This window comes from Cydia splendana, chromosome 11, assembly GCF_910591565.1.
Source record: "Cydia splendana chromosome 11, ilCydSple1.2, whole genome shotgun sequence".
Taxonomy (NCBI): Eukaryota; Metazoa; Arthropoda; class Insecta; order Lepidoptera; family Tortricidae; genus Cydia; species Cydia splendana.
In genome coordinates this window covers 17,499,639-17,632,456 of record NC_085970.1, presented here as the reverse complement: position 1 = coordinate 17,632,456, position 132,818 = coordinate 17,499,639, and the positions used below count along the sequence as shown (strand labels likewise).

At 36.9% G+C, this 132,818-nt stretch overlaps 2 protein-coding genes across 2 annotated transcripts; one reads left to right on the top strand and one right to left on the bottom strand.

Moving 5' to 3' along the window:
* Positions 1-44,723: 44,723 nt before the first annotated feature.
* LOC134795171 (paired box protein Pax-6-like) lies at positions 44,724-132,390 on the top strand. The gene is made up of 11 exons (XM_063767002.1): positions 44,724-45,363; positions 55,438-55,555; positions 58,883-59,009; positions 62,243-62,423; positions 93,049-93,289; positions 127,747-127,923; positions 128,189-128,271; positions 129,161-129,286; positions 129,335-129,414; positions 130,303-130,487; positions 132,226-132,390. The coding sequence occupies exons 2-11, from the start codon at positions 55,471-55,473 to the stop codon at positions 132,312-132,314; spliced, it is 1,374 nt and encodes a 457-aa protein (XP_063623072.1). The 5' UTR covers positions 44,724-45,363; positions 55,438-55,470; the 3' UTR covers positions 132,315-132,390.
* On the bottom strand, positions 46,255-49,538 carry LOC134795073 (location of vulva defective 1-like). The gene is made up of 3 exons (XM_063766909.1): positions 49,346-49,538; positions 47,596-48,575; positions 46,255-46,875 (listed from the first exon to the last, which is right to left on the bottom strand). The coding sequence occupies exons 1-3, from the start codon at positions 49,482-49,484 to the stop codon at positions 46,819-46,821; spliced, it is 1,176 nt and encodes a 391-aa protein (XP_063622979.1). The 5' UTR covers positions 49,485-49,538; the 3' UTR covers positions 46,255-46,818.
* Positions 132,391-132,818: the final 428 nt, after the last annotated feature.

Below are 132,818 nucleotides of genomic sequence, written 5' to 3'. Positions count from 1 at the left end.
TAATAGATATGGATCGGATATGTCAGTGTCAAACAAGTGTCAATCGTGAGGTTTCTACAAACAAAAACGTCACTTTTGACACTGACATATCCAATCTATATCGTTTCCATATTATTTGACGTATCTTAAAGTTCGAATATAGCTGTTAGTAATAAAGACCATCAAAAAACGCCCCTGAAAGTTTGGGCTTCACTGCCCGGCGGCGTAGCGGAATCACGTACGCTGTTTGAAGATAATTCATTTACATCGGGGGCCGATTACGGCGCACGTATCCTACACCGTGTTTTTATTGAATTCCGTTAACTTCGGGGTATGGTTAAGTACGTTTAAGAAAACTAAATGGCATAGTTAATTTTGAAAAAAAAATTTTTTTTTGCTTTTTTTTTCAGAAAAATTAATATTAAAAAGTAATTAAATGTAGCATATAGCGTTGTTGTAACACGGGCATTACATTTAACTAAACCAAACAATTGAAATCTGTGACATATCAATGTCAATTCGAACATCGATCGACCGAGATTTTACTTAAGTTTAGTAGCAAATGTATGAACTCATTCTAAACACTAATCAATATGTAAACCGGCCTTAAGGCAAGTGTACAAGTTTGTAGAAGCCTTATAGGAAAAAAATAAAATATTGATTATCTTCGAAATGGAGTTAATTAGAATATCGGTGTCTTTGGGAAAGTTACTTGATTTAAGCTCAGATATGCACCCTTGAAATTAACGGAAATAAAAAAAAACACGGTGTATAGACGATCTCTTATTCTTGTAGAGCGTTGGTAGAGTTAGACCAAGAAAAGTCTGCAGCGATTTTGATAGTCCACGCAGTGCAAGTGTTATTTTAAACGTCAAACTTCTTTGAAATTATGACGTTTAAATAACAGTTGCACTGCGTGGTAGTGATCCAAAAGACTCGAGCCTTTGGAGCTCTTTTTTTAGGGCTCGCCTCAACTCTTGACCCCTACAAGACTAAAAGCCTATTTAGCTCTTTAGCCCCCGAGCCCAGTTCTATTTAAGAGCCTAGAATCCTGGGGCTAATAACCTTATTAAGCCCCTAAAAAAAACCTATTTAGCTCTTTAGCCCCCGACCGGCTGGCCGGGCTTAATAAGGTTATTAGCCCCAAGAGTCTAGGACCTTAAATAGAACTAGGCTCGGGGGCTAAAGAGCTAAATAGGCTTTTAGCCTTTTAGGCGTCAAAAAATGAGGCGAGCCCTAAAAAAAGAGCTAATAGGCTCGAGTCCTTTGGATCACTACTGCGTGGGCTATCAAAATCGCTGCAGACTTTTCTTGGTCTAACTCTAGCCTAGCGAAGGCCGTGCGACTTTCAATCCAGAGGGCGCGGGTTCAAACCCCGGCTCGTAGCATTGAGGTCTTCGGAACTTATGTATACAAATACAGAATTCATTATTTCATAAAAAAACTGTACATATAATTTAAGGGATGGTGTCTCCCGGTAAGCAATATACTGGCCTGTTTTGGGTTGGGAGGCACCGCTCTTCCGTGATTATGTATGAAACATCATTTGTAGTCGAGTGTGCTCAGGCCATAAAAAGGTCAACTGCGGCATTCACTGAATAAAAGATTTGCTATGGCAGAATTAATTTTTGTGTTCCTAAAATGTATTTAAGAATTGGAGCCACCCAGATTTTTGATGCAGGTGGGGGGTGGGGGGGTTTTAAGAGTCGGCGACGTCTGAGGTTAATAATTGTTTAATTTAAGGTTCTAAGTCAAGTTTAGTATCATTTTCGTTTCGTAGACGTAGATTTCATCTAAATCGGTTAAGCCGTTATTGATTCTCCATATAATCCTACACCTTCCTTTTCACTTTTAAGGGATTTTTTTAATAAAAACTATCCTATGTTCTTCCCCGGCACTCAAACTATCTCTATACCAAATTTTATCTAAATCGGTCCAGCGGCCCATACAAAGGATCATGCCGAATTTGGCCTACGATTCGATAAGGATGCTATATAGGTATACGATAAATTTAATCATATTTCTTACAATCTCATACATATATTAGATTCCAACGGACACTTCTTAGTAACGAAAATAAGTTAAAGAGTAATTAAACCAAATCAACACATCCCACGCCATTACATAGAATCAATGACATTTTATAAATGGACGTCTAGAGCCAAACAAAAAAGTATGGCAGTAAAATACTTTTCTACGATGTTCCTGTTGATGCTAATATCGCTCACTTCAAAGAAAAACATTCATACCACTAACGACATACTGTTTTAAGCACTAAGTATCAAAATTGCAAAAAGAACTGCGATACAGTCAAAACTTTTTATTCCAATGACTTTAATTGTAACATACCCAAATGACTTACATCAAAAGTGAAATAGCGAACGAATATGGAACAAATATAGTCGCTATGGATTGTGTTTTCATATTAATTATTACATATTTATTTGATGGTATTGTATGAAATATAGAAGAGCACCAATTTACCTTTCAGCAGAGCAGCTTTCACCGGCTTTCCGGTGGTGTGTGTGTTTTTTTCTTCTTTAAAATTGACTAACTTTTTTAATAAAACCTTATTTGTTATAAGCCTAGCCTAGCCTAGCCTAGCTTGTGGTGTGTGTCAGGGTTTGAATAACACGAAAATAGGTTTTAAAGTAACTAAACTAAAACAACTATTTAAACTATGTAGGCTTTAAAATACATTAAAATTAAATATAAACTAAATCTTAAGTAACTTTTTTTTCATAAATTACCTGTATGATAAACCTACAACTTAGAAATCCTAAATTCTTTGAAATAAGTTAAGTTTATTATTTGAAGTTTATTATTAACTGCCTTTTAGACAAACATTTGTTTTTGAAACATTCTTTTTTGGAATGAGTTATCGAATTTATTATAACAATCCTGTGATTGTTACTGTATTCCTTCTCTCTCTGGAATTGAAGTAAATATGTTTTTAAGTGATAATTTTTACTATGAAACAACTCTAGCTGTTATAGTCTATTCCGGTTCGCATGCTATGTCTTATTAATTTATGGAAGTCGTATTAAATATATTATCATATTAAAAAAAATGTATTAACCTAATACCAACTCATTCGATCTTTGTTCCTCGACAGCATTTAAACGCCCAATATTATCGATATGTTTACATTATTTACGGCACCTTATTTCCTTGTAATAAGGCACAATAATATTATTTAACATGGCCAGATACAAGGCAGAATTCCTAACCTCAAAATCGTAGAGAAATTCCGCTTTTATAATGTTCTGTGAAGTGTCCGTGAATTTCTAATAACTGTCGGTACTTTCATTTCATGTTTGGAGCCTAACAATGGACCACCCATGTTTAGCGAGTGTTGGGCCAAACTTCTATGGCAGCGGAACATCATCCTTTCCACCTCTCTTTTCACACCCTTAAGGGATGGTTTTTGAGATTAAAAGTATGCTATATTCTTTGCTGGGACTCGAACTATCTGTATACCAAAATTTAACTAAAAAAAAAGTTTTTTTTAAATATTTTATGTGTTATTACCTACTTCGGAATAGTGATCCTTGGGTCCTAAGGACCAATCCTGCCAAAGGACATCTGTTGTTCACGCAACGCCGTATTTTAGGACCTACACTCTCGACTATTAATATTTATTAATCGTAGATAAAGGAAAAATTGATACGTTAACCAGGCTAATTCGAATTAAAGTTTATAATTTCCCGTCTCGGTCAGATTGCAGTAGCTTTCATGCTGCAATTTTTGGGATTAGTTGCCAAGTGGATCCCAGGCCGCATGAGTTCTGGCAAAAAGATGGGACAACGCTAGGCAGATGATGTCGTTTTTTTAGGGTGGCGACATGTGGGGGTGTGAGACTTTAACCTCCTTTTTTTAGTAGAATAAAAAGTATTAATATTAAACAGCTTTGTGTGACCTATGCCAGGTGATATAGCAGGTGTACGTGAAGGTAAACTAAAATTAAATCAATTTAAATTATTCAGTTTCTCAACAGACTGTTGATTCTACATATACACGAACCCGAAGAGCAAAGATAGTTTAATGTTTGACAAATTTTACGTGTTAATTAAAATTGCACATTTTTTATGTGATAGTCAGCAAACGAGCAGACGGGCCACCTGATGGGAAGCGGTCTTCGTCGCCCATGGACATAAGCAACATCACAGGAGCCACTTAAGCGTTGCCGACCCTTGAAAACCCTAAATACCCGCTTCTATTCTAATTCTAGTTAAGTATATATTATACTTTTCTTAAAGGCTGCTCGGTGTTCGTCTCTACAAGCAACGCTTCTCTCTCCCTCTCTTTCGTGACATCTTCTCGAGACATTTAGTCAAAACGTCCCGCTTGGCGCGCTGTTCAAAATCCCATACAAAATAACACTTAACTCAAACGCTTACGTCACGTCACGTTATCAAATTAAATGTACACTAGGGGTTCTTAGGTTAGAACAGCCATTCTCTCAGTGTGTTCCGCGGAACTCTAGGGTTCCGCGACACCCCTGCAGGAGTTCCGCAAGAATTTAGAACACTATGCTTTAGTCGCCTCGAAAAATTTGACTATGCAAAAAACACACTTCTAAAAACTATTGTTTTATTGTCGGGTTCCATCAAGTATTTCGCTTTCCAAAAGGGTTCCGTCAAAAAAAAAGATTGAGAACCGCTGGGTTAGAATAAGAATAAGAATAAGAAAGTTTTTATTGTCCACTGTGTAGGTATACATATAGATGATCTTCTGACCTATCGATCGATAATGGTCTGCTATTCTGGTCCTAATTCTCAATTAAGCCGATTTTATCAAGGGTTCAACAATATCATATGGCAAAACACGTTGTTACATGTATACTATTTACGTTAACATTGTTGTTATTTATGTATACGTGGCCCATACTGAAAGTTTCTGGATTCATATGAGAAGACTTATTTTTTCTAAGTGGCCAGTTCCAGGTATTTTCAGTATGCTCTAAGTATATGAGGGATGTGGATAATATCCCTCTTAGTTATTTTTACCTCAATCGATGTATTTAATATCTGGCAGTAGTAGAAACTAGAAAAATATCGGTTTTGTTATTTTACCTGAAAGACTGTATATATTATACTAAAAATATTTTGAATTATTATCAATGGAGAAAGATAATCTCCAAATTTGACCTTAAAGTCTATTTCAATAGAACTTGCTAACTATGTAAACAAACAACGTAACTTTGTTTTATCACTGTTTCTCTTTCAATTTTCACACCACCTCATCAAATACCATTGAAACCATACACATACATATAACTATATCTTGGATATTTAATTAAAAGTTTAAAATGGGTTCATAAGTTAGGTTATTAGGACCTGTTGGAATGACGGTATTGTTTCTTTTAAATTCTACAATTGTCTATGATGGGTAGTGTTGTGACTAAAGTTTGTGATATTAAACCCGCTACACACTACCCAACCCACGCTCTGTACCTACCGCCGCGGTTATAAAATACATCAATACATCATGCTTAAGTACTAATTTGTCTTCTGATCGTGATTAAACAAATTAAAAATAAGTAACTACTTGTGTTTTACTGTTGGTATTTTATTATTCGATATGGTTTGACATTAGTAAAGTAGTAAGTAGGAGTCTTGCCCATCACTAGTAAATTCATCATTCAGAGACAATTTCAATATGGCGGTTTGTTTACATAATTAGCAAGTTCTATTGAAATAGACTTTAAATCACTAATGACTTCTAGCATCATGTATCTTTAAATTGTAATGTAAAGGTATATACGCTAACATCTACTTCATTTACTTTCTATACACATACTGTCAGTACGAGCGAGATGCATAGAAAGTAAGTTACGTTTACGCTAGATTATGTCAGTGCCAAACTGGTGGTAGCCAGTCTTGTCTGTGGTGCTGTTGCTGCTGGAAACCATCGCGAGCGTGGGTCCCAAAAAACGTTTATGTCGCCAAAACAAGTTTTAGTTTTTAACATTACATATATGTAATAAGTTAGTCTGTCAGGTCGATCTATATATCTATGGGCCTTTTTTGCCTGATAATAAATGTTTTTTTGATTTTTTAAGCTTTTTCTGGATGGTCTATTTTTGAAAATTGTCGAGAAAAAATCGGCACTATCAATAATTTGTGAGGACAACTGTTACAGATATAGAACAGTTACGATAGGCAAGCTCACAACGTATGAATAATGAGTTCTCTAATGCGTACGATCCCGCCATCATGCACACAGCGGGGGGCCTTTCTTGGCTGTCCTCTCAATCCATCATTTACCTCAGATGTCGCCTACGCATCCACAAATGGTTTGGTCATTAGTTCTCGTGAGTACATCTTGGAATACTTGCTGAAAACTGTCCATGTGTGTAAGAGCCACAGATCAATTACAAGATGCCGTATTAAGATAACTCGTCATCGTGTCAAAACCATACAAATTACATACATAATTATAAACCCAAATTCGACATGTACAACTGTCAGATTTCGCATCCACGTCAAATCAACAGTTGATTTTATTGCATGTTGATTCTATCAAGTGTTGATTCGATCCACTGTGGATATCTATATCATTTAGTATAACCAATACTCAATTCTAATCCTGAAGAAATGGACCTCACAAATATTACACATCTAAGTACAGTGATTACGTACGAAATATCATTTGATATTTACCACTAGCTTTTCGATGAAGGAAAACATCGTGAGGAAACCTGCATACATCTGCGAAGAAATGTGTATGTGAAGTCCCCTATCCGCATTGGGCTAGCGTGGGGACTATAGCCCAAGCCCTCTCGCTCATGAATCTCCTTGCGTGGTCGCGCCGCATCTCTGGTCCCAACACCATCTTTAGAATGATAGCGGAAAAACCAGACTGTCCCATAATGCTCCACTGTGAGGGACTACCCCTAGTAGCATTTTCGTTGGGGCCCACGGTGCCAACGGTAGGGAAAACGTTGGGATGAGGTTCGTTCCGTAGCCAACATTAATTTTGTATTGGCCCACCATCGGATTTACCAACATTCGCTGTGGCACAGATGCCCAACAATGGGCCTTTGTGTATTTTGGTACCGTTGGCTAAACAACGATAATATTCGTTGGCCCAATAATGACATATATCGCATTTACCAACATTGGCAGTGGCAGTGATGCCCAACAATGGGCCTTTGTGTATTTTGCTACCGTTCGCTAAACAACGATAACATTCGTTGGCCCAATGGTGACGAATACCGCATTTACCAACATTGGCTGTGGCACGGATGCCCAACAATGGGCCTTTGTGTATTTTGGTAACGTTGGCTAGTCAAGGATATCATCCGATGGCCCAATGATGACAAATATCGCATTTACCAACATTGGCTGTGGCACTGATACCCAACAATGGGCCTTTGTTTATTTTGGTAACGTTGGCTAATCGACGATATCATCCGATGGCCCAATGATGACAAATAACGCATTTACCAACATTGGCTGTGGCACTGATACCCAACAATGGGCCTTTGTTTATTTTGGTACCGTTGGCTAAACAACGATAATATTCGTTGGCCCAATGATGACATATATCGCATTTACCAACATTGGCAGTGGCAGTGATGCCCAACAATGGGCCTTTGTGTATTTTGCTACCGTTCGCTAAACAACGATAACATTCGTTGGCCCAATGGTGACGAATACCGCATTTACCAACATTGGCTGTGGCACGGATGCCCAACAATGGGCCTTTGTGTATTTTGGTAACGTTGGCTAGTCAATGATATCATCCGATGTCCCAATGACGACAAATATCACATTTACCAACATTGGCTGTAGCATTGATGCCCAACAACGGGCCTTTGTTTATTTTGGTAACGTTGGCTAATCAACGATATCATCCGATGGCCCAATGACGACAAATATCGCATTTACCAACATTGACTGTAGCATTGATGCCCAACAATGGGCCTTTGTGTATTTTGGTAACGTTGGCTAATCAACGATATCATCCAATGGCCCAATGATGACAAATATCGCATTTACCAACATTGACTGTGGCACTGATGCCCAACAATGGGCCTTTGTTTATTTTGGTAACGTTGGCTAATCAACGATATCATACGATGGCCCAATGACGACAAATATCGCATTTACCAACATTGGCTGTAGCATTGAGGCCCAACAATGGGCCTTTGTATATTTTGCTACCGTTCGCTAAACAACGATAACATTCGTTGGCCCAATGGTGACGAATACCGCATTTACCAACATTGGCTGTGGCACGGATGCCCAACAATGGGCCTTTATGTATTTTGGTAACGTTGGCTAGTCAAAGATATCATCCGATGGCCCAATGATGACAAATATCGTATTTACCAACATTGGCTGTGGCACTGACGCCTAACAATGGGCCTTTGTGTATTTTGGTACCGGTGGCTAAACAACGATAACATTCGTTGGCCCAGTGAGCACAAATATCGCATTTACCAACATTGGCTGTGGTACTGATGCCCAACAATACCAGTTGAGTTTGCTTGTGGCGTCACTAGATGGCGTTACTGTCTCCAAACATCGAAGTTATAGTTATTTTCTCGATTATTCCGGATATAATCATAATATTTTTTAAAAGTAACTTATAAATCTAATAGCTATAACTATAAAATTTATACATAAATTTAAAAAATTGTATTTTACCAACATTTTCTCAATTTAAATCTCAAAAAACATAATTACACAACTATTTACCTACGGTAGTATTGTAAGAATCCTACACAAGGCCCAACGTTAAAGTTACAATGTTGGCCCTTTGTGGGACAAGCTGTGTTGGGCCTTCAACCTGGTGCACGACTACCTACCGACCTACCTGACTTGCCGTTGGGTAATTGTTGAATTTGCAAACAGAAGCACAACGAAAAAATTGCCCTTTTTTATTTTTTTGCAGTTGGCCCTACAGCAAGCCATACGGCCAAATCTAACAATTAACCAACCATCAAACAAATGTGTATAGGCCCAACCACGGCCCAACCAAAACCACCACCGTTGAATAATTGTATGATTTATTTAAATAGGCCCAACGAAAAAATTACTCTAATGGCCCTCTGTTGGGAATCTTCGGGAGGGCCTTTGTCGAGGGCCCTCCAGCAAATCGTACGGCCAAATGTAACAATTAACCAACCATCAAACAAATGTGTATAGGCCCAACCACGGCCCAACCAAAACCACCACCGTTGAATAATTGTATGATTTATTTAAATAGGCCCAACGAAAAAATTACTCTTATGGCCCTCTGTTGGGAATCTTCGGGAGGGCCTTTGTCGAGGGCCCTCCAGCAAATCGTACGGCCAAATATAACGGTTGCCCAACTAATACGTAAACAAAGGCCCAACAAAATCCCTACAAGAAAATGCTATTAGGGACATTCCTCTACAAGTGTGATACAGTGGTAGCAAAAATTAATAGTTCGGCTACCACTGTATTATCTATTTGTTAATTTTTAATGTGTATATGTTGTTTTTATGTGTAATTCTTGTATGTTTATTGTTTTGTATATCTATGTGTGTTAATCAAATGAAATAAATAGTTTTGAATTTGAATTTGATAGTGATTTAGACGTGTCTTTACATCCAAATTTACGTTGACCTATATTAACAATTCACCACATATTAACAAAAGGGACGATTGTATCAGGTACACGTGTAAGGGATGTGGTTATCAAACTTTAAGTTATTAACAAAGTTTCTGGGGTTAAGGAAACCTTTCCGCCATCTAGTACCCTCTCTGAGAAGGTTAAAAGAAATGGGTGTGATGCACGCCTCTGCCTTCAGAAAGCGGTTTAGGCTGCCTTTCCACTGACGAGGAGATGCGCCGTCATTAATGAGTTTTAAAATGCAACTGAAATGATGGCTTATCGAGCACACTTTTTAGATAGAGATAAGTACCTAAAGTTAGATTTAATTTTATTTTAATCTTATATTATTATATAAAATGTTACAAATCATATTTTACAGTACATATGGTGCTGCTTTATCGCCCTAAGGCGGGAAATAAGGACAATTCGTGCCTATATCAAAAACTTAAAGGGCCATATGTACTATGGGCAAAGTCAAGAAAAATATTACAACTTTTTTTTCTCCATGCAAAAGTGAATCACCCTACCTCTCATCATATTAATATATTTATACATTTAATAATTCGTATTACAAGTCACAATATTACTTAAAAGAAATTATTTACAATAGTACATTACGATACAAACTAGTGCTAAAAGTAGGATATACGCAACGAGTACGTTCGAAGGGAGTGTTTTAAATCGACACGAGTTGCGAATTACCTTTTTTGCGAGTGTATTGTAGAAAATTTTACCTTCCCTTTATAACCGTAGGATATACTTGGACGTTATGTTTTTTTTTTTTAATTCTTAAAAATATTATTAATTGTCCTAATCTCCTAAGATTCTTTCAGTTGTCCGCATCACCCCTTACGCCCTCGATCGCTGTTTCATATTAGTTTTTCTGTCAAGAACTATTCCAGGCATACGACGAGATTTCAGACGAGTTCCTAGTTACTATAATAAACATCTCTCCGAAATAGATTGCTTTCAAAATTCGATGTCTAGTCTAAAAACCATAGTTAAACGTAAGTTGTTTTAGTACCTAAGTACTGATAGCAGTTTTTTCTATCTGATATTAATATGCAGTAGTTATAATTGTACAACACAGTTAACATAATTTATAATTGATGAACCTCCAGGTCTTTTTTATTGTATCTTTTGTTGCAGTACATCTTTTGTATTGTATTTTTGATATGTTTATATGACTGTTTGGTTTTCTGAATAATAATAAAAAGGTAAAAACCCGCGCGACCCTATCTTCCGTCGCAAGTTTCTTATCTTTTGTTTGTTTTTAATTTCCTGTATTTACACCCCCTCTTAAAGGGTTGCTTGAGCTGTATTCATATTTTAAACTCTCGCGTTTTGTACACATATTTAATTACACAAACGGGTCTACCGCGATATAATTTCATTGTTTTTACCTTTAATTCCGACGTTTCAGCTGAGTTGCACCAGCTGTGGTCACGGAAAGACTTTGTGTAATTAAATATGTATTCATATTTTAAAATCAGATACCTAAGGCTATATTGATATTATGGAAGCTAGTGGTAAGGAAAACAATCTCCGTGTATCAAAAAGTGTCCGTCAAAAAACCTTGAATAGGTGGCGCCACAAGACCTTCAATATTTGATAAGAAATTTCAAATCATTGACAGCGCACTTCGCTTCGTCAATAAGGGTAACATTCCATTTCTGACCGAACTAGTACGAACGCGTCGGTGTTATTAAATAAAAATAATAATAAAAATGTATTTATTTCCACCTCACAAAGGATACATTTAACAATATTAAACTATTGACAGAGTAAAGGACAACTTAGATTTATATCCTTTGTGAGAGACTGGAGTCTGAACTAGGCGTAAACCTGTATTACAGATCTCCAGGCCCTCACCCCGGAAGACGAAGAGTAAGATTTACTCTTAAAACATAAGTTGCAATGTAGTAAAATTACATTAATGAGGTACATATCAAAACAACAAAATATTCAATATTAGAGAAGTAGAAGAACAATTAAACTAAAAGGAGTTTAGAATTGCATGCTGTGAGTGTGTATTTGTGTGTGTGTGTGTGTGTGTGTGTGTGTGTGTGTGTGTGTGTGTGTGTGTGTGTGTGTGTGTGTGTGTGTGTGTGTGTGTGTGTGTGTGTGTGTGTGTGTGTGTGTGTGTGTGCGTGTGTGTGTGTGTGTGTGTGTGTGTGTGTGAAAAGGGGGGGGATATAAAAGTATTTGTTTGTTACAAGATGGTAAATATGACACTTAGTTTCATTTTACAAGATCCTCCAATTCCTCGTAAGTTAAAGTCATCAGCCAGGTAGTAAGTTTTGACTTACAATATTTGAGTGTCAATTGTCAATTTCCATAGTAAAATGAATGGTACTCGTAGTGCTGCTGTCGTTGGGAATGGACTGTCACCTTAACGCCTAAGTTCTTAGCTACTCTGGAGAGATTTGGAACTGTTATTTATAGCTGACAGCTGGACACTTGCGAATATTGTCCCATAAAAGAGTTTTCTCCTTAACTCTACCCTCCATAATAGCAAAGACATATGTAACTTCGTATAAGATGAATAAAGTCTAAGGAAAAAACGAGCCTCGGAAATCAAGAAAAAGTCATTCTCGGATAGATGGCGCACACACCTTTAGCCTATGCTCGGCTAGATGGCGTGACGACACCGTTTCATATTTAACAATTTTAATACATAGATATCAGTGAATGAACATGGGTCATAATGATATAAAAATAATAAAATCATTTATCCATATATATACATTTTTTTATAATTTTATACGTTTTTATTTTGAGTTTTAGTCGTGTGTCGATAGATGGCAGTAAATTTACTGTGACTACAAAATGTACTATGACAGGACCCCTCTATACTATCTATTCTCTTTGATAATAGGGTATTTGACTACTAGTCAAATCAGTTTCTTTTTTCGAACTGACAAAACGATTTTGCTACTATGGAATTTATATGAAACACTAGCATGACGTCACAATCAAATTACCTATCTTTATAGTTTCATACGGGTTTAAAAATAGAAATTGTGTCTAAAAATAACTGCTGTCTACGTTTCTCTATTAATCTTCTGGTAGGTACTTTATTTCTTGCATGGTGTAAAATAATTTATTTTAAATACAGTCAAATACCCTATTGATATGATGATTGCTCGGTCTGATTGGTGCACACGAGATGCACTGCCGGTCGTGTCAAAGTCATATCATAACATTAACAAAGCTTTACAGTCTGCGGAAAGAGAAGAGTCGTGGAATGTATGGGACCCAAGACATTCCACGACTCTTCTCTTTCCGAACAGACTCTAAGCGTGTAAGTGGGAAGGTGCAAGTGGCGCACCATTCCACTAACCCGGAGTTAACCTGTTAACCCGTTTACCCAGTGTCATAGTGGTAACCATGGTAATTCTAGGTTTAACCGATTAACCCCGGGTTAGTGAATGGTGCAGGTGGCCCTAACAAAGTGTAAAATCAGATCATTCCTTAAACAATAATAAAAAATTGAAGATTGCTAATGAAGGCGCATTCCAGTCACGGCTCGCTCCATCGTCTTATTCAAATTAGTTAATTGCTGGAGGTATTCGAAATAATTAAATTAATCTTCATCCCTGTAATGACTTTGGGATCAGATCGGAAATTTAAAGTTATTCAATGTCATTTGTCAAAGTGAAATCCAAGAACGTCACACCCACGCTAACATTACTGTTTTACAGTGACACAAGTAAGTCAGAAACGGTATCATGGTCGCATTTTTATCACCTGTCATGCCATACGTCACTTTCGCACTTACATATTTGTTAGAACCTGACAGCCATGGTGACAAATGATAAAGAGCCGATCATCTTAGCCTTACGAATAAACCTTACTTCATACAAAAACATAACGCAAGGGTTAGTTTCACAGTGGTTTCACGACGTATTTTCACGGAAACGTACGAACGTGTCTTGCTATTTCAGTTAGTCTCGGTACAAAAAGTACTGAGGTTGACTGAAGTAGCATGACAAATACGAACGTTTCCGAGAAAATACGATGGAAAACAATTGTGCACTACATCTTTTATAGTTATTAGGTAAGATTTCTTGGCGCTGTGTGCACGATAACTCAGGACTAAGGGTTCTTGGCTAACGTACTTTGGCAAAAGGTTAACAGCACGAAATATAATGATACGTCTCAGCAACACGATTGGTTTAAAACACTCGCCTGTTAACCAAGCGTCATCAGAGTGACATTTGTTCGCCAGGGGTACACCATCCCACTAACCCGGAGTTAACCGGTTAAACCGCTAACCTAGTGTCAAATTATACTATTAACCATGGTACCTCCAGGTTTAAACCGGTTGACCCGGGGTAAGTGAATGGTGCAAGTGGTCCTAAGACGTTATTTTTATAAGTAATAAATAAGAAGTGACGGAATCACGAACGGAATCAATTTAGATTTTGAATGACATTATTGGATCACAATATGTCATTATTGTTGTGTCACTCGCGTCGAATAGGACCTTGGGAGGACCGATTCCTGGATAGAAGTGTTGTTTAAATAATTTAAGGCACGTACCACACAAATTGAGAGTGAGTGCGGATTCTATACGTGATAATATTAGCTGGGCGATAAAGACGAACTTAACGCTCTTGATACTTTGTACTGTTGAATAAAAGAATAAGAATAAGAAACCATTTGTTGGATGCCCTAATGTTAACTTTGTGGTGTTACGGAGTTAGACCAGAAAAAGAGCCAGCTGTTGCAAAAATTCATCACTTTTTGGAATTTCTGATATATATTATTATTTTTAAGACCCACGTTCATTTTTGGGATAGGTATATTTCATAACAATGCGAATAATAGGATAGAATATAATTCATTCTTCCCAAAAATGTTTTTTTTTACGCCTTACCCCTCAAATCCCAATAGTTTATTTGTGTGTGGCATATTGTGAAGTCCAAAATTCAAAAATTATTGTATGTAAGTATTGGATTTACACACTATATATTTTCATCAAAATTCAAGCCAATCAACTAGTGGAAAGGAGATAATTGATCCCACATTCTTGAACATAACAATTAAGGTGCAGGAGGGCAATTTAGACTGCGGGTAAATTAAAACTAGGTAATCGATAGAGAATTAGTCTTTAAAGCCCAAAAAAGATGCATAAGATCAATATGTGGCTTAAAAACACTTGATAGCTGCGCCCCATATTTTCAAAAGTTTAAAATTGCTTACTCTACCTTCTCTCTTTATCTATGAAATTGCTGTCTTTGTTAAAACAAATCCCACGCTTTTTAAAAAAGCAACGCATTCACGAAATAAAAGAATAGTACAAATGGATTTTCATACCGAATCAGCTAATACTGCCCTTAAATTAAAGAGTGTGATTTGTTTGGGAAGCAACATTTATAATAAACTACCTGACACAATTAGAAATAAGGATACCAGTGAATTCAAACGTGCATTGATGACATTCTTAACTGATAAATGCTACTATTGTCTCTCGGATTATTTGAATATTAAATTTTTATATTTTCTCATTTTGACTTTTGTATTCTTATTTAGTATTTACTATATAAATTTAAACTTTGACATCCATTTTAATTACTTGATATTGATTTCTACTCATAGTTACTGCACATTAATGTAATTTAGATTTAAGGCAACCTATATCTTGGAGTGATTTTAATCTTAAACATACAACAATATGCTTAAGATTGAAATCATTTCTACATATGTACATATGTTTTTTGCATGCCTGTTGGTCAAATATAGCGACACCACCTGTTGTAAGCTTACCATCACTGTATTTGCAAATAAAACATTTTGAATTTGAATTTGAAATATCTTCCACGTTCTACATTATTAACTAGAGTTACACACAACACATCTTTTTCGCTATGTGGGTATATGACACTCTTGTTAATAATATAAAACATGGAATATGGGCCCGATTCGGATTTTGAAATAGGCATCTATTAGACATTTTTTAGACATCACCAAGATACGATAACGATATGTTAAGATCTAACTTGTCAAATTTGACATTTGCGCGATTCTGGAGATACTGTTGAACGATTTCCACAGGATATGACTTAGAGATTCAATTCACATCTAATAGATATCTTACTCAATCTAACGTAAAAGTGACATTGGTTGCCCGAATTGCGCTGCAAAAGAGAACTAGTTGATATCTAAACTATAACGTATCTAGAATGGATCTAGTACGTGTCGTCTCTTGTGAATATCTTGAAGTTCGAATACGGCAGTATATTACGATTAGTTTTAATTACCCCGCAGTCTAAATTACCCCTCTGCACCTTACTTCATATTTGAAGTCCTTTGTATCAAGAAGAGTCCACACCGACTATGACGCACTACAGACTTTGTTTATCGTACTTTGAATAAAGAATAAAGATCCATAAGATGTCCACCTACGTGTATGATCATTGATGAATGATGATTCAACTGGCTTAATATATTCTAATTTTAAGATTATGATTTGGTAGATAAGATTATAATGCCGCCAGTATTTTTGGCACATTGGGTCCGGGGTATGATAAGAGTGGTAGGGGGTAATATTGTATGTATGTATGTATGTAAACACTTTATTGTACATTATAAGACAGGTTAAATTACAATGAAACAAAATATATATAATGTACAAAGGCGAACTTATCCATATAAGGGATCTCTTCCAGTCAACCTTTGAGCAATTGAGAGTAAATTAAATAAAACATCATAGACAAACGAGCTCTATGTACGAAAAAGTAAACTATGATTCAATTATTACCGTAAAATGGGGCGAGTAGGGTCAAAACTGAAATTCAAACCTCGATAACATTTTATTTTTACATATGAAAACTGAATGGTGTATATAATAAGTGTTCCGGACGTTTGCATTTTAGTTTTTATTTTATTTTGAGTAGTTCCATTTCATAACTTTGACAATAAAGAGGAAAACCCACCTCACCCCGTACCTCGTATTTGGGGTGAGAGGGGTTTTCATACAAAGGTGATTTTGGAAGATTGTTAAATCGATTTTTTTTTATTATGCGTATTACTATAGCTCCATTTTAAATTGGAACACATTATTTTTGTAGCAGTAGCCTTAAAATCCCTTCTCACCCCCCTCTCAAACCTTCTCTCCCCATTCATAACCCACCTCTCCGCGCGAAACCTACTCACCCCGTTTTACGGTATTGTATTTGTTAAGTCATATAGTTATTCTTAGGTTTATTTTAATTTATAAGTAATTTGTATGTTTAATTGTTACATTTCTATTTCTATCTATTATTCATAATTTGTCTTTGTAGTAATAAATGTATTATTTGGTAGATGAGTTCGACTAAAATCCGACACCGGGTAAGATCGTAGGTATGATGCAAATTCAAGCCTTTTACGGGGAGTTTTAATGCTGGCAATTTGAGCTGGCAGGTTACCATGGCCTCAGACGCACAGAATTTTCCATACGGAATGACATGTGCTTGCGAGACAGCGTTATGCATGGGTAGAGGAACGTCCCGTTCACACATGTCATTCGGTACGGAAACCGGGTTAAAATTCCGTGCGTCTGTGGCCAGCCTTAGGTTGTGCTGCACAAAATGGTGACGCGTCGTGGAAGTAAATAATTTGAGCACATTGAGCGTGAATAGTCATTATGCGATCTTACCCGGTGTCCGATCTTAGTCAAACTCACTCTTTAAAGCAGCGGGTGAAACAAAGCGCCAAATTTATCTGCTAGAGATGTAAAGCCTGACCAGTAATATATGATCATTGTCAAGAGGGCGCTATTATTCTCATTTATATGGCAACAGTTCAGTATAGTCTGAACAATGTGGATTGGCAACTCGTTATTTTGACTTACATACTTTTACTCACTCTAATCATAATCAATATCCAAATATTCGGAGTTCACATTTTTTTATCGTCGGTTTTTACCGTATAAACTTCATGTATTTTCTTACGCGTCACACATACGTCAAAATTACCTTACATAGGGTCTGCTACATTGTCAATGAATAAAATTGATCGTCTCCAAAGCCCATAGCAAAGAGAATAGAGTGTATAGAAAGAAAGAAAGAAAGAAAATACATTTATTTAACGCCACAACATATTACATCTATAAAACAAAGACATACAAACATAAAAAACATTAGACGCTAAAATAGGACCCCACTCAGCATAATGCCGCGGCAATCCGTGGCGCTGGTTTTCAGTGGGGACCTGACTTAAAACTATAGAGAGTTATTGTCATAGTAAATTTTGTAGTCACTGTAAATTTATTGCCATCTATCGACACAAGATTAAAACTAAAAATGAAAATCTATGTTATGTATATCTTTGCCCATAGTAAATATTTTTCAAACACATCTTTGTTACTGTACTTAAGTATTTCCTCGCTTATGTATAACATAACACTACAATAACCAAGTCGTAATAACCAGACTATAATGACATATTGATTTGTTTACCTGTCAGCTCTGATGTTAATTTGGAAATGTTTCGTAGCGAAATAGTTTAATTTCCCGAATGGTTCTTTTCCAGCAGTTTATTATTTACAACGTTTCGCTCTTGATTATGTATAGTTTTGGCCATTTTTTGTCATTTATTATTTAATATTCAATACTTAAGTATTATTTGGTATTATTCAAGTAAACCGCCACAATGACACTGACAACAGTGACAACCTATCATTAACCTTTTCTACGCCGTGTCAAACACAAAAGCAGTCACCCGGACGCCACGTCACCGAAGTGTCAAAACTGAAATTGAACTTTTTGCATATGCATGTAGGTCTATGTTGCTCTGTGGTCTGTGACCGATTAATCAGTCTTTGGCGTTGAACCTGCGGTGCGGATATATCGGTCATTGGCGTCCAAAAGGTTAAAATTATTGCCAGTGTAATAAATTAGATCCAATGAAATTCCGCAACATGGCGCATGATCATATATTAATGGTCAGGCTTTATCTCTACAGTTCCCGTTAAAAAGTACCTGTCACAATCTGATTGTTCTTCATAGAGATATACTAGCGACCCGCCCCGGCTTAGCACAGGTTAATCAAATATACACTTAAACCTGCCTCAAGAATTGATAGGTGAAAACCGCATGAAAATCATCATGATCTGTTCAGTAGTTTTTGAGTTTATCGCGAACATACAAACAAACGACAGGCGCGGCGGGGGACTTTGTTTTATAAGGTCTAGGATATCTATTTGCTAAGTTATTTATTACTGTTATTAGAGAATGGTATACTTTTGAAGCGTAGTCTGAAACATCACTTTTGATGGTAACTGTCCAACTGATATTAAATATGCAAAGAGTTATCTCTTCTGTTCTTCCAACTGATATTAAATATGTAAAGAGATAAAACCACCAAATAAATGCAACAACAGTTTATTGATATTTTAAGAAAATGTTCAACTAAGGTAAGCGTACTAGTGCTCGTCACGGTCCCAGTACAATGTCATCTTGAAACTTAAGTCATTGTCAATAGAGGTGACAGCAGGGTATCATCTATTGGGAACTAGCATGTCGAGCACTAGTACGTTTACCTCACACAAAGAATAATTCGTCAGTCCATTAATCGAGCCAGGTTCACTTAAATTGATTACATATCATTCAAAATATTTTTAGAAAAAATTAAACTCACAAAAGTCCTCTCTCTCTCTCTCTCTCTCTCTCTCTCTCTCTCTCTCTCTCTCTATGTGATTGATAAAGAATGTTATTGTTATGTTTATGTATGTTATTTATCTCCTCTGTTACTATCATGTGTTCGAAGGCTCTTCTCATTTGTGGTGATACACACACACAGGCTTACAGATACGACAGATATAGTGCATAACTGTTTTCCATCGTATTTTCTCGGAAACGTTCGTATTTGACGCTAGTTCAGACGATGTCAGTACTTTTTGTACCGAGACTGACTGAAATAGCAAGACAGGTTCGTAAGTTTCCGTGAAAACACGACGGAAAATAATGATGCACACACTACATCTGTATTAGAATTAGCGCCACTTGCACCATTCCACTAACCCGGGGTTAATAACCGCTTAAACCTGAATTTACCATGGTTACCACTTACCAGTACAATTTGACGTAGGGTTAACAGTTTAAACGCTTAACCCCGGGTTAGTGGAAGGTGCAAGTGGCCCCTAGTGATATTTCATCATCATACATTTAAGAGTATGACTCTCGTCGGTGGAGCAATTTCCATGCATGTCGGTCCTCTGCCTTCTCTTTGACAGCCTGATACGACACGACGTTGATCTTTTCCTTTATTTGATTCATGTACGCTCTCCTTGGTCTTCCCTTCTTCCTGTTTGCTTCAAGTGATATTTGTGTTTCTTATTTTATTTTATTCATAACATTACATCTTTCAAAAAATTTCACGTTCGCCTTAGTTTTGCCCCAAGATCTTTTGATACAGTTACTCTGAAATAGATACTCGTCTCAACCTTGGATGTCGTAGTCTCCGTAAATACTGTACTCTGGTTCTCCTTTCATATATTCTGGCAAAATACGGAGAACAGAAGCTGAAAAAAACATTAACAAATTAAATTATTTCCAAACATTTCCTAAGGGTTCATAGGCTAAGGAACCCTAAAAATTTAAAACTGTTTTTATACCTGAGCAATTCTCAAAAAGTTTGTACATTTCGATCACATCTTAGATTTCTATAAAAATTGGTACTCTGGTAAAGTACATGAAGCTGAACAACTTCCACCATATTTCCCAAAATGTCCCAGAAACTTTCTAAGAAACATTCCTTTTTTGTTACCAAATGTAACAAAACAGGAAAGTTTTATAATAACTTTCTGGGACATTTTGGGAAATATGGTGGAAGTTGTTCAGAATACCAATTTTTATAGAAATCTAAGATGTGATCGAAATGTACAAACTTTTTGAGAATTGCTCACCTACAGAATGCTCTACCTGTTTTCGTACACTTAGTACGTGTATGTGCATATAATTATGCCTAACACATACTTTTCTCTCATAGAATTACCGAAATTTTTCATGCAATAGTACATTATTGTCGAGGCTCGGAAGTAGCTACTTGCAGGCTGAGGATTCGTATTAAACGGACGACCTTGGGAGTCCGTTTAATTGAATCCGAAGCCAGCAAGTAGCCTTCCAGCCGAGTCATATATAGTGCTTTTCTCAAAAATGGTGCGAGAAATATACATATTTTAGAAATATTTTACAGAAGCAACGTTCTTACGTATATATTTTCACAGAAAAAAGTAGAAACAATTGAAAAAATTAGCTTTGCCGCCTTTTTTATTTTTTTAATAAAAAAATAGAAGTGCCGAAAATACGCCAACCTATTTGAGACAGCTAAATAGTCGCGGTACTAATCATCTGTTTGGCTGTTTAATGGGCCTGTGCCTTCATTTGATATGGCCATTTCAACTTTTAAAAAGTTTGGAACTCGACAAATAATGGAATTTGTATGCAACATTGCAGTCCCAAAATCGAGACTGCAATGTTTTTAACTTTTTAATTTTTGACTGACCATAAACTACGCGCTTCGCGACCTATTTTTTAGACGTCAAAGTCGACTTTGCCGTCCATTTTTGAGAAAAAGTCATATAGGTGTATATTATACAGAACCCCTAGTGTAATAAATTTCATTCCATAGCGTGACGAGAGTTCACGTTATGTTTATATTTTCTGTATGGGATTTTGAACAGTGCGCCAAGCTGGACGTTTTGCAAACTACAAATCCCATATAAAATGTCACTTCGTACGTCACGTCACGCTATCGAATCAAAAGGGTACAGAACAACAGGTACTCTAGGGTACAGAAGACGTCAGGACGTCACTTACATTTCGGCAGGCTTCGAGTTCTGATAGGGCGTATGGCACCAAACCCAATTTTCCATATTGGTGTATTTGTTTCCGAATTTTCATTCTTCTTACTCTCTGATATTTCAGGATCTTCCGAAAACTTGACCCCTGAAAATAGTACATTACTACAGAGGCCGCGACAAAAGGGGTTGCCGGCCGAAGACATATAGACGGCCGAGCGAAACGAGGTCGGATACGTCTGAGGCGGGCAACCCCATATTTCCCGTCAGCAGTGGCGTAGCTAGCATGGGTGGCACCCGGGGCGGAAATTGTGGGTGTCACCCCAAAATTCAATCAAAATTGTAAAATATGTTTAATATTTTACAATTATAAAATTACGTTTAATATTCCATAGCTCACAATTTTTGTTTTTTTTTTTTTTTTTTTAATGTATATTTGTTTATTTGTTGCACACAATTAACACTTACAGTTCAACCTTACGTGCTAATTGGAATTACATTACTTAATAGCTAGCAACATGCATTATTCGAATAAATAAGTGAGTGAATATATTATAAGTAACTACATTCGATTTAAATCTATAACACATTACTGACATTACATTAGGAGTATGACGTTATTACATAAAAGAGATCAAGGGAGTAAAATAATTGATTAAATGTCATTGAAGGATAATTAAACCGTGGGATTGCAATAATTAATTAAATGTCATGTATATAAATAAATCAAGGAATTGCAATAATTAATTAAATGTCATGGATATAAATAAATCGAGGAATTACAATTATAGTACAAAGTCATAAAAATACAAATTCGGGTAAAGTCAAGCAGCACAATATGGGCAATTTATTAAAATTAAAATTAAGTCAGTCGTACATAAGCAATGTCAAATATTTCCAGCGAATACTTATTATAGCATATTAGGTAATGGAGCTAGTGGTAACGATTGATTCGATGTACCGATTTGATGCGCCTAGAAATTTAGACTCCGTCGTGAAAAAAATATCCAGGTCATTATCGCTGTCCAAGATGTTGTTAAGCAACGTTAAAGCCTGGTGAAGAGGGGACGTAGCAAGCAGGCGCGTCCGACCTGGAGGTACAGCAAAGAGACCACGGCTACGGGGCCGTAGCTGTTTCGCGGAGAGACGGGGAACCCGCAGGCTTATTTGTAGTAATAATGGTGGGTTTGTTACTTGTCCCCGAATTAATTGAAAAAAATATTTTATTAAGTACATATTTCTACGTGACTCTAAGGATATATAATCTACCATACCTAAAACGAATAGGGTGAGATAAAGAAGGGGATAAAAGCCATATAACTTCTTATAGAGGAACCTTATGAATGATTTTTGGACTTTCTCTATTAGAACCGTGTACTGTTTTTCATGGGGACTCCAAATAACTGCGTTTGTTTCGAGTTTACTTCGAACGAAGGCGTTATAGAGTACAGTCATAGCATGCTTATTATTAAATAGCTTCGCTTGACGCATGACGAATCCCAGGCATCAGCGGGCTTCGTTACAGGTTATTGTAATGTGGTTATTAAATGTGAGCTGAGTATCAAACCACGTTCCTAAGTCTTTAATTTCATTGACGCGTTTCAAAGGCTTGCCCTCTATGACGTAAGGATGGGTTATAGGGAGTCGAGCTCGCGTGTATGTGATAACCGAGCATTTGTCATTGTTAAGAAATAAGCCATTGTCACGCGCCCAGGTACAAACTTTGTCTATGTCAAGTTGCAGTAGGGAAAAGTCTCGATTGCTGTTAATTGGCATAGCCAATTTTAGGTCATCCGCGAATAAGAGGCACGATGAATGACTTAGTGCTGTCGGTAGGTCGTTCAGGAGAATTAAAAACAGAAGGGGCCCGAGACTACTTCCCTGCCCGATCCCCGATGTTACCAAAAACGGAGTAGATCGCGCGCCTTCATACTGAACATATTGCTGTCGTTTCGAGACCTGCAGCAGATAGCTTTTTTAGCAACAGATCGTTATCAACTTTATCAAAAGCTTTCTGGAAGTCAAAGTAAGCTGTGTCTACTTGCCTCCGTTGGTCAAGGTTATTCGATATGATGGAAACGATATTAAGAAGATTTGATGTAGTTGAGCGCTTCGGTAGAAATCCATGCTGCTCGTCACAGAACCACCCATTCAGCTGCTTATACACTTTGGCGTAGATTATGGCTTCGAATACTTTCCCGAAGACCGATAGCACAGCAATCGGCCTATAGTTGCGGACATCGGATTTGGATCCTGATTTATGTATTGGAAGAACTTTAGTTGTTTTCCAAACCGTGGGGTATGTTCTATTTTTCAATGCTAGGTTAAATATATATTTCAGTGGTTGGATAAGTCCTTAATAATGAATTGTGGTATTCCATCTGGACCTTGAGTATGCTTGGGTCGCAAGCGGTTTATGGCCGTTATGGATATCCACGTCACTAATGTCATCAATTGTGACGTGTCGGGTGCTGGACATTGGTGATTCGGCTGTGGCAGCCTCTGAGGCCGCAAACGCATCGAGTTTGGGGACATTCTGTAAGAATACGCTTTTGAAGAAGTCGGCAAAGGAGTCTGCGACCTCTTGTGCTGACATGTTGCTGAATGTTGCTGGAAGGTTACATTTACGCTGTCGCTTTATGTATGACCAAAACGATGAAGGATCCCTCACGATATTTACTTGTAAGTTGTTAATGTATGAACGCTTATCAGTTTCGGTTTTAGTATGTACTAATTTACGGTAATAAGTGAAAAAAGCATAATACAATTGGTTCCCAGTTTGCTTATATAACTTATGGTACTCGTTTTTTAATTTATTTAAATGAATAAGGTCGCGAGAAAACCACTCGAGGTACTGCTGGTTGGGCTTATTTTTTATGGGCCGCTTAAGGGGTATGCATTCATTAAAATACTTGTCCAGAATACTATAGAAACATTGAGTGCAATCATTTACATCGAACATATCCCGCATTATAGTCCAATCCGAGTTAGCAATATTTTCATACAGAAGAGGATAATTTGCTTTCCGGTAGTTTCTCTCTTGGGCTCGGGTATCGTCTATGACGCTATCGGTAACACGTTTACTAAATAGGGTAGAAACTGACATTTCGATATTAAGAGGATTATGGTGCTGCTCGGTCGAGACCAAACCCGCGACAGCCTCAGTAACCGTCACTTGAGTGGTTTTATTTGCTAGCACTAGGTCCAATAACCGGTTACCGTGAAAGATATACAATTTACTCCATCGCTTTCATTTTAGATTCCATGAACCCTCAATAGTCTACACCCTGGCGGGTGTTGCCTCTGCGCGCGTTCTATGACACGGGCAAGGACAGCATCCGCTCGGTGTAACCCACATTTCATAAGTGTCATAAGGGCATCTACATGTTGGCTTGGGCTCCGCGCACGCCTCCCAAAGGTCCGAGTCATCATTGTCCCGTGAAAGATATACAAATAATTTACGTTAATAAAAAAAAATTGACAAGTGCGCGATTTGAAAGAGATTCTGTAAAATCCCATTTCACAATGAATTTCAAATAGTCCAGAGTCACCCAATTAGAAACAGTGACATAGCTTCTCAATTACAGAAATAATCACATAATAAAAAAAAACCTTTCTGAATAAAAAAACCTACGAGGCGCCAACATATATTATTATTGTTACATACCAGGAACCCCGAGAGATTTTAACCATGCATTTCTGAGGCCAAAATAAGGAAAATATACTAAAAGAGTTTACGTCAATTTCGCCAAAATAAAATTGTTTTTCGATTTTTTGTACATAAAATGTAAATGTATGTAAATTTGTAAAACTGTCACCCAAAAATAATTTTAACTTTTTTATCAATTACCGAAATAATCACATAATTAAAAAAAAACTTTCCAAAGTTGCGAAACTTTCCACATGAGAATTTCTCGTTTTTCGATTTTTTGTACATAAAATGTAAATGCTATAATTTGTAAAACCGTCACCCAAAAATAATTTTAACTTTTTTTTGTCAATAACAGAAATAATCACATAATTTAAAAAAAACTTTCCAAAGTTGCGAAACTTACCACATGTGAATTTCTTGGTAACTTCTGAGAATGTTCTCGAGAACGAGAATTTATTTATTTATCGTAGTTTATACCATGAATATTCACGATAGTTTAGGTGTAGTATCCTTACCCCCAGAAAATTCCGACTTTTGGTCTACCGCTACCGGTCAGAAAAATGTATGACGGCCCGGCCAAACGGTCAGACCCCAGGTGGGGGGTGCTCGACCAAATGTCATAGAGGGACCCTGGCAGTTTTTGACGCCGCCATGTTTTTTTCAATACGGCCGACTTTATTTTTATTTTTTCAAGTTTGTCCTAGCGCACTGAAATTTTGGTCACGGAATCTCGGAGTCCCCTAAATACCCATGAAAAATATTTTTTTGGAAAAATGCTACAATTGTGGGAAAACTGGCCACTATTATTTTGTATGGCAACTTTTAAACGGTGCGTGATAGGTGGGGGGTGCTCGACCAAATGTCATAGAGGGCCCCGAGACAAAACAAACAGCATAAAAAAAAACGAAATGGCCGACTTTTTTTTTAATTTTTTCAAGTTGGTCCGAGCGCGCTGAGATTTGGCATGGCGGGAGATAGAGGCCTCTAGATTCCTATGACAAAAAATTTTTTTATGGAAAAAATCCAAGATGGCCGTACAATCATTTGCATGTTGCAGGAATGTTCTGAGAACATTCTCGAGAACGTTTCCGCTTTTTGGGAATGTTCTGCAATTTGCTGGTGGATTTGGTGGTGGATTTGGTGGTGGTGGTGGGCTGGTGGATTTGTTGCTGGACTATGCAACTAGGTGAATTCCAAAACAGTTTATAGGATATTTTAGTCTTTAAATATGATCAGGAATATTCTGTCAAAATCTCTCGGGTTCCTCATCGGCATGTTGTATATTATTTCCTTGATGGCGGTTGTGCAATCTGCCACAGTTTTACGAATTTTTATAGATGGCACTACTGATGTTCAGGGTCGGGTGTCACACATTTGGTGGGATTCCTATGGGGAACGAAAATTTTATTATTTTAGTCATATTCAAAAAACACAAAAAAAGAAAAAAAAGGAAAAAAAGAAAGAAAAATATTTATAGGGCTGGCCCTATAAATATTTTTCTTTCTTTTTTTCCTTTTTTTTCCTTTTTTTTTTCTTTTTTTGTGTTTTTTTAATATGACTTAGGGGTTTCGTAAGGGGGAACGAAAATTTGATTATTTTTGCGCTACGACGTACGGTTTAGAGATACAGCCCTAAAAACGAAATCGTACCATAAACCAAATACTGCCTATTTTTTTTTTTAAGTGGTAACACACCATCACACCGCACCGCGACCCTTTCTATATCTCTTTCTCGTTCGTCTCACCCATGGGTGCGACGCTCCGAGGCCGCGACGCGGTGCGACAGCGTGTTACCACTTTAATGGCTGAATGCCACGATGGTGTGTCACAAATATCTGTGAAATGGAAATTAAAAATAGAACTTTGCCGGCCTAGGCCTGCAAGATTTGTATGAAATTCCATTAACGACCTCTTGTCCTAGCCGCACCTGAAACGTCATACTTCGCAGCCTATTATAAGAAACATAACTTCAATATTTCATTGCATGTTTGAGAAAAATATTTTACACTTCACTAAGACCATAAATACATAAACAGTGTGCATTACTACTTTTTATTGGCGTCTATGGACGGGTTTTGTTTCTATATCGTTTCTCTATTGTTTCCCATAAAGTTAGTCATAATCTATTGTTTGTCCGCATTGTTTGGTTCAGGAACGCGTAACTTTTCAGGATTGCCATAAAACAAACCTTAACTTAAAAATTTTGCTGTTTCATACTTTTTGGCTGGTCCATTTTCTATGGGAGGGTACATTTTTTTTCGCGATTTCGGGGTTGGTCCCATACCTAGTAAAAGTTGCTTAGTTTAATCCCAAAATCTCCCTGGCAACGGGAATGCACTTCTTATTAAATACCACCCTGTATAATTAGTCGTGGCGGTCAAAAGATTAAGCGTTGCTTAGTGCTTACCTGACTCGTCCCTTCGTGGTCTTGGTTGAAAAGGATTTAAGTGACCCTCAAATTGAGGGTCCATGTCACCTGGTTGAAGACAGATGCAGCGATTCACGTTAGCTGAAAATTGACCTCATGATTAGGTCCCTGGGTAAGTCTAATATGTAATTCATTTATTTCAACATTTGCAACTGAGGTAGTTACATAAGTGTTTCATGATCTTCAGTTTCACATACCTACAACCATAGGGTAAAGCGACAGTTAAAATTTTATAACAGGTATGCTTGCAAAAAAAGTATAGTTCTACATTTAAAATATCATGAAGTGCATGTGCAAAAGGGATCGTATAGAAAAACCTTGAAAACCATTTGTTAGGTACATTACCACCTCTATTCGACATGAGTAGGTATTTTTGTTTTTGGACGCTTGGTGGAGACTAGAGAGTACTTTCTAAATATTCAGCAGGTGTATGAAACTGTTAAATATAAAAATAGAAAGTAGATAAGTAATAACTAATAGTATCTTACCATATGAACCACAGTAACAAAATGTCAATATCACAATGATGATTGCAAGTTTCATTTTGTGAATTGTAATTCTTGCACTATTTAGTTAACAACTGAAACCTCAAACTTAAGCAAGTAGGTACTCAACTATTAAGCAGGCCACTGACGAGCCTTCCAAATGGATGCCGTTACAATGGATTCATCCAAATGGACGGCATCCTAATATTAAACATTGTACGTTTTTGACATTCACGGACCGATTTTGGATTGCAGCCACGCTATTTGGACTGTTGGAAGGCTCGTCTGTGGCCACTTGATTAATGGTCTCAAAAAGGAATTAAGTACTTAACAATTTTGAATTTTTAAATAAACAGGGTCAGACCAAGCTAACTCGGCAGCAATTTTGATAGCACAGACTATGCAAGTTATTTAAAAAAAGTCAAACTGGTATGAAATTATGACGTTTAAATAACACATGCACAATCTGTGCTACTAAGTTAGCTTGGTCAGATTCTACACACGTTTTTAAAGTCGAAAATTGATCGACATGTCTGCGTTGGTCAGCTAACGCGTGTGGCCACAGAACAAATAATAGTACTAGGTACCTACAGAAGACTCACTCTCTAACAAAACGCGGCTATTACGATCAGGACAGATATGGCCGCTAGGTGGCGACAGCGCCACGCGCGGCTTATGGCTAGCCATCAAAAAATTGGTGTGGAACGGATGTACTTGTAGCTACCTGTTGCAAAGCGACAAAATCGCGGAGTGAGCCACGCCTGGTGTGGCTTCAATTAAAACTCGTTATGGAAAGAAACATGTCAATTTTCGACTTAAAACCGTGAGTGACCCGATTTAAAATGTCTGAGGCTTTAAAAAAAATCAATAAACTATATTTTTAATTAGGATAAGTATGATTATTTGCAAGAAAACAACTTAAACTTTGGAACACCTCACCTGAACTATACCGAAAGTGACATCTTCCCAGCCTTTTATACGCAGAGACTGTGGAATTAGGCAAATTAGTAATTAATTACTAGGGGAACATCAAATTAGAACAAGCTATCTTATATCTTCTCTGATCATCCACACCATGCCTGTACTCAAATTTATATTTTATTTTTTGGTGACTGTATAGTATTGTATACTTAGGAGCAAATAAAATGCTGCACCAAAAACTTATAAAGTCATTAGCTGTAATTACTGTAAATTTCCTTGAAATATAAAACTTTCAATTGGGTCTTTATGCACATGGAGCACAAGGACCCTTTAGGCATGGACCGCCACATATGTTGTACAATAATTTTCAGTAAGTATTTAGCTAGCATCGATACAATAACAAAATCATCGTAAGCTATCGGTAAGTACAGATGTAGTGCATAATTATTTTCCATCGTTTTTTCACGTGTCTTGCTATTTCAGTTAGTCTCGGTACAAAAAATACTGAGGTTGACTGAACTAGCATGACAAATACGAACATTTCCGAGAAAATACGATGGAAAACAATTATGCACTACATCTTTCCTAGTCGAATCCTCATGTCTGAGGGTCGTGACCACCATAAGTCGCTCTACGCTGTAGTGCTCTCCATCCTGACCGATTCATTGCCTTCCTTAAGGAACCCTGGAACCCCTCGCGTGTAACCTCTTGAATGGCGTTGAACCAGCGTGTGGGTATCCCTCCCTGTTTTCGATGGCCTTCAACAGGCCCAACTAGTAGAGCCTTTCCAGGCTATCAGGTTCACGCCGGGCCAAGTGCCCAAAAAAGCCAAGCATTCTCCCACGGCAAATAGCAGAAAGACGAGTCTGGATCTTGAGCTCCTGCAGAATAGAGACATTAGTGCGACGCGCTGTCCAGGATATGCCTAACATTTTGCGCCAACACCACATTTCAAACGCATCTATTCTGGCTTTGGTCCGAGCTTAAAGTCCAAGTTTCTGAAGCATAGAGAAATATGGAAAAAACCAGTGTGCGCATGAGTCGTAATTTTTTTCCGCGTTTGAACTAAGATCGAATCTAAGATCAGATCGAATAACTAAAACTCAAATTGGCCTAATAGTAAAAGTTCTTCAGTATGACTTATAGGCAGACCCCGTTATGAGTGGTGAAATTTTATTGAAATGCAAAGGGTTGGCAGTAACTCCCCCACCGCCACAGTGCGGATAAAATTCCGCAAGCTATTGGGTAATTGTTCGCATCGAGAAAATTTCAATGGAATTGTCAATAAACTAAAGTTTAACGAATATTTATGAAATTGTCTGATCAATATCCACGTACTAATTAACAATTTTAAATAACTATACTTAAGATATTGAATAGTGCTTGATTATTGCATCAAAACTTGACTTAAATGAACTATAGAGGTCATAATTATACATCAATAATGCGACCTCTGTCGAACTGCTTTCGCTTTGCGTCCGCAGCTCACGTGGTTCCAAAATATTGATCAGGCCCCCGAAAACCCCCATACCTATAGCAAATTTCATCGAAATCGTTAGAGCCGTTTCCGAGATCTCAGAAATATATATATTAATAAACAGGAATTGCTCGTTTAAAGGTATTGGATTAGATTACCTCTCGCACGATATTGCTGAGGGTTGATAATGATAAAACACCCTATATTTGCACTAAAGTGTAAATAGAACCGCGATAAAAGGCTTCCTACTGAGTCAGGTATTAACATGCACGACAGTTTACATATACATCGACTATTTAGTTTTCTAATAACTATAACGTACGTGTAGACAGGTATCTAATGAAAGTAGGTAAAGAAACTAATTAAATCATATATAGTGCGACGTAAAATAGTGGAAATTAAAAAAAATGGAACTAAAAAAAATTCATACTGAATTGTTGCCATGTTTATTAAGCATTTTACGATAAAAATGTGACAGTTACGTAGAAAGTGGCTCCCTCATATATTTTCTATAATTTTTTGTAGGACTATAAGCTATACTTGGTCAAGCAGATCTTGTCAGTAGAAAAAGGCGGCAAATTTGAAAAATGTAGGCGCGAAGGGATGTCGTCCCATAGAAAATTTGAATTCCGCGCCTTTTTTTACTGACAAGTATTGCTTGACCAGCTATAGTAATACTGCATTACTGCATTGCATATATTAAGAATAAAAATTGTATAAATAAACGTTAGATCCCTAAAAGTCTATGTAGGTACATAACTATAAATAAAACTGTAACGTAGATATTTATAATAATAAAAGACTACATTGTAAGTTAACGTGGTTTATTAGTGAGCGTGCGAATATGACAGGCGACCACAGATAAGATACATTCAATAGTCTATACCTTACATCTCCCTTTCTTTGTTAATAACTAAAAGCTAAAAATAAGTAAGAACATAAGTTTAAAGTGGCTTTGACTTTGAACTTACAAACAGACATATGCAACAATAAAGTTATATACCTATACTAAAGTTATCTAATTAAAATGACTTTCTTAAAATCAATAAGCAATTTCTGAAATAGTTAAAGTAACATGACAAAGATATTATAATAATTTAAGTAGGTATTGCTAAAGATCAAGTATATTTATTGGTTTTATTATTCTGCCAGATCTTGATGTTTGTGGAGCTGGAACAGTCACTGGTTGAATGGGTTGAGCCTGCCTCTGAGTCTGAGCCTGATTAGAAGTGCCTGGTGATGCTAGGGGTGAATTCAGGACCTCTGGTAACTGAGCTTCTTCTGGTACCTGTAGTATGACTGGTTCATTTCTATAATTAGTTTCTGGTACTACCACTCTTTGGCTGGTTATGTCTGCTTGTGTCTTGTGCAGATGGCTGTAGTTTCTTCGAAATGTTTGGCCTTTCTTTGTTTCGATTATGACTGATCTCGGTAGATCTTTTGGCTTTTCTACCACTCTTGCTTCTTCCCAATGTCGATGACCAACTTTTTGTCTGACTTTATCATTGATGTCAAAATTGACCGGTCTTGTAGTATGTTTATTACTATACATCACTTGTTTCTCTCTTAATCGTTGTAGTTCAATTGTGACTCCTTGCATTATTCTTGGTTTTAAATGATTATCAGTTGTAGGTATTTGAGATCTAGTTACTCTGCTGAAAAGACGTTGGTTAGGTGAGCCTAAATTATCATTTCTCGGTGTATTTCTCCAATTTAATAAAGCCAGTTGAACATCGGACTTGTCAATGCTACATTTTCTTAGTAAGTTCTTTGCTGTTTGAACTGCTTTTTCAGCAAGCCCGTTGCCTTGATGGTGATGTGGACTGGATGTAACATGGTTAAATCTCCACTCTTTTTGAAAGATCTTAAATTCTCTAGACATATATTGTGTTCCGTTGTCGGTTTGTAGCTCTTCCGGTACTCCATGTACAGAAAACCATCTTTTAAGTTGTTCAATTACTTCACATGATGACTGACCTTTTAGTTGTTGAAAATCTAAATATCCAGAGTAACTGTCACAGATTACTAGGTAAGTTTTTCTTTTCCATTCAAATAAATCTGATGCAATTATTTGCCATGGAAGTGTAGGAATCTTATTTACTAGAACTGTATCTTTGGTGTTGTCTCTTTGTGTTTGTTCGCAGACGGAGCAGCCTCTGACTAGTTTTAAAATGTCATCATCTTGTCCTTTCCAGTAAAGAAATTGTCTGGCTCTTCTTAGACAGCTTTGTATGCCTAGGTGTCCTTGATGAATAATCTTTAGCATTTTGGGAATTTGTGATTTTGGAACTACAATCTTGTCGCCTTTGAAAATAATTCCTTTGAAATAGCTTAATTCTTCTTTAAAGTTAAAATAATGATGTAGTTCTTTAGGGAGTTCATTAACATTTTCTGGAAATCCTTCCATTATTGTCTTAAGGAGCAACTGTAGATGAGGATCTTCTTTTGTGTCAATAATCAATTGTTCTTTGGCGTCTAATGACATAGGTAGTATAACTGCAATTATTTAGATTTTCTTCTGGTTCATATTTCAGGTTAGATGCATCACAGTCTCTACTAAGAAAGTCAGCTAAGGGTATTTCTGTGCCCTTCTTGAATATAACGTTTGGTGAGTATGGTGCAAGGTTAAACAATATACGTTGCAACCTTGCTGGAGCGGATTGTATATTTTTCTTGAATATTGTCTCAAGTGGTTTATGGTCTGATTCCACTGTTAGTTCTTTACCATAAACATATTTATGGAACTTCTTACAAGCAAACTGTATGCAAGTGCTTCTTTTTCTATCTGTGGGTAATTCTGTTCAGATTTTGTTAAGGCTCTTGCTGCATAGGCTATTGGTTGTCCTTCTTGAAGAAGTGCCGCTCCAAGATTCTTTGAACTCGCATCTACTGATAAGGTTACAGATTTATTCACATCATATAGTCTAAGTACTGGAGGGCTCTGAAGTACTTGTTTTATTTTCTTGAGAGCTTCATCATGATGAATTTCCCTGGTGAAACTTATGTAACAAATCTCTTAGTGGATTTGTTAAATCTGACATGTTAGGAATAAATTTGTTTAAGTATGTGATCATCCCTAGTAGTCTCTGTAGCTCTGTTTTGTTTGTTGGTGTTTTCATTGCTTGTATAGCTTCTACTTTGTCTGGGTCTGCTTCTAGTCCGTTGGCTGAAACATTATGACCAAGGAATTTAACTCGTTCTGCTTCCAGAATGCACTTGTCTTTGTTAAGTTTAAAGCCTGATTTCTTTAGCACTTCAATGACTTCACTGACAGTTTTGCGTAGTTCTTCTCTAGATTTTGCATGTATAAAGATATCATCAATGGATACTCTCACATTTTTGAATTTGTTGAGCAAATTTGTTAATATTTCTTGAAATATTTCAGGTGCTGATGAAACGCCAAAAGGGAGCTTCTTGAAGGAATATCTTCCCCATGGTGTAGCAAAAGTTAGAATTTTTTGAGTTCTTTCTGAAAGTTTAATTTGCCAGAATCCTTTTGTGCAATCTAATAATGCAAAGAACTTAGAACCTTTAATGTCGGCAGAGATCTCTTCTATAGTAGTTAGTAGAAAATTACGTCTCAGAATATTTTTGTTTACATCAGAAGGATCTATACAAATTCTTATTTTGCCTTTCTGTTTAACAATTACCATAGGACTTACCGCGGGAGTAGGCTCTATTTCTGGTTTTATGACATCTAACTTCACCATTCTGTCAAGTTCTTGCTTTACCTCTTCTCTTATAGCATGTGGTATTCTTCCCGATGGTTTTATCTCCAGCTTTGGGTTCTGTATGAGGTCTATATCATACTCATAGTCTTTATAACACCCTAAACCTTCAAATATGTCTTGACTTTCCTTCACAGATCTGATTCTGGCGGCAAGTCTTAGCTTTTGGCAGGACTTACGTCCTAGAATTGGTGTGCGTCTTTCTTTGATGACTTTGAAAATAATGTTTACCCACTCATCTCTTAGTTTGCATGGCAAGTCCACCTCCCCTAGAACCGTAATTTCATTCTCTGAATATGATATGAGATTTCTAATCCGGCTTGGTTTCAAAGTTGCCTTTGTTTCGTCCAGCAAGTATTTAGGTATAACATTACATTCTGCACCTGTGTCGAGTTTGACTTTAAATTTCACACCGTCAGCTTCTATTTCTTCATACCAGCTTTTCTCTCCATCAGCGCTTACTGCAGATATGTATAAATCTTCTTCAGAATCTGAGCTTTCTTCTAATGCATTCACTCTATTTTTCTTTTTAGTATTAGATCTCTTCTTAGTTCTGCACATGTTAGCAAAATGACCATTTCTGTTGCACTGTGTACATGGTTTGTTAAAAGCTGGGCATTCTTTGCGGCCATGGTTTGTACCACATCTCCGGCAGTCGAATTTCTCATTTTGCTCTTCTTTTGCGTTTTTACTTTTCACTGTCAAGACTTTTTCTGTTTTATTTTTGCCTTCGAACTCGTCCAGTTGTTTAGAAGCTTGTTCACTTATTTTGCATATAGTTATCGCTTATGTCAAGTCGAGTTTATTTTCTGTTAATCGTTTCTCTCTTACTTGGTTGGACCTTATTCCAAATACTATTTTGTCTTTTAGCATTTCATCCAGCAAAAGAGCAAATTCGCATTTACTGGCTTGCGTTTTTATTCTTGTCAAAAACTCGTTAAACGATTCGTCCTCGCTTTGTTCAATCCGAAAAAAGATGTACCTTTCAAATGATATGTTTGTTTTCGGCGCAAAATACTCTTTAAACTTTTCTTTTATGATTTTCAGGTTATCTTTGTCCGTTTCGCTGAGATTGAAACTGTCGTATATTTCGATCGCATCTGGGCCTATCACAGCCATAAATGTTGCTGCCTGGACATTGGCTGGCTTTTTATCTAGTTGAATAGCCGTGGTATACCAATCGAATTGTTGCGACCATTTTTTCCAGCTCGCAGATATGTCGGAGTCAATTTGTAGGTTAGCTGGCGGCTTTATACCAGACACTGCGTCATTTGTGGCCATTTTCACAATCTTTATCACTATAGTTCTCTTCGTTTACACTTTTTTAAGATTTATTTTGTATCTGACACCATGTAACGTAGATATTTATAATAATAAAAGACTACATTGTAAGTTAACGTGGTTTATTAGTGAGCGTGCGAATATGACAGGCGACCACAGATAAGATACATTCAATAGTCTATACTTTACAAAAACTTAGACCTTAGAGCATAGGGGTACCTATTTCTAAATTCACAAAAAAAAACATAAATATTTATGATTATGTACTCGTATATTATCGGTCTAAATTTAAGAAGAGGCCAGAGGTTAGTTTTATTATTTTATAATAACTTTTTTTTCTATCGACGATCATTACTATCCTGTATAAGAAATAAAGAACAAAAGTAACATATTAGGTAACATTAATACTTACTCTTTATTGCAAATACCAAAAAATTAAAGAAACGCAGTACAAGTTAACGGTAGAGGTAAATGGTTCAAATATTCATTTTACTGACTGTACTTTTACTTATCAATTACACACAAATTAATAACAGCGCCAACTGTATCAAATCAAGTGAACTAAATTCATAAGTGTTAGACGTCGTTGCAAGTTGACAATCTCTAAGTAGTGCCCTCTGTGTTGCCACGTGGAAAATAGTTAGCGTTCATGGTGCCTTGGTGCGCCATCTGTCGTGGGGTAGCGAAAACATGTTGTCAACGAGAGAACCAAGCGATATAATATCCTAGATGTCGCTACGTATTATAAAGGAAGCTTTTACCACTCATGTTGGATGAAAATGATACACTCTGGTCTATTTGCCATGGCTGTTATAGTCCGCCAAGTAATTGTAGAAAATTATTGAGGGCGCCACTTCCTACGTAACTGTCACATTATTGACGTAAAATGTTTTTAAACATGGCAACAATAAAGTATGGAAATTTAGTTCCATTTTATTTAATTTCTACTATTTTATGTCGCACTATAAGTGTATTCAACAAAATTCGTTATATGTAGAAACTAGGGCTCGCGGTCGTGTCCGGGTTTCGTGTACACGTGTTCGGTACCCGTTTCCGAACTACACGTACACGGTTTTCTGACCCGTTCTACACGTGTAGTCGTGCACACGTGTAATTAAGATCCGTGTATCCGGGTACCCGTGTACCCGTGTACACGGCGAAACGGACCTTAAATACACGCGGGCCTAACCCGTCCTTGGCGTGTAGCGGAGATTGTAGTAATGTATATATGGATGTTCAATGTGATTGATATGTGTTGTACCAATTTAATTTATTTTTCACCTCAGCAGCTCGAACAAGGGTGCTTTGCTAACAGTGAGCAAAATGCGATTTTGTTAAAGGAAAATATAACATATTCCGTTCGTGGTAGTTTCAGTCAGAGATGGGCAAAATTAATTTGAATGACGAATTACGAATGAGAATTACCAAATCATTCGCGAATGACGAATAATTTTTTCGAATGATCATTCGTGTTCAATTCATTCGCGAATAATTTATTCGGCGAATAAAATAGCCCACGAATAAATTATTTGCGAATAATATTGTCGAATAGTTAGCTTACAAAATAACTATTTAGCTGTTTTATATCCCAATAGTAAAAAGAAAATGTTTTCTATCGGTTTATCTGGTTGGTTGATTTGAGGTGTGGAAACTGGGAATACCCCTCATGTATTGGCGGTCACGTGGGGCGAGAACAACTGGAAATACACCAATAATGGGGGTATTCCCGTTTGTCCCCTTCGGGAACATGTGGGAAAAGACAAACAATCTTTCCCATTTGTCCCCACTTCATTGAAGCAGGGACAAATAGGAACACACCATTAACGGGTGTATTCTTATTGTTCCCCGCCGGGAACAGATGGGAATAGGCGCTGCATATAAAACATTTCCATTTGTCCCTCATGTATGGCGTAGGTCACGTGGATAGGGGACAAATGGGATTACGTCAATAATGCACCCATTATAACCAATAATGGGTGTAAGTATGCCCATTTGTCCCCGCGGGGAACATATAGGAAAAGAAGCCGCATATAAATATTTCCCATTTGTTCCCACCTTATTTTTGTAAGGACAAAAGGGAACACACCATTTTCGGATGTATTCCCGTTTGTCCCCGCCGGGTACAGAAGTGATAGGATTTGCATATAAATATTTCCCATCTGTACCCTCCTTATTGGTGTGGGGACAAATGGGAACACACCATTTTCGAAAAAAAATCCTATTTGTCCACGCCGCGAGAGACATTTGGGAAAAGACGCTGCATAGAAATCTTTTGTATCGGCACCAAATGGGAACACCAATATCGGAGACAAATGGGAACACCAAAACTCATATACAACATGCCCATTTGTCCCCGCCTCATGTATGGTGTAGGTCACGTGAATCGGGGACAAATGGGAATACACAAATAATGCACCCATCATTACCAATAATGGTCGAATTCCCATTTGTCTCCGCGGGGAACATATGTGAAGACCCTGCATAAAAATATTTTCCATTTTTCCCCACCTTATTGGGGTGGGGATAATTGGGAACACAATTTTCGGATGTATTCCCATTTGTCTACGTCGGGAACTGATGGAATAGGTGCTGCATATAAATCGTACCCATTTGCCTCCGCCTCACGTATGGCGGCGGTCACGTAGGGCAGGAACAAATAGGAATACACCAATAAAGAGTGTATTCCCATTTGTTCCCGCGAGAAACTTATGGGGAAAGACACTGCATAGAAATCTTTTGAGGTGGGGACAAATGGCAACGCCAATATCGGGGACAAATGGGAACACCAAAATTCATATAAACATTCCCATTTGTCCCCGCCTCGTGCATGGCGTAGGTCACGTGAATTGGAGACAAATGGGAATACACCAATAATGCGCCCATTATTGGTATATTCCCATATTACTAATAATTACCAATAATGGGTGAATTCCCATTTATCTCTGCAGGGAACATATGGGTAGACCATAATAATATTTTACACAAATATCGGATGTATTCTCACTTGTCCCGGCCGGGAACAAATGGGAATAGGCGCTGCATATAAACAATTCCCATTTGTTCCCACCATGGATGGCGACGGTCAGTTGGGGCCTTTCCCAAAATTTTCCTTGGCTCTAAAATACGCTGCAGTTGCATACCTATTCAGATTTGCCATCTGTACGGTTACCATCAGTGGCCTATTTTATAAAGCTACAAGTTACAATTTACAAGCGGAAGTCTCGTTATAGCACATAGGGTTAGAAACAGACTTCCGCTTGTAAATTGTAACTTGTAGCTTTATAAAATAGGCCACAGTTTGTCACTGACATAAACGCCGTCGAGAACGTAATTTACTTTCTATACATCTCGCTCGCACTCGCATATTAGTGCAAATGGGATGTATAGAAAGTAAATTACGTTCTTGACGGCGTTTATGTCAGTGACAAACTGATGGTAACCGTACTGAGTGTGTATTACAAAAATCCTTCGTGTAATTTATTCGAATAATTCATTTCTTATTCGAAATTCTAAACGAATGGTTTATTCGCGAATATTAATCTCACCATAATTATTTAGATTAAAAATGATTCGAATAATGCCCAACTCTGGTTTCAGTAAGCATAACTATCTACTTTTGTATTAAATAATCATTTAGGTTTATATAACACTTTAAACTCTCGCGTTTTGTACACATAATTACACAAACGGGTCTACCGCGATGTAATTTCACTGTTTTTACCTTTAATTCCGACGTTTCAGCTGAGTTGCACCAGCTATGGTCACGGAAAGACTGACGTCCCAACAAATGGTAACATGGTGGTGGTGGTATTTAGGTTTACTTTAATTATCAAAAAACTACATCAATGAAGAAACTGAAATACCAACAATGAAGTCAACGGTTACTGAGATATTGTTAATTTTAATCTTATGATTATTGAAACAAATTGTACTTACCTACCTATTATTGACATTACAAATCAATCCAGTAAAACTGCAAAGTAGGTAATCGAATCTTCCTAACCTTCCACATATTCAATCGTATGTCTTCATAGCACGAATCTCCGCTACACGAGAGTGAAGGGTCGAACCGGCGGGTAAATAAGATCCGTTATTTCGTGTATCCGTGTACCCGTGTACACGGGTACCCGTGTAAACGTTTCCGAATCCGGGCGGGTTCGTGTAGTTCGGGTTCTTAAGCCCGGCGGGCTTAAGAACACGGGTACCCGTGTCAGCGTGTAACACGTGTATCGGGAGCTCTAGTAGAAACCAACAAACACAACTAAAATAACATTAGCAAAACATACTAAAATTGTTATTTATTAGGACGCCGATAAGCAATAATGTGTCAACCAACATTCATTTTGCAATCCGATGTCAACTCAAAAAAGTGACGCTTAAAGTTGACATTTTATTGCAAAATTAATGTGGGTTGACACATTTTTGCTAAACAGCAAGTATTAGAAATAGATATTCAGTTGTCTATGTTAGTCGCTATTATTATTAAATATTAATAACTGATTAGTTGTTATTGTATTATTTATATTAAATGTTGCTTAATTATAATGCTTTAAGCTATAAATAATCATCAAATGCACACATGGGATGCAATAAAATATTACACTTTGACTTTATTAGTTTTATTACTTACCCGAACAACTTGTTGAATTTAGTTTTTGATATTTTTAAAATGAATATAATTATCACTATAACAATATCCTATAGTCTAAATCTTCACTGTTAATTCGTTAACAAACTGCATGGACCCAATACCTAAAACCTAGTAATGAATTTACATAATGAACTAGCGACCCGCCGCGGCTTCGCACGGGTTTCACAAAACCTTAACAAATTAATCAAATTATACCTACTCTACTACCCAAACTTTCCTCAAGAATCACTCTATTGATAGAGGTGAAAACCGCATGAAAATCCGTTCAGCAGTTATTGAGTTAATCGCGAACGAACATACACACAAACAGACAGACGCAGCGGGGGCATTTCTTTTAGTAGGTGACTAGTGTTAAAAATTTGGTAATCATTTAATTTAATTTTGTACTTATTCGGAATTTTGTTTTGATGATTAATTCTGTATGTATTTTGTAACTAACATTGTACCTAAGTACCCGACATCGTAAATTTGATAGCATTTTTCGTGCAGCGGAGTGGTAAGTAAGTACGTGTTAACGGAATTGGTATAGATAATTCCAACAGAAATGGTAAAATAAGGTTAATATTAACATAATTAACGCTAATTAATCATTAGGGCTGAAATTGTTTATACCAATTCCGTTAACACCACTCCGCTGCACCGAAAATGCTATAAAATTTTCGATGCCTGGTTATTACTAACACAACACGGAACTGTTGCCTGTTGACTAGGTGCCTGAAATAAATAATAATTACATTTTATTGCAATAATACATTGTGCTACATGGGGCGTAAGTTGAATATTGCAAACGAGAGTACCTAAGTTAAATCGCGACGGCGGCTTGCCGGAGCGATTTATAGACTCGAGTTTGCAATATTATTACGCCCCGAGTTACACACAATGTTTTTCATCACACTTGCGATACAAAAATTAAGTATAAAGACAAAAAAACTGTTAACTATGGCACTAGAAACTTCATAACTCCCCAGGGAGAACGCTTTTTCTATAACTCCCGCTAAACCTGCGTGCAATTCCACATTTACTGAGCGAGTGTGATGACAAGATAATTCCACCGATGTTCGGTACGGTTTTAAGTAAGTCAGTAACACTTTATTGTACGGAAGAGAGGAATACAGCCAACGGTCCGATGGAACCCTAACCTAACATTACAAAACAAAGTAACTATGCACCTACACAATCAACGCAGACAATAGCATAACAATTTGCATATTAATCGCATCCAAGGAAGTGCACTCACTGCGTTTTTGTGAAACAACCCATGTACCTACCTAATACTAGTTTTCACAAACTCCTATGAAACATCACTGGTATTTCAATTCTGATCCTAAATATACTTTGTATAAGTAAGATATTGCAATTTCGAGTTATACAAAGAAGCGAGTTTTATTCGTTTATTTTTTTTTCTATGCGCATCAGATAGTTGCTGTTGGTTGCGAAACTTACATTTTGATGCTAGTTAAATAAGGATATACTCATAGTTACTATGAAATAATAATAAGCTAAATGCATTGTTACGACTTAAGATAATGTTGAAAGTGAAAAAGTGTACATTTTCAGGTTTATTCTGACACTGAGCAACCAAGCAACCGTTAAGGTACGATAGTTAATTAAAGCATCATTTGATTCCGCGGTTGTGGTAACAACTAAATAATGTTTCCTTATGCGCACTGCCAAGGAATGGAATTCCTTGCCGGCGTCTATATTTCCGTGTTCTTATAACCCGGCAACCTTCAAATCAAGAGTGAACAGGCACCTTCAGGGCTAGGCGGCTAGCTCGCTCCATCGTAGGCCACGTCTACGCCTCGGCTAGTCTGTGGCCATGAGTAAGCCCATTCATAATAAAAAATAAAACAAAAAAAATGACACTCAAAAGAAATGGACAAAAAAAATAATTGTTACAAAATTTCATAACTTAATAATCACAAAAACACACATTAAAACTAACTTAATTTAAATTAAGGAACTCGTCAAAGTTAACGAAGTTTGTTTTTCAAATTATTTATATTATTCGAACGGGTAACTCATGTAATTTTAGAAGATTATCGCTCGACATATTTCAGTCCGTTTCGAGGTTCATCAACTCGAAGTAACATCTGCAGCGAATGCATGGTGCGTAGTACGCTACGCCACGGTGCTGTTACTTCAAGTCACTCACGTAACTATGAAGGACGAAAATTCCGTGAGTGACCCGTTTTAAAATAATTTAATGCGTTTGCATCTAACGGAAGATTTATGGTTAAATTTGTTTTTACCGAAATACAAATAATTGTTACTTAATAATTTAACTAAAACTATATGTTAGAGTTAAGACCAAATATAGAGTTTTCTGTGAGTTCGTCTACGAATAAAGTAAGTATATCACACCATTTGGCGTCGAGATACTCGAGATTTTTTAGATTTACGTTTTAGATTAGTTTCTATTGCTAGCTTAAATCATAAATGTTATGTACCTATACCTATTATGTTTTTAAATGAAGTCCCCATTTATAAGTCTGTGAAACGAGATAATGACGATGCCTACCAAAAGGTAAATTGGTTAGTTTACCCCTTATATTAGTTTATGCCAATTTTAACATACATACTTAACTGCATTTCAACCGCGTCCTAGTAAGCCCCAGGCTAAGTAGGAACTTGTAACAATACTTGTAAGCCTAACAAATCTGTCCCCTCCACTTGAGCGGCTAACAGGCTTACTAGCCCTTTGTTTTACTCGCCACTTAGCTACTCGCATCGCTTCATCTGAGTACTGCCGGTTGGTATATATATTTTTAGGGATCCGTACCTCAAAAGGAAAAAACGGAACCCTATAAGAGTTCACTCGTGCTTCTGTCTGTCTGTCTGTCCGTCTGTCAGAGCCTATTTTCTCGGAAACTACTGGACCAATTAAGTCGAAATTTGGTACACATACGTAAATTAATGACCCAAAGACGGATATGTAACGTAAATAAATGAATTTTAAACATGGGGCCACTTTTGGGGCATAAATGAGAAAATTAAAAAATAAAGTTTTTCAATCTATAAGTATCTCATAGTCAAATAAAAGAGCTCATTTTGAGAATTTCAAATATATATTTTTTTATAATTTTAAAATGAAAAGGTTAGTAGTTATTTAAGAAAATAGCCATAAAATGACCCCCCCCCCCCTTTTTTATCTCATTAACAAACATTTTTAAAAAATCCACAAAATAGTTCTTTACCTATGGATGACAGGAAAACTTATTAGAAATGTGCAGTCAAGCGTGAGTCGGACTTAAGGTACGGAACCCTTGGAACGCGAGTCCGACTCGCACTTGGCAGGTTTTTTATTTTATTTTTAAGGTAGATACTTACTGTAATTTTATCGTAGGCTTTGTGAATGTACATAGGTATACATACGATATTACAGTTACGATAGTACACTGATATCAGTACATTGTCATAAAATTACCATAAATAGTTAAACAACTATAAATGAAAGAGTCGGGTCGCTAGTTAATTATAAGAAAATAACCAATAAAGTACGTTTCATTTTAGGTTTACTAACAATTTGAGCTTCAAGACTGAAATAAAATATTGAATTGAATTAAATTACATAGGTAATCAATGTTGACATGATTGTTGCATTGATTGCATGGCCTTTTGTTAACCTTATCACGTCGCTACCAATGTATTCAAGTATGTTGCCGTTAACACATAGTTAAGTACCTAATAAAAATCATACACAAATCATCAGAATGAAACAAAGAACAAAACAATTAACCGTATAACACAAACGCAAAACAACTACTTACATGTCCGGTTCCATTTGAAAAATAGAACAACAGAACGGAATTCGAATCCAAAAGCGCGCGAAAACAAATATATTCAACGCCTGGATTGGCTGAAAAAGAGCGGCGCTCACACGCCATTGGTCAAAGACAATGTTTGTGCGAGTAACGGTTTGTGCGGGGGAGTCTGGCCGAAATCCGACCGCAAATGTTGACAGATCCCTTACGAACTAGCTTTTGCAAAACCGACTTTATCCTTGAAGCATAGAGTTGGTATCGTTTCGAATGTAAATGGCTTGTGTGGATATGATGAGAGGTGTAAAGAGGACGGAAAACGAGTAGTGGTGCAGTTAGTGTGAAATGAAAGAGACCACAAACACTAATTAAATTGAGAGCCTAAACCGATTAAATGCTCGGTTGGGGTCGGGTATTACTTTAGTTATTTTATTACAATTTTTTAAAAGAGCCACATACTTATTTAAAAATCATATTCCCCTAAAAAGTTTCTGAAATGTGTACACGTTTGAACAGACATATCTATAGGTAGCCCATAAATAGGTACAAATGTTTATTTTTATAGGTTGATATGATATATCTAGGTATATACATTTTAACAGTTATTAAGTATTTTTTAAATAATTTTATAAGTATTAAAACTCTGTTTGACAAACTAGTGCCTAAATCCCATCTTAAACGTTAATATCTATTTTTACATGTACAAGATATATAAAGTGGTACTAATTACTAAACGAAATCTCTATCTAGCAATGGCAGAGCATCTATAAATCTCTTCTCTCTTCGGCTTGATAATTTTCAAATTTCCCGCCAGTCAAACATTTTTCTAAAGCTCGTAAAGAAAAAGAAAGTCAAAATTAGCTCCGGCTTGCCTACGAATATTTAGGTAGACATAATTATGATTTACAAAAGTAATATTTCATATAAATTAGCTACAATTGTAATAATAACTAACTAACAATATTTAGAAGTAATAAATAACAATATAGTTCGAAAGATTGTCAATGAGATTCAATTTTCACAAAATAAACTGAATAGGTAAGCTCTTACTAAATCCAAACGCACCGCCGATAAGAAACTTAAAGCGATAAATTAAATACCACCATCGTTACTAACCCCTTATTTCGCGAAATAATTTTATTATAATAGATAATTTAAAACTGGCCAAGTCGCCCCACCACTGGGGGATAATATGAGGAATGGGCGGGGCATAAATTAAAACAGAAACACACATAAAAAGCCGTCTCTCTCGCACAAATGAGCAATCCTAAATGCAGTAAGCGGCTTACAATAGGAGTTGACACTCGGCGGTCTTGCGCGCTCTTTCATTTACGTAGTACTGATATATTTCCGTCTCAGTCTGTCGCCGGGCCCTTTATATTTATAAAGGTATAGACCCAAAGCCCCACGTGAGATTGTGTTTTGTAATCAGTGAAGTGGTATCTTTGTACGGGAGCGCGCGATGCGGCCCGTTTGACAGTTGACGTTTTTTTGGCGCGAAGACGAAGGCACGAGTCCTGTGAACTTTAAAAAAAGTTTAAGTGATGGTGGACGCCAGTTGAAGTCTGTTTCAGTTATTGCTTTTGCAATAACTTGGATTTTATTTTAAGGAGTCAGTTTAGGTAAGCGTTTTTTGTTTGATAAGTTGGTTAATTAATTAAATGTATTAAAATACATGTAGGTAAGTAAATCTTCATTTAGATAGCTACCAAGAAAAATTACTTTGAGTCCCAAATTTCTCCAAAAAAAATCGAAATTTTCGGTTAATTAAAATAATTTTAGTATTCCTATAAATGTCATATAGGTATGACAGGTATACCTATTGCCTACATACCTGCACAACTGTAGATGTATAGGTAAAGGTACAAGACTACAACCAGGACTAGGTAGATATTAGGGTTTATCTAATTATTACACTTTTGTAATTTATAGTTTTAGAATTCTTAGTTCTTAAGTGAAATTAATGTTCAACGAATTGTAAACGAATACTTTGTATTAGTACCTAACTATAAAACTTGTGTGAGACATTATTTTTAAATGGGTCACTCACGAGCGATAATCCAATAAAATTTCGTGAGTGACCCGTTAACATATATGTTAATTGTCTTGCCAATTATGAGAGCCTAATTATTTATGTATCGTGTTCAACCAATAATTTAGGCGCTGGAAAACAGCTTTTAATTTTTATTTATTAAACACTTTAAAAGTATCTAACAATAATACCAACCTAAATACCTTAAGTGTTTCCGACCTGTCTTAGGGGAAAGCAGTTAAATAAGTTTAGATTAGTTATACGCGGCGCTAATTTATATATAATACATTTAAAGTTCCCTGCTCCTCTTAATATAAGTACTAGGAGGCCTAGTATCAACTTACAATAATTTTATTGTAATATTTATTGCCCTGAATGCAGAAACTTTGTTACAATTATTTAATATTAACGTGATAGGTATTCTCAATATATTCGTAAAAAATATGAGAGAAATAAGTATTATTCATAAAAAAATGCAGAATAAGCTATAGGTATCATTTATTTAAATACACACTTTAATGTCCGTCAAACATAATACTTACTTAACTTGATGTTATTCTAAAATATATTTAAGTAGGTAGTTATTAATAAATACAAACGGTATAATAGAAGCCAGCTTCTATAATTTCTGAATCAATTTAAATATACCGCTTGAGGTATCTATTTGATTTTTAATAACCAAAGTTCCGTGAGAACCAGACATATTAAATATACTAAAACGGGTCACTCACGTATTTTTAAATCTAAGATTGATCGCCATTTTTCTCTTGATAACGAGAAGCAGTCTGCGTCAGTCAGCCAACGCGTGCTCTCGTTGTAGCTTCTCGTTACGAAGCAAAACATGTCGAGCAAACTTCGACTTACGTGAGTGACCCATTTTAATATAGGTATTTAAAATGTAGGTATCTATTCAATCTCAAATTAAGATTAAATCTGACCAGCAAGTTAGCGCAATAAGTTTGAGAGTATTAAATAAATAGGACGGATGAATTTATTGTTCCTATTGTTAATTACAGCTTCAATTAGACTTAGACAAATGAAATAATTAACTAGTTGTTGATGAAGCGCCTTCCGACTTATCCCCCAAAAGCACGCGAGGTCTCTGAAAAGTATGAATTTAATTTATATTCTAAAATTTTTTTATATTAAAGGAAATATGGACATTTTTAACCGCTTCGGGCAAGAAGGTTCCGAAAGCTGGCAAGTTCGTGCCTTGCCCGAGGCTGTGAATTTTATCTTTTTTTTCTTTAACCAAAAAACATGTTGCAGAAAATCGCTCATGGACGCTCTGCTTATTAAAAACGAATTTACCTATATATTCCATTTTGCCGTTTATTAACTTACATATGTATAATTAAATAGTTAAATTAACTACTACTTAAAAACGCAAATCTATTTTTTATGTATAGGTATTTCCTTATGCATTAGAACTTGTTTGTCTTAACAAATCAAAAAGTAGACTCGGACCAAGCTAACTCTGCATAGCTTATAAATTTATATGAAAAATAGGTACGTGTATGTATTTATAATGACACGACCTTATTTTGTTCTGTTTAAGTTGATGCATAGTTAGCTTAGACGGACTCATACAGTGGCCAGTACCATACCATACCATACTAATAAGTAGTACTACACGATATACCTTCATATCATGTACATGAATTTATGCCACTGATGACCATTTTTTTCATTTCTGTATTTTTAAAAACAAAAATCCAAGTAAAGTATCATCTCGAGCTTTTAAATGACGAATATCAGGAAAAAAAAAAATAAGCATATTTCTTCTAAAACTACCTACCCAATTTATAGCAAATTTACTTACAATCCATCTCGGTCTAGTAGTAGTGGGCGTAGGTAGAGTTGTTGCAGTAGAAGTGGTAGTAGTAGTAGGTTCGGTTGTTAATTCTTCGGTTCTCGTTTCTTCACTTTCATCATCTATATTTGTCTGTTCCTTTTCATCAACACCCTTCCACACGTCCTCATCAATTGTAGTTGCTTCTCCTACTATATTTGTTATTTTTCCATCAATGGTACTTAATCCATGATTATCATTATTAGCAGCTAACTCTTCTTTAATAGTTGTTCCATCGATTGTGCTTGATATATGTTCCGTACTATTTATTGATTCTTCAACAATGGATAATTGTTCTTTATTGATATTATTCGGTTTTGTGGTAACTGTTTGTTTTACTACGTTCACGTTTTTTGAATTTATGCTGTTCTCGTCGGCTTTATTCGTAGGTGAACTGTTCGTTGTTGAATTTTGTTGTCCTAAATCTAGAAGGTTAACGCGGAAATATGCGGTAGAAGACTTATTAACTGTATTAGTATTTGTTGTTTGTTTATTAACATGTGTTGTATTTGATTTATGCTCTTGCTCCATCTCCGATTTACTTTTATTATTAGTATTGCTTAAGTTACTTCCAGTTTTCTTTTTTAACTTTCCGTCTTGACGAGCTTGTTTTGGTAATGTGGATGTTGTTTTTATTTTAGCCGTAGCTTTTATATCAGCCCACATTTTACTGTATTCTGCTTTCTTTTTCGATCTCAAAAACGCATCTCTGTCTTTAAGTTGTTGTTGCACTAACGTATTTTTAAATTCTTCCAAAGATATGAAAGGGTGCGGAAATTTAGCTTCTAAAGGATTATTAATATATATTGTTGAATTAATGTCTGGACCGCTGCGTTTGATAACAATATTATGCATTTTAAATCCATTTACGTCTTTTAGTTTATTCAGGTGTACCTGATATAACGAGTCATTTACAAATATTCTTCTAGTTAATTGTGGAGTTTTGAGATCTGTTGATTAAATGGTTAAGATTTTAAAATGACCGGTATTGAAGACATAAATGCGCTAAAACTAGTACCTATAAACTGTTTTAAGGCTGCGAGCGAATTGAATGCCAAGTAATTCTTCCTAACTAGATACCCAATGATACAACACGATGGATTTCAAATACTTTTTGTGCTCTTACTAATTAATTAGATTCAATGTAGTGTAGCATTAAGAAAGTAGTGCGTTTTAGCACAAGCCTTAACGGCGATTCCATATTTTAAAAAAACCGTTAAGTAGGTACCTACGTACTCATTGAGACGATTCGGTCAAGCCCAACTTTAAGCTCGTTGTGTTGATTTATCACAAAGTTCCAGAGTATAACTAAATTTCAGCTCAAACTAATGGTAGGTATTAGTTTGAGCTGAAATTCATCATCATCATCATCATCAGCATCAAGAAGTGTAAACAAATGTTTTGCAAATGGAAGAAAACTTAATGTCATGTGGGGTAACTGGGGACCGGAATAAATATTTCATAATTATTTAAGCGAGGTGGTTGACAGCCCCCTGATTTTTTACAATCTTTGAATCAGGATGTACCAGCCTTATGGTAAAGTTTTCTTCAACCAGTTCATAGTCTAAAAAATTGTCTAAATTTACTAATCTGCCTCCGAATACCCCATTTGATAAATACACACGTTACATACAATTATTGTGCGTTAAATAAGTTTGTAAAATATTTGATACCTACTTATATTATTCTACTAATATTAAGCAATGGGTAAGGAACATACCGATGCCATCTTTAACGGCACTTGAGATCAACTCATACAACTTAGTAATGTTTTCTCCCCACCCCAAATTTTCGTCGGCTCGGCAGCACTTTAGTATAAAAAATATTACAAAGCATTTATGTAGCAACGTTGATACCATTTTAATGAAGAATTGAAAGTACCGGTCGCGAAACACTGGCGTTGGTCACGGGCGAATGCATCATTGCAATTTAATTTCTGATTAAATCTTGTGTGGATAGTTCGTAAAAAAACAGATTTAGGACTTGGATGTTGGCTGCGCCATAAAATATATATAATAACGAATGCTGATATTTATACGATGATACGAAATGATAATACACCGAATTTAAAAGTCGAAAAATTACTGTCTTGGGTGAGACTTGAACTCACGGCCTCTGGATCGATACTCCAGCGCTGCATCTGAGCCACCAAGAGCGCTGGAGTATCGATCCAGAGGCCGTGAGTTCAAGTCTCACCAAGACAGTAATTTATCGACTTTTAAATTTATTCTAAGCTTAATAGCATTGTTCTCAGACGTTTCTGCTTGTTAAAAATTAAAATTAGATATTACACCGATTCAAAGCTTTATACGGATGCAATTTGTCAATCTATCTATGTATAATATGTTAAGTGTCAGGGACCTTAAGTCGTGTGTTAATAAAGTATTTATTTATACATATGTATTTATTCTGCTAAGATTTTGATAGGATCTATATAGTAGAGTCCTGCGGACAAACGCAAAGTTACAGTCTAAAGCCAAATTTTCTGATTAAACTTTTCGTATCTGCATACAAGCTATTAGTAGTATCAAAGACATATGTAACTTCGTATAAGACGAATAAAGTCTAAGGAAAAAACGTGCCTCGGAATTCAAGCAAAAGTCATTCTCGAATAGATGGCGCACACACCTTTAGCCTATCCTCGGCTAGGTGGCGTGACGACACCGTTTCATATTTAACAATTTTAACACATAGATATCAGTGAATGAACATGGATCAAAATGATATAAAAAAAATAAAATCATTTATCCATATATATACATTTTTTGATAACTTTATACGTTTTTATTTTGAGTTTTAGTCGTGTGTCGATAGATGGCAGTAAATTTACAGTGACTACAAAATTTACAATGACAGGGCCCCTCTATACTATCTATTCTTTTTGGTAGTATTATAGTACTCGTTTTCTATTCATAAAATCGTTACCTACTTAGTCGTAGCTATATGCACAACAAGTTATTAACTATTATCCACAGCTATCCTTAACCCCTAATAATATTATTAAATATGCTATAATAACTTGATGGGATGCCGATTATCAGCCAAAAGATGGCGTCAGTGTGCACGAATTGTGGATTTTCACCGTTTCTCCCAAAATATAAACAGTTTCATAAGATGTGTTGATATTGGCGAACACAATAAAAAATATTACGTCCAAATCGAAACATGTTATACTCAACAGTGTCTAATCTAAATAATCAGAGAATAAAACTGCAAAATATTGCAATATCTTGCATTCACGCACACTCACATACCTAAAGCAACCTAAAGTCAGTGTCTAATGTCAGTAGATTTGTAATGTTACAGTAAAGTAACCTAGAGGGCGCAGTGCAGCGCATGAATATTTTTAGGAAGAACAATTTAGAATTTAAATTCTTATTTGAGACATTGACAAGTAACTTAGAACCAACTGATACGTATTTTCAGACGTTGATTGTCATGTGCTTGTGGCACCCACAACATCTGTTTTGAATACATTTTAGCTAGAGTATCAATGAATCTGGGTTCAAATCCCCGACAGTGCTTAATTTTTTTTTTTATTATTTTATAAAAAGTTTTATAGATTATATGTTTTTATTCTTATTATCAATTGAAAATGACGCAAATTATTTTACCTAAAATTACAAAAACGCTTTTAATGTTAGCTTAGTATATACTAACACTACTAAGTAAGCTGGCGTGTGAGTCACATTTCTGGGGAAGTAATGAGAAACAGAAAAAATGAGAGATAGTGTTCTTTAAACACAATATAATATTGTGATTATGATGGGATGCGAACTCGTTTATTTGCCTATATATGGTTACACATAGAAGCGCTGATGGACTAGCGGTAAGAGCGTGCGACTTTCAATCCGGAGGTCGCGGGTTCAATCCCCGGCTCGTACCAATGAGTTTTTCGGAACTTATGTACGTAATAATAATTTGTATTTCGCTTAGATCCCCACGTTACAGGCTAAACCTAGTGTGGGGATCACTGTAGGTACTGCCCCTCTGTAATTCAAGTTGTCAAATAAATATACATAAATAGAATTTTTTGAATTTTAGTTTATGTTGTAGTTAGTTTTAGCTTTATGTAGTTTTTAATTTTAGTTTATATATTTTTTTGTTTATATTACATATTGTATTTGCTACTAAACTTTTCGTATCATTATCATCTGTTCTTCAATTAATTTTTTTTTTTTTTAATATCCATTGATATTTGCCAGTCGCATAAGGTAATAAAAAGCAAAAAATAAATAAATAAATACAAAAATAATTCAGTCTTTGTTCGTGATTTGAACTCGGCAACGCTGTTCAACTTAGACTTATACTCAATAGCTAGAAGGCACTAGACCATTTGACCATAGTAGATCCGGGCGAAACATGCCTTCTTATTATATTTAAGTAACCCATTACTGGCAAAAATATCAAGTTTGAAATAGAATTTTTCATTGTCGACTTACCGACATCCGAACGTTGCGAGCATGTTGCCTTTTCAAACCATTTGGCAACGTCGCCCAGGGAATAACTAGAAATCTTCTAAAAATGTATGTCCTTTTATATTTTGATATTTATGATTATAAATTTATGACGATTTTCTATGCTGCAAATTGATTAAATTATTGAGAGAAAAATGCTTGCAAAGAAAACAAGAAATATCCGTTTTCATTTCTCATGCTTTGAAAGAGGGTCATTGTTATTCTAAAAGTTGTGCAGAAAATGATACGTTTCTGCACTAGAGCATTTTTGGTTCCAATTCCAAGTACGATTTTTTTTTTCGATAAGCAATTGAAATTTGGGTATAAATGGATTTTTCATATACTTAATTTCCATTCTGATATTTGACTCCCCATTCCATAAATAACGATACTTTTGGCTAAATTGTTAATTGAAAGTATCCTAAAAATATATTTATACTTAGTCATGTTTTAAAAAAAGCACATGCATTTTACTTTCCTTGTATGCGAAGTGTTTAACTCGGGTGAAAGGCATCATTTCTGCCGAGGTGATCATTGATGATTTCGGCAGAAATGATCCCTTGGTTAACAATGTACTATTGTTATGCGCAAGCAGAACATATAGAATCTTGTTTATTTACAAGAAGATGACATTTTACTCCCAATATATATTTTCGAGAAAAATATAGCTACTTTAGTTTAAAAATCATTTTAAGAATAAATATAGGCTTCCAGAGAACATTTATTTATATTTCTGCCGAAACGAAAACAGAATTCACAAGGCTTTTTGGTGGACGACCGTTACGCGAATGATTGTTTGGACTGACCTTTAATTCTATTAAATGTATAGTTATATAAATGTATTTTAATATATAATATAAGTTATATTACATCTGGGAATGAAATTATACCCCTCCCTCTATTGAGTGAAGATAAAACAAAATACACAGATAACCTGTGTTCCGGTTTTAAAATGCCATCTGTTACACCTTTGATAAATTAAAAATGATTGCTTGTCAAAGAAGTCGCCATGTTAGAATTACACCTATACTATAAGCATCACTCACACAAACAAGCAATGGGGCAAAATTTTACTAATTTTCAAAGGCTTTTTTCTTAAAAATATTAATTAATTTCTAGTATTTTGTTACTTTGGCGCAGTAAGAAATATATATACTACCCAAACATTACGTATTCAAGTGAAGACACCCTACAGAATAGTAGTGAGTTAACAAGAAAGTTTGTATGAAATTCGAGCAAGTAGAACCACCTTCAGGTTTTATCACATAGTATATTTGATGCTTATTTAAAAACTTAGGTACCCATAAAGAAGTTTCGGTACCACATAAAATCTAGATCTTGATGTTTTCTGTTCTGTATTAAACAAAATCTTAGTGGTAACTTTAAAATCTTTTGTTTTTAGGGTTCCGTACTTCAAAAGGAAAATACAGAACCCTTATAGGATCACTCGTGCGTCTGTCTGTCTGTCCGTCTGTCACAGCCCATTTTCTCCAAAAGTACTGGACCAATTAAGTTGAAATTTGGCACACATATCTAAATTCGTGACCCAAAGACGGACATCTTACGTAAACAAATTAATTTTAAACATGGAGGCCACTTTTGGAGGGTAAATGTGAAAATTTAAAAATAATGTTTTTTAAACTACATATATTGTGTTACAATATCAAATAAAAGAAAGTTCTTTACTGTAATTTAATATAAATAAAGTGTTTTTACAATTAAAAAAAATGACAGAACTCATTTTGATAATCTCAAATATATATTTTTTGTAATTTTAAAATAAATAGTTTTGAAGTTATTTAAGAAAATAGCCAAAAAATGAGCATACCCCCCCCCCCCCTTTATCTCCGAAACTACTGGGTCTAAAATTTTGAAAAAAATAGACAAAATAGTTCTTTACCTATAGATGTCAGAAAAACCTATTAGAAATATGCAGTCGTGTGTGTGAGTGTGAGCCGTACTAATTACATAGTTTTAGATCCGACCCCTACGGGTTTTTAAAGGCAATACAATACAGAGTCGAGGACTACTTGACAGACAAACATGCATGGTCCAAACCAGAAACTATAAAAACAAGTAGCAATTAAAAGCATTGTATTATGTGTAGAGTTATAGGTGACTCACCTCAGATAAGAAAGCACATCAAATTTTATGAAGGCATCTCATGACAATCAGTCAGATTCATATAATATGTATTCTCATTTCTTTTATTGACTTTATTTTCTTTTCCTTTTGTAAGAATTTGATATGTTTTCTGAAATTTTGAAAACGTGTTTGGATGATTTCATGTACATATATGTTTTTTTTTAAATCATATTTCTATAAAGTTATATACTTACTGAGTATAATTGCATGAATTCCATAGTAATTTAAAATTCCATGTATTTTTCTTATTTACTCGTAATGCATGTTAATTATAAGATGTAATAATGTTTTGAAAAGATGTTGCCGAGTTTGTTGCCGGTCCCGTATTGGGATACCCTCCTCCAATTGAGGGGGGATTTAAATCTTCTCGAGGCAGAGGTGTACGGTTGGAGCCGGTATAGCTTTATTTGACGTTCATAAGCGCATTGTAATATGCCTACTTGAATAATCTATTTTTTTATCTTTATCTTTATCTTAATTCACTCGCGTTTCACACATAAAAAATACACTGTTAAAAATTGGTTAATGTACGGAACCCTTGGAACGCGAGTCCGACTCGCACTTGGCCGGTTTTTATAAGCCCTTGTTAACTTATTACACAATATTTTATAATTTCTAGCATATGAAAATTATAAAAAGTATAAAAATTATGCAATCCAATTGCAAACTCTAATATTAATAAATAACAAAACTTCCGTGAGACTCACGGTTCAATCGTTCTCGTTGTGAATGTCAGTAAACGTGAGGGTCACTCACTTTACTATATTTAATTTATAATATTAGTAGGATACTCTTTTACTTGCATATTCATATCTGTTGGTTTGATATTTACAATAAGGCCTAGTTTCCCCTCTGGGTTGGAAGGTCAGATGGCTGTCGATGTCGCTTTCGTAAACTAGTGCTTACTCTGGATTAGTTACCAAGAAAACCCCCGGGCTCCAGTCAGCCGTGGCGAAAACCCGGGACAAACGCGTGGAAGATGATAATTCAAAACAATTTTTAAACAAGCACAAACGTCTGCGAGCGATATTCCAAAAAATGGAATGGAATGGATGGATTCGCCAGGTTCTGGCAGGCTTCCGTAGCTCAATTGGTTAGAGCAAACGCACAGATTGCGGAGGTTGCGGGAAGTCCTGACGGAAGCGTAAATTTTTCCACTTTTTCTTTAATATAAAATTTATGATAATTCAAATGTGTAGTTTGTGTGCAGGGCGGCAAGATAGAAGAATACGGGGTGTACACGATGCTGCCGGCGCAGCAGCTCCCCCCGATCAGCCCGTGGCCGCCCGACGGGGTGCTGGACCGCATGGACGATCTGGCGCACAAAGGTAAAGGTAATGGTGATTACCTGATTACCATCCCATACTATGATCACCTGAAATTATTGCTAGGGATATACGTACAGACTATCTGGAAGATGTGTTTTTTTTGTTCCCGGGAATTAGAGCTGATTTAGACGGCACGCGAACTCTCATGCGATTTTAGTTACATTGCGGACTGTTGGTTACGTCCAATTCAACCGACCGATAAAAAGCCGCAATGTAATGAAACTCGCATGCGAGTTCTCGCATCGTCTAAATGAGCCCTTGATGACTCACGCTCGAACGGTTCGGTCCGGGGCCAGGCTTCCGACACTTCGTTATTTACGAAAGCATCACAAGTTCACTTACATTGAGGGCCTACAGCGAACACAGAAGTTCGCAAATTGCGGGCATCTCGCTCTGTCACTTTAATTACGGTTTAATTGGAACAAAAGAGAAAGATGTCCGCAATTTGCGAAGTTCGTTGTTCACGGTAGGCCCACTGATCGCCCATCAAAACGAGGTGTAGGGTGCTTCGGTACCTACGGACTCGGGCCGTTCTAGGGTGAGTCATCCTAGGGGCCCACTGATTACCAGTCCACCGGACGTTATCGGCCTGTCAGCCAAAAGCAAATTTTGACAGCTCCGAAGAACTGACAGGCTGATATCGTCCGGCGAACTGGTAATCTGTGGGCCTCTTTAGGCACGGATTATTTTGTGTATAGATCTACGGAAGACATGCATAATTTTGGCCATACATTAACAGATGTCCGCAACAGACATCTACCAGACAGATCTGACAGATACATCTGTACGTATATTCCTAGCAAAAAATCTTGCACTAGGAAGCGCGCAAAAAAATTAAAACTATCACATATAGGTATACAATTTAGTCGCTGTACGTAGAAGTCGCCAACACTTTCAACTCCATTTACGTTTACTTAGGGGTTGACTTTAAAAATTCCTTAAAACTCCACAATATTTAAAGAATTTCAACTATAGCTACGTACAACAAGCTATAAAATGTAGTTCTATTATATACGATAAAATTTTGAATAAAGTGAGATTTTGTCAGATATTTTTGCGTGCTTTGTTGTGTATATTATTAATAGGTATAAGCGATTACCGATATTTAAAGCTGAACTTCCGATCAAAAGGGGTTTCATTTGTAACATAGTGAAAGGGATTCGGCAATTAAGCCGGTCACTCAACAAATTAGACTGCTGCAGAATATAAGAAATAATATTTGCCAATTTTTTTGCTTGCCAATTTTACATAGTCCCATGATAATCTAGAGTTCCGTTCGGCTGATTGTATGAGAAGTGTAGCCAAAAGTCAGTATAAATTAATATTAATCATAGTATGAGCTTGCAATGTAAATAATATGAACGGCTGACCATCAGAAGACTAAAGGATCACTCACGCCAGACCGGGCCGGGCCCGGGCCGAGATGTCCGACATGTCATTTTCTATGACGGCTGATCGGTGATCACGTGGTGCTTTCCATAGAAAACGACGCGCCGGAAGCTCCGGCCCGGACCCGGCCCGGTCTAGCGTGAGTCATCCTTAAAACAATCAATCCAACTACTATTAACTGTTATATGATGACGAAATCACTTAGTTCGAAATTTCAGCTTTATTATGTTAAAATTACAAACTTGAACTTTTCAAATCAATTAAAGTAGACTGGTAGAGTGGTAGAGAATGCCTTTAGGCATTAAGTCCGCCATTTGTACATTTTTTGTATTTAGTGCAATAAAGTTTAAATAAATAAATGTTGTCTCTTCGGCTCCCAAAGGTTAAAGAGGAGTCTAATTTTTAGAGCACCGGAAGAAACTTTGTTGACTATTAATTACATAGTCCAAAACCGGTTCTACTTTTTAATAAAATATATTATCACGTTAATATATTAAAATGGGTCACTCACGTTTTTTTTAATCAAAAATTGTTTTTGTTGTCGACATGTTTCGATTCATAACAAGGAACTTCAACTGGAGCCATGCGTTAGCTGAAACATATATGTCGAACCATTTTTTATTTAAAAACGTGAGTGACCCATTTTAATATATTTAATGTCTGAGTCTCTCGGGATTTTGTTGTTAAAACAGTTGTGCCCTACGCGAAATGTCGATATGGACCTTTATGGATACCTCGGAACGAGGGCTCGCTAGTGAGTTTAACTACACTGATCACTACTAAGGTACAACTAACAGACGAATTCTAATTTTAATAACAGGATATGAATTAGATTTTGATTAGATATGGATCTGATCTAATTTATATCCTGTTATTAAAATTAGAATATGCCTGTAGTCAACCGATAGAATAAATACAGCAATATAACGAAATCAGCGAATAATAAGGGCTGGGGGCCGATTTTTGAATTTCGAGCGTTCGATTTCGTCACTTGAAAATCGGTGGAAAACAGCGAAATGCAAATTTTTGAAATACGAGCGATAGAAATTGGGAATCGAGTGGTATTGACCACTCGTTTTCAATTCTATTAGTAGAATTTAAATGCCGGGTACTGGAGATATTATTGAACGAAATACACGAAATCGAGCGGTCTAAATTCAAAAATCGGCCCCCTGATTTAGACGATGGGAGAACTCGCATGCGAGTTTCATACCATTGCGGGTTTTGATCGGTCGGTCGAATTGGACGTAACCAACAGTCCGCAATGTAACTAAAATCCCATGCGAGTTCGCGCGCCGTCTAAATCAGCTCTAACGAAACTGGCATGCGAGTTCTTGCACCGTCTACATGTGCCTTAGGACTGCGACGTTTTAGTTCCCTCTGGTTCGTAGAGGCAGCTAGAAAAACGTCGTTGTAGAGTCCGTCCAGGATAACTTTGCACCGACTTGAACAGAACTGAGGAAGCGTCATATAAACGTCATATTTACGTAGAAATTTGACATTAACGATGACATTGCCACTAGGGAATGCAAATCGGTTATTTTCGGTTATTTTTTGTATGGAAATTATCGGTTATTAACCGAAACCGCGGTTATTTCCATACAAAAAATAACCGATTTGCATTCCCTAATTGCCACAGTTTGCCATTGCAAACGCCACGCAGAGTTAGCTTGGCCCGACTCTACGGGAGTTCCTTAACCATAGACAAAATTCAGTTCGATTCGTTAGTGATCTGATAAAATAGCCGTGCTAAGCCAAAATATATTGACAATATTGCTGCATGTCAATATATATTTGGGTTAGAACGGCATATGTTCCTAATCGCATCTCACCTGCCTCTAGTGTAAGCAAAATTGGAACAGCTGATTAATTGGAGTAAGCAAGCTTATGGTGCGGCAGGTCACAGCGGTGTTAACCAGCTCGGCGGGGTGTTTGTAGGAGGCAGGCCGCTGCCGGACTCCACGAGGCAGAAGATCGTGGAGCTGGCGCACTCGGGCGCGCGGCCCTGCGACATCAGCCGCATCCTGCAGGTCTCCAACGGCTGCGTGTCCAAGATACTCGGCAGGTCAGTTGCCGGTGTTTGTAGAAGGCAGGCCGCTGCCGGACTCCACGAGGCAGAAGATCGTGGAGCTGGCGCACTCGGGCGCGCGGCCCTGCGACATCAGCCGCATCCTGCAGGTCTCCAACGGCTGCGTGTCCAAGATACTCGGCAGGTCAGTTGCCGGTGTTTGTAGGAGGCAGGCCGCTGCCGGACTTCACGAGGCAGAAGATCGTGGAGCTGGCGCACTCGGGCGCGCGGCCCTGCGACATCAGCCGCATCCTGCAGGTCTCCAACGGCTGCGTGTCCAAGATACTCGGCAGGTCAGTTGCCGATGTTTGTAGGAGGCAGGCCGCTGCCGGACTCCACGAGGCAGAAGATCGTGGAGCTGGCGCACTCGGGCGCGCGGCCCTGCGACATCAGCCGCATCCTGCAGGTCTCCAACGGCTGCGTGTCCAAGATACTCGGCTGGTCAGTTGCCGGTGTTTGTAGGAGGCAGGACGTTGCCGGATCCCACGAGGCAGAACGTTGTGGTCCTGGCCTTATTTCTCGTCTGTCTTGATACATGCAAGTACGTACAACTGCATTGGTCTGGTGTTTGGAGATACATAGTTAAACAAAAAATACCAGAGCATGCCTTACTCCTACTATTCAACATCTAAAATCTGCGTCTATTTATATCAATCATTTCAAGACATAGACAGACCAGGTAAGCAATAGGTATTTTGGAAAATAATCTTTGCCTACTTTTTGGGAGAAGATATCCAAGCTTCATTTCGAAATTGACCTTTGCATGTTGTAAAAATGCTCAAAATGTAATAACCAAGTTTTTTTTTTCAACAACCCGTTGCATTTATATATGTGAAAGTATAGAAATACTTTGATAAATTTCTTTGGCACACTTTAAAGACTAAACTTGACGCATTGTGATTTGATAAGAATAAATATCGAAGCAGCAGTTATTTAGAAACCCTCTATTTCTGCAACTATCTATCCGATCAAACAAGCAACACAACACCTAACTATTCCAAAAATGCAGTTGAAACAAATACCTCCGTCTAACCGGTCGCGACCGCACTAGCGCGCCGCACGCTGAAACCGCAGGCTTACCTATTACACGAGCCATTTACAGCCCCTGACAACTAAAACCCAGCCTAACTACCTCTTATCTAACACATACCTACACTGCAAACTCAATCTTAGTCACACTAATCTAGAGTCCAAATTACAAGTAGAAGTAGAAGTCTTATTAAGAGTTTATGATAGTTAATATCGATTTGTCTCGACTGGATTGGAGCGGGCAACGTCAAGGTGACGTTGAAGGTTGGTTTTGGGTGACAGTAACTTGAAACGGTTCTATTTTTGAAATGATTGGATGTCGATTAATTTTGTTGCGGTTACCGTTACTGTTTTTTTCGTAGCCTCAGACATGACGTCTAGTTTCTCGAGCGAAACTAAGTTTAGCTATTAAAATAAAAGTATATCTAAAAATCGATTGTAATTATAACGAAACCTGAACAAATAATAACACACTCAGACACTTAAATCCATTCCACATGAATTAAGTAGGAATTTATTTTGAAGAATTCGTTAACAAACATCCGACGTAATAAATAACATAATCTGCAAAAACAGCCCTTCGGTTTTAATTAGAAGCACGTTTCAAGTGAAATTTACTGTAGCTTTAACTTGGTAAATACCGTAAATGCCATCTATGAGCGTATTATCTCTTCTACAGTGCGACATAAAATAGTAGAAAATAAATGAGGGCGCCACTTCCTACGTAGGTAACTGTCACAATTTTGACTGGCATCAATTTAGTGTGGATTTTTTTAGTTCCATTTTATTTAATTTCTACTATTTTCAATATAATGCAAAGGATTCCGAATAACAGTTGACAGACTGTGTAAATAGCAATCCTAAAATGTTAACTTTAACATTAACACTTACCAACCTTTACGTAACCTTATATGCTTTAGTCAAAAGTACTTTGTACTTTGTAATAAAATAAGTACGAAACCGAGTGCTAAATGTATGAAATGTCAGTAAACAAATAATAATGTTGCATTAGCTTTGCATATTGATTTTTAGATTTAGAGTACCTATAGTAAATATATTCAGACGCACTACCACCAGTTTTGACATTGACAGATACGCTCGCGTCTAAGTAACTTACTTTCTATGCATCTCGCTCGTACTCGCATATTACTGCAAGCGAGATGTATAGAAAGTAATTTACGTAGACGCGAGCGTATCTGTCAATGTGAAAACTGGTGGTAGCCGTGGAAATGGTATTCGAAAAAGAGCTCGAAATTCTAGATAAAACGTTCATCTGTCTCTCAAATAGACCCATTTCAACGCAGACATATAGCACTTCCTTTAACCGTTTTACTTTCGCGACATAACCGAGCCATCGACAGCTGACACCGAAACGCCGGTATCACCGATGTCGCGGTAACCCGACACCGGCCACCCTCACGCACCATGCTGCATGCGAATATTCGAGGAAGGGGTAATCGAATACCTGACGGTTAAGTCTTCACTTCAACTTGAAAAGGAGGATATGTTGGCAAATTCAGGTACTAAGTTAATATATACTTGAATATATGTACTTACATCTAAGTCATGATTATAAATATTGGTTCAACTTTTAAATCAGTAATCATGCGTTTAAATAAAAAAACATCATTAAAAGGAGGTTTCGTTTTATCAACAATCAACAACCAATAAGTATACCCACCTAAGACACTTCTACAAAACAAAACCTCAACTTATTTAGGTTACACAGTAAAGTGTGCCAAGAAATTTAATCATTTATATTACACACACATAAGGGTCATTCACATCTTTTAAATAATGCACCTTATGTCAGTCTCAATTTTTCTCGCAACGCTGAATACCCCTCGGACAACAAATTTCAACCAATTGATTTTTTTCTTGACCCGAAGATATTTCGGCTACAAACATGTAACAGGCCATACCCCTTCTTATTAAACTCTTATATTACCTACCCCTCATAGTCTCCCAAACAGATACAAAATTAAAAAACCGGCCAAGTTCGAGTCGGATCGCCCACCGAGGGTTCCGTACTTTTTAGCATTTGTTGTTAAAGCGGCAACAGAAATACATAATCTGTGAAAATTTCAACTATCACGGTTCATGAGATTACAGCCTGGTGACAGACAGACAGACGGACAGCGGAGTCTTAGTAATAGGGTCCCGTTAAAAAGGCTTAAATATTAATCACCTTCAAACCCCAGGTACTACGAGACGGGATCGATCCGACCGCGCGCCATCGGCGGCTCCAAGCCACGAGTGGCCACCGCGGAGGTGGTGTCCAAGATCGCGCAGTACAAGCGGGAGTGCCCCTCGATCTTCGCGTGGGAGATCAGGGACCGTCTGCTGAGCGAGGGCGTCTGCACGTCCGACAATATTCCTAGTGTGAGTACATTGCTTTACTATTTCCAAAGACATAATGTAACTTCGTATAAGATGAATAAAGTCTAAGGAAAAAACGTGCCTCGGAATCCAAGAAAAAGTCATTCTCGGATAGATGGCGCACACACCTTTGGCCTATGCTCGGCTAGATGGCGTGATGACACCGTTTCATATTTAACAATTTTAACACATAGATATCAGTGAATGAACATGGGTCAAAATGATATAAAAATAATAAAATCATTTATCCATATATATACATTTTTGTGATAATTTTATACGTTTTCAATTTGAGTTTTAGTCTTGTGTCGATAGATGGCAGTAAATTTACTGTGACTACAAAATTTACTATGACAGGACCCCTCTATACTATCTATTCTCTTTGCTATTTCTTTACAGTTCGGGCAATACATATTTATTAGATTGCACAACGGGACTTAATCGCGTATTTAAGTTTTAAGATTTACCTCCGACGTTTCAAGGACGGCGTTGTCCCCGTGGTCTGGGAGAAGACTGGCTGGCTAAAGGCAAGCTGGAAGGCTGGCTGAAGGCATAGTCTAATAAAACATGGTCTTCCATTCCCAGAGTGACACGGGCCTACGTCACAACAAGATGGCCGCTATGTATAGCGCTATCGCATATTATCATATAGCGCTGTCGCATGATGACGTAGGCCCGTGTCAGTTAGGTGACCTAGAAAAGACGGGAATGGAGTACCAGGCGGAGTATATTATTATACCATGGCTAATAGGTAAATCTTAAAACTTAAATACGCGATTAAGTCCCGTTGTGCAGTTTAATAATATTTAAAAATCGTGAAAGTTTAAATCAGATACATATTTAAACTTTATTGCGCAAGATAGAAAAATAACCGGCCAAGTGCGAGTCGGGTTCGCGCACAAAGTGTTCCGTCACCATTACGTAAAAAACAACTAAAAACTCACGTTTTTGTACGGGATCCCCACTTAAATATTTATTTTATTCTGTTCTTAGTAATTGTTGTTATAGCGGCAACAGAAATACATCATTTGTGAAAATTTCAACTGTCTAGACAGGTTACACGTATTTAGGTTACACAGTAAAGTGTGCCAAGAAATTTAATCATTTAAATCACATACACATAAGGGTCATTCACATCTTTTAAATAACCCATACAACCATTTCCAGTCGCCGTTACGACGCGGTGTTGACACATCTTGTGTCGACACCGTCTGTTTCGGTCACAATTCCAGTCGCAGAGTCGTCGCCGTGTCGACACAGTTACCAGAAATGGGGAAGGGTCGACACATGACACAAAGTGACATAAAGTGTGGTCGCCGTGTGCACACATTGTTTCGGGTTTGCGACTACTTTATGCCAAAATCATTCGTTCATTCGTTCATTTTGTTCCTGTCAAATGGAAACTGTCAGATGGAAAAATACTTAAATAAAAATAAGTGACATTAATACGCCATCTCTAAAACGGATTACAAGACGTAATTATATATTGTTTGCATTTATATTACAATATGACTTAAATTATTATGGGGAATTAAACTGCTCGAGTGATTTGATAAACTAAGTGTAATATAATCAACGCGCCACCACATTGTTTTAGTTTAGCCGGAAATGAAATTGTTTACTTCTCAGTGCCCGTGTTCATAACTATATTATTTGAAGCATTTTTAGTACTTCGATGCGTATACTATACTTAAATAACAGAAATAACGCTTTACATACTACGAAACTTGTTAATTATGATGTATAAATATGGTTCAAGGCTGAGAAATATTGCAGTCACAAAGTAGTTGCAATGTTTCGACTTTGTGTCGACTCTGTGTTGACACATGACACGCGCTGTCAAAAGTAATAACAAAGTTACCGGATTTGCAAAATGGCTCCTTGTGTTGATTTGTTTTCAGATATTCTCAAAGTGTAAAAATGCCGTGGTCAGAGATGGGCATTAATCGATTAACTGTTTATTCGACTAATTAATGGAATAAAAAAAGTTAATTCTCAAATTTTAATCGCGATTAGTTTAGTCGACCTAACATAGATTGAAATTGAATTAATCTGAATATTAATCGAATAAATTATCGATTAAATCTCGATTGAAAGTTGACAGGGGGCCATTTTTGTACGTAAAAATAATAGAAATGTCTTGCATGCAGATGGTAGCAAAACACTTTGTCATAAAAGTCGAGATGGGTGTCGATATATAGGTTTTAGGGAGTGCCGATTTCGAAAATAATGACCATTTTGGAATCCGAAATGGCGGCCATGCACTGTGTCATAAAAGTCGTCATGGATGTCGTTTTATACGTTTTAGAGGGCCCCAATTTTGAAAATGATGACCATTTTGGAATCCAAAATGGCGGCCATGCACTATGCCATAAAAGTCGTCATGGGTGTCGTTTTATAGGTTTTAGGGGGCGCAGATTTCGAAAATGATAACCATTTTGGATTCCAAGATGGCGGCCATGCACTATGTCATAAAAGTCGTCATGGATGTCGTTTTATAGGTTTTAGGGGGCCCCGATTTAGAAAATGATGACCATTTTGAAATCTAAAATGGCGGCCATGCACTATGTCATAAAAGTCGTCATGGTTGTCGTTTTATAGGTTTTGGGGGGCGCAGATTTAGAAAATGATAACCATTTTGGATTCCAAAATGGCGGCCATGCACTATGTCATAAAAGTCGTCATGGGTGTCGTTTTATAGGTTTTAGGGGGCGCAGATTTCGAAAATGATGACCATTTTGGATTCCAAGATGGCGGCCATGCACTATGTCATAAAAGTCGTCATGTATGTCGTTTTATAGGTTTTAGGGGGCCCCGCTTTCGAAAATGATGACCATTTTGGAATCCAAAATGGCGGCCATGCACTATGTCATAAAAGTCGTCATGGGTGTCGTTTTATAGGTTTTGGGGGGCGCAGATTTCGAAAATGATAACATTTTCAATTTAAAAATGGCGGCAATGCACTATGTCATAAAAATCGTCATGGATATCGTTTTATAGGTTTTAGGGGGCGCAGATTTCGAAAATGATGACTATTTTGGATTCCAAGATGGCGGCCATGCACTATGTCATAAAAGTCGTCATGGATGTCGTTTTATAGGTTTTAGGGGGCGCAGATTTCGAAAATGATGACTATTTTGGATTCCACTTTTATGACAAAATACGTAGCCGCCATCTTGGATTATAAAATGATCATCGTTTTCGAATTCTGCACTCCCTAAAACCTATAAATCGACATCCGTGACGACGCAAGTTATCTTTATTTTCAGATCTAACAAATTGCTACAGAATACAAAGGACAAAAAAGAAGCGAGGAGGTAATGAAACAAGCAAAAATACAGATGATTCCTCGACGCAATTGGGTGATTCTTAAATTGTGTCCAGATTTTTTTTGTCATTAAAGTTTTTTTTCACATATTACTAAATCTATCGCAAAAGTTATAATATTGCAATGGATTCCATCGCATGTAGGTATAAGTGGCAATGAGACAGCTGATGCATTAGCAAAACAGGCATGCAGCGATGGCATTGAATTTCACTTGAAACATTATATGGGGGCAATAATGACTGTTTACATTTAGTAAAATTAAAGTGTCGCGAATTGTGGAAGGAATATTTCGACGAGAGATCTAGGGACAAAGGTATTTGGTATAAGACAATACAGCCACAACCCTTTAATTCTCCTTGGATTGATAATAGTGTGTTGTGTAGGCAGGATCTAGTTTTATTATTGAGATTGCGCTCTGGACACATTCCATTGAATAAGTTCGCCTACCTCATGCGTAAAGTGAATTCGGAATTATGCACCTTTACGGCTACCACCAGTTTTGACATTGACATAACGCTCACGTTTACGTAACTTACTTTCTATGCATCTCGCTCATACTGGCATATTAGTGCAAGCGAGATGTACAGAAAGTAAATTACGTAGACGTGAGCGTTATGTCAACGTCAAAACTGGTGGTAGCCGTACTTATGTAATCGCGTCGAGGATGTGTATCATATTTTAATGGAGTGTGTCCGAAATGAGCGACTTAGAAGACAGATATTTCATGACAATGACAGTTCCATTGGGTTATGTAATACCTACCTTTCGAACCCCATGTCTGAGGTTGTTGAAAAGGTACTAAATATTGTTAAGTGCGGTCTGAGGGACAGAAATGTGTGATGTAATTAAACTAGATGTAGCTATTTACTTTCTTTTAACTTTGTTAATTAAGTCTGTTTTTTATGGGGTGACATATTCGTTCAATCGAAAAAGCCCCTTAATAAAGGAAAAAAAAAAAAAGTTCCGTGACATCGACCTTGTAATTTTTTAAGTAAATGTTTTTGTTTATCTATGAGGATCTCACTAGAATAGTATTATCAAGGTATGTTTATATTTGATGAATGAAATAGTAACGCAAAAAAAAAAATATTTGTGTCTTATATTCCTGCCGAAGACTTTTATTTTACCTTTTCCTTCTACACAAGTTTGGCCAAGTAATAAGAATTTAGGGCACTCAATTATTTTGACTTCTACAACAGTAAAGCTACGAGGCCATGTTTTGGTATCGTTTTCGTATAAATTCGCAGTACCAAATTTAGTTAAGGTATCACATTGGGGGTCATCCATTAATTACATCACACGTTTAGGGGGAGGGAGGGGGTCAAGAAAATGTGACATATTGTGACAAGGGGGAGGGGGGAGTCACAAACTTTGTGACGTCACTTTTAACTTCATCAGTAACCGAAAATTTATTTAAATTATTTTATTCGCTATACAGTTAAATAACAAGTTTTTGATACGATAATCGTTTTAATTAGTTTAATTTTATTTCTTAATCAGTGTTGGGTTATAAAATTACTAATATTTCTTTTGTCAAAAATATTTTGATAAAATATTAAATAAATAATTGCCGATTTCGTTGAAGAAATGTGACGTCACACTAGGGGGGAGGGGTTTGCCAAAAGTGACCAAGTGTGACAAGGAGGGGGGGAGGGGTCAAAAAACCTAGAAATTCGTGTGACGTAATTAATGGATGACCCCTTGACACCATTCCGAAGTAAAAACATATAAACTTATTAAAATACTTTCTTTTAAACTCCTCTTCACGCTTAAACTGCTGAACAGTTTTAATTTAAATTTGGTACACATATATTTTGAGTCCCGAGACAGGATATAATAAGTTATCTCAAAAATCACCCTTTAAAGGTGTGAAATGAGGTGTAGGGGGGAATTCAGAATTGACTTCTTGAAGTTAATACTGTTTAAGTTTAGGTTTGAAGTCATGTTTTTTCATCATTTTTAACTAAATCAAAGATGTAGACCATCCCAAATTTCATATAAATCGGTTCAGCGGTTATTGATTTCCCGTACAAATTTCCACGCCACTTTTCACACCTTCAAAAGATGATTTTGGTTATAAGATCTATCCTATGTCCTGTTCCGGGACGCAAACTATTTCTATACCAAATTTCAACGAAATCGGTTCAGCGGTTAAGCGTCAAGAAGAGTTTCAAAAAAACCGGCCAAGTGCGAGTCGGACTCGCGTATTAAGGGTTCCGTACATTAAGTCCGACTCGCGCTTGACTGCACATTTCTAATAGGTTTTCCTGTCATCTATAGGTAAAGAACTATTTTGTGTATTCAGACGGACATACATACAGACGCACGAGTGATCCTATAAGGGTTCCGTTTTTTCCTTTTGAGGTACGGAACCCTAAAAAGATTTATTTTTATTTTGTGGAATGGTGTCAATGTGATATCTTAAATGGATTCAGCACCCCAGATTTATACGAAAACGATACCAAACACGGCCTAGCACCTTCACTGATATAGATATATCAAGATAAAATTGAGAGCCCTAAATAAACTTTCAAGAGCGGATATCTCAAAAACTATTCAACATATCGAAAAAATTTACGGAATAAACTTGTAACAAATTAAATTAACTTTCATTTTGTATAAGTGGCCATGTCGCTGAGATGCATAGTTTCCGAGATATAATCGAAAAACGGGAAAATGGGACCTTCAAAGCCCCCTCTCTCCGCCCCGCTCAAGGGCTACGGCCGGGGACTTTTGATATGTTCACCTCCTAACTTGTCAAACCGAGTTACGGAGTCAAAAATTGTGTTCCGAGCATTTCTACAACTTTTGGAGCATTCGTTGCCTGACCTAAGTAGCTTATTGAATTTCTTTAAAAACTTTTCTGTAAAAGGTTGACGGGTGTTGGGTGTTTATATGGTTTCGGTCGATTATTATCATTTGCATTGCCCATGATGACTTACTAGAATTACGAGCACACGAGACACTAATAGTAGTTTGACAAACCTTGGTTTTCAAGAGGTATTTTATATTGACATTTGCTGTCACAAATTTGCTGTCAGATTTAGTCGCAAACCGCACGCAAAGTGCACACAAATGTGTCGACACCTTGTTACGGAAAAGTGTAGACACGGCGACGGCACTTTGTTTCGAAACAATTCTAGACACATTGTGTGGACTCTGTTACGACACATCTGACATTTAGTTACCACTTTGTGATTCTGCGACTGGAATGGTTATATGGGAATGCGCCTTATGTCAGTCTCAATTTTTCTTGTCTGCACTGAATACCCCTCGGACAACAAATTTCTATAACGGTTCATGAGATACAGCCCGGTGACAGACAGACAGACAGACGGACGGACAGACGGACAGTGGAGTCTTAGTAACAGGGTCTCGTTTTTACCCTGAACTTTACGGAACCCTAAAAATGTACAAATGGCAGACTTAGTGCGAGATGTGTACATGTTTCATATTGTTGCTACAGTACCGCATTCGGCTCAGCCTGTAATGACAATTGTACAGTCAAAGAATTTAGTTTCCGACCAATTTCGTGTCTTGTCACAGTGACAATCAATATTAGCTAACTAAATAGTAATTATAAGTTTTAATCACGTAACCGTCTCAAGCAACTAAAATAATTATCGGCTGCTATTTAACTGATCACCAGATTTAGTAAAATTTAATACCAAAAAAATATATTTTACCACCCTAAAATAATAAATGATCACCAAAATCATAACACCATTTTAATATGAAATGATTACCAATTTTATTACATTTTACTATCCTATTAAAGGAAATGACACCAAATTAATCATTATTAACCCAAAAATAGTAAATGATTACCAAATTTCAAGCCCCATTTTAACGTGAAATGATAACCAAATTTTTACATCTTGCTATCCTATTAAGGAAAAGGACACCAAAATAATCATTGTAAACCCAACAATAGTACATGACCACCAAAATTAGAACTCCATTTTAATGTAAAATCATAACCAAATTTTTAAATCTTGCTATCCTATTAAAGCAAATAATACTCCAAAATAATAATTGTAAACCCAAAAATAGTAAATGACCACCAAAACTGTAACCACATTTTAATTAAAAATGTGCAAATATTTAATATATCGTTATCCTATTAAATTAATTATTCCACTTCGTCACCTTTTTCTAGTAGCATTTTATTTTTGTAACAGTCGCAGTTCTAACCTAACCTAACCCACTTTTCTAGTAGCATTTCGTTTCTGTAAGGGTCGCAGTTCAAACCTAACCTAACCCACTCTTCTAGTAGCATTTCTTTTCTGCAAGGGTCGCAGTTCAAACCTAACCTAACCCACTTTTCTAGTAGCATTTCGTTTCTGTATGGGTCGCAGTTGAAACCTAACCTAACCCACTTTTCTAGTAGCATTTCGGTTCTGTGAGGATCGCAGTTCTAACCTAATCTAACCCACTTTTATAGTAGCATTTCGTTTCTGTAAAGGTCACAGTTCAAACCTAACCTAACCTACTTTTCTAGTACTATTTCGTTTCTGTAAGTGTCGCAGTGCTAACCTAACCTAACCCACTTAACTGATAGCAGTTTAACCTACTTTTCTAGTAGCATAACGAAATGCTACTAGAAAAGTAGGTTAGGTTAGGTAGGTATACGGTGCGGGGTACGGAGGGTTGAGCGGGAGGGGCCAGTAATTTTGGCATCAGTTTACTTTATTTGGTAATACGTATACATTTTTTGGTAATCATAGTGGTTTATTTAGGTGAAAATATCGCATTAATTTGGTCTTCAAGATTTGGTGATCATTAATGATTTTTGGTGATCATTCAATATATTTGGTATTTGAATACAATTTGAAGTGCAGTCGCAATTAAAACGGTGGTACTTTTGTATTTTTAGGCCTTATTTTTTTGGTGTTCATTAATTTTTTTTGGTAAGCATGATTTTTTATTTAGGGTACCAAAGTATTTTTTGGTGGTCATTATATTTGTAGCCATAATTATCTTCTAAAGACAGTGTCAGTCAACCAAGCATAAATATATTTTTATCCACAACTCAAATCAACGTTAAAACCGCCAACACATTTCCCAGCAAAAATATTTTCGCAAAATCATCTTTAGCTCGCCCCTGTGACTAAATCGCAAAATAGCGCTTCTACGGGGCGCCTTTGAAAAGTATGAAAATACTAAAGGGCGAGAGACGGGCACAATAGCGTACCTACCTATACTATTACATCGGGGCTATAACGCCTTATCTTTCCCTGGCACTATACAGTCCCCCTTTGTCCCCCTCTCCCCACCACTTCGTGGCAAAACAATATGACGTTATAACTTTTTTTCTTCATTTTTTCCATTTTTTGAATACGGGGTCGCTCCCTTCTGGGACATCCTTTAGACATATCGTCTTCGAATGTAGACGATGATGCTTTTATAATAATGGCGATGGATTTCTGTGATGTAGGCAGCGTCATAAAATTCTTTGAGAGTATTGTGCATGGTTGTTTATACATTTCTAGCAAAGTAGAACTAAAACTATGTTTACTACGATTTACACTTATTTACCTGTTCAAAATAATTACCATAATCGCGCTATCCGTTTTATGAAGCTACAAATGTCAAATCTTAATTTTCGTGAGCTGTCTTCTCCTATAATTAAAAAACCCTAAAACTTAACGCGGCATAAAAATACATCTCTGCACCATTAACGAAGCGTCACGGTCATTTTGACGAAACCAGCCCTTTCACAAACATCTCCCTTGCAAATACTTAACATAAATTAATTAAGAAATCCGCGCCATCACCCCCCGAGGTTTTCTCCAAGAAAAAAAACCAGCGCATTAAGTAGGTAGGTACTCCGAATATCGCGAAAACATAAAACCGAAACAGAGGGGCGAAACGGGATGGATATATACCTTTTTTAATGAAAACGAAAGAGTTGGGAGGCTATCTCTTTTTTCGTCGTCGAAGGGGGAAGCAGGGCGATTTTGACACGGTATGAATAAAGAAAATATGAAGGCCTTTGTTACCGTAAAAATTCCTGTACAGGGGATAAAGTCTTTAAGTTATCAGGCGGGGAGATATGCTTATATACCTGTGGGTATGTATGGGAGCGTTTGATGTCTTCGTATTTATCGAGGTCTGGTTGATATTGTGTTTTCGTAGGTATGCCATAAGAGGGTGCTTAAGGCTGAATATATTAACGTCAAGATATCGATTGGGAAGGTTAACCCGTCTCATTTTGTTAGGGCGACGTGAGGTAAGGCTCTGTTTTAGGTTAATGTATGCGCGGGGCTGCGAGACACGGCTGATCATTGGATGGTACAGCTGTGATGACGTAATGACATGTGTGGGTCATATGTACTCATAAATCTCATAATGTTCACATTTGTTTTCTTTTATCAGAAAGTTGAAATACAAACATATACCCACAATTTTGATACTTTCGACAACTACTTAGTAAGGACACTCAGGCCGGTATTAGGCTCAAGTATCCTTAACATAAGCGGGGTAATACTTATAATACACTATTTTGAGAGGAATGGTAGTTACTAGGTAAGTAACATACCTTTCAATAAGTAGGCATGTAATTTATTGACGTATGATAAGATTTATACCGGGACATATACTTTAACATGAAAGCAATTCAATAGACATTAAAAGTGCATCTCGCGATTGAAACTTTTCACAGAAGGTATTCAAGTTCGTCTTCCTATAAAATAATATTCTGGAAATATTTTTACTTCAGGTAGGCAATAAAAAAAAATTACACACTTATAGAAAAGCTGTATATTAACAATCAAATGGTTGCGTTCTACTCGTATACTCAACCGTAAATAAAAATTAAATGTTTTATTATTCGGACAAGCATTTGATAGTAATTTTTCCTAAACATTTTATTGGACCTAATAACACAGCGTCAAATCTGTCGTTAAGCTTTTAACAGTAACGACCCTTAACTAAAAAGCAGTAACGACATTCAACCCTGTTAAGCATTTAAACAATATAACTCTAAATACCATACTCGACAAGCGAAACTGAATGTTAAAGTAATTATGAAAAGTTTATTTTTGAATGGCGGTGAAATTTAGGGTAAGAGGGTCAATAGTAGGGTCATATCGCATAGTGACATGCGTTCCCGTAGCAAATCACTTCCGGGCCACTAAATCCAGGCCAAATTAATGCATTTAGCACGCTTACCCTCGGCTGGGGATGACAACTTTATTTCATTGTGTCGTGATATTTTCTTGTCACTTTTACGTCGGTAACGAGCAGTGATGCTGTTGTTTTTTTTTCGATGTCATATTTGCATTTATTATGTGTGCATTTGTTTCCACATTTTTTTGTATATATCGAATAAATGTTTCTAATTTTATCAAAATTTAATTAAGGCGCGAATTATGAGTTTGATGGATAGAAAAAGTTCGAGAAGCGTCTGTATCAATAATGAATGGGCTTCATTTGATTGTTAACTGATTAATAAAAAATGCAGTCTTAAAAAGATTGAGATAAAGGAAAGATTGCGATGAATTTGAGAACTTCCTCCTTTTTTTGTAGTCGGATAACTTTTTTCGTCTGTTATTATTCTTTAGGAATTTGATATAAGTAAAATTTAACATTTTTCTGTCAGATTGTTATTAGAATTAACGTCCTATTACAGCAACACTTCCATAATCTTAATATTTTACATAGATATACAACTCCGTTTATTTTGAGATAAATTGTAACCCAATAAATAGTTTAACTTGATACGTATTGACCCCTAGTTAGAGAATCCGAAACTTTGATTACTTTAAAGTTAGCGCCGTACAGCAACATTGCAATAACGCAAGCCAATAACCCTGCAACACTGATTTAAAATATCATTACGGCTCATATCAGAGACTTAGATCTCGCAGGGGTGGCTAGGACTATATCGGGAGAAACAAATTGTAACAAAGAAGTCCGGTAAAGAAGATTATCGGAGATGACGCGTGGCAGACACGTGACGTGAGTGTGGCTCGTGATCGGCACATCTACCCTATTCTGTACACACTCATTTCAAAATAAACTCTATTGCAACTGTTCAGAGTTTGATTTCGTTTGGCAACGCACAGTTTCATAAAGTCAGTGTACTTACAAGCGAAATACAGTTGTTTCTTATTGAGTTAAAGTCAGTTTTCGTTCGGTAATATATGTTTGAAACGTTACTTAAAAATAAGAAGTGTTGGAGGGAAATTAATACCACAATTTGGAGGATTTAAGGCTTACATTGATGTTGAGTGTAATCGGAAGAGTAAATAAATACATAATTGCAAGTTCTGCAGGCATGTGGTTTTAATGTCGGACGTCACCAGCAAGAATGCCTTTAGGGTATTCGAAGGGTTTTTTTTTATGCTAAAGAGTATCCATACATCTATTGTTCCATAAGTTGAATGTACCTTTGGAATATTAACTTATGACGTCGTCTTTGCCTACATACACATCTGCATGTAGACTAGACTATTTTAAACCACGGGTGACCTGGCCAAAGAATAGGCATAGCTATTCAGCGTGGGAATGTAGCCAGCTTTATGGGCACCCTCACGCAGGAGACAGTTCTGGGGGACCTAAGATAGGTGGGTAAGTTTAATTGATTTATTTATATATTTTATTAGTTTAATTTATTTAGTTTATACTTAATTTTAATAATAATTTATAAGTTTTGTTATTGAATAAATCTTATACTCTATATACTTACTGAGATATAATTTAATAAGTTTGCAAAACTTTATTTTTTAACTTTCTCATTTACCCCCCAAAAGTGCCCCCCATGTTTAAAATTAATTTGTTTACGGTACAGTCATGTCCATCTTTGGGTCACTAATTTACATATGTGTACCAAATTTCAACTTAATTGGTCTAGTAGTTTCTGAGAAAATAGGCTGTGACAGACAGACAGACAGACAGACGCACGAGTGATCCTATAAGGGTTAATTTTTTTCCTTTTGAGGTACGGAACCCTAAAAAGGTAGTTAATTTGTTTAAATCGACACGATAGCTGCAAAAAGATTTATCAAATGCATATTTTAAAAGTACAATCAAACAATCGTATCAACAAATCCAGAGCTACATATCAACGATTTTATCAGCGTAACATTTTTCCCCGTCTCCCCGGCTTCCCCAATATGTGATCATGTAATCTCGCCCTCTCATAATCCACAAAGAGTTAATTACAAGGTTTAGATCCAATAAACTGTGTCGTGTATTCCCATTTTTATCAAAAGCTTAGACCGACCAGTTTAGTATGAACTTGATTCCCATAACAACAGTGCGTAGTTCGTTAGCGCGCATAGACTAGCTCCGCCATCTCTTGGCTGCCCACGGTAAGCATTTTGAACGCGCCCGTACCGTCGCACCCCTGTCTCCTCACGTGGGACGATACAATACCTCTTTACGTTTTATTAGCTGCCAGTTTATTGTTAATAAAGTCGGGATTGTCTATGGTTTATAAAATTAGAATTCGTTGGTTTGAATTCAATTAATAATGTTTCGTTTTGTTATTTAATTGAATTTGAATTTAGTAAATTGATAAAAATAATAAAAATGAGAATGAATATGATTGCAATTTTATTACCTCTTATAATATCAAACAATGTAGGTAGGTACTCAATATAATGTTACTGTATTATTTTGAAAATATGAAGTTTATACTATTTATTGCAGCTCCGTTATGTTATCAGTTATGAATTATGATACACTATTATTCGATTGTACTTCTACAAGGCATATTATACGCACAGACAGCTGCAGAGCTAGTTGACACCCCCCCCCCCCCCACCCTCCAGCAAACAAATTCATATACAGAGCCAGATACATGTACTTAACATTTATGAACCATATTTTGGCCCAAATCTAGACGTTATCTTTATCTTAGAAGCGCGTGCGGGGAAAATTATTTATTAGTTAATAAATTCTCTGCGTCTTTCTCTCTTAGTTTTTCTTTTCCATTTATAAGTATTAACACTTGTCTAACTTCAAAATCACGCTATACTAGTTATTTTGGCCGAAATCTAGACGTTATCTTTATATTAGAAGCGCGTACGGGAAAATATATTTATTAGTTAATAGTTTCTCCCACAATGCTTCTTTCTCTCTTAGTCCAGCCTTTCCATTCATACATATTAACACTTGTCTAACTTCAAAATCACGCTACACTAACCTAAACCTGTCCATCATATTCCCGTTCTCACAGAATCAAATAAAAAACAGCGAGATCGGCGCCGGCGCAACTCAAGCGCGATAAATCGCACTTCCAATAATATTTCTAAGCCTATTTTATTTTCAACCTTATCTTTATAATCTTATGGGTTAGTATTGATTGTAGTTTTTTGACAGGGTTTATTATGAAAGTGGCCACGTGCGAGCTAAGCTGGGCATTAAGCTGCAATAATGACCGAGTGTTTGTGAGATACGGGGGTATAGGCAGATGGACGATGATAGCTTCAACACGTTTATTGTTAGTTTTGGGTGCACCTGTGTGCTCTAAAAATGTTTTGGCAACATACCGTATTTTAGAGTTTCCAAACTCTACTTATTAAGTTAGTACTGGATGAGTAGTATGAAAGAGCCATCTCATTTTTTCGGAAAGTAAACGAATGGAGTACCTACCTACGGGTTTTTCTTTGTAGTAGGATAGGTACGTACGTGGCAATACTGCATTTATGTTAGAAAGAAACGCCAACCTCAATAGATTGCGCACCGGCCACGGTCGCTGTGCCCTATATAAGTACCGTTGCGGCTGGGTGGAGTCTCCTGCCTGTCACTGTGGTGCCGAGGAACAGAGTATCCGACATATTTTCCAAGAGTGCCCATCTACTCGGTATACTGGAGGCCCCCCGGAAGACCTGATAAAATGGATTAATTCTCTGGAGTTAGATTTATGATTTCTCTGTATCTGTAAATATAATATGATGCCATACGATTAAATAAAAAGTTAGAAAGAAAGAAAATACATTATGTTATTATCATGGAGATAATCGACGTTGCCTGTCACTGAGATTTTTAATCGAAAACAAAAAAAAATACGAAGACATCGGTTTTTAGCTAGAAGAACGTGCTATTGAAATTCAGCGTAGGTACCGTAATTTATGCCAAAATTAAGATTTATGTAATGTTTTCTGATTTGCAGGAGAAATGTTATTTTGTATAAGGTAAACGTACTGCTCGACATGCTAATGCCCAATAGATGGCACCTTGCTGTCACCTCTATTGACAATGACTTAAGTTTCAAATGACATGTACTGGGACCGCGTCGAGCACCATTACGTTTACCTACCTTAGATACTTCTTCTTACAGATCTTTTTCAATCACCCAATAGTAGTAGAGGTACACTTACGTACACAATTTTATTATCATGAAATTAAGCGGATTATATCGCTATTTAAAAAAAAATAAGGAAATATGGTTGAATATCTTTTGTTTTGAAATCGAACGAAACAAAATAAATGCAACTATGTTCCTACTGAAATCGGTTTAAATTACGCGTAGGACCTGGGCCTTACGTACTTAATCCCGACCTTTCGTACCCTTAGCGCTCATGGGCACAGGGTAGATCTTTGTATCTAAATATTATAACAATATCTGCAAACTACTCGATCTACATAACACTGCAGTTAAACCAGTGTTTTCGATTTAACTAACTAAATACATAATCTCCCAACATCTGAACACTACGGTCCTCGCGCTTGGCTGCACTTCAAACGAACGGCTAGGCCTTCTTTGATAATGGCGTCTCGAGAATTTCATTTTGTCTTGAGTTAATTGTTAGTTTAGGTTGTGAGTGACATGCTAAAGGCTTTGTGAACCGTCTTAGACTGTTGAGATAACTGGCTCGTCAAAATAGAGGTATCAGAAGTACAATTAAACTTCACTCTAGGTACATCTTGATACAGATACTCTACTTAACTTACCTTAATATACATATTTCAAATAAAGGAGTACCTGGAGTAGAAAGGAGTCCCTGGCGTCCGTTGGCTCGTTGGGTGGATGACATTCGGAAGATTGCGGGTCACTTCTGAATGAGATTGGCTCGGGACCGGGATAAGTGGCGTACTCGAAGAGAGGCCTATGCTCAGCAGTGGGCGATAAAAGGCTGATATGATGATGATGATGATGATGATGATGATGATGATGATGATGATGATGATGATGATGATGATGATTTCATACAACCTATTTCTACAATCGCATTCATTTCCATAGTATCATTGCAAAAGCGAATAGCCGTGAATAGTGTTTAATTCCAAGTGAGAATTTTCGAAACTCCTTAGGCTGCCTTTTTACTTAGGCGCAAATGAGCGGACACGTACGAGATCCAATAACATTCGTTGTAAATACAATTACAATCAATGCTATTGGTAGATTCCCGCATATCTCCGCTCATCTTTGCTTCAGTGGAAAGGCAGTCATCTCGCCATCGCCTGTCAGAATCACTAAAATGCCCGATACAGCATTAATCACCATCTAATCCATTTTGCGAGTTTCATTTGTTTTTCCCATTAGAACGCAAATAAGTGAAGTCTGCCGAGAATCCCGTTTAGCCTACCAGCTGGGTTCAAAAAGGAGTAAGTCTCAAACCGAACTGAACAGATGAGCTTTAGCCCCGATCGAACCACTTCACCTTACCTGATTCAAGCGTAACTCTTCGACTCATTTACACATAATCGTGTTGCACCTTTGAGTACATAAAAAACAAAACAAGATTGCGAAATTTATGAAAAAAATCCTATTTAGTTCCAATACGAAAAATTTCATTAATTCCTGTAGAAATGTCCAAGGGTTTCCGACAATATTCCTTCACCTTAAAAAAAATCTGCATTTCTCACCAGTTTGCGCCGATTTTATGTAGATGCGTAACTTTCTGCAACTTTGCGCCTACATTATGGATAACTACATACATATATATATAAGAATTCGTGTGAATAGGTCATACAGTCATACTATATGTCCTTACCGCGTTCGCAAACGCTCTGCTAAAAATCAGAATATAGCAGCAGAGCAAAGCTTAGGCTGTTTTGGATTGAGCAACACCCCTCTAGGGTGACTCCCCCGGCATATGCTGTGCGTTTTACGGAGTTTTAATTTTAATCCACTCTGCATGCATATGCTATGCATGTAGCTACACAACCATGGTTCGGAGCTGTCGAGTTACGCAAAAATATAGTTTGTATCGATGGCATAAGGGTTTATGGAGCGAATTTATATTGTGGATTTGATCGAGTATCGGAAATTTGCAATGTTTGTGCGATTTATTTGTTTTTATTGTATGCATTTATTTAAAGGTTATATTTTTTCTTGATAGTCATTACTTTTTTATAAATTAGATTAGGTGCTTTTGTTGCATACTTTGGTTACATATTTTTTTATAAATAGTGTATTTTTATTTCTAAGAAAGGGGTATTATTTTAACAAAGTTATTAAACAACGTTTAAAATTGAGTAAAAACTAAAATAACATTAAATACAACTACATACCTACTTAAAAAATAAAATTATATTAAATAAATGTTTTAATAAACAGTTTTCGTAATTATGTTTGTGGAAGTATTTCTGTGCATTAAACCCATCAAACTTACCTCCATAAAATTACTTATATCATATTTTTTACCCGTTTTTTTTAAAGTGGCCAAACTTCAGTATATAATATACAATTCGCAGCTAAATTAATTACCTTAATTAGTAAAGCAAAGTTACATACCTTGTAACTATGATTAGTAAAAAAAGGTAATAAGCATTTTGACTCAAAATAATTCAGTAGGTAATTTATAGATACACCTACCTATTGGTAATCGTATTACACCGAAACGCACCCGATACAAACTACTAATGTCAGTACAAGAGATTTATTAGGCACGTCTCTAACAGGCAACATATCTCAAATCGCCTCTGCAACCAATATGCAGCGCAAAGCGCGTTGGCAAATGGTTTGTGCCGAAAATCGGTAGTGCGCAACATGCGACCGCGACCTTCCCAAACGTCGTAAGCGACAGGCTGGTTTATGGCGGTTACGACCTTTGATGTGAAAGGCCTTTTGGCCAGTCAGTCGAGCCATTCATTACGGTATTTGCATTCCTAATTCCTGAACTATTCTGAAACCGCAGGAATCTATGCTTGAACTTATAGTTCGATATATCGGCCTTTGTCTTGATTATTTGTAGGAGTCCTTTAGCGGACTGTTTATCTAACATAGGGCCAGTTGCACCAACCACATTTGACAGACTGATCAACGTCAGCCGGCGCGCCCCGGCGCATTACTATGAAACTTTCCATACATAAAAAATTAGCGAACTCTTTAACGATACGAACAGTTTAGTGCAACCGGCCCATAGTCTTGATTTCAAGACGATCCATAATGTTCAACTCAATTTTAACTCAAGCTCCTAGCCTAGCCCAACCTTTTGACCACCACACCATTTGCTATGTAAATGGAAAATGTCACGCCCGCGCCCTTCAATATTCCTAGGTAGGTACCTACATGAAAGTATGTAGGTAAAGTTAGACCAAGAAAAGTCTGCAGCGATTTTGATAGCCCACACAGTGCAAGTGTTATTTATACGTCATAATTTCATAGAAGTTTGACGTTTAAAATAACACTTGCACTGCGTGGGCTATCAAAATCTCTGCAGACTTTTCTTGGTCTAACTCTAGGTCATGTTGACAGCATGCACTATAAAACTTAGCGTTCACTCTAGCGCTAACTAATAACATAAAAGGAATTATTGCGTAATAGTTTGGATGTTTTTATGGACATCCCAAATAATTAACGGACCTCCTTAAAAGTTTCTTTTACAGTGTTTCCAAATCGGATCAGTGTAACTATACTACATTATCTATAAAGCATATATCACTCAACACGACACTAAATATGTAAATAAATGCCTACAAATTAGATTTATTTGTCTAAAACTGTAAGTATATTTTGCGTACCTAACTAAGGCTTAGTTAGGTACGCAACAACACAACAAAGTAAAACTGAATAACCTCACTCTAATTGCTCTAATATACAACATACAACACAATTTCACCATAAAGCGCTAAATAGACGCGTATCGCTACGTATTTCTACATATATTACGTATACCTACGTCCACATATGTGACGTTCCTGTAAAGGTACCTTATGGCGGTCGGCGCTTACGCCGTTATTAACGACGCTCCAATACAAATGTTGTGCTACGCGACGTAAGCGGCAACCACCATAAGGTACCTTTTTCCGTGGAACGTCACATATTGCACAGATACGTACCTATACGTCCAATATACGTACATGTTCGGCCGGCGGTCAGCGTACATAGCTGACCGCCGGCCGGCCGTGCCATATTAGTTACATGCAGATTGTACATAAATATGCCTATCGGGGTAACGTCGGGCCTTTCCGTACGTTATATCAAAAAGAATAGATAGTATAGAGGGACCCCTCTATATATCATTGGAAATTTTGTAGTCACTGTAAATTTACTGCCATCTATCGACACACGACAAAAACTCAAAATGAAAACGCATAAAGTTATCAAAAAATGTATATATATGGATAAATGATTTTATTATTTTTATATCATTTTGATCCATGTTCATTCACTGATATCTATGTGTTAAAATTGTTAAATATGAAACGGTGTCGTCACGCCATCTAGCCGAGGATAGGCTAAAGGTGTGTGCGCCATCTATTCGAGAATGACTTTTGCTTGAATTCCGAGGCACGTTTTTTCCTTAGACTTTATTCGTCTTATACGAAGTTACATATGTCTTTGCTATCGGGGTAACGTCGGGCCTTTCCGTACGTTATATTGAAGGGCCTACCAACATTGTTGGGTGAGAACCTGACTTTAAATTGACCAATAGGCATTCTAATTGTAATAACAGAATAACGTTTCTCTTAACGTTTAACGTTTCATTGCTTATTTATTTCTTAGTTTTTAGGTATGTATTTAATTATTTATTATTAACTGTATAATTTTTTGACATTGTATTTCTGTGTTTTTTGACCTGTGTAATTATGAATTAATAAATAACGTTTCTGGCTAAAGAAATGTCTCTATTGACACCGCCAGATCACATCCATAATAAATGCAGGTCATATCTATTACCTGTTATTAGAATCAGAATACGGCTCCAAGTCTTACCTAAATATTGAGTTTAGGTATAGCAAAGTTTATTGTGAATCCAAAATTAAATGTAGTAACCAAAGTCACGCCTCAACTCATTATGAAACGTTTTAGTTGCCTGTGGAATATAATATTTATAAAAAATCATGTAAACATACTATGGTCCTTGCGGTAGTTTTCGTCCAGCTCTAGTTTACGTCCACTTAACGAAATTTGAATATACTTAAACCTACACTGCTGCACAAATTTGGACTTATTGCAATCCTTAATGTCTAAACAATATACATATCTATCTACATAAAACCGGGCAAGTGCGAGTCGGACTCGCAGACGAAGGGTTCCGTACCATAATGCAAAAAAAACGGTCACCCATCCAAGTACTGACCACTCCCGACGTTGCTTAACTTTGGTCAAAAATCACGTTTGTTGTATCGGAGCCCCATTTAAATCTTTATTTTATTCTGTTTTTAGTATTTGTTGTTATAGCGGCAACAGAAATACATCATCTGTGAAAATTTCAACTGTCTAGCTATCACGGTTCGTGAGATACAGCCTGGTGACAGACGGACGGACGGACGGACGGACAGCGAAGTATTAGTAATAGGGTCCCGTTTTACCCTTTGGGTACGGAACCCTAAAAATGTATTAAAAATGAAATATATTATTTACTAATCCGTCAAGTGGACGAAAACTAGAGCATGGACGGAGACTAGCGCAATGGCCCTACTCGTCTCACTCGTATCTTTCATTGTTTCGGATTAGTTCATCACTAGTGACGAATCATTTTTATGCCACGATTAGAATGCGACTTCGACTTTTCTTGCAATGTCAAAGCAGTAAACTTTTGGTAAACAAATTAACATACAGATTAATCAATTCCTGCCTGCGCTGAGTCAAATAAAAGGGCAACAAACTCGGCGTTAAAAAAATACGACTTTGTTTCATGTTTAGCAAGTATAAATATGTAAAAATATGGCATTAAGAACGAGACAGCATGAATAATGTAAGCGTAGCGTCGCTACGCCGTAGAGGCGTAGCAAAGGGTTACGATTTGGTGAAAAAAAAAGCGTGAAAAAGCTACCTATAGTTTATTGTCTGTTTCTTTATTTGTGAGTTTTTCCTTATAACAGGCAATTCGTTTGTGATTTTATTAATAACAGTATACTTAATTTAACTTACAAGGAGATTTTAATTGTACTTAACTAGGTAATTTAAAATTTTAACAAGCAGAAACGTGCGAACGATGGTGTTAAGCTTAGAATAAATTTAAAAGTGGTAAAATTACTGTCTTGGGTGAGACTTGAAGTCACGGCCTCTGGGTCGATACTCCAGCGCTCTGCCATCTGAGCCACCAAGACCTCATCCATAGCGAGCAAATGTATAGATGCATAGATGGCAGCGCGCTGGAGTATCGCTCCAGAGGCCGTGAGTTCAAGTCTCACCCAAGACAGTAACTTTCCATTTAAAAATTTATTCTAAGCTTAACTAGGTATTTAAATCTACATGCACACAACCTGACGAAAAAGAAAAAGTAGTGCATGGTTATTAACTGTAATATGCAAGATACATACAGGCCTATTCGGATTTCGAGATAATCACAAGATCTTGAGACGATTTAGAGATCAACTAGATCTACATATCGACTAGATGTGACTTGGATATCTAAGTCATAACTTGTCGAAATCGTTCAAGAGGACCTCCAGAATCGCGGAAACGTCAAATTTGACATGTCTATCTTACAAATATCTTTAAATTATCCGTATCGTAACTTGTTGAAGTCTAGTAGAAATCTAATTCATATGCAGATAATACCTAATAATTCTAATAAAGCTATTTCCAAAATACTACTTCTAGCTATTCTAAACTGACACTAGATATAATAATAACAAGTCATACTGATTTCATTAAAACCGTGTCCAGACCCTTACAATTCAATATAAAATCAGTTAAAATCCCGATTTCACACATTAAGGCGTCTATTTATCACATTTAAACACATCAGACGCCAAATCACCATAGCCGTAAATTCCCTACTCGACCATGAGTTATGACGTCCTTACCCCACGACATGAGAAGCCCCCCAAATGACATGTCAATGCATTGTCACCTTTACGATTTACTGTGCCAATGCAGTGACCACTGTCCTTATCTAACGCATTGAGGTTTAGGTTCGTCTCGCTCTATTGATATTTATTATAATTTTATGCAGCGTCCACACTCCACAGTTGCTTTGTGTATTAAACGGTGTTCTTGTCTGTACTGTTGTTCGAGGGACTGAATCTTCCTTAAATCAAAAAGTCGTATGTCATTATGTAACTCATACAGAGATAAGTCTTTTCGTAACTGCGTGGTAAAATGTCAGTGTATCGTTGATGCATATTTATGAGTTTTTTCATTGATTCCGATGGCAGATTTAATTCGGTGATTATGGGTGTAATTATAAGAGATGTGTCGCCGCAAGTGTGCTCGGGTCGGATTACGGTGGGGGATGAGTTGCGAGTCCGTTGTGTTGTTCGTTAATAACCGCGTCGAGATTCTTATCTTTGGTTTCGTTTTTGCAATAAAATTGTTGTCTTGTTTGTAATGTAATTTATAATGTAATGTAATTTCACAACATAAGCCTTCTTGAGCTTACCGTGGGGATTAGTCAATTTGTGTAAAAATGTCCTATAATATTTATTTTATTTATTTAATTTCTGAGTCTAAACTTACAGATCAACTTACTTCTGGGATTAGAGACTATCAATTGCAATTGACAGTACTACGTTTGTCAATAACATTGGCATTTCCAATTGAAACATCATTATGTTTTTGTGTTATTTTTTCTTCTCGATTTTGATAAACTAGAAATAGACAAATATGTATTTATTTTAAATATTTAAACTTTAGTGCACATAAAATAGTAAGTGCAAATGGTGTGCTTCAAGGCATTCTCTAAATATCTACCAGTCAACTACTGGGCCAAAATGAGACGTTAGTTAGGTGTAAGCTTCGTAATTGAGAATATTTAAACGATATGACAACCTACTATTTACTAAATAAATACAAATTAATACATAATGAAAACATTAACCTACGAAACAATAAAAAACATGATCACTGCACATATACTGTTTAAACGATCAATCTGTTGTTTCAATAGCGACTGAAAAGAAGTGTATTTTTCACTCGGATCTGTAATTATTAATTAATGTAATTATAAATTATTAAATAATTATTAATGACAAGACTTGAAATTGACAATTGACTTTGATCATCTAGGAGATTCTCATAGTAGAGTTTTTTTTAAAGTTCTAAAACGTCTGTTAATAAAGAGTGTCTGACTCTAGACCGGGCCGGGGCCGGGCCGGAGCTTCCGACGCTTCGTTTTCTATGGAAAGCATCACGTGATCACCGATTAGCCGTCATAGAAAATGCAATATTGGACGCCTCGGCCCGGGCACGGCCCGGTCTAGCGTGAGTCATCCTTAAAGCAAGGACTAGATGTAGACACAACTTTATAATTCACATAAAATATAATTCCATTTAAATGTATATTTCCCTCTCAGCAGCACGCGTCAAACCAGAATCAGCACAATGCAAAAGTAGCAAAAGAAAAAATGTACTTAAAATAAAAACCGTTGAATGTCATTCACAACCACTCAAGCGTCATCCCCGTGCCGTAATAACACACTATTATTCTATTTTAATAATAATAATACACTATTATCGCCATTAAAGTAAAATTATTATTGACTGCGACCGCCTCGCCAAGTAAACACAATTGACTCTTGCCATTTGGTTGAGTTTCAAAGATGTAGGTATTTAATAGTGACCCTCCGCTTCAGTATTGTACCAATATGGTGACTTTTGGTAAACAATGACGTATTGTTATTTAAATTAATAAAGGTGAGTTCGATATTTCGTTTGATTATTTTATTTTAGAAAGTAGATGTTTAGTGATGATCCGAGGAAGCCGAATGCATCATTTCAAGCTAGAAATATTATGTGACCAAATTTATTATAATTATAATGGTTTTTGGTTTTTACATATAGGTAATTTTTTCTACATTTTTTTATAGTTAGTCACTAGTCATTTCTTTCCTCAGTCTTTAAAACTTACATGAAAGTATATTTTATACCAAAATTGCTTATTATAATCTAAGATTCTATTGCTACGCATGAATTTGAATGGTCTTACAAAACCTAACTTTAGACCTAACTTTTACCAAACTTATTAAGTAAGAATTTTTGACCATTACAGATTTTGGAAAAAAACGTCAAATCATTGTTAATTTAATATTAAGGAAAGTTTTGTAAGAGTCTTTTGGCGTAGCAGCACAGGATCTGGTAGCTGTTCTCATTGCCCCATATAAAAAATCTAACCTGTATAGTCTCAAATGTTACACATTCGAATAAACTAACTAGATACACAAAGAACCCCCAACAAAAATGTACAAATATAAAATAAATCAATAATCAATTTGACGCCAGCCGTTCGGTCCGAATTTTTCCCCGGATTTTATTATTCTGGCAACACATCTAGTGGAAAATCGCGTCCTGCCGGCTGAGGCGCGGCTACGGCGGGAAAATCACACTTATTTATTATTTACAAATATAACAAGAATCGCTGAACGCCTCACCGGGTACAATGGAATGGATATTTTCCAGTTTTTTTGTTCACTTGACTGCATTGTTAAGATGTGGGTAAAAATGGATATAGTGTTGATGGCATAAATCCAATACAGATCAGATAAATAAAGTATCTAGGTACTATTTATTTTGGTAAGTCAACAATAAAATTAACGGTTAAATAAATCTAATTAAAGTATCTAACGGTATTTTCGTGGTATCAAAGATTTCTTATTAATGTTAATTATTAAGTTTAAACAATATTTACAATTGCCATTTCATTCGTTTTCTTAATTATATGTACAATAGGCACTTTACCTCCATAACAAAAGTCTTAAAGGGGGTTATACCAAGCAACACCTCCAACATTGAAAAATCAACAATAAAATTAACGGTTATATAAATCGTCATACGAGCTAACAAGACACCGTCCACACCGCGTCCTTTAATTGATGCATGTCCCAACAAAGCTTTACCTCGATTCACACGATAAGAACCCAGAGCACCTAATAAATCGCTGCATATCATTTCACCCTCAAATGACTTTGAATACAGTTGTACACCTTAGTCTTGCACGGGGGGCAACACACCGCCCCCCGGAGCTACCTACAATATGAGCCCGTATTGACAAACTGCCGAAGTCTCAATCAAACAATACTCTTTATTGACCTATTTCTTTGATTGCCAACAATAGTAAATCGACAATTAATATAATACTTTAAATTCCGTGGGAAAAGTGCGAATTAAGTGCAGTTTTGATTTCGTGTCATGTTAAGTTTGGGCGGGGAAGGCGGGGATCTTGAGGTGGTGTGGTATTGTTTATTAACTATTCAATGGTTTGTGAATTTTAATATTATAAAAGGATGAATGTCGTATTAATTTATTCAATTAAATGTGCCACTATTTTCTTTACGAATTATAACGTCTCCCCTTTTTTTTAAGTCGATAGGTATTTTACTTTCCCTTCGATTTTACCCTCTTGAATTTATTTACTCTTGGTGTTAAATCTAGCTTGCCTAGCAAAATCTGATTGAAAATATTAATCAAAACAAAATGGCACCTATTGCCAACACAACGCATTGTCAACCTGAACATCCTGCCAATCCAATCAGCGATAAAAAAGCGCAAAAACAAAAGAATAATCATAGAAGTGCAGCAGTTGTTAGCTGACAAGGCGCAAAGTTAAGAGTCACCCAAAATATTGACTCCCAAAGTGCCGGCGCACAATACGCAGCAGGTCGCTTTGTGCCCTCGGGTACACAATGCCGGCCTGTAATGTACTGCTTGTTATTTGCTATACTCGTATTGTAAGAGCGTTTCAACAGGAATTCATTTTACGGTAAAATCTAGAAAGGAATGCAGATACTTTGTCTAATAGAGAAAGTTTTGGTAGCATATTTTGATCTTTTTTATTTAAACGATTATTGGACAGACCGTATAATATAACCGTGAGTTAAAACTACGTACCTATGTATATATAGGTAACGTTATATAAAACAAAAAAATACCCATAAAGACGATAAGTGTTAGGACTAATGATGACATTGCAAATACAAATTTTTTAATTAGGTAAGCACATTGATACAACATTTCTGTGTTCAAAAGTTTTGTGTGCATTGATTGTATTTTTTTTTGTACAATCCGCATTGAATAGATGGTGACAGTCAAAGTTAACCTAATTCATCGCGCGACACATTTTTATTTTATATTTTGGCTATTGTCCCTACCTATTTGATGCTAACCAGCTGTACTTAAAAATAAAAGAAAACTGGAAAATTCACTGTCTCGGGCGAGTCTCGAACTCGCGACTGGATCACTAGCCCATTGCTCTGCCAACTGACCTAACAATCTGTACCTACAATTTAACGGGGTTTAAATCTATCCAGAAATGAAGCGAATCTAAGAATAGCTTCAATATCAAACGTGAAAACTATTCCACACTCCCTGACCAAGACCTTACTTAAAAACGATTCAATGAATAGAAAATGAAATACTTAATAAACAAATACACGTCACCCAAACCGGCCATAATTATTTACCATTTCAACAGAATCTCGAACGCAATACCTCCGACAGCGCACTTTGAATACAAAATAAATTACGTCAAAAACGTACCGTCAAACGCCGTAAAAAGTATGAAAGGTGCCCCTAAATACCGGGTGAGGTGAAGCGGCAAAATTATCTTATATTTGCTCAGAGCCCGTGAAGGCAGGGCGCGAATACTTTTCAATAAGCTTAGCGATTTTTTCGAGCCATCTTGTAAAGTACGCGCAAATAAAGGGCGCGTATTGATCGCGAGAGACCTCTGATTGCGCTAAGTTTTGTTAGTAAATATGGCGTTATTTAATTTAGTTGGATATGCAAGCGAAGACTGTGACGAGATATGAAGGATGTAATGCCTTGTTTACACCTAACAAGTACCGTAGTTGTCAGTGCTCTGAAAGTTTATTTTTGCATATAATGATTAGGTAAATTCAAGCAAGTCATTATTAAACAAGCTGATTGATGGTTCGCCATATAATTAAAAAATGCGTGGTAACAGTCAGTCGGACATTTAACTTTCTCGGCTGAATGACGTTTTATTGTTTCCCCACTGCACTCGTTGCGTGTAACAAATGGGGTAGGTATTAGTATTACAAATTGGCATAATTTTGAGAAACAAGAAACAAAGGTATTTTTGCGTTATTCTGGTCTTAATATCATTTAGAACCTCTGATTCCTTATGTTTTTATATATGAATGTATGAGCTCATTTTGAATTTTTTTTAATAATATGATAAAATGTATACCTAAACAAAAAAAACGCTCCATTCATACGAAAAGGTGGCTCTCATCTTGTAAAACCGGCCAAATGCAATTCTTACTTGCCCACCGATGGTTTCGTACAATTTTTTTTTTATTTACTTTTAATTATTATTTTTTACTAATTTATATTTATCAGATTTTTCCCTGTAGGTACTTGTAGTGTAAGACGATATTACTTGCCAGATGTCATAGTTTTAGGTCAACGGGAAGTATCCTATAAATTTTGATTCCCTTGAGAGTGTCGAAATATAAGTTTTGTGCGGCATAAACGGCCGTACCTTTTTTTTCGTTAACTTAGAATTCTGATTTTTTACACAGCTTAAAGGGGCTGTAGACCTGAGTAGCTATATGGTTTTAATTTCAACTCGATACCTCCACGCGTTTCTGAGATAAAGGGTCTTGACAGACAGACGGACAACAAAGTGATCCTATAAGATTCCGTTTTTTCGTTTTGAGGTACGGAACCCTAAAAACAACGTGTATCTCCTTTAATAACGCCGGTATGTCCTAGGACGCCTCTGCTACGCTTTGGCTATAAAGATGTGAAATAGTTTCACTATTGGTATAGCTAACCCTTTACCCAGATTAGCCTACAATGCTCCTTTACTTGCGTATAGTCGATATTGTATTGTTAAAGTGTACTGTACAGAGATGACGTGACTCAATTATTTCTCTACCGGTAGAGAGGAGGTAACAGACGTACACTTTTTATTACTATTATTTAATTAAAGTAGTATCTAAGAAAATGGTTTTATATCTACAATTATCCTACTGGCACCAATCATATTCACATACATTTAAATCCTATAAAAAAATGTGGTTGTCTGTAAAGTCGGTTTACGGACGATAATTTTGCGTGATAACGTCATAAGAAAACGTGGCCGTAACGTTACCATGGAGATTTGTACACAACGTTACCATGGAGATATGTCCACAACGTGACACTTTTTCGTGCATGCTACCGGTGTTCATCGATTTATAAGACGTTATCACGTCAATAATGGTTTTAAATTATGACCCAGAATAATAATCGAAACGGACAAAACGATTATTATCCCTGTGGAAATAAGTTTTAAAAAGAACATCGGTATCATGTACAGGTACTTAATCCTTTAACAATCCTTAAAAAAGAACTAAAGTGTAATCAGTAGTAAATTTCCCAGCTACCGGTCTCAAAAACCGAATTATAGCAACCGGGCCTAATGCGCCGTGAACCAACCACAAAAACACTAAAACGTATGAGCATGCACACATTGTTGGCTCCACATTGTCTATGTTCACTTCTTTATACATTTAATTCCTACATATAAACAAATTTAAGGGTTATTTACTAATTGGTGTAAGTACGGTCGTGGAAACAAGTCAATCCGTGCGTGTAATTCGAATTAAGCGACTGTTTACAGGACTGTACTTTGCGTGGAGTTTTTATTTTTTACAACCGGCCAGTGCGCGCGTTTCACACATGGCCAGACTTCTGTGCGCGTTCAAACCTCTTTTAAACATTAAAATTAATTCAACTTTGAAATCAATACTGCCCTATTTATTATTCATTGTTCTCCGCTATTTTGTAATTACTCGATAACTTGTTAATTGAAAGGCAATTGATAATAAACATTTAATTGGCGCATCATGCTATCAAGCATGGTGCTTGCTTGTTAAAAATTTCCATTCCATCTGCGTGAAAAATTTATTCGAGATTCAACCCTTTCTAGAAATTCTCAATTTTTCTACTTGAACGCCGCGGGGCAAACGTCCGTCCGTTTGTCGACTATTAATTATTAGCTTGTTATAATTTTCTAATCGAACAAATCTTTCTTGACTTCTTTAAATTTTATTCGATCTCTAACAATCTGCTAGCTAACTGTGGCCTATTTTATAAAGCTACAAGTTACAATTTACAAGTCTCGTTCTAACACATAGGGTTAGAAAGAGACTTCCGCTTGTAAATTGTAACTTGTAGCTTTATAAAATAGGCTACTGATATAACAACAACATTCTCTTTTATCTTCAAGATCTTGCAAATACCTAACACTGTCGGGTTTAAAATATCTACACATAAAATGTTTATTTATCATTTCTACAACACATCAATCCTCATACCTACGCACCTACTAATGCGCGGAAAGACGTTGCCTTTTGAAGAAAATTATTATACATAATTAGTAACTACACCTGTGTCTAATTCCTAAACTCAATATAGGTATACCTAATTATAGTAATTAAACAAATAAAGACTCGTATTTTATTAAACAATATTATATATAAAGCTTTTCCACGCACAATACCGGCACACGTAACAAACAAATTAAAAAAAAAACTTTAAAAACTGTCAACCATCGTCATAGACAACGAAGGAAAACTTTTTTTAAGCCTCGTTCGAACGCGCTTTCTCGGTCCATCGGCCATCGCGTCAGCTGCCAGTCACCGCGCGGCGCGGACCACCGCGGCGCGGCTCGGGTTACCGTCTTCTATCGTCTTACGGCCTTCCTACGTCTAACTTACGTTACACGTCCGTTTTGGCGCTGTCAGTTGGCGACATTTTTGAATTTCTGTATCCCTTACGCTGGGTGGTCGAAATATGTTGCTATCAAACTTATTATCTATAGTAACCGGTTTGATAAGAGGAAATGAGCGTCGCGTCGTTGATGGTGCAGTTGAATCGATGTGATCGTGTCATTACTGTCATAATTATAAAACTATGACAGCTGTCTAAGATGCATACAACCACTGAGATTCGGTGGCCGAAAATCAACTGATAGACCAGTTTGGCATCTAAATATACCGTGAAAAAAATACCGGTTAAAACCAGACATTATGTATTGTATGTTTTCCACACGAGTTTGAGGTGCCGGACATGAAATGTATCTAATCTAAAACCTCGCTCGTAATTTGGAAATAGACTTAGTTCAACCTATGACTACCTCTCAATATGTTCTATGAAAAATTTGTATATTGTAAAATATAACTCCCAATTTTATAAAAAAAAGCACCCATATCATAAAGCAACATCCTATTTTTTATGTCTTTACTTTTTTCCTTAGCGCATCTCATTCTGCCAGGCTCCGATTGAAATTAATAATCAATTTAAAGCACGCCTCTCTGATCTGATGTCGTCACGGCGCCCTTATCGACATCCGATACAAAGATCTCCGTGTCGTGTCTACTAAGGATCTGTCAAAGGGAAAATAAAACAAAACTTATGCCTGCACAAAAACAAATTCATTAAAAGCAAATTAAGCATTTCTTTTTATAGCTTGAGTATGGTTATGGATTACAAAAACATTTACCCTATTGGATTTTGGTTACAAATAATTATATGCAATAGGATTACAATGAAGTTACATACTCACCATGGAATTCGTTGGAGAATATCTTCAATGAAATAATTATCTTACTACATACATTTTATATTTTATTTAAGAACCTTTTTTATCCTAAAGTCAGCTGGCAGAGTAAAAGCAGACGTGCTGAAGAATGGTAACTTGTTTGCGGCGACATAAAGGATGACTTAGGTTAGACCGGGCCGTCTCCGGGCCGGAGTCCCGGCGCTTTTCCATCACATGACAGGCCATCACGTGATGCTTTCCATAGAAAACGATGCGCCGGAAGCTCCGGCCCAGACACGGCCCGGTCTAATATGAGTCATCCTTAATTGACTGTAGGCCACTTAAAGTACACTCAAGAGCAATAAGTACGAAGAGACATTGCAATACAAAGTGACTCGTTTTCATTACGATCGCACATCTTTATACTCGTAAACACCATACTCAAAGTACCAAATATCTCCAGGTATCCTCAATCAACCGAGTGCTCCGCAACCTCGCCGCACAGAAGGAGAAGACCAACTCCCAGCCTCCCCCCACCGACTGCAACACGCCTGTATACGAACGGCTGCGGCTGCTGGGCTCCCAGTCCAACTGGCCGCGCGCGCCCTGGCCGGCACAAATAGATGCCAGGACACCACCCTACCAGCTTCACAGTCTGAGTCCAGGGCCTCAGATGTGCAATGGCGATATGGGGATGAAGAAAGGTTAGTGCCGTAATAACCAAACTTACAGCTTACTATAATATGCCCAGTGTACCCAGGGCCGGATTAAGCATGTCGGGGCCCCTAGGCAGTGCGAGGCTCGGGCCCCCTACAGTCAATTCTGCACACAGCATATTCAGTACAGGGAAATAAGTTTGCGTTTTTAATTTCAATCTTCAGGCGTTGGACGAGCCGATCCAAATAGAACGATGTCTTTTTCGCTCTTATTGCGTGGACGTAAAGCTTTATTCTATAGGTTTTTGCCGATTCCGCGTCGCGTCAAGTGTGGGGAGGCCAATTCCCAGTGGAATACCAAAGATGTGAGCTTCAGCGTCACTTTCCTATCTACCTCTAATGGCAAATTTTAAGCGAGGCTAAAAGCTAAGCTCAACTGGTGCCGTAAAATTGATTTTTTCAATAAGTTAATATTTTGCGAGCCTGAACAGCGATTGTCCGACCATACGACCAAACGCCGAGCCACATGATTAGAATCAACCTAATAATAAAGAATTTTCATATGTTTAAATTACTAGAGTTAGACCAAGATAAGCCTGCAACAATTTTGATAGCACTCGCAGTGCAAGTGTTATTTTAAACGTTAAAACTTCTATGAAATGATGACGTATAAATAACACTTGCACTGCGTATGCTATCAAAATCATTGCAGACTTTTCTTGGTCTAACTCTACTCATTCACCAGTCAAGCTAACATGTAGATACAGGGTCAACTAAAGAACCAAAATATAAACGCGAAATTTTTTGTTAACCCTTCAGTTAGCGAGTTAGAGAAGGATAGCATACCATAAGAAACACAAAAACACTTGGTATAAAATTTGTTGGTGAGGACCATTGATTCGGGAGCGACCGCCTAGTCCGAGGTCAGTCTCGTTTATTAAGAGGTTGTTTTGTAAAAGAAATTGTATCTTAGGTCCCTTTTATTGATTTAATCTTAAAGATAAAAGTCTTCCTTTGATAATTAAATAGCAATTACCTCCAATAATCAATTAGTTTTATGGTGGCAGTCATTTTTAACAAGGAAGCTGGAAAACTGTCATTCTTCCGGAGTATGATTAGGTCTGGCCAAATGTATAAACATTAGAATAATTTAATTGCTATATTCAAATAGCCTATATAACTCTGATTCTAACAATATGTGATTTAATATACTTTCAAACATAGAAAAGCTTAAATCGACGATTTTGTAAAATTTTCTTAAGAGCCAACAGGAGTGGTCATTCCTCCATACAAACGTAGTCCTCGTTTTCCTCCGTGGTTTTTGAAGCTAGAGCAATGATTTTTTCAACACAGATTAATATTGTCAATATCTGTGTCGGACCGTTTTGCTTTTTTTGATATTTTTGTTTTTTAAGGCGCTAGAGCCCTTCAAAAACGGCCAAAATGGCCTAATAGACTATGCCGCAATGAGAGGCGTGGTATTCAAAACTGATATCAATTAGCCAAAAAAGCAAAACGGTCCGACACAGATAATTTCATAATCATTTAGATTTCCAAATTTGGTTACGATTGGTTAAGTTTTGGGGGAGGAAAAAGAGGACTACGAAACCTCGATTTTTGTCATTTTTACGCAGGATTTTTCGCCTCAGCTGCAGTTGTCCCGATCGCACTAATTTTAGGGGCGGAGTCAAGTTTCTAAATACGTACACAGCCAGAAAAGTGATGGGCAATAGTCGACATTTAATGTCGATAATCTAGTGATGTAAGAAGTTATCGATAAACCGTCTTGTGTGAAAATATCTAGATCCTAAGATACAAGGGGTTTTGGGTTGAGAGTAGGGAACACATTTTTGTAGTTATGATATACAATCTATTATGAACTTTTTGATTCTAATATTTCAAATTAGAAATCAAAATCAAAAATATTTTATTGCATGGTTAAAATGGGTTAACAAAATTTTTAGGTACCTACAGGCACGCTTCGTAATTGTCGAGCAATTTAGGGTCCTAGCTGAATTGGTTGTTCCATACTTACTCGTGCTCTATGGAATGTCCAATTTAGCTAGAACCCTAAATGGCTCAACAATCACGGAGCGTGACAGTACAAATGATTCATGTTCTGTATATCCTGCCCTACAATGGCGTTAATATTTGGTTGTCATGTCTATAAGTACTTCGTTTTTAAGCATTATTGAAAAAAAAAATAGTAAATACTAATATTAACCACTAAGTACATAACTATTACAAAAAAAGCTAAATAATTATACGATTGCATGCTTAAAAAAGACACGTCACCTTCACTCTAATGCTAAACAAACGAAGAATAAGAACTAACAGCGATAAGACCGCCTGTTGCTACCTTTATCTACATTGTAAATCGGTTTTAGGGTTCCGTACCCAAAGGGTAAAACACGGGACCCTATTACTAAGATTCCGCTGTCCGTCCGTCCGTCTGTCACCAGGCTGTATCTCACGAACCGTGATAGCTAGACAGTTGAAATTTTCACAGATGATTTATTTCTGTTGCCGCTATAACAACAAATACTAAAAACAGGATAAAATAAAAATTTTAGTGGGGCCTCCCATTCAACAAACGTGATTTTTGACCGAAGTTAAGCAACGTCGGGCGGGGTCAGTACTTGGATGGGTGACCGTTTTTATAAATAACTAGACGGGCCCGCAGCTCCGCTCGCGTAAATGAAATAAAGAGTTTGTCTTATGTTTAGTTAAATACCGATATTATTATGTATTGAACCCTGCCAGGGTTTATAACTGTGATAGGGACTTCTTATTTGTAACCGATATTTGGATAACTTACTTCGCAAATTTCTCAAAAAATTATGTGATTTGATAAAAGGCAAGATTGTATTTTTTCATCTACATAGGTATTTATTTAAAATTTGTTTCAACATAAAATTATGGGGTTGCATTTGAATTTCAATAATACAACCAAAGCGTACGAAAGGTTAATCAATTTGGAATTTTGTATACATATTTTTGAGCACTTTGTCCGTATACATGTTTTTGAGCACTTTGTCCGTATACATGTTTTTGACCACTGTATTACTTTTTTGACAGCGAGTCGGGTGTGTTGTGCACGCAAGATACCTAACACTCCTCCTCGCTTCGCTCGTCGTCGTACCTAACGGTGACTCTGGCACTGTATTTCGTTTTTGACAGCGAGTCAGGTGTGTTGGGAACGCAACTTCAAACACGTATAAAAAAACTACGCGTCTCCTAGACACAAATCGGGTGTCATTTGAAAGGAGTGACCAACCCCTATAAAATGCCACCCTTCCCACCGCCCCTCCCTATAATGCGTGATTCAAATGCTAACCCAAAATTATTATTTATTTTTATAAGCCCAATTGCAAACACGTTCATTAGAATAATTTCCGCCTTAAGACGAATATGTACGACCACCACCGCCCATAAATCGCATTTTCATACAAATGTAAATAGTCCCCATTTCCCTGTCTGCATATTGACATTACTTACGACGGCTACGGTGACGCAACGACCGAAAATGAGTCCTGGCTTCCGACACCAGATCACACCATGTTTCCCGGTCTTGCGATAGCTCTCGCTAGTCGCCATGGCCGAGGTTGATCAGATCTTGAGCAACCCTTGAGCTCCAAAATATCTGAGCATGCACTTTAACTACATTATAATTTACATTGTTCAGATATTTGTGAATACCTCAGCCGTTCCGATATATCTGATGGTGACTGTTCAGCAAGGAGAAAAAATCCTACCTGGTCGAGTCGCATCGTATTACGCTAGAAAACAGTTCCCGAATTGGTTATATCTGTAAAGTCATAAAGTATAATTATCACACACACATTATTACGGGCACCATCCCTTAAACTGATGGGTTCTCTGGCCCATCTCGGCAGCCCGTTCCCCGGACGAATGGCAATGTTTGCCGAAGCCGTGAAAGTAAATCTGAATAATATAACTCAAAAAGAAATTTAAAACAATAAAATACAAATTATTAACACGATAATCATACGATAATATTAATTTGATGGATATATTATGTCATAAAAGGCATAAGGCACTCGTATGGGCTATGGACTAAGGTTGAGGTTGGCAGCACTTTTTATTTTACTTCGTGTAAAAAAAACTCAGAAATACCTGTATACCAACATGACAAAAATAATTTAGGTTACTTTAACTTACGGATAATTTGGTCTAGTCTGTAGCACCGCCAAACGAAAACAACCGAGAGTTGCCGAGAATGGGCGATTATCGTAAAATCAAGATTGTTATGAAAATTTCTTTTACTTATTGTAAATTAAATACGCATCGAAAGCGATAGTTTTTATGCTCTAGTTTTATTCTCATATGTAGATAATAGATTTAAACAGTTTTTTCTTATCATACGTGCGTCGTATTCGAGATACGTGTCAAAAACTTTTTTAGAAATTTGTAAGGCGCCATCTCTCTTCTTCGCTCGTTTTTTATCCCGTTCTGGTTTTTCAATTTTATATATATGATGATGGTACGGAACCCTTCGTGTGCGAGTCCGACTTGCACTTCGCCGGTTTTTTTTTAATTTGTTTTTATGTTTGTGGTGTAATAAAGAATATTTTAGAGTCAGACCAAGAAAAGTCTACAGCAATTTTGATAGCACACGCAGTGCAAGTGTTATTTATATGTCATAATTTCATAGAAGCGACGTTTGAAATAATACTTGCACTGCGTGTTCTATCAAAATCGCTATAGATTTTTCTTGGCCTAACTCTACTTTAAATTACAAAGTAAGGCCTAAATTATAAAATAAGGCCCATCAATGTTTTTTTTTTGTGTTTATTAAACTTGATATTTTGTCTATAGTATTAGCGGACATGGCCTCAAAATTTAAACCCGCTTAAGAATCGGGCCTTATTTCGTGCATTATATACAATACTACCCATTTTTGTGTAGTCATTATTTATACTATAGAAGCATTGTTTGAGTAGCCAATTATTTAAACAGTATTTTTTTAAAGGGCAACGGTGGCAATATTTTAAGGTCTGGATAATAAGATACAGATCTTAATAAGGATATCAATGTAAGTGAATGTTACCATGACTACCAAACAAACAAATGTGATAGAATTTGCCAGCTGGCATTGTAACATTCAGACAGTTACCTATGTACCTAATCTGAAATATGAATAAATTAGTAATATTTTAAACAGGAAAGTAAACCGAATTTTGGCCTTTTGCTGGACACAATCACAATAGTCATTTGTTTTACAAGAGGGCAAAGTTTATCGCCACCGGTTGATGCATTTGCAGCACCAATGGTAGAAAATGCAAGCTCATCATCAACTGCATAATCGACGTTTGATATGACTATTGAATCCGAGCTTTTTGATCATGAATCATGATAAAACAAAATTTTAGAAGGTCGCAGAATAGTGGATTTAAAATATTTATTTTCTGTGATCTCAAATATCAGGCACGATCATACAAATTGTACATTTGCTGATCTTGCCTTTGTCATTGAAAGACGTAAGGGTTTACACAGAGAATATATATTTAAGTGTAATATGTGCAAAAAAAAGAAAACGATACACTCTGAAGACCCAAAAAGAAAATGTTAGTAAATACTGCTCCTCCCCATGGTTACTTGGTTCCTTATTCAACCTACCTGAAATTAAACGAGTAAGTTAGTAAATTATATCATTTTACATTATAAAGTTAAATGTTTAGGTATCTCAATCACTTACTCACTGGTGGACATGGACGCAAAATTTTTGCCCATCTACTTATACTATCTTATAAAAAATGAAATTTTGAAAGTTAGCACGCTTAAAGTTCGTTTTTTTGCATTAAGGTAACAGATTTTGACATGTCTTATTAAAAATTACCATTGAAAAATAAGTCATAGCAAATATGTTAGAATTATAAATCATATTAATCATATTAATGAGCAAGAGCACCCTAAACCGGCGAGCGTGTATGAGGAATGTTATGCATGTGAAGGAAGCGAAAGTGGTATGTCAGGATCGTAGCAAGTGGAAATCCGTGGTCTCTGCCTACCCCTCCGGGAAATAGGCGTGATTGTATGTATGTATGTATGTATGTATTAATCATATACTTTTTTATATTCTTTTGCTTTCATAAGTAATATAAACTAATTTTTGAAAGCGTTTTTCAATAATTATTAATAAAAAGACACGTCATGATTATTTACCTTCTTTCTAATGCTAAAAAATAACTAACTATAATAACCGGGCCTTATTTGGTACAGAACCTTGATTTGATAGGTACATCGGATATTCTGGGCCCCTGAGTTTGTTACGTAAAGGACAAAATGGTGACATGTGGTTAGAGCTGATACTGTTAAACTAGTGGTTCTGTGCGCTAAGTATAAAAAATAAGCTTCGGCGAACTCATTAAGCCTAGAAAAAACCCTACACCCTACTGCCACTTAAGTCAGTCTTGAGTCTTTGAATCAATTTCCGTAGTAGTACTACTACTACTAAGGTACTAGGAGGTAATAAGGCCTATAGTAGGTATAATAAGGCCTACCTGAAAAATAATGTTCTTACAACAGTGTAACCGTGTTAGTTATTTGAGTAACATATATGTAAAGTGATACAATTAAAAGCTAACAGCAAACCAGTACATAAATTATATCTTATGTACTTCTTATGAATTACACTCTTATAAAGGTTTCGGCTAATTACGCTTAATTACTTGAATAAAGGTAGATGAATTGCGTGCGGTCCAATAGGTAACCACAACTCACGGAGTCCAAAACAATAAGCTGATCAGCAAAGTCAAGTAAACAAAGCCAAGTCACAGTAGTAGAAAGATTATCGAGTTCCGTAAACGTAAGCCGGGTCAAAAAATTCAATCGCAACACAGTAAGTAATAAGTGAACGCCTCGTGGCAGTAACGCACGAAAAATAACATTGCAAATTGTCGGCAATGAGGCGCGCGCGGGTGCAAGCGTACGCATCTGTGTGCGTGCATTACACACAAATACAGTCTCTCACGCCCCGTCAGAGCGACGGGTATATTCAGCTTGAAATCTCAAAATTGACTTTTAGCTCAGCTCCCGTTTCGTCTTAATCTGCGCTGACCGCCCACCGGGGCCCCGCCACTTGACTACTTTTCGCGTTTTCGCTGGCGCCACTTGAAGGGTTAACAATATCGCAAATTGTGAAAGCGTGTTAAAAGGCCGGGTATCGATCTTCATTTGGGCCTGAAGTGCCCCAGTGAGGCGAGCTTTCATGCGAAGTCAAAGCCGTGCTTCATCAGGCTTCAGGATAAATAGTTGAGCACAGACACGAACCAGCAATGTCCATTGTATTAAAAAACGAGACCGCAGGCCGAGCTTGGCGCTACGAGGCCAAAGGCTAAGCTGAAGTAGAGGAGATGTGGAACACAAATCAATGGTAAATTGAGGTAAAAAGTGAGGCTGAAGGTCGAGCATTCCTATGAAAAACTGGGGACAGTTTTGTCTACTTTCTTTTTCTTTGTTTTAATCAATAGTCCTCGTGATTCAGAGTCGAAATAACCCAAAAGTTGTTGGTTGTTCGAAAAAAAGTGAACCTTTTTTCCCGAAAACCCCTATTATTACAACTTTACAACAGGTACGCACAATACGCCCCGTAAACTGTAACGTATTGCTTCAATTTGATTACAGTAGGTATTTCATTAATTTAAATGGGTCGATAAAAACAATAACAAAGCATATAAATTTTTATAATAATAAAAAAATTACGCATGAATTTTGACCCTATGGAACAAAATATTATTTGGTGCGCGCTGAGCCGCCGGGGCCCCCTGGCCGAGGCGGGGCCCCTAGGCAGTTGCCTACTTTGACTTAGGGTTAATCCGGCCCTGAGTGTACCACTGCAACTGTTGGGGTCCCAATCCAACTAGACGCGTGACGCGTGCGCTGTGGCCGGTCGGATACGCGAAGACTCCGCTGTATAAGTTACACAGCCTGAGCCAAATTCAGCAGATGTGTAATGGCGATATAGATATGAAGAAAGTTTAGAGCCATAGGTCGTAGAGTATTTAAAGTATTTAGATATTTAATTTCCTAAGTAGAGAAGGCTCCAACTACCAACCAACTCACCAGGAAGTTGAACTTACTTCTTGGTCAAGGTAACAGAAAAATATCAGCGCACGACCTATCGTCGTGAGGCTGAAAATACCGGCCAAGTGCGAGTCGGACTCGCGTTCCTAGGGTTCCGTACATTAAGTCCGACTCACGCTTGACTGCACATTTCTAATAGGTTTTCCTGTCATCTATAGGTAAGGAACTATTTTGTGTATTTTTTTCAAAATGTTTGATCCAGTAGTTTCGGAGATAAAGGGGGATGGTAATTTTTGGCTATTTTCTTATATATCTTCTAACCTATATATTTAAAAATTATAAAAAAAAAATTTGAAATTCTCAAAATGAGCTCTTTCATTTGTTAAACACGATATAGTTTGAAAAACTTTATTTTATAGTTTTTTCATTTACCCCCGAAAAGTGGTCCCATGTTTAAAATTCATTTATTTACGTTACATGTCCGTCTTTGGGTCACTAATTTACATATGTGTACAAAATTTCAACTTAATTGGTCTATGTAGCAGTTTCCGAGAAAATAGGCTGTGACAGACGGACAGACAGACAGAAGCACGAGTGATCCTATAAGTGTTCCGTTTTTTCCTTTTGAGGTACGGAAGCCTTAAAAAGGGCAGTTTACCTTCAGAGGATTCAGATTTTCGGAGATACTTTTCTAAATACTTACTTCTCACATAAGATCGCTGGAAAAATAAAACACATTCGCGCGTGAAATTTGTTCCAGAATTCGACTCATGTAACGTTGTAGCATCTACTGCACAGAGTTACCATACCAAGAAATCGGCTTCCCACCCTTATTCTCTTGGATACAAAATATAGATATACATACCTAGAGGATAGATTGACCTTCCCTTTTCCTTCCTTTTGCGCAGCGAGTGCTACTTTTAGAAGTATGTAGTAAGTAGCGATAAAAGTGAGCCACACGTGTAAGGTAGTCGCATAATATGACACGTGTAAACCAGCAATCAGTGAAAAATGTTCCAGTATTAAAATGCATTTCGTTATGTTTAATACTTAGGCACCAACGTTCTATAGGTATAGAATACTTTGAAGAATTATCTATATTATACTTAAAATTTCGCTTGATCGCATGTATTTTACTGAAACAAGTATATACTTAGTAATACATAGTATGTATGATTAATTCTAAAGATAAGTGTGTAATACAATAAGTGTACCTACTAATTTTATGATACTGACAACATATGTACCTATTAACAGTATAAGTCTCTTGGCTGGAGCTGTAAACTTATACTTAGTGTTTACCTGAATAAAGAATAAAGAATAGCGACAAAAAAATATTAGTTTTAAATAACGAGTTATTATGAGACCGCATAAAATATAAAATTACAGCTACGGATACCACCACAAAATGGCGTCACATCCAAACCACGCTCAAAAACAACACGATCGCCGTCACGCCGTCTGCCGGCAACTTTTTTCACCAGCATTTTGATAGTCGATTTGCGGTCACCCCCCACCCCCTGGGGGGACGCCTCGCCTACAGTACCGTCAAAAACATTACTCTGCCCATCCAGTTGGAAGATTTAATTTTCATTTTTATCTCAAACATCCCCCTTTGTAGCGGTTCTCTGTGTATCCAATTAGGTAGCTTTGAACATTTTTCTGGTCCCACACAAACTGCAATGGAGTTGTGGAATTTTTAATTTCGATACGGCTTCGGTAAACGTAATCTGATTATCTTGGAGATAACCTTGATCCTTCAGTCAAAGTGCTTTGCGTAAACTTAGTCTTTAGGGTTCCGTGGACCCTCCCACCGACCCGCCAACCGAAACCCTGTTTCTAGTCTCCCCTGTCGGATCGTACTCTGTCTGTCTGTCAGAGTTTCATAAACCTTAAAGGTTTCCCATTGTGTAGCTACTTACATATACATAATCAATTAATCAATCAACAGCAAACCATCTACTTACGTTAAATTTGAGTTTCCAACATTTTTTGTATGTTTGTGATGGTACAGGACTCTCCAGATTACATTGTCCGATACGCACTTGGGGTTTAGTTTACTACAAATTATCAATGTCTATTTGTTGTTGTTCTGTGATGTCTGAAAAATACATAGATAAAAAAAAATAAAAAAAAATTGAATATCATTTATTATCAGGCAACTAAGGCCCATAGATATATACCTTACAAACTAACATACATACAATAGTAAAAATCTTACAACCTAAAAATTATTTCGGCGACACGGCGGTTTTCGTAATAAACAACATATATAATTCTTTCCACAACATGAACAAAAGCGAAAATCATAATAACAACAAAGTCTTAAAATTTACAAATGAATTTATCTTATTTACATACCATATATTCCACATCATTGTTTACACTTTCAAGACCTAATTATTGAACCCCTTGTTTGACGGCTGAGGTGAGGTTGACCATGAAAATGTTGACACCTCCTAAGTGTTTTTCCCGACGAAAACAAGCACTCAAGTGCTAGATGCGGCTCGAAACTCAACACTACTTATGTGTGCACTAGCCGTGTGTTCGCCGTGAAAGTCAAGTCCCTAAAGCCTAAAGCCTAGCCGCACGAGTCACATGACATCGTACCTAGACTATTTGTCTATGGTCTAATGCGAGATCTTAATGACACATTTATTTTTTCAACTTCAAAGCAACGTTAATTCAAAGTAACCTATTAGCCAGCACAGTTAAATGTGGTAAACATTATTTTATTTAAATATTGATTCGGGCAACAAGGCCCACATTACAAATACCTTATAGACTAACATACTTACATAAAATTTTCATAAAATTAAAACTAAACACTATTTAGACGACACGACAGAACGGCGTGGCTCCGTTGAATCGTCAGCTCTTGTGTCGATTCGACAGTTTGCCCCGGAACCTCCGAAACACGACACCCGGGTCAAACACAAAACTGTGTTCGCGTCTTTCCTGTAGACATACACAAGAGTTAAGGGCTATAAAGGTTAATTTTCTTATTTAAGAAAAATGTACAGTTCGCGCGAACACGCTAGTTTTCTCTCCTGTGGGCAATAGTTAACAGCTTGTGGGCATGTAAGTAATGATTTTATCATAGTTCTCTAAATAAAAGGAGGACCTTTTCACGTGAATAAGGGTTAAATAAGAAAATTAACCTTTATAGCCCTTAACTCTTGTGTATGTCTACAGGAAAGACGCGAACACAGTTTTGTGTTTGACCCACCCATTATATCGACCTTCGTTTAAATTACCTTTACGTTTATACATATTTGGACAGATTCTTATTACCTATGTAATAAGAATCTGTCCAAATATGCATATATGTAGATTACCTATGTATTTTATTTTAGGAGAATTTGTCTAGGTTTGTAGGTAATTTATATCTCAGTCGTTGAAGATATTGAGAATTGGGTGGCTAAGTGGGCGTCTCATCTGAGTCTAGGTTTAAAATATAGAGTATACAACTGTACATTTACAATTATTGTAATTGTAACAACATTATTCTAAGAAGCTCAAATATCGAAACCTTCTCAAACCGCACATGGTTGTTAAGCATTCAACTCCCCGTAAAAGCGCCGGTAACCCGCACGGCTCAGCGACCATGACGCCCAGTCTTGACGTATACGACGTCTGTACCGGGCATATTGGAAACTTGAGGTAGTAATTATGATAAATTCATACTGTTCATATTTTCATAGACATTACTGAATTGCGCATTACGTTTGGATGATTCTGTTCTATAATACTGATGAATTAGAAGCTATTTTTCTCTCACTGGGTGCCGCCACAGAATAAATAATAGTACTAGGTACAGAAGACTCACTCTCTAACAAAACGCGTATGTTACAATCAGGACAGATATGGCCGCTAGGTGACAGCGCCACGCGCGGCTAATGGCTAGCCACCAAAATTGGTATGGAACGGATGTACTTGTAGCTACCTGTTGCAAAGCGACGAAATCGCGGAGTGAGCCACGCCTGGTGCCGCTAAAGGCTCGCCGCACGGTCGTCGCCCAGTATGTCTTGACGTTTACAACGTCTGTACGTGGCATATTAGAAACGTGAGGCAGCAAAACCTTATGACCTGCTTATGACTGACACTTATCCTCATACAACTTGAGAGAAATTTAGGTTTTCCTGTTATCTATAGGTAAAGAACTATTTTGTGTATTTTTTTCAAAATTTTAGACCCATTTAGTAGTTTTGGAGATAAAGGGGGGGAATGGTAATTTTTTGGCTATTTTCTTAAATAACTTCGAACCTATGTATTTTAAAATTATAAAAAAGCCGAAGGGTGTGGTGTTTCGGCGATACCGGGGCAACCTGCCGAATCCTACGCCGAGTCAGGGGGGCTACCGTGAAAACCGAAATTCGCAAATTGCGGGGATCTTTCTCTTTTACTCCAATGAAGGCGTAATTAGAGTGACAGAGAAAAATGCCCGCAATTTGCGAACTTCGATTTTCGCGGTTGTAGCCCTGACGACGCTACGGAGCAACGCTGTTACGTCGTCGCCCAAATCTAATGTTTAAATTGTCTTTGGTTTTTATTTTTTTGTTGTTTTCTTGTATTATTATTTTGTAGTTTCACAGTGCCTTAGTTTTTACTGTAATGCTGTGTCACTTATTTGAGTACTAAATAAAATAAATAATAAATAAATAAGCCTGTGCCGGAAAATATGCATGTCAGAAAAGCTCCCAAATAGGAATTTTATTATACAAATACCATATAGTCTTATTATTACTCATGAAATAATAAATTCGTAATGATTTCTAAAACAGCTTTGCCGATTTTTCAACGGCCTAGCTCCTACAATATTGACTCGCTGGTAACCGTTTGCAACAATGTTTGCCCACCAACCAGCGTTAAGTGTCACGACCGAGCTCGCCCGAGGCGCTGCTTTGTAGCATTGTAGCTAGATTAGGGGCGCTTTGTGGCCTGTGAGCAAATCGTTGAAACGATGGCTTAATTAGGTTGCTGCCATTTCGAAGTTCGAAATCCAGCGAATTCGAATTCCCAATTCATAATCATCATCATTGGCCACAGCATCTTGACAGATGATTGTTGCAGCGACAGTTTATTAAGAAGAAGAGGTCTGTTCGCCGTCAGGTGCGGAATTAGGCAAACATATATGTTAGCGGCTTTCCAAAAATAAGAGTAATAATACCGCATTCTTATTTACTTGTGTTCATTTATAAAAAGTAAGGTGATTGAACTTCCCAATTTTACTTTAGTTAAAATAATTAAACAATTGTGACGTCACTACCGGTCAGCCCACCTCACCTGACGAACAGGTGGAAGTGGTCGAGATTGGAGGGGCGATGGTCTAATAAAAGGCCTTGCACCTCATTAAAGCGACCATTATTATCTGAGCAACCTTAGGAGTAAGACCTTAACAGCCTATGATGACAAAAAGTGTCCTAAAAGTGTATTATTGTCATTTATTGTACGATGGTGCTACTAATATTACTGTAAATAGCTAAAGTGCTGATAGCTTAAAAAGTGTGCTGTGTAAAGTTATAAATAAACGATAAATATGAGTATTTTACAACGAAGTTTCTTTTCTACAACGAAGACCTCAGCCTTCCTACTACGAGTTACCACGATTAGCGCTCAAAAGGAAGCCGAGCCCTAACATATATCTATTAAAAAAATAGCATTAGTATCAGAAGTAAGTATTGGATGAGAATTTCCAATTAACTAACCTATAAACTAACTTATCAATATTTATTTAATTAGAATCGCTAGCTTTATATTGCTTTAAACAGTTACCCGTTGGACATTTCGTATTAAAAAAATATTTCCCGGAGCGTCGCGTACATAGGTACGTACGTAAACGTGACGATGTGGAAAGGACAATTTAGGACGTTTTTTACTGACCGGATTCAAAGTGCTAACGTTTAAGAATAAAATTAATCTTATTCTTATACGTTAGCACTTTGAATCCCCAATATAATAATAAAGTCTGAAAAATAATCAATGCTTTAATTACTAATAAAGTAATAGCAGACACAACCATGTAGGTACCGTAAAATTGCACAAAAGAATAAAAAATGTCACGATTCATTCTCAAACCGATCATAACACTACAAAAAATGACACCATCCCTTCAAAAAGAAAATCTTCCAAATATGCAACTATTTATTTAACTAAACGTTAAGGGTGCGGGTCCGTCTAAGCTCCAGTTAAGGGTCCTACAGCGATAGCGGCGGAACTAATTTTATTTTCGCGTCCCCTCCGAGGGGACGGGACACGGGGCCGCTCGTTATTTTAATGTTAATTTATTTATGCGTGTTTAAGAGTGTCCGGAATACCGGACTGTTGTATTTATTCTTATTTGAGTGGGTACTGTCTGCGCTTGGTTTTAACGTGTATTTTTTGTGTTTAAAATTCCATTTCGTCACAAAATGAAAGCGGATAACTTTAAAGAAAATTTCAATGCATTGTGATTGTGACTTGTTTTCATTGCTTTTCAGTGTACTCGTTAAAGAGATCAAAGTCTCAATGGCCACCTGCTACGAAATTGATCAGAAATTATTTATAATATTTATGTAGGTTACCTATCTTACGATACTTTTTCTTATCTTGAAAATATTACAGTAAGTGTACACGGGGTAAAAATACCGTAGTAAAGTTTACAGCTAAACTACAAAGTAATTACTTATGATATATCGTATGTAAAGTTAATGTGATTTTATAATTAAAACAGCCGTAAAACGAAGAAACTTCCCGAACGCTCAAGGTTAATGTAAAACCAAAGTCTCTTTCAGCGGCACAACGGCAGGTCAAAAGACAGAATAAATCCATTACAGCCAAAACTAAATAACGGAGCCCGTGATAAATGCCACAAGAAAGGGACCGACATATACAGAATAACCATAGCCAAAAGAGAAGGATAACCGTCTGGCGAGCCCAGATAAGGCGAAGAAAAATGTCACAAGATATATAACCGCGGGGCCTTCTATGGGGTACCGTTGCACTAAATTAGTGAGATGTATGGCGCGTTGAATATTTATTTATTGGGTCTGAGTTATTGTCTTAAGTATTGTCTGTGTGGTGTGAAATGGAGCGTTAGGACATCTTCTATATTCCTCTACAGATTGGGGAATTCTGGCCGCTTTTTCTTGGCAACTTCCTGTATTATCGTAATTTTGATGATACTTGTTGTTGGTTACTTAATTATCAAGGTTCTTACAAGGATTTTTATTTTGATGTCTTTTTTTTTCGTCTGATTTCGATAAAATTTGGTGGATAGATGATTTTCCTATTCTGCACAATATAAGCGCACTTTCGTCGTAATCTCGTAAAAAATCTTCCACTTAGTTACTTAAAAGGTACGAAAACGTATGGTATTTTCGTAACCTAAGGGATAATAATTACATTTTTTTTTTTCGGGATAAGTTTTGATTTCGTATTTATTCGGCTTAGAATGAGGAGCTCTTCAAAACAGGAACAAAATCTTAATGTAACGAAAAAAAAATACCTCCACAAAATAATAATTTAAAACCACCCCAGGTATGAACAGTAGCGCCGCGAAAAAATCGCCGCGCTCTTCGAATCGCACTTTAAGCGCCACTTGCACCATCCCACTAACCCGGGGTTAACCGGTTAAACCGTTAACCCAGTGTAAAAATTGTACCAGTTAACCCCGGGTTAGTGGTACAATTTGACACTGGGTGACTATGGTGCAAGTGGCGCTAAATCCTGTAGTTGTCAGACGAGACATAGACAGCTCCCGTATATAATGCTCGGTATGAATCACCCTACTCTTTGAGGCTATTTTCTAGTCGAACGGACATACTAAAAATAGATAATTTAAGTACCAGTAATATTCTATTTGAACTTAAAGCTTAAGTTATAGCAAATTTATTAGCAGATATTAGTATAAAGTAGAGGAGTAGGTAATATCAGTTTAAGTATTTGTTTGCGTTCTTGGAAACATTCCTATAGGTAATTATGATCTTCTTTGAAAAACGTAGCAGTTTCTTTTTGGATTTTTTTTATTCATCACTACATATTTGGTATTGCGTATATAATTTATAAATGTTATTACAGCTATGATGGTTTGAATCTGAAACACATATATTATTTAATTTACAATATGAAATCATACAAAATAAAACGAAAATGGTGATTACTTTACGTCACGAATAAAACACGGTACACCGTTTTGTGGCACAATGAAATCGAAAAACTAAAGTTGTTCTGTATAAAAATACTTCTCCCAAATATATTAAGCTGATATGATACTTACTTATAATAGCTGTCAGTCAGTTTAAGTAAATAACTGAAAGGAAAATAATATATGCATACAAATTTGTAAATTTTGCATTTCATAATTTCATTCATACACAATTTCATAATTTCCTTAACTATTACATCACCTATTAGATTAGTTTTTTCTTAACTTTTAGCCTACGAATTGCGAATCCGGCTGCCACGTCACAGGCATAGCTAGTGTGGGCCACAGAATATTGATATTTGTGTAGGTACAAGGTTTTTTCTTTCCAATAAATATTATTCTTATTCTAAATAAATTAACAAAACCGTTACATAGATAAAACGAAAAGGATCACAAATGTCCACAATCCCTCAGCGACGCACCTTTTATATCCGTCTAAAACAAAACCTAACCCGTTTCACCCTTTATGCCCAAACGCTAAGACAACCAAAATAGAAGGGTATACACACGTATAACTATCGAACAGTAGGTACAAGCACATCAAAGGGGCTCCCTGTATGCATCCATATACTGGTGTATACATACATACGTAGCTATGTTGGTTAGGTATTTTGATTCAGAATTATGGTTGGTTAAATGGATTTAAATTTTGTTTGATGAATGAACGTAGTTTAATTTCGATTGACAGAGGTTTAGAGCTCATTTTATATAGGGGCTTTTTCAACTCTACCTGAGTTGACCACTGGAAGTATGCACGTGCATTCTGATGGACTAATCCAATTTAGCGTCTGTGGAATACATAAAGGACATTTTTACAAAAAATTCACAGATTTCGTGCCTCACACGACTATCGAGCACATTGGAAATGAATCTACGGAATTCGAAAAAATATTGTCGCTGAGCGACGAGAAAGTCTGGATAAGGAAAAAGTTACAAAATAAAACTACAACGTTGAATGATAATTATTTTATTCTTAGACTAACACAAGTATACTGGACATAACGCATGTGAACAAACAAATTCCAAAATTTCCACACGCGTATCCAAGTTTGAATAATTGTCGCCGTGGCGCATAAGTATAGGTACATATTTCATTTTTCGATTAATAAGCAGGATATATTAATGTTCAAAGTACAAGAAAATTATTACACGGCAAATCCGTAGTCAACTCGAGAAGTGGTGATCGGCAGCGGCGCCAGCGGCCCATTTGCTGCAAGATATGAAATTTTCTTGACAGCAGTTTGACGCGACGAGAGATGACCATAACAGCGTTTGTCTATGTTGCACCAAACCTGAGTTCCAATAGGTACTACCAGGGTTCAGCATCAGCTATCTTGGGTAATGCTCATCATGACGAATCGGGTGTCCAAAACAGCGTGTGCCTATGTTGCACCAAACCTGAGTTCCGCTAGGTACAACCAGGGTTCAGCATCAGCTATCTTGGGTAATGCTCATCATGACGAATCGGGTGTCCAAAACAGCGTGTGCCTATGTTGCACCAAACCTGAGTTCCGCTAGGTACAACCAGGGTTCAGCATCAGCTCTATCTTGGGTACTACTCTCCTAAGTGCTCATCGAGACGAGTCCGATGACCAAAACAGCGTGTGTTTATGTTGTATTAAACCCGAGCTCCACTAGGTACTGCCAGGGTTCAGCATCAGCTATCTGCTAGCAGTCGCCAGCAACATGCTGAGGTGCGACCATTTCGTGGCACTTTTTCTTTTATATGTTTCTCTGTATAAGTTTTTATTTTGTGTTTCTCCCTCTCCCTCTCCCTCTCCCTCTCCCTCTCCCTCTCCCTCTCCCTCTCCCTCTCCCTCTCCCTCTCCCTCTCCCTCTCCCTCTCCCTCTCCCTCTCCCTCTCCCTCTCCCTCTCCCTCTCCCTCTCCCTCTCCCTCTCCCTCTCCCTCTCCCTCTCCCTCTCCCTCTCCCTCTCCCTCTCCCTCTCCCTCTCCCTCTCCCTCTCCCTCTCCCTCTCCCTCTCCCTCTCCCTCTCCCTCTCCCTCTCCCTCTCCCTCTCCCTCTCCCTCTCCCTCTCCCTCTCCCTCTCCCTCTCCCTCTCCCTCTCCCTCTCCCTCTCCCTCTCCCTCTCCCTCTCCCTCTCCCTCTCCCTCTCCCTCTCCCTCTCCCTCTCCCTCTCCCTCTCCCTCTCCCTCTCCCTCTCCCTCTCCCTCTCCCTCTCCCTCTCCCTCTCCCTCTCCCTCTCCCTCTCCCTCTCCCTCTCCCTCTCCCTCTCCCTCTCCCTCTCCCTCTCCCTCTCCCTCTCCCTCTCCCTCTCCCTCTCCCTCTCCCTCTCCCTCTCCCTCTCCCTCTCCCTCTCCCTCTCCCTCTCCCTCTCCCTCTCCCTCTCCCTCTCCCTCTCCCTCTCCCTCTCCCTCTCCCTCTCCCTCTCCCTCTCCCTCTCCCTCTCCCTCTCCCTCTCCCTCTCCCTCTCCCTCTCCCTCTCCCTCTCCCTCTCCCTCTCCCTCTCCCTCTCCCTCTCCCTCTCCCTCTCCCTCTCCCTCTCCCTCTCCCTCTCCCTCTCCCTCTCCCTCTCCCTCTCCCTCTCCCTCTCCCTCTCCCTCTCCCTCTCCCTCTCCCTCTCCCTCTCCCTCTCCCTCTCCCTCTCCCTCTCCCTCTCCCTCTCCCTCTCCCTCTCCCTCTCCCTCTCCCTCTCCCTCTCCCTCTCCCTCTCTCTCCCTCTCCTAGTCCTAATATGTTTTTCCCTAATGGCACTTTCCATATTGAGTATTTATCCTAATGTTATGTAGCATAATTCTTTTTTTGCCTAATTATTGTTAGGCCTAGAAATTATATGATCCTAACCATCAAGTTACCTAATTTTACTTAGCCTATCGTTGCTTGACCTAACAGTCGTATGCCCTAATTTTGATTTCCCTATTATCGAATGGCCGATTTTTTTTTGTCCTAATATGTTTTTCCCTAATGGCACTTTCCATATTGAGTATTTATCCTAATGTTATTGAGCATAATTCTTATCTGGCCTAATTATTTTTAGGCCTAAAGGTCATACGTCCTAACCATCATGTTACCTAATTTTAACCTAACCCACTTTTGTTGCAGCAGTTCGTTTTTGCGCGGATCACAGTTCTAACCTAACCTAACCCACTTTTGTGGCAGTAGTTCGTTTTTGAAAGGATCGTACTTCTAACCTAACCTAGTTTTAGCAGCAGTTCGTTTTTACAATGGTCGCAGTTCTAACCTAACCTAACCCACTTTTGTGGCAGCAGTTCGTTTTTGCGAGGGTCACAGTTCTAACCTAACCTAACCCACTTTTGTGGCTACAGTTCGTTTTGGCGAGGATCGCAGTTCTAACCTAACCTAACCTATTTTTGACGGACTCATATTAGGACTAGAGTTAGACCAAGAAAAATCTGCACCGATTTTGAAAGCCCACGCAGTGCAAGTGTTATTCTGCCGTCATAATCCCGATAATTCACAACAAACACCGATAACGAACTCTGCGAAACATGAAGTCATAAATGTCCTGTGAAAAATGTCGTTCTGACTTTTTGACTATTTTAAGGTTAGGCTACAGGGCAAACCCTTAACCCGATCGTCTTTGTTTTAGGCTCAAATTGTAGCTGACTAAATTGTCCAGAGCCGTTTTTCTCAAATTTTTGATATCATTCTTCGTTTCCAAATTATCGAGCACCAAAATCAAAAATTCGGAAAAAATTGAATTTTATTTTCACTATTTCGACCATAACTTTTTTTGTTTTTGACTTTCTCGAATAATTATTTTTGCACCTTACAGCTCTCGTGATTATGCGTCTTTTGAGCCTATTTTTTAATATCATATCTTCACAACTTTCCGAGATATAAGGGAATCGCACTTTTTCGTGAAATCGGACCGTATACTGGAGCGAACGAAAAGACATTTCCAATGTCAAAATGTTGGATTGGATAGGCTTGCAATATTTTGAATTATTAAGGGATTAAGAAGATTAAAGGTATTTGTAACATTTGGATATCTAACTTGAACCTTGACAATAATATAACATTTTTGGTAGAACGCAATTTCCAAACTTTTTATATCAGAACTAACTTTTTGGGGGTTTTCCTTTCCAATGCAGACAACAAAAAAATATTCTTTCCGCATTTTCACGGCATATTTTTTGTGTGTGACGTACTGGAAACTTTATATTCCAGACAATAAATGTGTAACAGATACCGTTACTGATTCTGACTAGGAATAGACTAAGGAAAATTAATCTTGATACAAATTGAGTCGTGTACAAAAGATTGTAAACCTGCTACGATTGTCTACTTGTACATGTACCTACATACCTATAGCTATAGCAACATTAGCAACTGCATAGGTACCCATTTCATGTATCTACTCATACCTCCTTCACTAGCTAGTAGGTAGATCTGTTGATGTGATACCTACACCTTGGAGGATATAACCAAACGGAGTTGCCATTAACAGGCGTCCCCCTCTGTCGAAACTCTATGACCAATTGTCATACACATTGTATGGACTGAAGTTTATGTGACATGGCAATTTTTACGTTACGTGTACATTTGATGTGCCCCTCCCACGTTAAAATCGACAGACTGTTTTGTACCGAAAATTACAGACAAGGCGTCTCCATTTGGTTATGTCCTCCAAGACCTACACACAACCCATTTATGTCCTTTAGCCCCACAATTCAAACCACCAAAACGGCAACAGATCAATTACATGACACACACCCAGCCTAAATGCCGTATGAACATGACACTGTAATCTAAATACGACCTTCCTAGTTGAACGTGTGTAACTGCCCATTTGGCGACCCTGTGTACAGAGGGAGCAATTAAACGACCGACCGGTGGATACAATAAACTACAATTGACTGTAGTTATTATATTCGTCAGCTAAGTTTAATAACTAAACTATAGGTACTTATCATCAGCTAAGTTTAATAACTAAACTATAGGTACTTATCATCAGCTATGTTTAATAACTAAACTATAGGTACTTATCATCAGCTATGTTTAATAACTAAACTATAGGTACTTATCATCAGCTATGTTTAATAACTAAACTATAGGTACTTATCGTCAGCTAAGTTTAATAACTAAACTATAGGTACTTATCGTCAGCTATGTTTAATAACTAAACTATAGGTACTTATCATCAGCTATGTTTAATAACTAAACTATAGGTACTTATCATCAGCTATGTTTAATAACTAAACTATAGGTACTTATCATCAGCTATGTTTAATAACTAAACTATAGGTACTTATCATCAGCTATGTTTAATAACTAAACTATAGGTACTTATCGTCAGCTAAGTTTAATAACTAAACTATAGGTACTTATCGTCAGCTATGTTTAATAACTAAACTATAGGTACTTATCATCAGCTATGTTTAATAACTAAACTATAGGTACTTATCATCAGCTATGTTTAATAACTAAACTATAGGTACTTATCGTCAGCTAAGTTTAATAACTAAACTATAGGTACTTATCGTCAGCTATGTTTAATAACTAAACTATAGGTACTTATCATCAGCTATGTTTAATAACTAAACTATAGGTACTTATCATCAGCTATGTTTAATAACTAAACTATAGGTACTTATCATCAGCTATGTTTAATAACTAAACTATAGGTACTTATCATCAGCTATGTTTAATAACTAAACTATAGGTACTTATCATCAGCTATGTTTAATAACTAAACTATAGGTACTTATCATCAGCTATGTTTAATAACTAAACTATAGGTACTTATCATCAGCTATGTTTAATAACTAAACTATAGGTACTTATCATCAGCTATGTTTAATAACTAAACTATAGGTACTTATCGTCAGCTAAGTTTAATAACTAAACTATAGGTACTTATCGTCAGCTATGTTTAATAACTAAACTATAGGTACTTATCATCAGCTATGTTTAATAACTAAACTATAGGTACTTATCATCAGCTATGTTTAATAACTAAACTATAGGTACTTATCATCAGCTATGTTTAATAACTAAACTATAGGTACTTATCATCAGCTATGTTTAATAACTAAACTATAGGTACTTATCGTCAGCTAAGTTTAATAACTAAACTATAGGTACTTATCATCAGCTATGTTTAATAACTAAACTATAGGTACTTATCGTCAGCTAAGTTTAATAACTAAACTATAGGTACTTATCGTCAGCTATGTTTAATAACTAAACTATAGGTACTTATCATCAGCTATGTTTAATAACTAAACTATAGGTACTTATCATCAGCTATGTTTAATAACTAAACTATAGGTACTTATCATCAGCTATGTTTAATAACTAAACTATAGGTACTTATCGTCAGCTATGTTTAATAACTAAACTATAGGTACTTATCATCAGCTATGTTTAATAACTAAACTATAGGTACTTATCGTCAGCTAAGTTTAATAACTAAACTATAGGTACTTATCGTCAGCTATGTTTAATAACTAAACTATAGGTACTTATCATCAGCTATGTTTAATAACTAAACTATAGGTACTTATCATCAGCTATGTTTAATAACTAAACTATAGGTACTTATCATCAGCTATGTTTAATAACTAAACTATAGGTACTTATCATCAGCTATGTTTAATAACTAAACTATAGGTACTTATCATCAGCTATGTTTAATAACTAAACTATAGGTACTTATCATCAGCTATGTTTAATAACTAAACTATAGGTACTTATCATCAGCTATGTTTAATAACTAAACTATAGGTACTTATCATCAGCTATGTTTAATAACTAAACTATAGGTACTTATCGTCAGCTAAGTTTAATAACTAAACTATAGGTACTTATCGTCAGCTATGTTTAATAACTAAACTATAGGTACTTATCATCAGCTATGTTTAATAACTAAACTATAGGTACTTATCATCAGCTATGTTTAATAACTAAACTATAGGTACTTATCATCAGCTATGTTTAATAACTAAACTATAGGTACTTATCATCAGCTATGTTTAATAACTAAACTATAGGTACTTATCGTCAGCTAAGTTTAATAACTAAACTATAGGTACTTATCGTCAGCTATGTTTAATAACTAAACTATAGGTACTTATCATCAGCTATGTTTAATAACTAAACTATAGATACTTATCGTCAGCTAAGTTTAATAACTAAACTATAGGTACTTATCGTCAGCTATGTTTAATAACTAAACTATAGGTACTTATCATCAGCTATGTTTAATAACTAAACTATAGGTACTTATCGTCAGCTAAGTTTAATAACTAAACTATAGGTACTTATCGTCAGCTATGTTTAATAACTAAACTATAGGTACTTATCATCAGCTATGTTTAATAACTAAACTATAGGTACTTATCATCAGCTATGTTTAATAACTAAACTATAGGTACTTATCGTCAGCTATGTTTAATAACTAAACTATAGGTACTTATCATCAGCTATGTTTAATAACTAAACTATAGGTACTTATCGTCAGCTAAGTTTAATAACTAAACTATAGGTACTTATCGTCAGCTATGTTTAATAACTAAACTATAGGTACTTATCATCAGCTATGTTTAATAACTAAACTATAGGTACTTATCGTCAGCTAAGTTTAATAACTAAACTATAGGTACTTATCGTCAGCTATGTTTAATAACTAAACTATAGGTACTTATCGTCAGCTATGTTTAATAACTAAACTATAGGTACTTATCATCAGCTATGTTTAATAACTAAACTATAGGTACTTATCGTCAGCTATGTTTAATAACTAAACTATAGGTACTTATCATCAGCTATGTTTAATAACTAAACTATAGGTACTTATCATCAGCTATGTTTAATAACTAAACTATAGGTACTTATCGTCAGCTAAGTTTAATAACTAAACTATAGGTACTTATCGTCAGCTATGTTTAATAACTAAACTATAGGTACTTATCATCAGCTATGTTTAATAACTAAACTATAGGTACTTATCATCAGCTATGTTTAATAACTAAACTATAGGTACTTATCATCAGCTATGTTTAATAACTAAACTATAGGTACTTATCATCAGCTATGTTTAATAACTAAACTATAGGTACTTATCGTCAGCTAAGTTTAATAACTAAACTATAGGTACTTATCGTCAGCTATGTTTAATAACTAAACTATAGGTACTTATCATCAGCTATGTTTAATAACTAAACTATAGGTACTTATCATCAGCTATGTTTAATAACTAAACTATAGGTACTTATCATCAGCTATGTTTAATAACTAAACTATAGGTACTTATCGTCAGCTAAGTTTAATAACTAAACTATAGGTACTTATCGTCAGCTATGTTTAATAACTAAACTATAGGTACTTATCATCAGCTATGTTTAATAACTAAACTATAGGTACTTATCGTCAGCTAAGTTTAATAACTAAACTATAGGTACTTATCGTCAGCTATGTTTAATAACTAAACTATAGGTACTTATCATCAGCTATGTTTAATAACTAAACTATAGGTACTTATCATCAGCTATGTTTAATAACTAAACTATAGGTACTTATCGTCAGCTATGTTTAATAACTAAACTATAGGTACTTATCATCAGCTATGTTTAATAACTAAACTATAGGTACTTATCGTCAGCTAAGTTTAATAACTAAACTATAGGTACTTATCGTCAGCTATGTTTAATAACTAAACTATAGGTACTTATCATCAGCTATGTTTAATAACTAAACTATAGGTACTTATCGTCAGCTAAGTTTAATAACTAAACTATAGGTACTTATCGTCAGCTATGTTTAATAACTAAACTATAGGTACTTATCGTCAGCTATGTTTAATAACTAAACTATAGGTACTTATCATCAGCTATGTTTAATAACTAAACTATAGGTACTTATCGTCAGCTATGTTTAATAACTAAACTATAGGTACTTATCATCAGCTATGTTTAATAACTAAACTATAGGTACTTATCATCAGCTATGTTTAATAACTAAACTATAGGTACTTATCGTCAGCTATGTTTAATAACTAAACTATAGGTACTTATCATCAGCTATGTTTAATAACTAAACTATAGGTACTTATCATCAGCTATGTTTAATAACTAAACTATAGGTACTTATCATCAGCTATGTTTAATAACTAAACTATAGGTACTTATCATCAGCTATGTTTAATAACTAAACTATAGGTACTTATCATCAGCTATGTTTAATAACTAAACTATAGGTACTTATCGTCAGCTATGTTTAATAACTAAACTATAGGTACTTATCATCAGCTATGTTTAATAACTAAACTATAGGTACTTATCATCAGCTATGTTTAATAACTAAACTATAGGTACTTATCATCAGCTATGTTTAATAACTAAACTATAGGTACATCGTCAGCTAAGTTTAATAACTAAACTATATTTAAGTACCTCTATTTTTTTTAAATTCCTATACACAGAGTACAACCGTACTACAACGATATTAAAGAATTTAGGAAGATGAATATCTGTTTTAAGTATTATCATTAAAATATCTATAAAAAGTTATTTTTCAGAGGTACACGTATACAGGACATACACGCAAAGTTTTTAGAAGAATGCAAGCTTATTTTTTTTTATCGTAAAAAAAATCATTAAAAAATAAAGATCCTACTTGGGTTTTGTTTTTGTTGTATTTTCCCAAATATAAAAAAGTAATATTGCCTAATAACTACATACATACAGGTATTTCACCTCAACGAACATTAGTAAAATGTTAACAAGTACAGTATTTTAGTGTATCCTAATTCACCTAACCAGAGGGGCTACCGCGAAAACCGAAATTCGCAAATTGCGGGGATCTTTCTCTTTTACTCCAATGAAGGCGTAATTAGAGTGACAGAGAAAAATGCCCGCAATTTGCGAACTTCGATTTTCGCGGTTATAGCCCTGTCTAGACCAAGGTTTGATCTATCCATCCATAACGCGATGTAACAGCATTTCCCGCCGCCGCGCGAGCGCACCACAAAAGGGGCCAATAACGCATGAAACACGATTATAAAACATGAAAACGCCGGTAAAGGGCTCCAAACCCCTGTCTACGGCTTTGCGCAATTATACATGTGTTAATTTGCGTATGGGTTTGATGAGTACTTAGTTACCCTAAGTGTTCCTATTCGACATATTTTAGATACAACTTGGGATATTTCCAATCTGTTTGCATCTTCTTATGACGAGAGCGTTACGCCCGTTTCAGGATTATAAAATAACATTTGATATACTTACCACCTACCTACTGACTAAAAGTATTAGGCACCTACATACATTACATTGAAAAATAGTTATTTTCACCACACCAGCTCGGAAAGGCTTACTTTGCAATTCAAAAACGGATATCAAAATTGCACTTTGCTATCAGTAATTCAAATGCAACATTTGAGTTCTTTTCTTATGTTTGCTGGTAGAATTGACTTTTAAATGATGATTTTGGATGATAAATGTTTAATAACATTCATTTGAATTTGAATTGGTTTGATTTTGTTTGATATTTTACATTTAATATTTGCTTCGGGTTGGTGTGGTGAAAAATTTTGTTTTACTCGGGGGCAAATTTTGTTTAACCCTCCTGCTTTGAAACCCTCGCAACGCTCAAGACTCCATTTTTCTAACCACTCGCTACGCTCGTGGTTCAATTTTGGAATCTTTCGCTTGCTCGGGTATCAATATTAGCATCGGTTAAACAACAACTTTGCCCCCTTGTAATTTAGCCTCGTCGTATTATCCAATTTTTACTGCCTTTTTAAATTGGAAAAAAATAAGTAACAAAAAATTATTATCAATTTGTCTAGGTAAGTACATGTGACAAAGTGAAATAGAAATCTTATAAATTAGTAACAAAATTTATATCGAAGATTAAATTTATATTGCCGCCTTGGTCTTCAATTCTGCCACAAATAGCTCCATTCGCATTCAATTCATTTTATCGAGTTAAGTATAAATGCGTTCAGTTTGTGCATTTCTTTAAGTTAGCTTAGTTAGTTTGCCAAATTATATTGATTACTTGCGACTAATTTGCATTACTCATATAGTATATAGTAGATATGTAATTAAATACTCAATTAATTTGATCATCACCAGAAGTTCCTAAACTTTTTCAAGGGAGGCCCTGGTAATTTTTTTTTATAATTAAGGTGCGCATCACGGGTGTCTAAATTTTAAAAGCATAAGCAATAGCACCACTATCACGATATGACAAAGCTTTTCTGCACAAATAAAACTGCAAATCAAAACTATGGTATTTTAGATTTAGCACCATTTTCATGGAAATAGTTAGCCAGATTACAGTCCATTTGAATAGTACTATACCGCCGCCAGAATACAGCCGTCGCTATAACAAGTATGTGTTGTTTACCGCGTGGGAGGAACCGGGGCGGCACTAACGCGACTCCGCCCAAACCCGTTTTTTATCTGTGTCTATGGGATCGATGATATTTGTTCATCATTTTTGTCTGTGGTTGCGGTTTAATTGAATGTTGGTAAAAATGAGAACGGCGTTTTAGGATGAAGGCAAATTATTATTTTAAAAAGTGTGATTGTTATGTAGATTAGGTATGAATAAAAGGAGAAATTTTGTATTTTATTGGTTTGATGAATACATTATACCTACTGATTTATGTAGCAAAAATAATAAATGATATTTTTAATAATTTTTGTGATTGTATTAAATGTAAGTACCTAATAAAATAAAAGTAGTTGTAAGCTATGGTAGCCGAGTGGATAAGGTGTCAGAGGGGGAGGCGCGGGCTAGAGGGCCGGGGGGTAACGGCCAACTTGTAACGAACGGGTAGTATATTTTGATGTTCCTACAAATAATGTCTAAATTAACTGTATAAGGTTGTTTAATTTTGTTAAACCTGCAAATACATTAATATGCACTCTTAAAAACTGTAAACCGCATTTATGTAATAATAATTTTATCAAACCCCTTTAAATACCTACTGCGTACATTGAAACGCAATTCCGTTTTGATTACTTATCTGTGAAAATGAACATTAAACACATTGAGTATGCACCCTCTCGTCTCGGTTACCTGCGTATCCCTTCCCATAGACAAAATGTCTTATCTGTGGTCGAACTCAAACTGAAATACAACCTTTTTGACGCCAGCCCTCGCTCAAAATGGCGGACGCGTGTCCGGAATCGTAATTCTTATCGTTTTTCATAAATGCCGTTTGAATTTCAGTGTCTGTTTAATAAAATTATGGAATTATGAAAGCACACCTGTGAACCGGTTTATGGAGTTCAAAAGTTCGTAATACCTTTGAATTTAATTGATTATACCTAAACTTCTGTTATCAATTATTTATTATGAAGTGTGTATAGTGCGATATAAAATAGTAGAAATTAAATAAAATGGAGCTTAAAATTTCCCATACCAAATTATTGCCATGTTTAAGCATTTTACGTCAAAAATGTGACAGTGACGTAGGCATTGGCGCCCTCAATAATTTTCTACCATATCTAGTCGGACTATACTCCATTCAGGAAATATACTAGAAAATTATTACTTTTTTTATCGTTACGCTCAGTTAATGAACTGTTTAGATTTACTTTATCTTAGTTCTGTAAAATATTATTGCTCCTTGACCTACCACAATAAATATTAATTTTGCCACACATTTTTTATCGTAAATCATTTGAAAAATGTTTCTAGTATCCATAAAATAAAATCTACGCGTATTTTCTGCGCTTCTTCAATATCACGTCCCTTCTTAACTTTTAATGCAAGAACATTACAAGTACCTACTCAACGCAAAAGACAAAAATTTTATTAAAATTCCGTATATTAGTTAATATTTCCATAAATGCAGAGATAGGTATTGTAGGCGTCTCTGGGGAAAACATGTCACAGCGATGACATTTCCACGATAAGGCTGCCGTTACTGGCACCGCCATCTTAGTTGAGCGGGAAAAATAATACCATGTCGGAATACTTTCGGAATGTATTTTTAGGCCAACAATGAAAACAAGCAAAGTTATTTGCTTTCTTTAATTGCAAAAAGCTTTCAGTTCATATTATTTGTAAATGTTTGAAAATAAGTATTTTTTTTACACCGTTATTTGAGAATTAAGTGTTATTCTCGCCTCGTTCCAAACTATATCATAATATATGATAATATAAAAAGTCGATTGCTTTAGTGGTCCAAGCGAATTTGTCAGATATTAAATTTATTCCACATACTTACCCCACATTGGGCGCCACTTTTCGCAAAGTCCATATTTAATTGTATGCCCCCAGGAAGTCATGTTTTACGGTATTATTAGACTTAAATAAAATGTTCGTCTGACCTAAATTATGGCATAAATAAGAAATAAAACAACAGCATCAAGCAGAACCCATTGACATAATCATTTTCATTACGTATCCTACAACGTTAACTCCATATAACGTTGTCATGAAATGATACAGCCAATTTCAAGCTTTTGTACTAAATTAACTCTAACTCGACGTGGCCCCACGTTTGGGCGCCACTTTTAGCAATATCCATATTTAACCGCCGACGCCGCCATTTTTCCCGCAACTGTTTATTAGTCAGTTATCTGTTGTCATCCCAGTAGACATAAATAGTGACACGTCCATTATCTGATACGGATCTACACATCATTACGTCGCCTTCGTGTAGCATTAATGTTTCGCATCTGACAGATGGGCCCCTGATACAAATCATATTTTACCCCCAAGTCATACATTTTCATGGGATTTTATGCCCTATGTCGTAGCGTTAGGCATCGTTTGATGTGAGACTTCAAATTGTATATTAAGTTGTCAAATATGTTGGTATGAAATTGGCGGTGTTACAACTTTTGGGATGAGATAGGAATACGTAAATTGGTTTTAGATTCTTACTGTTTAAATCGTATATTGTTAAATATGGTGCGTTGTTTACGTTACAATATGTTCTAATTAAAAAAATGTTTGTTGTGTGTAGCGAACTGCCTATTTTCTACCTCATCTCAAACGAATAAAATTGTAACCTATTTAAAACAAGTCGTCCGATAGTAAATAAGTATGATTGCTGGATATAAATAAGAAAGTAAGAAAACCAAATGTATGCATAGCCTTTATATACCTCTACCACTTCTGAATCATCAATAAAAGCACGGGTACCACGAGTTGGCATTCAACATTTACGTTAGGTACGGTTCTTTACATTCAAAATATTTTATTATTTTTGTCCCTGTCGTTAAAAACAGTCCAGCACACATTTTTATAGGGCGTAAATGTATCTGTATACATTTATTTCTATCACAATCTCCAAAATATTGCCAAAGACTGGTTTAAATTAGGACTTATTCAATAAAAATAATTTTAAATGGTGGATTGATACGAAAATTAACAGTGTTCGAAGTACCCGAACAAGACGTTATCCATCGAGGCGCAAATTAACCTATGAAATATTTTAATCATACCACTTCTAACTAGAAAATTTCTGAATAGCTTGTTCTTTGTGGTAAATCGATATCAATAATTTTAGAGTTATATTTAAGGTAAAAAGTTACGAATCAGGAAACTTTAGTCCACAGTTTACAATTATGGTCCAAATTCAAGTTCCAGTAAAATATGTATGTCTTTTTCAAATTATGTTGTGTATAACACAGAAAACATAGACAAAGCATTAGTGTATCTATGTAAGCTCCAAAATAAATGTAACGAGTACAGGCCATCAAAGCGTTAAGAATCAACGTTAAAAACTGGACCATAGTTTACTTAAGGACTATAAATATTAGGGGACATCTTACACAGATCAAACCTAGCCCCAAACTAAGCAAAGCTTGTACTATAGGTACTAGGCGACGATATACATACTTGTATAGATAAATACATACTTATATACATAGAAAACAACCATGACTCAGGAACAAATATTAGTGTTCATCACACAAATAAATGCCCTTACTGGGATTCGAACCCAGGACCATCGGCTTAGCAGACAGGGTCACTATCCACTAGGCCAGACCGGTCGTCGACTATAGTTACCTGAGTTTACGGTATTAGTAAACTCATAGCAATTTATTAATATTAATATACACATCTGTTTTCTCAGTATTAAGCCTTCAATGCCTGTCGCTGTATTTTCTGCTCACAGTTTACTTTGATATTCCATTTTCTTGGACAACTGCCCACACTTTCAATGCCAATTCTTGTAAAAACTAGGTTAGTCGTTTAGTTTATGTTCTTCGTGCTTGAACTTAACTCACGCTAGACCGGGCCGGGGCCGGGCCAGAGCTTCCGGCGCTTCGTTTTATGGAAAGCACCACGTGATCACCGATCAGCCGTCATAGAGAATGACACGTCGGACGCCTCGGCCCGGGCCCGGCCCGGTCTAACATGAGTCATCCTTAAGTAGTGTACGTGAGATAAACAAACAACAGTAAAGTTGTTGGTTTTTGACTAAATGTCTGTCTGTCAATTAAGATTAAAAAGTATACCTAGGTCTAGGTATAATCTAGGGGAATCATAACGACGTCAAAAACAGTATCAATTACACATATAGGTAATAAATAATTTATTGCCACAACAATACTTACGTATTGTTCTGTGTTGTTGTTGTTGTTGTTACGTGTTGTATCTATCTATCTATCAATTGGTACAGGTAAATACTTAGATACATAGAATAAATACATAGATATTAAAATATTTCAAACTCGTGTAATTTTGGACGCAGTTTGCAATCATGTCGAGTCAGATTTGATCGAAATAGCATGAATAACCCGATTGCAATATTAAAATCTCACGGAAGATTTACAATTAAAATTTTCAACAGAATAAAAATCTGTATTCTGTAGAGCTGCATCCTAACCACGTCCTAACTTACCTAACACAATACTTATTCTCCAAATCATTTTAGATATTCCAAAACCGTTCCATTATTGAGCCATACATTTTTAACCGTGGCGGGGTTACGTGGTAGGCCCCCGTTATCGTCAGTTTCCGCATGAACGCGCTTTACGCCCCCCCTCTCCCCCTGCCGCCGCACCCCCGCACCGGAGACAAGTACCACGGAATCTTGACACTTTAACTTAATTTATTTGCCTGAGAATTTGCGGTTCTGTAGATTAAAAATCGCGACGGTTGTTTAGAAATGGATTTATGTTGAGGAGTTATGATTTGTCGGCGTAGTTGTGAATAGGCAAGTTTATATACAGTTGTACGGAGATTATTTGTTACTGGGAGGAATTCGACTAGTAATATAAGTTTGAGTAAGTTGCGGAGTCAATTTATATAAATATCACTGCTGGAACTACGTATCATTCGTTATTATTGCTTTTTACTATAGGTACCTAGTTGTTAGACTGAGAATTATTTTTCACGTTTCAAGAGTGCATAACACACCATGAAAACTAGTGGCTAGTTGAGATGACACGTTCAGGTTTAAACAATATGATCCCATTACGCTTTTCTTGCAAGTGTCAAGTTCAGTGAGTTCAACGGACTTTCTGGACACATTCAAACACCGACTCGTACTGAAGGCGCTATAAAAAGTATGGCGGAGTATGTAGGTACATATTAACTTTTTAATGTAGGTATACGCGGATATTGTTTTGGCAACTTTGCTAGCTGTCTTGTCCTAGCCGGTCAATTTTTGTAACTAAAATATTTTTGTTGAATTAGGTACGTACATCAATACGCAAGATGCATTTAATGTCAAATTAAGATCAGTGTTTTAAAGTTCAAATACCGCCGGTTTACTGCGGTTAGGCGGTCAGCTAAACTGTCTATGGGCGTAACGTAGCATCATATTATTTTGTACAGTATCTAAGTTGAATCATAGGTAAAGTTTTGTTGTTTATGGTTGAGTCAGTAATCTCCGTCGTACACCCTTAACCCGAAACGGGCGATATTATGGCGACGAAATAACTGGATTACAGGACAAATTGTCATAATCTCCTTCGCGGTTACACCAGTGCGGGTCTAACGGCATCGGCACAGGATTATGGCGACGGAACAACGCCCGGTTTATTGCGGCTACGCGGTCGGATACTATGATTAAATACTATGTTTATGGGCGCAATTTATGAAGCATTAACCACTACCGCTTAAATATACAATAGCGATAGAAATAAACAGATGAACAAACGATCAAAGAGGTTGACAGTAGGCCCCCAAATATCGTCGCGGTAACAGTTATGTAGCTCATTTTGCCGACGCGCGAAAGTTCTAAATTTACAGGCCATACCGCTGATAAAACCGACTACTGGAACGAACTCGTATAAATTTAACTGTTATCGACTTTGTTTGCGGGAATTAATTATTACTTGCAACTTTGGAACTTTCATCTTTGATGATATAGCGGTCGGGTGTTATTATTACAAAATCCACGGGGCTGGGCTGGTTTGCCGATTCTTTTATTTTAAAGTGCGAGGTTTAAACACATAATATTTTATTTGACTACCTTCCCAAGTAGTTAAATTGGTATTTCAAAAATCAATGGAATTAAATGTTGGCGATTCAACAAAAAACCGGGCAAGTGCGAGTCGGACTCGCGCACGAAGGGTTCCGTACCATAATGCAAAAAAAAAACGAAAAAAAAGCAAAAAAAAAACGGTCACCCATCCAAGTACTGACCACTCCCGACGTTGCTTAACTTTGGTCAAAAATCACGTTTGTTGTATGGGAGCCCCATTTAAATCTTTATTTTATTCTGTTTTTAGTATTTGTTGTTATAGCGGCAACAGAAATACATCATCTGTGAAAATTTCAACTGTCTAGCTATCACGGTTCGTGAGATACAGCCTGGTGACAGACGGACGGACGGACGGACAGCGAAGTCTTAGTAATAGGGTCCCGTTTTACCCTTTGGGTACGGAACCCTAAAAAAAGGCTTGCTAGTTTAAGTTGGAACTACCACCGCCGTTTCATATAAAGACCTTTGAAATGACGTCTAGGATCTGATTACGACATAAAAACTACTTGCACATTATTTGCAATAATTTAGAATGCAAAACTAGAGGTATTTCACTCAATTGTTCACTCGGCTCACGACTGCTTCAAGCAGTCATTAAGGCATAGTCAGAGGGCCTACCGCGAAAAACAAAAAAATCTAAATTTCTTTATTTTCCTCCCTAATTGCTCGAATACGCAACAGCAATAGAGAAGCAGCTAGATAAAGAAATTTTGATTTTCGTTTTTCTCGGTAGATCCTCTGATCAGCGAGAAAAAGAACGTGTTATTCGACTCAAATATCCAGTTTGCTACACAGAGAGGATTATTTACGTAGGTACCTAATATGTACCTACCTACTTATTATCAACTCTAAAGTAAAACTAAGTATTTTTTCCTTTCCCAGGAGAAGAGCCACTGGAAGGCCTAGAAGGCCTCCACTCCGACGAGACGGGGTCCGGCGACAACTCCAACGCGGGCTCGAGCGGCGCCGACGACGACGCGGCGCGACTGCGACTCAAGCGCAAGCTGCAGAGGAATCGCACCAGCTTCACTAATGAGCAGATTGACAGCTTGGAGCGCGGTAATTTTTACAATACTTATCTTCACTCTAAAGGTGTTATCTATGATATATCCTTATAACACTTTCTGCTGACAAGGACAAAGAAAGTTATGTTGTGACCGCGTGTCAAGGTAAAAGAAAGTGTCCGGGCGAAAGGATAGATCCACATATCTATAGGTGAGATTCTTTTTCTAGCCTCCCTGAGTGTCCCATGCAATGTGTGTGTGTGTCCTATGTGCAATTAGTTTGTATATATTTTTCTATATGTAGACCCCTTACATTTCAGAGTTCGAGAGGACACATTACCCGGACGTGTTTGCGCGGGAGCGACTCGCTGCTAAGATCGGTCTCCCAGAGGCCAGGATACAGGTGAGAAGACTTCTTTTACATAAATCCCCCGTATTTTCCCTACTTTGGCCTGATAGCACTCCAAAAGATGGTCCCGGGTTCGACTCCCAATATCAAGAATGTGCAAAAACATAAAAATCTGACTTGGCCACCCATTTGTCATAACTATGACTTAATTTGAGACTAAGATGCTAATATGTTAAGGTCCCAGTACACAATGGGCCATCGCCGGCCACTCCAAGGGGCGCAGCCATGCGGTAGAATGAGATAGCAATATCACTTGCTCCCTCTAACGCATAAATGCGTCCCTTGGAGTGGCCGGCGATGGCCCATTGTGTACTGGGGCCTTTAAAGATTACCCAGTCTGTTTCCAAAGATGTTCTTATTAAATTCAATGAAGATCGAAAAATCTTGTATCTCTCATTTAAAGTTCAAATTCGTACACAAATATTTAGAAAAATTTATGAATGAGGAATAATCCAACTTAATATTTAGGGATATTGAGTATTTTTTTAAATTACATAGATGTCACTTTTGCACAGGAATGCATTATGCATATCTGTCCATCGAAAAATAAGACTGATGTTTGATTATTCCTTATTCCACAAGAGCGGATCTAAGACGGAGTTTCAATGCCTAATATTATTATCATCAACCTCTTCTTCATAATTCACGAATAAATAGGTTTATTTCTAGACTCCGACGATCCTAGGGTTACCAGACAGCTCAATTACGAGAATTACTAAATATTACGAGTAGGTATGAAAGACCTCAGAATATATTGAAAACACCTGTCAGCTTTTTTTAGCAAAAGCATTTCATTCAGTATTTTCTCAATCTGGTAACCCTACTGTATCCGCTACGTAAGATTAGCGCCCCGCGCGCCCTGTTAACGTAACCCGACGTTAAGGTGTGGTTCTCGAATCGGCGCGCGAAGTGGCGGCGCGAGGAGAAGATCCGCGCGCAGCGGCGCAGCCCCGAGTGCTACCCGCCGCAGCCGCAGTACCCGCCGCCCGTCAACATCGACAGCTACAGGTAATAACCTAACTACTAGTACTAACCTAACCTAACGTGTTCTGAGAAGATCCGCGCGCAGCGGCGCAGCCCCGAGTGCTACCCGCCGCAGCCGCAGTACCCGCCGCCCGTCAACATCGACAGCTACAGGTAATAACCTAACTACTAGTACTAACCTAACCTAACGTGTTCTGAAAAGATCCGCGCGCAGCGCCGCAGCCCCGAGTGCTATATACCCGCCGCAGCCGCAGTACCCCCCACCCGTCAACATCGACACCTACAGGTAATAACCTACATTATCACCAGACACACAGCCGTCACCACAAGGTGGGGCGCGAACCAAAGCAGGCTCGGCAGCAGGGATGCGGAAGAGCCGTCACACCCCCTCAAAAGGGTGTCAAATTACTACACAGCAATAACCTAACTACTACTGACTAATCTAACCTAAGATGTTCTGAGACCCGCCGCAGCCGCAGTACCCGCCGCAGCCGCAGTACCCGCCGCCCGTCAACATCGACATCTACAGGTATGTCGGTTAAATAGGTTAGGTTTGGTACAATAGTGTGAGGAGTTATGTTTTGTGCATGTCTCTAATAATGTAAGCATATAAATAGGTAACGCTTTCTGAATAAATGTCAGTATTTACGCAATACTCGTGTTGTTTACTTGCTGCCCTACTTCCCGCTCCACATGGCTATGTGGATCGATTTGTACATTCACGACTCATACGTGAAAAAATGTGTCCCAAGATTTCCTTTCCAGATCGTCACATTTTTGTATGAATATTTTTTTTATTTGGATGAACGTGACGCACTGGCAAAGTATTTTTTTTTTTAAATTTTGGGACACATTTTTTCATATATGAGGCGTGAATGTACAAATGGACAAATGGTTCTGAGTAAAATGCGCCCAAGAAGTCAATATTTTGAAGACATGAATGAAATGTAATTTTTTTTTGGAAAACGCTCATAAACTTTATGGTACCCTAAAGACTGTAGTCTTTAAATTGCCTGTAAACTAACTTATTTATTTCTTCAGTCCGCTAACCCCAATGGGCTACGGACCGACGCCCATGCCCGAACCAGCGCCCGTGCCCGTATGCGATCCAGACCCGGAGCTCTGCAAGGGCGGGTTCCTTGGCTACCCTCGCTACGAGCTCGGCTACCGGCAACCACCGCATTATGTCAACCACCCGTACCAGCACGAGCCCTCGCCGACATCAGGTAACAACCATAATCTAGCTGTCCCACCACCTGTAGCTAGTGAAGCTAGTCCCACCATGTCAGAGCTCTACAAGGCGTGGGCCGAGGGGCTGCCTCGCTACGAGCTGGGATACCGGCAGCCACCGCACGGCATTAATACCTATAGGGACCGTGCGCGTTGGAGGGCCTGCCATCTTTTGGCCTGTATCGGAAACATGTGCACATATGCATTGCCAAAAGAAGTGCTACCATCTACCGTTCCTGTATGTACGTTTCCTTGTGCATAGTAGGTTCTGCCATCTTGTGGGCTACATCGGAAGCATATTATAAACCTCTCATTTAGGCCTCGCGCCAAAAATCTGACGGCTCCTATGCTGCCCCCTATAATCCATGCACGCCCCCTATCCAACTGGCGTGAAGGAGTACAAAATTAGAAGAGTAGCGATTTCTAGTGTCCTATCTTTGGGTCGCTCAGTATGCGTAGTTTGATACTACCAAAGATATATGTAACTCCGTATAAGACAAAGAGAATAGATAGTATAGAGGGGTCCTGTCATAGTAAATTTTGTAGTCACAGTAAATTTACTGCCATCTATCGACACACGACCAAAACTCAAAATAAAAACGTATAATACTATCAAAAAAATAATATAAATGGATAAATGATTTTATTATTTTTATATCATTTTGACCCATGTTCATTCACTGATACCAAAAAGAATAGATAGTATAGAGGGGTCCTGTCATTGTAAATTTTGTAGTCACTGTAAATTTACTGCCATCTATCGACACACGACTAAAACTGAAAATGAAAACGTATAAAGTTATCAAAACATGTATATATATGGATAAATGATTTTATTATTTTTATATCATTTTGATCCATGTTCATTCACTGATATCTATGTGTTAAAATTGTTAAATATGAAACGGTGTCGTCACGCCATCTAGCCGAGAATAGGCTAAAGGTGTGTGCGCCATCTATTCGAGAATGACTTTTGCTTCAATTCCGAGGCACGTTTTTTCCTTAGACTTTATTCGTCTTATACGAAGTTACATATGTCTTTGCTGATACCTATGTGTTAAAATTGTTAAATATGAAACGGTGTCGTCACCGCCATCTAGCCGAGGATAGGCCAATGGTGTATGCGCCATCTGTACGAGAATGACTTATTCTTGACTTCCGAGGCACGTTTTTTCCTTAGACTTTATTCATCTTACACGGAGTTACATATGTCTTTGGTATAAGATAAATAAAGTCTAAGAAAAAAACGTGCCTCGGAAATAAACAAAAAGTCATTCTCGAATAGATGGCGCCATACCTTTGGCCTATTCTCGGCTAGATGGCGTTGACGACACCGTTTGATATTTAAAAATTTGATCACATATCAGTGAAAGAACATGGGTCAGTATGGAACAATAAAAATTAAAAATCATTTATCCGTATACATAGTTTGATTAATTTATACATTTTCAATTTTATTTTAAGTTTTAATCGTGTGTCGATAGATGGCAGTAAATGTACCGTGACTACAAAATTTACTATGGCAATAGCCCTCTATACTATCTATTCTCTTTGATACTACTAACCCCATCTAGTAGGTACATTGAAAGCTTGACTCAATCTTCAACAGATGGCGCTTCCCGTCATATGCATGCAACAAAGTACTTCGTACATACCTGTTTCTTAAATCTCGATATTGGTATACCTAACCTGTACCTACCCATCCACTAATGACTTCATCTTGTCATTTTCCAGAGCTAGGCGGCCTCCTTGGCGCCGGCGTGTCTGTCCCGCTCGCAGTGCCGGGGCAGGAGTCCCAGCAGTACTGGTCGCGGCTGCAGTGACCCTGGTGGAACTAACTTAGCCCGACAACATCAAGCATTTTTTAAATAAGCTCTGCACTCCACAACACTAGTTAATTACTTTTTTCCCAACTTTTTGTAAGCCACTGCGAAATAGAAGTTGCTTATAAACCAAAATATTAATTGATTGTATAAGATGTGTACCTAAACTCTAAGAAAAAATGGTGCCCCCGGCTTTAGTGCGACATAGAGTCCAAACTTCGTTCGCGGTAAACGTCTGACAAGTTACAGCATAATGTACAGAGCCGTACAACGCCCAGGGGCGTATTTACCCTAGGGCCATCCGGGCCATGGCCCGGGGCGCCAAGTCCCAGGGGCGGCATATGCCGCCCCTGGCCGATTGCATTTTGTTTTTCTTCCTTGACTTCTAGGGCGGCGAAACGTATATTGGCCCGGGGCGCCAAATTTCAAAATACGCCTGACAGCGCCATCTACATTCGTTTTCTAAAAAGCACAAATTTGTACACTTTACACTCAATGGATATT

Bases quoted from the DNA above. Each gene is read 5' to 3' on its own strand.
- LOC134795171 (XM_063767002.1), top strand. From the start codon at position 55,471: ATGCTGCCGGCGCAGCAGCTCCCCCCGATCAGCCCGTGGCCGCCCGAC. The intron at 127,924-128,188 runs GTAATTTTTACA...CTTACATTTCAG, and splicing joins GATTGACAGCTTGGAGCGCG to AGTTCGAGAGGACACATTAC. The intron at 129,415-130,302 runs GTAATAACCTAA...TTATTTCTTCAG, and splicing joins GTCAACATCGACAGCTACAG to TCCGCTAACCCCAATGGGCT.
- LOC134795073 (XM_063766909.1), bottom strand. From the start codon at position 49,484: ATGGTATCAACGTTGCTACATAAATGCTTTGTAATATTTTTTATACTA. The intron at 48,576-49,345 runs GTATGTTCCTTA...TTTAATCAACAG, and splicing joins TGCCGTTAAAGATGGCATCG to ATCTCAAAACTCCACAATTA. The intron at 46,876-47,595 runs GTAAGTAAATTT...CATACTTTTCAG, and splicing joins CTACTAGACCGAGATGGATT to AGACCTCGCGTGCTTTTGGG.